Source organism: Xenopus laevis, chromosome 3L (assembly GCF_017654675.1).
Source record: "Xenopus laevis strain J_2021 chromosome 3L, Xenopus_laevis_v10.1, whole genome shotgun sequence".
Lineage (NCBI taxonomy): Eukaryota > Metazoa > Chordata > Amphibia > Anura > Pipidae > Xenopus > Xenopus laevis.
Genome location: NC_054375.1, coordinates 105,698,415 through 105,828,148, shown reverse-complemented (window position 1 = coordinate 105,828,148; position 129,734 = coordinate 105,698,415). Strand labels below are relative to the sequence as shown.

At 37.5% G+C, this 129,734-nt stretch overlaps 1 protein-coding gene across 4 annotated transcripts; it reads right to left on the bottom strand.

Annotated features, from left to right (window-relative positions):
- Positions 1 to 47,924: 47,924 nt before the first annotated feature.
- nedd4.L (NEDD4 E3 ubiquitin protein ligase L homeolog) lies at positions 47,925 to 118,527 on the bottom strand. 4 transcript variants are annotated; one of them, XM_018253050.2, is made up of 29 exons: positions 118,192 to 118,527; positions 111,957 to 112,030; positions 111,288 to 111,366; positions 109,081 to 109,119; positions 106,694 to 106,747; positions 76,745 to 76,795; positions 74,782 to 74,843; positions 70,474 to 70,573; positions 69,381 to 69,547; positions 66,906 to 67,029; positions 66,665 to 66,829; positions 65,586 to 65,651; positions 63,658 to 63,780; positions 62,551 to 62,742; positions 62,046 to 62,123; positions 61,647 to 61,701; positions 61,512 to 61,570; positions 61,119 to 61,184; positions 59,974 to 60,203; positions 58,320 to 58,441; positions 57,202 to 57,272; positions 56,084 to 56,179; positions 55,907 to 55,980; positions 55,030 to 55,090; positions 54,098 to 54,157; positions 52,887 to 52,994; positions 50,327 to 50,423; positions 49,112 to 49,184; positions 47,925 to 48,161 (listed from the first exon to the last, which is right to left on the bottom strand). In XM_018253050.2, the coding sequence occupies exons 1-29, from the start codon at positions 118,234 to 118,236 to the stop codon at positions 48,059 to 48,061; spliced, it is 2,694 nt and encodes an 897-aa protein (XP_018108539.1). In that variant the 5' UTR covers positions 118,237 to 118,527; the 3' UTR covers positions 47,925 to 48,058. The 4 variants fall into 4 exon arrangements, with proteins under 4 accessions (XP_018108539.1, XP_041442704.1, XP_041442705.1 ...); XM_041586770.1 differs by lacking the exons at positions 106,694 to 106,747; positions 109,081 to 109,119; positions 111,288 to 111,366; positions 111,957 to 112,030; positions 118,192 to 118,527 and adding an exon at positions 97,329 to 100,577; XM_041586771.1 differs by lacking the exons at positions 106,694 to 106,747; positions 109,081 to 109,119; positions 111,288 to 111,366; positions 111,957 to 112,030; positions 118,192 to 118,527 and adding an exon at positions 97,329 to 100,577 and having other exon boundaries at positions 62,572 to 62,742.
- Between the last annotated feature and the right edge of the window lie 11,207 nt (positions 118,528 to 129,734).

Sequence of the window (129,734 nt, the reverse complement as noted above, 5' to 3'; positions counted from 1 at the left end):
GTTCGGGAATTAGTATTGTGGATGTCTTTCTTTTCTTTTTTTCTACTCCTCTCTCACTGCCATTTCTTGTTTTCTATCTCCCTATGCTTCTTTTCTCTCATGTTATTCTAAATGTTATTCTTCCCTTTTTGTTAATGAAATATTCCTATCTGTGGAGCTGTCTTCTCCACACTTCTTTTTCTGCCATATATTTCTACTCACCCCTTTATCAGTGGTCATAAGCAGAAATGAGTGCCGCTGGCCCTCTTAGCAAAACATACATTCTTGCGTAAAGTAGGGATGCAGCGAATCAAGGATTCATTTCGGTTTTCCAGCAGGATTCGGCTGAATCCTTGTGCCTGGCCGGAAGAGGATCGCTCTGTGGTGCTCGCCGGTATAACCCCGGGCCGGTGCTCCTATCAGAAGAAAACTGCAAGTAAATACAATCACTTGGGGGTTCCTAACATTTGGCACCCCCAAACGACTTTCCTTCTGCTTTAAAATCATGTGACTTTTCAACACACAAACAGGAAGTAAAAAATTTTTAACTGCATAACGCGTGCATGGTTTTCTTCCGGCATTCCATACCCTCGTTTGCATATACAAATTACGGTTTACTATTCAAATTAATCGTTTGTCAAGGATTTGGGATTCATCTGAATCCGAAAATAGTGGATTCGGTGCATCCCTAGTTTAAAGGAAAACTATACCTCTGTATTGGTCTCTATGAAAAGATATTGCATAAAACAGGTAGGGTTCCACCTTTTCAGATAATTTCTACCAGCTGGTGGTGGGGCAGGAACAAAAGGGGCGGGCCGTGACATAAAAGGGGCAGGATGTGATGTAAAAAGGTGGGGGCCATGTCGTGAGATTGCCAGTAAATTTGTAATACCAGCCTTGGCAGGTGTTTTACTGGCTAGGCTGGTAAAATACCAGCCGGGTGGCAACCCTAAAAACAACTCATATGTAAGACTTTATGCTTCAAGTAAATAAACTATAATAATATACATTTTTAGTAGCATATGCCATTTTAAAAAAAATAAGGGCAAACCACTGGGATCCTATGATTCACGGATGCTTAAAGGGGTTGTTCACCTTCAATGTACAAATCTTATGAAACCACTAACAATGCTCTCAATGTGTTAGAAAAAATATTTTCCATAACAAAAAGTTAAAATGCCATTGTAAAAGTTAATTTTTATACCTATTAACTCAGTTCTTCTCCTGTCTCTCTGACCAGTTTTCTGAAGTGATAGGAGTGGCCTATTTTGAACCTGACACACCAAGAACTTCCTATATGATGACATCATCATGCCCAGGCTTTGCCCTTACTTGTTTCCTATTGGATGTTGATACTGCCCTCCTCCTAGCAGGGTCGGACTGGGGGGCCCGGGCAGGTGCGATTCTGGCTATAATGCCGCCTGAGGCGGCCTTCTTTCGCCGCCCCCACCCCTCCCCACGGCACTAACCTTTATAGCGCCGGAGAGGGCAGGGGCGGTCCGCGACGCTTAGTGCAGAGAGCGCAATAGCGCTCTCTGCACTAGAAGAGCCGAATTTCCGGTTTGAAAACCGGAAATTCGGCTCTTAGTTACCAGGAGCGGCATTTTTGCCGCCCCTGGCAACCAGGGGGGCGCTGCCGCCTGAGGCGAGTGTCTCAACTCGCCTCATTGGTGGAGCGCCCCTGGGCCCGGAGCCCACCGGGACTTGCTGTCCCAGACCCCCTGGCCCCCAAACGCAATGGCGCACAAATGCGCAAGAAGCCGCACATGTGCACAAGAAGCCGCACAGTGTGTATGCGCACACAGAGCTGCACGGCACACATGCACACACATAGCCGCACAGCGATGTGCCGCAAATGGGGGGTTTTTTTAGGACCCAAAGAAATCAGGAGAGGGGGACTGGCCCGGCATGATACCGGGAAAATACCCGGTGGGCCCCGGCCCTCGCCGGGCCAGTCCGACCCTGCCTCCTAATAAATCATTGGTTGCTTGTGAACTGTAACCAGTCACCTAATTTTAATGGCCATTGGTTGATTACTCAATTGTAATGGCAGAGGTTAACAGACGCAGCATATAAAAAACCTGCCTTGCAATAAAACAATCACACAGCCATGCAGACAAATACTGCAGAAAAGGAAAGAGCAACCTTGTTTTCCCAATTCTTGCACTCTCTTTCTGCCTAGCCTATAACTAAATGGAGTGCCAAAGGGCTGCAACCTTTTCTGGGAATAAATACCGGCTTTTCTACATTTTTATCTTTTACAAAATTGCAACAAAACCAGCACTGACTTGCTTAGAAACTTATGTAATTTACACATCTAGCTGTGACAGTAGGGTTGCCACCTCACCCTTTAAAACCAAACACATATGTAATCCACAAGCTGCATGGCTAATTAGCAATTCATTTAGATGCATGCTGCAGACTGAAATGATTTATGTGTAGCTATGTATCATGCATCTAAATTGCTAATTAGCCATGCAGCTTGTGGATTCCATATGTGTTTGGTTTTAAAGGGGTGAGGTGGCAGTCCTAAGTGACAGGCAGAGCAGTGTGATAAGGGCGGGTTTTTTGAACATTTTGTGCTCTCTCCCGGGGGGGCTGTAATTTACCTAGGAAAACGATACCTTTTTTTCAGGAGAACCTGTTTAAGTATTCCACTTCTGGAACAAGATTTAGAGCTCTAAATACCAAAAAAAATTATATAGGATTTTATACCAGAAAAATATTTTACTTTATGCACAAAAATTCAACTGATAGTCCCGGAAGTCACGTCAACTGCTGAATAATGATTTTACATTACATTGACCCCCCCAATAATATATTTCTGTATAGTATCCATTATAATCCAATAATTCTAATTTTTAAATATCATTTCCTTTTCTTTCTCTGTAATAATAAAACAGTAGCTTGTACTTGATCCAAACAAAGATATAATTAATCCTTATTGGAAGCAAAACTATCCTATTGGGTTTATTCAATGTTTACATGATTTTCTAGTAGACTTAAGGTATGAAGATCCAAATTATGGAAAGATCCATTATCCGTAAAACCCCAGGTCCCGAGCACCTCGATCCCCCCATCTGCACAGTTGAAGTCTCTGACGCACACAGCCCACACTCCCCCACCCTCTCACAAACTTGTAATAGTTTCTCTTCAGTACCTGAATGCTGCTCAAATTCCCCAGCACAGGAAGCAGTGGCAGATTGACAGCAGACACAGCCAATAGTAGTTAAGTTAGCTGCTAGTACAATGTGTGATGTCATATAAGGAAGAGGAAGTGAACACTGTAGTGTTTTTGGGGGTCAGAGACCCCCTCCCAGCACAGGGTCCGTTTAGGGTTGCCACCTTTTCTGGAAAAAAATACCGGCCTTCCTATATTCTTGTTGTTTTTTCCTATTACTAACATTGGCATAAAGCTTCATTTTTACCGGCCAGGCCGGTAAAATACTATCCAGGTGGCAACCCAAGGTCCGTGTGGAATTTAAGGATTAGTAGAATTAGTTCAGCACAGCACCACGTAGCTAAAAAAAAAAAAAAAAAAAAAAAAAAAAAAAAAAAAAAAAAAAAAAAAAAAAAAAAAAAAAAAAAAAAAAAAAAAAAAAAAAAAAAAAAAAAAAAAAAAAAAAAAAAAAAAAAAAAAAAAAAAAAAAAAAAAAAAAAAAAAAAAAAAAAAAAAAAAAAAAAAAAAAAAAAAAAAAAAAAAAAAAAAAAAAAAAAAAAAAAAAAAAAAAAAAAAAAAAAAAAAAAAAAAAAAAAAAAAAAAAAAAAAAAAAAAAAAAAAAAAAAAAAAAAAAAAAAAAAAAAAAAAAAAAAAAAAAAAAAAAAAAAAAAAAAAAAAAAAAAAAAAAAAAAAAAAAAAAAAAAAAAAAAAAAAAAAAAAAAAAAAAAAAAAAAAAAAAAAAAAAAAAAAAAAAAAAAAAAAAAAAAAAAAAAAAAAAAAAAAAAAAAAAAAAAAAAAAAAAAAAAAAAAAAAAAAAAAAAAAAAAAAAAAAAAAAAAAAAAAAAAAAAAAAAAAAAAAAAAAAAAAAAAAAAAAAAAAAAAAAAAAAAAAAAAAAAAAAAAAAAAAAAAAAAAAAAAAAAAAAAAAAAAAAAAAAAAAAAAAAAAAAAAAAAAAAAAAAAAAAAAAAAAAAAAAAAAAAAAAAAAAAAAAAAAAAAAAAAAAAAAAAAAAAAAAAAAAAAAAAAAAAAAAAAAAAAAAAAAAAAAAAAAAAAAAAAAAAAAAAAAAAAAAAAAAAAAAAAAAAAAAAAAAAAAAAAAAAAAAAAAAAAAAAAAAAAAAAAAAAAAAAAAAAAAAAAAAAAAAAAAAAAAAAAAAAAAAAAAAAAAAAAAAAAAAAAAAAAAAAAAAAAAAAAAAAAAAAAAAAAAAAAAAAAAAAAAAAAAAAAAAAAAAAAAAAAAAAAAAAAAAAAAAAAAAAAAAAAAAAAAAAAAAAAAAAAAAAAAAAAAAAAAAAAAAAAAAAAAAAAAAAAAAAAAAAAAAAAAAAAAAAAAAAAAAAAAAAAAAAAAAAAAAAAAAAAAAAAAAAAAAAAAAAAAAAAAAAAAAAAAAAAAAAAAAAAAAAAAAAAAAAAAAAAAAAAAAAAAAAAAAAAAAAAAAAAAAAAAAAAAAAAAAAAAAAAAAAAAAAAAAAAAAAAAAAAAAAAAAAAAAAAAAAAAAAAAAAAAAAAAAAAAAAAAAAAAAAAAAAAAAAAAAAAAAAAAAAAAAAAAAAAAAAAAAAAAAAAAAAAAAAAAAAAAAAAAAAAAAAAAAAAAAAAAAAAAAAAAAAAAAAAAAAAAAAAAAAAAAAAAAAAAAAAAAAAAAAAAAAAAAAAAAAAAAAAAAAAAAAAAAAAAAAAAAAAAAAAAAAAAAAAAAAAAAAAAAAAAAAAAAAAAAAAAAAAAAAAAAAAAAAAAAAAAAAAAAAAAAAAAAAAAAAAAAAAAAAAAAAAAAAAAAAAAAAAAAAAAAAAAAAAAAAAAAAAAAAAAAAAAAAAAAAAAAAAAAAAAAAAAAAAAAAAAAAAAAAAAAAAAAAAAAAAAAAAAAAAAAAAAAAAAAAAAAAAAAAAAAAAAAAAAAAAAAAAAAAAAAAAAAAAAAAAAAAAAAAAAAAAAAAAAAAAAAAAAAAAAAAAAAAAAAAAAAAAAAAAAAAAAAAAAAAAAAAAAAAAAAAAAAAAAAAAAAAAAAAAAAAAAAAAAAAAAAAAAAAAAAAAAAAAAAAAAAAAAAAAAAAAAAAAAAAAAAAAAAAAAAAAAAAAAAAAAAAAAAAAAAAAAAAAAAAAAAAAAAAAAAAAAAAAAAAAAAAAAAAAAAAAAAAAAAAAAAAAAAAAAAAAAAAAAAAAAAAAAAAAAAAAAAAAAAAAAAAAAAAAAAAAAAAAAAAAAAAAAAAAAAAAAAAAAAAAAAAAAAAAAAAAAAAAAAAAAAAAAAAAAAAAAAAAAAAAAAAAAAAAAAAAAAAAAAAAAAAAAAAAAAAAAAAAAAAAAAAAAAAAAAAAAAAAAAAAAAAAAAAAAAAAAAAAAAAAAAAAAAAAAAAAAAAAAAAAAAAAAAAAAAAAAAAAAAAAAAAAAAAAAAAAAAAAAAAAAAAAAAAAAAAAAAAAAAAAAAAAAAAAAAAAAAAAAAAAAAAAAAAAAAAAAAAAAAAAAAAAAAAAAAAAAAAAAAAAAAAAAAAAAAAAAAAAAAAAAAAAAAAAAAAAAAAAAAAAAAAAAAAAAAAAAAAAAAAAAAAAAAAAAAAAAAAAAAAAAAAAAAAAAAAAAAAAAAAAAAAAAAAAAAAAAAAAAAAAAAAAAAAAAAAAAAAAAAAAAAAAAAAAAAAAAAAAAAAAAAAAAAAAAAAAAAAAAAAAAAAAAAAAAAAAAAAAAAAAAAAAAAAAAAAAAAAAAAAAAAAAAAAAAAAAAAAAAAAAAAAAAAAAAAAAAAAAAAAAAAAAAAAAAAAAAAAAAAAAAAAAAAAAAAAAAAAAAAAAAAAAAAAAAAAAAAAAAAAAAAAAAAAAAAAAAAAAAAAAAAAAAAAAAAAAAAAAAAAAAAAAAAAAAAAAAAAAAAAAAAAAAAAAAAAAAAAAAAATGCCTTTATTCAAATTCTCATGGCAGACCTGTTCAGCAATGTTTCAGGCCTATACAGTATATGGCCTTTTATCAGCTTTTTAAAAGGCCATATATAGGCCTGAAATGTTGCTGAACAGAATTTGAATAAAGGCATTTTTTATCTATGTGGTGCTGTGCTGAACTAATTCTACTAATCTGAGTGGAGGATGGACCACTGATGGTACGTGCACCTTTTTGCTTATGAAGCTGCAGCATTTAAGCTGACTCGAAATTTTTGTAAGGAACTTAAGGATTAGTACATGGAAACTTCTGCGAAGTGCAATAGAGTAGATAGGAGTTCCTCAAAAAACACTGGTGTCTTTTCCTTTTTTCAGGGTGATAGACTGCAAAAGACCGTAAATCTTTTTTGGGGTAACCGGCTTCCCCCCTACATTTCCTAACATAGGGCACCTAAACTATACACTGGGATCATGTGTAGGGCATTATAATAACTCTATTTCATTTTATTAAGGTTTCCCAGGCTTGTGTAGTGTAATGTATTTGCTGCTACTTATACGTCCATTCAACTTTAACTTCACGCCATATGCAAATTATGCATCGCTAGTGTAACTTCGCTTTGCTTGACTAACGCTAGCACAACTTTACTACCTTATTTCTCCCTGGACGTAACTTTGGATTTTAGTGAATTTGCACTGCCCTGGCGAATCTACACCTGGCGAAGTGCTGCGAAGTGAGCGAAGCCGTCGCTGGCACAACTTCGGAGCTAAGTAATTTTGCCCCATAGGTGGGACCACAAAACAACAATATCAAATGAGGGAAAATTTGACATCAAGGGATGTAAAATGGGGGTTCTACTGTATTTATGTGCCAGATTTAATACAATGGGTTCTACAAACATCTAAGGAATAAGAAAGGTCAGAATCTCAACTCACAATCTTGGAAAATGGCACCACAATTTAAAAAAGGTTAGAACTTTCTCTGTAAGTAGTACAACTAGCTAAAAAAATAGGAGGAATAATGTTCCTTTAAATGGGTGGTTCACCTTTACGTTAACTTTTAGCATGTTATAGCATACTTATAGCAACTTTTCATTTGGCCTTAATTTATTTTTATTTTTTTTTATAGTTTTTGAATTCTTCTCATTCCAGTGACCCCATCTAAGAAACAAATACTCTGAAAGGCTACACATTTATTTTTATTGCTACTTTCCTTTACTCCTCTTTCTATTTAGGGCCTCTCCTATTCATATTTCATGGTTGCCAGTGTAATTTGGACCCTAGCAACCAGATTGCTGAAATTACAAACTGGAGAGCTGCTGAATAATAAGATAAATAACTCAAAAACCACAAATAAAAAATAAAAACCTATTGCAATTTGTCTTAGAATATCACTCTCATACTAAAAGTTAATTAAAGGTGAACAACCCCTTTAACATACTTTACAGCCTGGAACTAAGTAGGCATTCTAAACTCAGTTAAAAGGTTTGTATATTTACCAATTTTTTTTTTTACAAAATGAACTGAGCATTAAATAAAATGAGGCATAAACAGAGCAAATATTTAAAGCACCTAATAGCTTCTACTCACACAAAGTTATGCATTTAATTGCACAAATAAATGAGCACCAGTGGTAGATTATGCATTGCCCAGTTACAATGTTCCATTACATTGCTGGCAAACTACAAAGCATGAAATGCAAATACTAACTAAGGCTGAAAAAAAAAAAGTCCACCAATTGACTCCAAATAGGTTCTAGGAGGTCCCCCGTAGGCTATAACAGCAATTAGGCAGGTAATATAGATGGCGAATGGTCGAGGTCGAATTTTAAAGAGACAGTACATGATAAGTTTCGATATTCTAATTTTTGAATTTTTTTTAAATTCAAATCGAATTTGGACTATTCCCTAGCCGAAGTATACAAAAAATAGCTTGAAATTCAAATTTTTTTCATTTGAAAATTCACCTCGACCTGTGATAAATCTGCCCCTAAGGGTAAGGTCACACTGGGAGATTCGGGGAGATTTAGACGCCCAATGACTAATCGCCTATTCTTTGGGGCAACTAATCTCCCCCAAACTGCTTCCTCCTGTGGGGCATGGCACTTGGGCGCTTTATTTTCTGGAGTCACCTGAAGTGGCCTCACGAGTGCTACTGTGCTTTAAAAAAGCACACAAAACAAACAGTTCTTGTGAGTTTATGTTTGAATGATTAGTAAACCTTAATATTTTGTTACATGTGATCTGCATAGAATGAGTATTGTTGGTTAAACACTACAACTAGATTATAGCAATATGTAAGTCTAAGTTTGCCTGAACAGTGGACATATAGGATGGGAAAGTTGCCCTACAGTGTGACCTGTAGTATGCCAGCTCTTCTGCCACCGATCTAATTCGTTTTCACATGGATGAAAATTAATTCTTCACAAACCTTTAAATCAAATAACTACTATATCAACCAGTGCTGATAATGTACAAGTGTACTTTGATTGACATAAAAATAATTATTCTTTATTATCACCAATTAATTATTAAATACCAACTTTCTATCATTCTATGCTAATGTCTGAAGGTCTTTTTCTCTAGTTTAAAAATATCTTCTCATGTCACTTTCTGCAGGAGGAACATTTTATCAGCTTTATTTGTATTGCATGTAAATGTTGATCATACACTTCACAATCATTTTTTCTATACTATCATACTGACATCAGGGCCGTTTTAATGTACCACTGGGCTAGAGCAGTGTTGGTGGGCATCCAAAATACCTAGATGAAATTTCTGATAGTGGACTAAGTGGGCAAGAATTATGGAAATAAATCCCATTATTAAAAATAATAATATCTGTGTTTTGCAGTAGCTGTCTGGTAATGAACTCTAGTAACAAATAGTAACCAGAATTAAGATACAGAGACGCAAACAGATATATGTCATTAGCATAGTTATTGGCCCATCCTTCGACTTTACAGTGACAACAAATGGGTGTGACACCACCACAACAGTGCGAACAGGATGGTGATTTTCTAGTGAACTGATAATTATAATTCAATTCTATTTCTGATAGATAATTAGACACACATAAATCAATAGTTATCTTGTTTTTTTTACTGCAGTGTCTGCACTTGACTCATCTGCCATTTTTGTACCTATTTTGAACCCACTTTGCCAAAGTCTGCAAGGCCTTTTAGGGCAGGGGCACACGGGCAGATTTGGGGAGATTTAATCTCTGTAACGCTGCATCGCTAGCATAGCAACGCCGTTCGGCGAGCTTGTGCTGGAAGTTAGCTGGACCGTATGACACTGAGGCCAATCAACATCCTATTGGAGACCGGCCGTCTTGTGTCGCACATCGTCCATATTACAGGTGTATATAAGGCTAGCAGGCTGATGAGACTTAGACCCAAACCGATATTTGTCCCACCTACTCTCATAACCCACATATCAGGACCAGATGCACATGTAGTCTGTGTGCCCAGGCAGGTGCCCTGGAAAGACAGTTTCGCTATATGTGATATATGGTGGACAGAGGGTACCAATGTACCTTGTGGTGCAGAGTGAGTCATGGATCCAGGCATATTAAAAACAAGGTGACAGCGTAACTCATGCCACAGAGTGTGGCCAGTGAAGCCAATACGCTGAAATATGGCAGACTGCATACAAATACAAATACAGAACAACAGTGGACAATGTTAAGTTATTCAAAAAAATGGCAGGTTCATAGCTCAAAGTCTTTTGTGGAAATTACCACGTATCAAGTCATTACAAAAAACATCCAAATGGTAAAGTTTCGTTAAGTCCTCTGGGGCCACGGTGTCAAGTTTGTGGATCCATCTGGATTCCCTTCTTAGTAGGGCTTGATCTCTAATGCCCCCTCTTTCTAGTGGTGGCCGATGGTCAATCGCCATGCATCTAAAAGTGGGGAGTGTATGTCCTTTCATCAAAAAATGCTTGGCTACCGGTTGTAGGGCATTACCCTGTTTTAACGCTTTGCTGATTGTTGAACGGTGGTTAGCAATCCTTTATTTTAAAGTGGTACAGGTCTTCCCCACATAATACATCCCACAGGGGCAGGTAATGATGTAAACAATGTACGTGGAGCTGCAGCTCAATCTGTGTGTGATTTTAAATCTCTTGCCCGTGTGTGGGTGGGGGAAGTCAGGTCCGGTTAGTAGGCACCTGCAGGTGACACAATCTGGGCATTTGTAGCATCCCTTTTTCTGCTGTTTCGATAGCCAGTTAGTCTCAGGGTTAGGGGTACTCTTGAAGTCAGTTCTAACGAGTAGGTCTCTGAGATTTTTGCCCCTTTTGAATCCCATCATAGGTTTCTTTGTGGAGTGTAGGCTCAGTGACTCATCCATACTCAGCATGTTTCTCTATGCTAGCTGTCAACTGACTAGATACTGTGGAGAAGGTGGTTGTGAAAATTAGCTGACTTTCTTGCAGACTTTTATCCCGTGATGGGGAGAGAAGAGAAGCTTGTGTATGTTTCAAAGCCCTGTCAAGTTGTGTAACTAACAATTCTTGCCAGTAACCCCTTTCGAGAAATCTAGCAAACATTTCACGAAGTTGTATTTCTGCGGTATCTCTTGCCGTGTTATTACGTATAACCCTCAAAAATTGGGAGTAAGGTATACCGCGAATTGTTGCAGGTGGATGATGGCTGACTACTTGCAAAATGGAGTTCCGATCAGTAGGTTTTCTGTACAGTCTAGTGCCCAGCACTGTGTCCTCCAGAAAAATGTTTAAATCAAGGAAATCAATATCTGTCCTACTGTGATTTAAGGTAAGTTTGTTTGGACTGTCAAGATCATTGAGATGTTGAAAAAATGTGCTTCCTCCGTATCGGTCCATATGAGGAAGAGATCGTCTATATACCGGAAATAAGTAAGTATTGAGTGCCCCACAAGTGGCAGTATGTTCATGGATTCGTATTCAAGCATATAAATGTTGGCATATGATGGTGCCAGGGCACTACCCATGGCGGTGCCCGAGATTTGCAGGTAGAACTGTTTCTCAAATCTAAAAAAATTCTTAGTCAATGTCAGTTCCAAAAGATGTGAAAGGAATTCAACCGGTACCCCCCTGGTAGGTAGGTGCTGTGGACAGGGCTTTCTTGCAAGCTTGGATCCCCTGGGCATGTGGGATCACAGTATATAGACTCGTAACATCCATAGTTACCAAGATACTGTTGGTTGGAATGGTGGGTAATTCCTTAAGTCGTCTAATAACATGACTGGAGTCTTGTGTGTAAGAGGGCATAGCCTGTACAAGAGGTTGCAAAAAATGGTCTATGTAGGTCGAGATAGGCTGGTATAGGGACCCTACCGCTGAGATGATAGGTCTCCCTGGTGGGGCTGATAATGATTTATGGATCTTGGGTAACGTACAGTATATATGATAGGTGTCCTGGGGAAGTCAGTGACTAGGAACCTGTATGTGTTCTGGTCCACCCATCCAGTATACATGGCCATCAAAAGGAGATTATCCAATTCCTGTTTGAACCTAGTGGTGGGGTCCCCGGGGAGCAGTCTGTATGTCGTCTGGTCTGATTGTTTTTCCCTGATGAAAGTTCCATGAGGAACTGAAACGTTGGAATAATAAACCTGCTTGCTTTGACTAATCTTGTCTGGCTATAAAATTCCTTGGAGTGCTGCCATTATCTGCTGTCTTTTTTATATATATATATATATATATATATATATATATATATATATATATATATATATATATATATATATATATATATATATATATATATATATATATATATATAGTCTTTTGAAGGATCAGCACACACTGTTCTGTAGTGAAGTAATAGTGTTTATTTTCAAACAAAACACATTTTTATCCGACGTTTCGGTCCCACCTGGGGACCTTTTTCAAGGATCCTTGTGTGCTGATCCTTCGAAAGACTATATACGATTTATTGATCGTGCACCACTGGCAACATCTGTCTGAGTGCTGGTACTGTGGGACTGCATATATATATATATATATATATATATATATATATATATATATATATATATATATATATATATATATATATATATAACATAGTGTGTTTAAAATAATCTATACACTAAAATAACTCTATAAAAGTGCAGGTTGGTTTGTTAGTTTAAAAGGCTATGAGTTCAGTTACAAGCTGAGAAATATATCACTGGCTTCTAAAAAGCATTCGTGCAGTGCCTTAGCAGAAAACACAGAAATTTCCATGCTTTGATAGGTTCCATCAGGTACTGACCCTTACCTGTTGTGTCCAGGTGTAAGCATACATGTGCTTGGTTTTATGCAAATAGTTAAAGAAAATGAAGTCAAAGGAATGCTTGATTATAAATAATTATAATAAATATGATAGCATATATTTTTCTTTTTATTCCAGCACAGTTGCAGCAGACATCTACATATAAATTAGTCTCCAAACAGGCACAGTAATGAAAGGACTATCTATAGTTATGCCATTTCTTCTCAGTGCGGAACAATGGAATTCTCTCTTCCCTCTGCTATGAGCATTAAGCAAAGCTGGCTCCTCTGCTATCAGCATTTGTGTCAGTAAGTGGTACAGTGCAACCCTAGAGACAGATCTAAATTAGATGCATCTTGTCCTTTCCAGCTGCAATGAAAGAAGTCCTAATAGGACAACAGGTTTAAATACTGCCTCATTACCCAGTTTTGATAGGTTATACCTTGTTGTACCAATTAAATAACAGAACTATTGCCAAATAAATCTATAATGCCTGTAAGGCCACGGTATTCTGCACAGTGGTAATAACATTACATTCCCATATTTTTTCCGGTATATGATCAATTACACACATATATAAAGTCAAGTGCATGCACTCTGTAGTGAGCTAGTCCCAAGGCTCATATTGATCAGTGTTTGTAATGAATTCTACAGTGAATATAGGTTATTTACCCAATGCATGCAAGATAGAAATCCTTTGCATAGATCAGGTTTATCCTTTTGTAAAGTGCATTAGTATTTCTTTTGTTACATATTCATGCTATTTCTATATTTTTCTTTATTTTCTGGTTAAAACTATAAGGCTGTGATACAATATTCAATTGAATATTTTACAAGGAAATGAGAGCGCCCTTTCATATGTTTACTAATAGATATATATGGTTATTCTGCACAAAAATCATAATATATTCCATATTTGAGCTTCTATACTCCACAGTGTCACTACAGGGGTTGTATGAAATGCCAAATAATTCAATTTTTCCCATCATATTGTAGACAATTCACCATTATACATATATGGGATATGGGTTATAAATAATTAGGGGATTAAAAATCTCCAAAAGATCTGAGTCATGGAGGTTGCTGTAACTACAGTATGGGGGTGGGCGGATTCCCCCAACAGCAGAGGAACATGGTGGAACAGGGGCCCAGTAAGGACATCTTGGGGAGACGAATAGAGTTTGTGCACTTTTGATTATGACTCATCAAGAAGTCCCCCACCTTTGTGGAGGTTAGGAGCAACCAATTAAGTATATATCATTTGCACTCAAACTAGTAAATACTACCCTCCTGCTTGCTAAAATATGGGGAAGTAGTGGGAGAAGGGGGTTGAATAGAGGATGCTGCGGGGAAAGCAGTGAAAGCAACAGAGCAGTTATAGTGACTATCTGTATATACCCTAGATAACTTGCTTTCTCATCCCTAAATAATCACACTGCTTGACTGCTTCTGCATGACTCTACTTCTGTACCATCTGTTACATGCCCTCTGTTTATTTTATATACAGTGTCTATTGTCGTGGAAAAAGATACAAATATTAGACTTGAAAAAAAATATATATCAGACTAAGGGGGTATGACTGTGCCAGAGACCCGGAGTTATACCATACACTATACTGCCTCATCATTATAATCATTTATTTATATAGCATCAACGAGTTATGCAGCACTTTACATTCATTTAAAACAAACAGGAGTCTTAAAATAAATAATAAACAAGGGTTGAAAATTTTTAAAAAATGGGGGACATCTTATGGAACAGTTGAAATAAAAGGATGTTGACATGTATTGGTGATTCATGGTAAGCTGACTTCTGATTGATCAAGATGCATTGAATATGCTTCTCTAAACAAGCAGGTCTTTCCCAAGATGTAATAAAATATCATCCATAAAATCTAAAGAAGTAATGCTGCCTGTGGCCAGATTAGCATGGAAACTGATAGCAGGTTTTGTGAAGCAGTGACCTTTGAACAAAACTTCATTCAGATTCGAGAGTATCATTTTGCTTTGCTAGAAATCCAATGCACAACTTTTGCTTTAGAACTGATTGTCTGATCTGATTGAACTGATTGTCTTTGTAATTCCCCTTTAATTAATCGTGTAACTAAAAGTTCTCCAAAATGTTAGGAAGGTAACCTGTTTGCAGATATATATTGAATTAAACACCAGCTTTTCTACTTTTAATAAAAATGAAAGAATTTATGCTAAAAGCAATATCTTTTGGCCATAACATTTTGGACAGTGTATATTGCCCCATTTGCAAAGTAATTCTGTTGTATATACATCTAAATATTTATAGAGACAGATTTATATATCTATAAATTGTTATTAATATTCCTATGAATTGGTCTAATTGCATGATGATGATAAATGACACACGGTATGCATTATATATTTATGGGAAATAGTATCCAGTACCAGGATGAGCTTCACTTCACAGCTGTAACCTGACTATAGTGTAAAGGTTAGTACTATTTCCCTAGCAATCTATGAAAAATAAATAGGATCTCAGGCAATAATGGAAATCCAGCTGATCCTGCTGGTGCAATAACGGGAAAGGGTATTATCACCTAAATACTGTATACCCCTGCATAGTCTACAACTGAAATGTGTGCCGACCCTTATGGTGCAATTGATGATCAGACATTTGTTACTTGAAAATGCAGCAGTAGGTACCTGCCCCATAATTACACCATTAAGATCAGTGCAATTATCATTAGGGATGTAGCGAACGTCGGAAAAAAAGTTCGCGAACATATTCGCGAACTTGCGCAAAAATGCGAGCGGTTCGCGAACGGTTCGCGAACCCCATAGACTTCAATGGGAAGGCGAACTTTAACATCTAAAAAAAAAATTTCTGGCCAGAAAAATGATTTTAAAGTTGTTTAAAGGGTGCAACGACCTGGACAGTGGCATGCCAGAGGGGGATCAAGGGCAAAAATGTATCTGAAAAATCTGCCTGTGTGTGCTTGGAAGAGATAGTGTAGGGGGAGAGCTGTTAGTGATTTCAGGGACAGATGATAGTAAGTTTGGCTGGCTAGTAATCTGCTTGATACTGCTCTGTATTGGAGGGACAGAAGTCTGCAGGGATTTGAGGGACATTTTAGCTTAGGTAGCTTTGCTGGCTAGTAATCTACTGTTCTCTTTAAACAACTGCCATACGTTGACCTTGTAGGCATTGTTTGCCCAGTTTTTTTGGACGCAGCCACTGAAGCACAGTTGCCAGAAAAAATATGCCATATAAATGCTGAAAATAGTAATTTTTCGCCATACGTTGACCTTGTAGACATTGTTTGCCCAGTTTTTTTGGTTGCAGCCACTGAAGCACAGTTGCCAGAAAAAATATGCCATATAAATGCTGAAAATATAAATTTTTTGCCATACGTTGACCTTGTAGGCATTGTTTGCCCAGTTTTTTTGGTCGCAGCCACTGAAGCACAGTTGCCAGAAAAAATATGCCATATAAATGCTGAAAATAGTCATTTTTTGCCATATACGTTGAGTCAACGTATGGCAAAAAATGACTATTTTCAGCATTTATATGGCATATTTTTTCTGGCCTCTGTGCTTCAGTGGCTGCGGCCAAAAAAACTGGGCAAACAATGCCTACAAGGTCAACGTATACACTACTACAGCGGTGGATACGGATTACGTAAAATATATTATGGCTGCTTGAAAAAAGTCACTCCGGTGTTTTTTCTGGAGACGGTAATATTATGGATATTTAGACAGAATGTGAACAAGGTCACACAGCTAGATGGCAGTTGGTTGAATAACACACTGGGCAAAAATGTCTACAGGGCAAATAATGCCTAAAAGGTCAACTTATACACTACTACAGCGGTAGTAAAATAAAAAAAAGTAAAATAAAAAAAAAATGAATATTAAAAAAAAAAATTAAAGTTGGTGCTGCTGAACTACTAGGAGCAGCAGATTAGCACACCAGTCCCACTCCCCAAGACTGCTAGACTAATAGCACTGGGCTCTTATAGTAGTAGTAGTAGTAGTAGTAAAACAACAAAAAAATAAATAAAAGCAGTCCTTACAAGGACTACTGTTATTGCAGCAGTCAGCAGATGAGATCAGAAGCAGGACAGCTGCCCACTGCAGCTACATACAGAGCACTGCAGTAGAAGGTAGATTACTAGCCAGCAAAGCTACCTAAGCTTAAATGTCCCTCAAACCCCTGCAGACTTCTGTCCCTCCAATAACAGAGCAGTATCAAAACGATTACTAGCCAGCAAACTTTCAACTGTCCCTGAAATCACTAACAGGCAGCAGCTCTCTCCCTACACTATCTCTTCAGCACACACAGGCAGAGTGAAAAAACGCTGCAGGGCTTCGGTTTTTATAGGGAAGGGGAGTGGTCCAGGGGAGAGCTTCCTGATTGGCTGCCATGTACCTGCTGGTCTGGGGTGAGAGGGCAAAAAAAAGCGCCAACAATGGCGAACCCAAAATGGCGAACGTCGCGCGACGTTAGCGAACTTCCGGCGAGCGCGAACACCCGATGTTCACGCGAACAAGTTCACCGGCGAACAGTTCGCGACATCTCTAATTATCATTACTGTCCATGTAAGGGTATCTTCCAGCATTGTGCCTGCACACAAGCTAGAAATCATACAAAGCACACTGTGGGGGTTATTAACTAAACCTCAAATGTCGGGCTTTTTGTGGCTGAAATGTTCATGGAAAAAACCCTAAAGTTTTTCCAGATTTATTATACCCCCATGCCGTAAAAGAACAGAATCCAAAAATCCACAATCTCGGGCCTGTTGAGGTCCTGCATGAGTCAATGGGAGAGGCACCAATCTCAATTTGAAGGTATCTGGTTTGTGCTGGGTTTAGCCTGAAAATCCGAAAAAATTCAGGGTATTTTGGGCAGGGTATTTTTGCTAAATGTTATCGTTTTTTTCCCCATCTAATAAATTCAAGTTTTTTAATTAATAGAAAAGGTCAAATCAGGCATGGGAGTTTGGTCATGGGTTTTTTTAACAAAATAATGAAATAAATTCGGAATTTAGTAAATAACACTCTGTGGGGCACATTTACTTAGGGTCGAAAATCGAGGGTTAATTAACCCTCGATATTCGACTGTCGAAGTTAAATCCTTCGACTTCGAATATCGAAGTCGAAGGATTTACCGCAATTCGTTCGATCAAACGGTCGAAGGAAAAATCGTTCGATCGAACGATTAGTGTTCACTTGTTGAATCGAACGATTCTAAGGATTTTAATCCATCGATCGAACAATATTTTCCTTCGACCAAAAATTTGTTAGAAAGCCTATGGGGACATTGAGGTTCGGTAGGTTTTACTTGGCGAAGTAGGGGGTCGAAGTTTTTTTAAAGAGACAGTACTTTGACTATTAAATGGTCGAATAGTCAAACGATTTTTAGTTCGAATCGTTCAATACAAAGTCGTAGTTGAAGTAGCCAATTCGATGGTCGAAGTAGCCAAAAAAAATCATTTGAAATTCAAAGTTTTTTTTATTCTATTCCTTCACTCGAGCTAACAGCCAGTAGGTGAGCATGTTTTAGTAAAATACACATGATAATTAGAGCCGTGGCCACAAAGTGGGAGATTTTTTTGCTGGGCTGCACAAAGCAGATCTTTTTAGCCCTGTTTCTAATTTTTATCTTGGGAGGTATAGTTACCATGGGGGGGAATGTATTAAAAGTCACAAAGAGAAAAACAATTTGCACCAATTAGAATAAAAATCCACATCTTGCAATGTAATATTGTTCCTGAAACTGTTATTGCATTGCAAATTGTAATTGCGCATTGTGAATTGTAATTGCGCACTCTTAAGAAGTGCTTGAAGGTGTCCTAATCTTTTGGAGCAAACATAATGACTTTTTCAGTAAGAAGTTTTATTACATTCACTGTGCATTGGCGCAAACTATAAAATTCGCAAACGGTCTTCCACTGTCAGAAGTGGTCGCTAAACAGTTTCCAGGTTCGCAAAAGCTATATTAAATTCACAAAGCAAAATTTGTTCGTGCAAAGGCATAACTTTTCGCATTGCAAATAGTTTTTCCTTTACTGACTTTTATTACATTGCCAGGTAGATGTTCTGAAAGTCACAAGGAGCGATTTGCAAGTATTCTTGTTCTTGTGAACACTGCCTACAACCAAATAGAGAGAGCAGTCATTAGGGTAATTCACAGACATTGTCAAAGAAATGGCAAAATATCAGTTTTTCATTCACTTAGACTTCAAGGCTAGGCTAATGCCCGCCAGGCTGATTTTTGGCCTGTCACTGCATTGGCCCAGGGGCAGGCACACAGAAGTATAGTTGCACAACAGCTGACATTCCAATATTTTCTTGTCCTTTATGATGAGCCTGTTTACTAGAAGTTATTCTATCCCGAATATCCAGTGTAGAAATGCTGATATTACAGCAGGTCAGTCATGGGACATTAACACTAGGCTAGGAAATACACGTGGCCCAAATGGCTAAAAAAAACCTGATGGTTGTTTTTGTAACATGAATGATAATGACACTTTCCACATTTTCTCTTTTCTTTGCAAACGTTGGAATGAGGCCAGCCCCCAGCTGTACCTTGTTTCACTCCATTTGTAGCAGAAGAACATGGATAACAGGATGTTCATTGTGAGATTTGTAGCCTGGAGAGTGCAGAAGGCAAACACTCTGTGCCCGTGGTGATGGGAAAGTCTTCCTTCCATTTAATCAGACACTGACACCCTGGGATATATATACAAGCATGGTTTCTGTTGCTGGAGAAAGTAAGAAAGACAAGAGCAATATGAAGGGAATACATTACTGCTTACCCAATTCCCAACAAATATATCATTGTCCTTTCATTTATTACCTGCAGCTGGCCCATGTTTAAGCTGTCCTCACAAACATATTGTAGCACTGCTTCTCTGAGGCCACTTCACATATTCTTTGTCTTGCCTCAAAATCCTCTCACCATTGGCCGATTGTGAAGGTGCCAAAATGATAGATTACACTAAAGTGCCACAACTGGTAATAGGCAACAATACAAGGTCCATTGTGTCCACAAACTGTTAGGTGAATTCTTATGGTTTGTAAGGATTAAAACATAACCCTGCAGGACTCACGGACAGGGGCCAGTTTGGGGGATTGGAAGGAAATCAGCTGAGAGAAATTGTTTAGTGTGCTGTAAAACAGATTAGCATATAAAACATATGCTGCATATATAATTATAGAGGCAGGGTGGCTGTATAGCGTGGAGAATTTCTGCTCTGCATGTGCTTGTCTGTAGCGGAGATAATGCCAAGTGAAGCCCACAGATTTAATAACTGGAAAAAGTGCGGCTGTGTCTCACTTGTGCTCTTGCTGAGCTTCATTGCAGGGTTTGCAGAGGCAAATAAGTCATCCTTTCTTCTATACTAGGGGCAGTGGAAAGATAATGAATAGTTCTCAGACCTTTTACAAGTAGATCTCCTGAGGTGTTCCACAACAGGAATCAATTTTAAACACCTGTTAATCCTTGGCAGAACTACGAGCCATCATGGAGAGTTAAATCGACACTATTGTATGTACTGAATATAAACTGTATTTTTTCCTTAAAACAAGATGGGCTGGCACAAGCAGTAGCGTAGTTGTCCGTAAACACAACAGGTAAGCCTTATGCCACTCATTTTTATTATTATTATTTTTAAAGTAAATAATTAATAATAAAAGACAGTTCACATATACTTACATACAAGCATTTCCCCAGAATAGATGCGGGGGCCCTGCTCACAGGAGCGAGAGGAAGCGAGACATACAACGAGAGTAACCAATGTGGTCACAGAGTTCCTGTAGAGTTCCTGTTGGTTAGGATAGTGAAAAATGGAAAACCAGTAGTTAGTGAGTGTGTGAGCATGAGTAAAGGGGTTAGGAAGGTGGTCAACTTTATATGGGCTTAGGTTATAGGTGGTTTTTAAATGCCCAATTGAAAGGCTGGAAGCTCTGACAATGTCTAATGGGATAGAGGAGAGAGTTCCAGATGATGGGTGCAGCATGTGAAGTCCTGGATGTGGGAGTGAGAGATAATAATGTGTAAGGAGGAGAGAAAGAGGTGTGCAGACCAAAGGTTATGGGGTGTGTGGGGGTATAGTCAGCATAGTTGTCTATCTCTTGTGTGAGGAAGGGTCGCATGTAAGGATGTTTCTAAGATCAACCTGTCATGGTTTGGTAATTATTTGAATTAAGGGAAGGAAAGGGAAAAGTTTTTTTCAAGAAGCAAAATGTAGGCCTCAGTTCCCGGCACCCAAATGCTCCTTCTCTCCGGTAGGAACTCCAGGCTCCAGTATCCATGATCATTTAGTTCTATAGGGCTCTAAAGTTTCTGATGGTAATCCTGTCAGAATGTGAATTACTTGCGTGTGCAACCAGATCCCCTGTGTCAGCCCGGGTGCAGGTGCATGGAGCGGATTTTGGCTCCAAAAGGTGCAGCCCGGGTGCAGATACAGGAAAAGACTGATGTCAGTACATGGGATGATTCAAAGCCTGTATTTATTTGCAGGCCAACTACCAGCCATGTTTGGCATTAGCCTTAAAGCTTCATTGGAAACCATATTTGTTCATTAAATAGACCTATATTTTATTCAATGCTTTTGACTGCCAAAACAAACAAGTGATAGCATCTACCTCTCCAGTGTGTTGCAGCATTGTGAATTCAGAGCCATTAGCTCCCCAGGGAAAATGCCGTTTGTAAGATTTGATTTTCAGTATTGTTTATTTATAAAACTCCAACAGTTTTGGCAGCAATGTATAAAATATTTGGGGGAGTGATAATCTAAGATCTGTGTTCGTGAGAGAATTCTCACAGTTATCATTCAAGGCCAGGGTAAGCTTGCTATACATGGTACCCACGCTATTGCCCCTACCAACTTTAAATAGAGGGCAGCGCTATCCTGCTTTGGCATTCTTCTCCCTCCTCTGGCTTCCATTCAACTCAGTCACTTTCCCACAATGAATTTCAGCTTGGCCCTGCTTGAGGTGTTGTCATACTCATGGAAAGTGAAATCTCAGCCACCTGCTATCTTCTAATCCTGCATAAACGTTCCCTATGCAGTGCAAACACTGAGCACAGTGGCTGTCTCCCTGACTGCCATATCTGCAATGAAATATGTGGGAAGAAGAGCAATGTCCTTGAATGGGTGAAGGATCAAACACCTGCTCAGCAACAGCCACAGCTGAGCACATAGAAGCTACTTAAATTCAATCAAACATAATTGTATTAGAAGAATAAAAATTAATACACGCAATGTCCCATTATACTGGAGAATCGTGTACCGTGGGAAAAGGCAAAACTTTCATAATCCAGAAATAATGCAATAAACAGAGGCCAGGATTTAAGTGCATTTTAGTGCTCTCTATGTGACATGAATCATGCACTAAGGGATAGAAAGAAAAAAAAGCATTTCTTCCATGTCACTGCCTTCTTGTAATATGTGGCATAGAAGAATTTAGTAAGCTAACATGTAGCACAAACACACCCTGGGCTCATTTACAGAGGTGATATTGCAGATATGTGGGTACAGCAACCACATGTCTGCAATATCAGGTCAGACCTAACTTTATGCATAAGGGTATCATAGTGCTGAAACAAGAAAGGACCTTCCCTAAACTGATAGGTATTACTATTGCCAGGGCCGGATTTACATAGCGGGCGCCCCTAGGCCCACTGCCGTTCGTCACCCCTCTCCCCTTCCCTTTTTCATCATCAAGACCAGAGCAATGGGGATTGGCGCACGGGAAATTAAAACAAATATTGTATTTCCCATGCATCCCCAGTGTTTTTGAACCAATGTGGGTGTGGCTGGGCAGCATGCCGCCCCTTAAAATCCTGCCACCCTAGGCCTGGGCCTTGGTGGCCTTTCCACAAATCCAGGCATTTTTATTGCCTGTTATTTAGGTAGTGTCTACTTAACATAGATTATACTGTACATCTAGGGTTGCCACCTTTTCCAGAAAAAAATACCGGCCTTCCTATATATTTATCTTTTTCCCCCTATTAATAACATTGGGATCTACCATCGTTTTTACCAACCAGGCCGGTAAAATACCTGCCAGCTGGCAACCCTATGTACATCATGTACATGAGTCCCTACCCCGGTAAAGGACCCTTTCACATTCACACATACACTAGGGTCAATTTCATAAGGAGCTAATTAACCTGCCCGGGCCCGGATCTGTGGTGAGGCCACGAAGGCAGCAAGATCTTAGGGGCCCTCTTCATTCTGTCTTCATGCGGCAGTTGGGTGTCAGATATTCATTGACAGTTAGATCCAATATATCTTATAAGGGGGGGGCTTCCTTTCTTAGCAGATGTTTTAGCGCTCACTCAAATAACTGGGGTTCCAGTACAAACAAAATAACTGCCTTTTGCACAAATTCTGCATGTAGAGAGACAGGATTTCTGGTGATTTTAAAAGATTTTAAAAGAATAAGTTCTAATACATCTTCTAGGCAAAATGAGTCCCCCTATAAGATTTATTGGATCTAACTGTCAATGAACATCTGACACCCAACTCCTGCATGAAGAGAGAATGAAGAGAAACAGATGGGATAGTGAAGGTAAACTTGATTATTTCAGAAGCAGTACAGAATTTTTGATTGACTGTATTTAGAAAACTTATTTTTTTCAGTATGCTGAAGCTTATATTAAATTTTCATTTTCGCAATAGTTCCCCTTTAAGTCGTATGTTATAGAATGGCTAAATCTAAGCAACATTTCAACTGGCCTTCGTTTGGCCTTAGTTTTTGAATTATCTGCCTTCTTCTTTTTCTGACTCCTTCCAGCTTTCAAAAGAAGGTCACTGACCCCATCTTAAAATCAAATACTCTGTAAGGCGACACATTTATTGTTATTGCTACTTGTTATTATTCTTCTTTCCATTCATGCCTCTCTTATTCATATTCCAGTCTCTTCATTCAAATCAGCACATGGTTGCTAGGGTAATTTGGACCCTTGCAACTAGACTGCTGAAATTGCAAACTGGAGAGCTGCTGAATAAAAAGCTAAATAACTCACAAACCACAAATAATAAAAAATGAAAACCAACTGCAAATTGTCTCAGAATATCACTCTCTACATTATACTAAAAGTTAATTTAACAGAATAAAGCAACCCCACTCTTACCCCACTCTACAATTAGTGCTCTAGCACTTGGGCCCAGGGCATTAACAAATGAGGCCCAACATCTTTCAGTCAAAACTAAAAAATTCTCCTATTTTCTGGTTACTTTTGAAACGAGGTAATTGAGATGAATAGTGTGAATGAGTGGAAAAGAAACAAGCCTCTTCTTCAACAGTAGTCTGGGGGAGTTCTGCTTCTGCTTTCCCCAGTGGCTAACTGACTAATAAGAATTTCTTTAACAAGAAAGAGTCTTGCATGAATAAAAGCTGAAATCACTGATTTCAAGCAAACCCAGGAGATTTCCTGTACATAGCGTTTGCTAGCCCCCCTCTTTTAATTGTGTTTTGTAACATTGCATTCTATTGTGTTAGCACATTATTTGGGTGCAATGATATCAGTGCTGAACCAACAGTTCATTAATTTATTCATATTGATATAGACCTGGAATGTTTATGCACTTCAGCAGCCCTATCCATCATCACCATGTCAGCATGATTGTAATTAAATAATTAAGAGCCTTTGTTATCAGAGTGACTGACGGATGCTTCAACTAAGGGCTGCTGATACACGCACTTCTCATGTTAATAGCCCATACACCTATACGTGGTACGGCCATGGGCATAGCATGTTACACTGACGCATGTTATAAATCAAGCATGTTAAACTGTGAAGTGCAATTCCCAATGGGCTCAGCAAGTCAATTTCAGGATGCAGGGAGTTGTAGTTCATGGCAAATTGTTGGGCAATTAATTTCTTGAGATGGAATGTTTATCAGTAAAACCTATAAAGGGTCTTTGCATAGGTTGGATCACCACTAAAAATAATGTAAATACTGAAGAAAAACAAAAATTATTGTTTTACCATCAACATGGATTTAAGCACCTCAGTTCGGATTTTATAATAAAACTATAAAAAAAATTATAAAAAATTTGCCTCAGAAATTCAGTTCTGTTAGTTTTTGAACTATATGGAGACAAATAATCTGTGTGAGTGTGAGTATCTGTCCAATACAGAGAAAACTAGCTAGATTTAGCACCTTTTAAAGAGGCAGTTCACCTTTAAGATCACTTTAAGTATGTTATAGAATGTCCTATTCCTTGCAATTGGTTTTCATTTTTTTATAGTTTTTTAAGTCTTTTGCATTCCTCTTCAACCTCTTTCCAGCTTTCAAATGGGGGTCACTGAACCTGGCAGGCAACAAACTATTGCTAAATTGTCATTGTTACTTTATATTACTTATCTTCCTATTCCTTCTCCCTCCTATACAACTTCCAGTCTCTTATTCAAAATAATGCATGGTTACATCATCATCATTTATTTATATAGCGCTGTCAAGATACGCAGTGCTTTACATCACTACTTCTTCTTCTATGTCACTTCTGCTAAGAGTGACGTCACAATGGCCAGGCTTCACTGCTGGATTTATTCAGGTCTGGAGTCAACTAGGGAGGTTTTTATCTTCTTTAAAAACAATATGATTATATAGGCACCTGAGGGTCGGCCCATCAAAGCTGCCTCCTTTAGGCCCTCACGAGCCTTTATATAAATACGGCCTTGCCTGTAACAGGAAACTACATAGCTCTGAGGCAAACAATATTTTGAATGCATCATATGAGAATGAGTAAATGCTTAGAGATAGAGATTAACTGATGTATTAGCATGCCAAATGCAAATAGATTGACAGCCTTCAGTGGTTCACTTTATCTTCCCTGGTCAGCTGCTGGAAGGGTCATTTTGTGACTGTAAGACTGTATCCAGTGGCTTTAACTAGATATTAATGGGCCCCACGGCAAATTATTTTTCAGGCCCCCAAAATGTTTAGAGGTTGACTTGTTTTACCAATATTTATTGAAATTGTATATGACTTAGGGGCTCATGGGGCCCCTATACCACCTGGCCCCCCTGTAGCCGGGCCTGCTTCTTCTCTTTAGCTACGTCCCTGACTGTATCCCCATGTAATAGAATTATAGGCTGGTATTGAGACAGTATCCTGCTTTATCTACTCCCTCCCCTGGCATAAGTTAATTTTAAGTCAACAAGTCAAAATGAAACAACGATCCCCTCTAAATATTTCCCCTCTACACACAATTCATTTGCCCATTATGGCATCTCTTATGGACCGTACCACAAATATCAGTGGGAGGAGGCACCCGGTAACTGTTCTTTTCAGAATGAGCACAGGGCAAATATGTTGTCAAGGAGACCTAGATATATAAGAAGGCTATTATGATTAAAAAGACACATTCTTATTCAAGGCCAGATAAACTAGTGAATGAGTCATCAGTACAAAGTTAGCTTTTAACCCCTTGATTTTCAAGAAACATTAAACGCAATGCTCTGCAAACTAAGCAAATGGAACAAGGAGGTGTATTCGCATAGAGCCATAGTCATCCCCTGTTGCTGACGATTGCTGTGCATATATTAATAAATATATATAGTGGTGTCAGTAAGATGCTAGAAGACATAAAAGTGAATTTTTGAGTTACCAGCAAAGCACTGAATGCTTTAAATAGTCTCATTATTCCTTGACATCCAACACTCTAAGGCAAGGTTCAGTATAAAGATGCAGTGTGCTTGTACATCAACCCCATTAAGGACTACAGAGTGCACAGCCCTCATAGAAAGAAAAGTTGTATTCTTTCATCTATTTTCTGAAGCCAAACATTTATTGGAGCACACTGCAAATGTCAGCTTGCCTGGGGTAAAATGGCTCATAGAAAGGTTGTCCCAATATGTATCAGCTTCTTAAAGGAGATGCAAATCCCCAAATATTTAGTCTAATGAAAAAAAATGTTATTCCAAGCAATTTTCCAATACACGTTCATGAAACATTTCCAGTGGTTTAAACATCTTCTCAACATGGAATTGCAATAAAAAGCGTCATTTGCCAGTCCCTTTCTGCACTTCTGGTTCTGACTTTGAAACATTGTTACAGAAGACACTTCTCCTCCAGAAAAGACTCAATTTGCCACAATGAATTGTATGCTTGTTTACACAGATCTGTTAATTAGATGGCTTCTGCAACAGTGTTTCAATAAACAGGAACAGCAGTGCAGGGAATAGCAAAGGGGCAGATCAATACTGCTTTTTATAGCCAGTACATTTACAAATACCTTTAAAATCCACTGAAAGTTATGTAATGAATATATATAGGAAATTTGCTTAAAGGAAAACTATACCCCTCAAACAATGTAGGTTTCTATAAAGATATAGTGCTTAACAGCTCATATTAAAACCCTGCTTCATGTAAATAAACCATTTTCATAATAATATACATTTTTAGTAGTATTTGCCATTGGGTAATTATAAATAGAATATTGACATTTTAAAAAATAAGGACAGCCCCCTGGGATCGTAAGATTCACTGTGCACACATACAGACCACATGTTAGGTCACATGAGCCAATTAACAGACAGAGTTGTGTCTTTTGCTTCCACACTTCTTCCTGTTACAGTTAGAGTTGTAGTATTTCTGGTCAGGTGATCTCTGAGGCAGCACACAGACCATCATGAAATGGTGTTCATGGCAAGGGCAATATTTACTTAAATATATATTCCAGTTTGGCAAGATTCTTTAATATGCCACTTAATTCGATATAAACAATCTGTTGCTCAAGTATTCATTTTGGGGGTATAGTTTTCTATATTCTTTGATTAGGCAAAATTTTAATTTGGCATTATAACCCATATGAGTTTCTTGCTCATTGATTTATTTCTAAATTCTTTCCTAATTTTCCATTTTTGTCAAGGAAAAATAAAGTAGCAGCAGGGAGTTATGGCTCCAAAATATCTGGGTAGGTGGGGCAGCAGGTTAGATATATTATAGGGTCACTATATCTCAATGTATCAAGGAGACTAGTTTTATGGTATCTGTCTGTACAGGCTATTAGAAATGGGATTGTTCCTGTATTACTTCAATGATATTAACTTATACATACTGGGCTTCTAGCCTGTGTTATTAAATGGATTCTTGTAAGGGCAATACAAGAGGACTATGGGATGTGATAAGATAAGCTGGAGAGAATGGCAGCTGTTAACTCTGGTGCCCTAGGCTCCCAACATATAAGTTGTAGTTATGTAATAGGAGCTACTGACATATTTATACAACACAACTCTTGCTTCTCCATTTATCAATTTTTTTTTTTAGAAAATGCCTTATTTAACAGCAAAAAAATAAAAGCTATGCGGAGTAATAACATTAGAAACAAAATAGACACTTTCCTCAAGATAAGAGTAGCCTTGCCAGCATTCTAAAGAGAATGGCATGTGGGTCTCCAGGAGACAGGAATATTACTGAAGGAAGGGAGTAGCGGTTTAAGCAGGGGTGATCTCTTGTTATGTATTCTAAAGTGGATATGGCCCTCATGGCTTTTTATGCTTCCAGATAACATAAATCATTTTTGCATTGGAATGTTGAAGGAGTTACAGGACAGCACAGAAACTCCTAAGTTATTTCAGTTGTTTAATCCTTCATTCATTTTTATTTTGAAATCATCTACAGTATTTACATTTTAAAAATAGTATATATACTTGAGATTACTATTCTTCCCTGGCTAGGCCACCAGACTTTTTGGGACTCTCAGTCATTACTGGAATAAATACCCCAAAAGCTGTCAAATATATCTAATCTAAATAGGTTCACAAATATGTTTGACATATATTTGTATATTTGTTCTGCTAAACTCATAGCTAATATATTATGACCGGGTGTGAACAATTTCTGAGCATCCCCTGCCAAAAATACTTCTGCTTGATTACCGGCAGGTCAAACTTCAGAGTGGGTGAATAACAGGGCCGCCATTAGAAATTATGGGGGCCCCACCCCAGCCCCCAAGTCCCACCCCAGATCCTGCCCCACAGTTAAAAGACCACACAGATATCAGCACTAAAAATGGTAACCCCCCCACACACACACACACACAAGTTATAAAAAGCCATTGATGGTCAGGGCCCCCTTATGAGTAAAAAAAACTGTGGAACCAGCCCCCCCCATAAATTTTTTTTTTTTTTAAATGGTGGTCAGGGCCCCTACAAGTTAAAAAAAAATTATTTCTGACCAGGGCCTCCCTATAAGTAAAAAAAACATTGATGCCAGGGGCCCCCCATAAAGGTTTTTTAAAAATCATTGGTGGTCAGGACCCCCCATAAGTAAAAACAAATTTTGACGCCAGGGCCCCCCATACAAGTTAAAAAGAAACATTCCGCTCCTTTCACGGCTTCTGGACTTCAAGTTTGGTTACTTATGCGACTTCGGGTCTTTTCGCAGCTTCAGTACTTCAACTTCAGCTCTTCAGGACGTGGCACTTTGGGACTATGGCAGATGAGGCAAAACTTCGGTGCAGTCAAGGGGAGTTTTCAAGAACTCCTAAGTATATGGTTTCTTTTTTGAAACTTTACAAGTACATTAGAGGACACTATAGACAAATAGCAGGGGACCTTTTTACCCATAAAGTGGATCACCGTACCAGAGGCCACCCCTTTAGACTAGAAGAAAAGAACTTTCATTTGAAGCAACGTAGGGGGTTCTTCACAGTCAGGACAGTGAGGTTGTGGAATGCACTGCCGGGTGATGTTGTGATGGCTGATTCAGTTAATGCCTTTAAGAATGGCTTGGATGATTTTTTGGACAGACATAATATTAAAGGCTATTGTGATACTAAATTCTATAGTTAGTATAGATATGGGTATATGTGTGTGTATGGATATTGGGTTTTCATTTGGAGGGGTTCAACTTGATGAACTGTCTTTTTTCAACCCAATTTAACTATGTAACTGTGAAAGGGCCGCAGCAACATACAATGTATAAAAGTTCAATATATAAAAGTACACACAGGGAGGACAAGTTGGACAATAAATACACAAAGAGAGTACACAGAGCTCATATCAGGACACAAAGCTTAAAGGGGTAGTTTACCTTTTAGCTAACTTTTAGTATGTTATAGAATTGCCAGTTCTAAGCAACTTTTCAATTGGTATTCGTTAGAATTTTTTTTTTTATAGTTTTTGAATTATTTGCCTTCTTCTTCTTCTGACTCTTTCCAGCTTTCAAATGATGGTCATCGACCCCATCTAAAAATCAAATGCCCTGTAAGGCTGCAAATGTATTGTTATTGCTACTTTTTATTACTCATCTTTATATTCAGGCCTCTCCTACTCACATTCCAGTCTCTTATTCAAATCAATGCATGGTTGCTAGGGTAATTTGGAACCTTGCAACAGATTGCCCAAATTGCAAACTGGAGAGGAGCTGAATAAAAAGGTAAATAACTAAAACCACAAATAATAAAATATGAAAACCAATTGCAAATTGTCTCAGAATGCCACTCTCTATATCATACTAAAAGTTAACTCAGAGGTGAACAACCACTTTAAGTGCTATGTAATAAGAGATACAGTAGGAAGGAGGTCCTTGCCCCATAGAGTTTACAGTCTAAGTGGGTGGGTGGGTGGCTAACAAATAAGCACAAATTGGAGAGGAAAAGTGCACAAACATGGATTAGTGCGTTGGCTGTTGTTTGTGAAATAAGGGGCGTATTCTTGCGAAGGAAGAAATGGCAGGTTTGGCAGTATTATTAATATTATTAGAGAAGGCGTGCAGAATTAACGGGGTTAATGGTCATATCATCAATAGTAATGATTGTGGTGTGCAAAAAAAATTGTTCTCCTAGATGAGGGGACAGTGCCTGAAATGGGAACCTGAAATAACACAAGATAAGCCAGAGCCATTGCATGTGGGTGCCCCCCCCCCCGGGTGCAGTGTCGGACTGGCCCACAGGGAACAAAGAGACTAAATAGATGGAATAATAGATTATATCATGTAAAGAAAAGAGTCTAGGAGAATAGAGGTTGCATGAGGACAGGAATTATAATAGTACTAAGAGTGGGCCCCTGGTGCCCCAGTCCGACACTGGGTTTCTGTATCCAAAGAAACGTTGGAACTGGGCCCTACTGTGTGTAAACGAATAAAGAACACCCAAACAAGCAAACAAATCGTTTTCTTTTTAGATATTTATATATTAGTTATTATTTTATCTATCTATCTATCTATCTATCGATCTATCGAGTCACTATTACAAGAACACTTTTCAAGCAAATGACCTATTAGAGCAACAAGAGATAGTAAATCATATACAAAATTGATCTGCTGGAGGATACACAACTCATATTAAAAGCTCCACATTGTTCCAGAAGTTTCCAGGAAACAAGGGACACATGTCTAAGCTTTAAGTTTCTTAATCCCCTTCTCAGTTTGAGTGATACTAAAGCAACAACAGATGTATAAAACCAAAGAAACAGAATGTTTCCCATGAGGCAGGAGAATGGTATGGCTCACTGTTATTGAGTAAGTAACATTTCATAATTCCCAGTGAAAACGTGCTACTCATTTTAAGTGAGCATAAGGCTAAAGTAAAACAAGAATGTTAATAGTAGCTTTGTTAATAGAATTCTTTGGTGTGTGTCTTTCAGTATAGGGCAGGCTGGACTGGATAATGGATCCTTTCACTCAGCGGCCTATAGAAAGGATCGCATTGCTTTGCACAAAAACCAAGATGGCTTGGCCAAGAGTCATAGTTATCATAGGTAACAGTTGTTCTCTAGTCAGATCTATGCTATGTTGTACAAGAAACCCTGAGGGTAAGGTCACACTGAGTGTTTTGGGGAGATTGCATAACGAGGAAACTTTGGGCGATTTCGGAAAACAAATCGTCGCATGTGATTAACGCTCAGTTTGACCTTAAGTGCCATATCTCCTGATCCACTACACTACAACATTGCTTACACACTGGCTTCAAGAGACTGTAACATGTGTTTAATAAATAACACCAATAGATTTATGAATAAATGTTTGCAGATCTTGAAAATGTGAGTAAATGGCAACCGCAGTGATTAGTAACTGGACCCAAACTTCCTTTTTCCATAAGTCTTTTCTTATGTGTAATAGAACTACTGTATAACACAGAGGAGAAATGCTTTGTTTGTAGCTTGCATATAGCTTTCTTCAGCATCACATTATTGTTTGACTTATAGAGTACAGGACCTTTGCTAGATGAATTAGACCTTCTCTATTTTCGGATGTCAAGGACTCCAAGGACCTGGATCTGTGGAAAGGCTACAAAATCCCAAGCTAGAAATCCAGTATTTAACAGGGGCTAACAATTGCATACTGTGGTCTATGATTGGCTTCCTCTGTAGTTATGTCCTGAATAAGAGATTATGATGCAAAACTCTACCTCTAGTTGCTCAGTCCCAAACACTAATGGAAAGAGTATGATCAAGTTCACGCAAATAAAGAAGACCAGTCTATGTGATGATCAAGGCTTACAAGGAAAAAGAGGTAGAAAAGAATAGAAAAACAGATCAAAAGGGTTAAGGAAATAAAAGATCATGAAGAGAAAGAGGTAGGTAGAAAGGGTAAATATAAGGTAAATATAAGGGGTGGTAAAAACCACAATAAAGCAAATCTGAAAGGACAGAGAAGAAATGTGAAATTTGTTAACTAAGTGGGGCCTCTGTTGTTAGATATCCTGTGAGGGACAAGGCCCCAGTCCAACAATGATTAAATCTATATATTATAGAAACCTATAGACTTACAGTATAGGTCTCGGCAGCACTGTACAAATGTAGTAATACAAAATATTCCCCAACAGTAACAATTATAGTTATTTAATGGAGAAGTAACACCAAAAATGTAAAGTAATGAAAATATCATGCAGTGTTGCCCTGCACTGGTACAACTGCTGAGTTTGCTTCAGAAACACTACTATAGTTTATATAAACAAGCTGCTGTGTAGCAATGGTGTTAATTGAAAAAGTCTATATGGCACAGGTTAAATAGTGGATAACAGATAACACCATTATGTTCTACAAAGCTTATCTGCTGTGTGACCTGAGCCTTTTTCTCCTTTGAATGGCGGGCCTCCTTTACTACACAGCAGCTTATTTATATAAACAATAGTAGTTTTTCTGAAGCAAACACAGTAGTTGTACAAGTGCAGGGCAACAGTGCATTATATTTGTATTACTTTAAAACACTTATTTTTTTGATGTTACTGTTCCTTTAATACTGTCGCCTGAATGTAGTCTTGCTTTCCAAGAGGTCGATCATTTAATCTAGACTCGTGTTTCAATTATTTGACAGGGAACATGGAAAAATTAAAGTTGTGATCTCCAAATCTATTGTCTCATAAAGGCAAAGGCATTCTCCAAACAGTGGGGTATTGATCTAGGCCAGCTATGTATACATTCCCACTACTATTAAATCATAAATCCTGAGCATGAGGTTCAAAGGGAGGGAAGATCCTATTTCATTTGTTGTCTTTGCATCAGCCTCCCTGGGCATTGTGCTTAAAGCATGTCAGGAAGATTTAAATGTAACAGTAAGGCAGTCTGCATTAAGAAAGCAAAACATGTGGTAAAATCATTTTCGAATCCTTAGGGATTTGTCAGTGAATTTTAGATGTGACCTGGGTAATGGACCCCCGTTACACCCAATAAGCATAATGTTGCTTTATAGATACTAAAATAAAGCTGACTGTGATGTTTGTATATAAAAACATGATTATTAGCATTGTTATTATTTTTTATTGAGTTTATTTAATATGTAAAGAATTTTTAAGTGGACTTAAGGTATAAATATCCAAATTACAGAAAGATCCCTTATCCGGAAAACCCCAGATCCTGAGCATTCTGGATAACAGGTCCCATCTGGCAAAGCTCTGTGCCATTAATGGTGTTGTCAGACTGGGATTCTGTATTGGACTCCCTGAACGTCTATATTATAGAGCAATCTCCCACATTATAGAAAGCAAAGGTATTCAAAGGGAAAGCTCAGAAAGACTGAATTAGAACCATCCAAATAGGGATAATCAGATATAACCCATTCAAATATAAATCTGTCATAGTAGATTTTAATATTTTCTGTTATGCACTTTATGGTGTTTAAGAAAGCAGTCCAGGCTGGATCAGAACTCATTTATAACCTCCACTACACACTGGAGATGTTATAGATACTTCCTTTAGAATATAAATGAAAACTGCTAGGTTGCAGGAAGAGCTTCCTCCTTTTTGATCCTAGATTTAGTACACATTAAAGGGGAACTATCGCGAAAATGAAAATTTAATATAAGCTTCGTCATACTGAAACAAGAAATTTTTTAAACACAATCAATAAAAAAAATCTGCATCGTTTCTGAAATAATCAAGTTTATGTTCGCTATTCCTCTCTCGGCATCTGTTTCTCTTCAGTCTGTCTTCATGCAGGAGTTGGGTATTAGATGAATGATCTAATATATCTTGTAGGGGTGTTTCCATTCCTAGCACATGTATTAGAGCTCACTCAAATAACTGATTCTAGTACAAACAAAATGTAACAAAACAACTGCCTTTTGCACAAATCCTGCATGTAGAGAGACATGATGTCTTGCAATTTTAATAGTGAGCTCAGATACATCTTCTAGGCAAAAGGAGTCCCCCTATTAGATATATTGGATCATTCATCTGACACCCAACTCCTGAATGAAGACAGAATGACGAGAAAGAGATGCTGAGAGAGGAATAGTGAAGATAAACTTGATTATTTCAGAAACGGTACAGAATAAATTGATTATATTTAGAAAGTTTTTTCAGTATGCTGGAGCTTATATTAAATTTTCATTTCTGCAATAGTTCCCCTTTAATGAAGGATCCAACACCAACCAAGTCATTTATATAATTATTTTTTCCTTTTGGGAATAGAAGCTTTCATTATATGACATATTGGCAGATTGCCTTGATCACATATGTTGATTTGCACCCTACACCAGAAATTCCTTACAGCAACCTGATGTCACAAAGTCACATGGCTACTAAACACAGGAAGTTGTCCTAAGAGATAAGATAGGGATCTATCAGAGATATCATGTGTTGTCACGAGACATGTCATGGATGTTACAGATCCATTTGAGTATAGAGTAAAACCAAAAAAACTATGAGCTATGTCACACATGGAGATCTGTTAAGATAAATCTGCTCTACCACAGATGACTAATCTCCTGCAAATACTTTTCCACCTCTAATAATTTAAATCACTGTTGGGAGACCATGTGTGGCCCTTCGTTTTTTCCAAGTTAGCCCAATGTTTCCTTTGCGAAAACACATTTACCCAGTGTTCCTAACTCCACGCACCTCAGTGTATTTATCTTTCTCTCCCATGTTTTTGGTTATTTGCAGTGCCGTAATGGGGTGTCTGTCCCACCCTAGGGCTGCGACCTCAAGGGCCCTCCCACCGCATCCCTCCCCACATGCTGTGTTCTCCAACACCATGTGCCTCCTTTCTCCTGCTGTGATTGGGGGAGAGGGGGCAGGGGAGCTCCCTGGTTTGCCAGGGGCCCATTAGGTTTTCCCCCCGTTGTACAACCATTCCAGTTTGATCCAGGTTATTTGACTGGCAAACATTTAAAATATGATTATGTTAACCCTTTACTGTTCACAGTTCCAGGTATGCATACATTAGGTCCCCTCTGTTGGGCTGCAGCTGTTCCTTATCTATACTATGTGCATCATATAAAGACTGGCCAAATAACAGTTTCATCTGATTGCAGAGACTGGACAAAGTGTACATGGCAAAAATGTGTCATATACCTGTATGATTTAAAGCTCCTTCACTTGCTCCATCTCTGTCATTTACCTGACTTGAAGTTTACTTTATTGGGATTAATCCCTTTCACCTCACATCATGTCATAGACCAACCTCCTACTTTTCAACTACATATCAGACACCAATCTGTATACTTGTGAGCCTCTGTCAGAAACAGACTTTTGCATGTACAAATCTGCTCTACTTTCCTATAATACCCGCCTCTGTCTAGCTAAACAAACTTGCTATACTGAACTCATTAATTCACTCTGTAAAAAACCCACACAAATTTTCTTTACCTTTAAATCGCTGCTCTTCCCTTCCATCCCCCTCCATGTCCATCAGTCACTGCCCAAGATATAGCAGAGTACTTCAATTGCAAAACTGACACTATCAGAAATAACACTTCACAACAAAATCCTCCCAGCCATTCATCTTCTTCCCTTCACACTCCCCATTCTTTCCTGTGCTCCTTCTCCCCAGTGAAGAAGAGGAAGTATCAAAACTATTGGTTTCTTCACACATTACTACCTGCCTGCTTGATCCTATTCCTTTTAATCTTCTCTGCAATCCCAACTCCTGTCTCATCAAAGCATTAACTCATCTATTTAATTTTTCCCTCTCAATTAAAACATACACGTCACCCCATGTCTGAAAAACCCTCTCTTGATCCCTCCAATCTAACTTCATCCCATCTCTCTGCTTCCCTTAATTTATAAACTACTTGAGAGATTGGTATACAACTAACTGATGTTATTCCTCACTTACCATAACCTACTGGACCTCATACAATCTGGCTTTAGGCCAAGACATTCCACACAAACTGCTCAACCCCATCTAACTAATGACCTGTTATCAGCTAAAGCCAACACACACTTCTCACTATGGGGAACCAAATCTGGTTATGGTGAGAAGGGCTGAAAGGAGCCAAAACGCCCTTAGCTAGCAATTATATGCAAAGTGATGCCTTCTGGAATCAGAAGGTATTTACTTGTCTCATGCCATACACACAGCACTGCCTAGATACTAAAAATTTGAGTTTTGATTCTTCTATAAGGCATCATGGGCAGAGACATTAAAATCGCTCCTTTGTGTCCCTTTGGCCAACTATGCATCCAGAACCATTGGTTTCTAGCACAAAAACAGCCGAATGTTTCAGCCCTTCTCACCATAACCAGATTTGGATCCCCATTTTGCTACTCTCCAAGTCCTACCTCTCAGAAGCCATGTTCCAATATCTTGCACTGATGAGATCTAACAAGACTGAAACAGGCTGTCTGCAAGTTTGGATATATGGCTCTAAACCAATAAAAATCATAGTTGGCCAAAAGGACACAAAGGAGTGATTTGCATGTCTCCGCTCATGATGCCTTATGGGAGAATCAAAACTCTCATTTTTGGTATCTAGGCAGTGCTGTGTGTATGGCATGAGATAAATAAATACTTTCTGATTCCAGAAGGCATCGCTTTGCACACTTCTCACTACCGCTCTCGGTCCATATCCATAGGACCCACGGCTTCTGTTTATACCCAAGCACAGGACTCACCTATTCATAAGAAGACTTGCGCACACTTGTCCCCTTGATTACCGGACTCCAGGACATACAGAGTTACATATCGTATGTGTAAAGGCTGACGAGCCAATTCACACGAACAATTTTTGTTATGATTTGATATCCCGGAGCCCCACAAAATTTGGACAATTAGAGGGTAGGGATCCCTACTCCCCATGCAGCGCTGCTATCTTAGTATGTTTTAAATGTTTTTAAATGCTTTTGGCGTGGTGGTTAATAAATATTGCCTTTTATCTTAAATATCTTTTTCATATGGTTATATATCTTATCCCATGTTATGGGAGCCTAATATTGGAGGAGAAGTCCCCTTTCTTGGTTCATTAGTATATAGCAATTGTTTTGTGGACACCTCCAATCAGGCTAATTATACACATTGATTCACTGAGATTTCCACCTGTTTCTAGCATGGATGTTATTTGTTAAATATGGGACTAGTATTCCCTCAAAACAAGTGGTTCTCAGTGAACAGATTAGAATTGTCATTCTTTAATAACAATTATTCTTGTTAGCGTTTGCTTTAAATAATTTTTTTCATTTTTTTCATTTTTTTCATTTTTTTCTTTTTTTCTTTTTTCTTCTTTTTCTTCTTTCTTTTTCCTTTTTTCTGTCTTTTTTCATTATGGAATTTTTTGCAGATGACAACAAATGGGCTTCTTTGGCTAAAACAGTTTTTTCAGGATCTTTAACACAGGGGGGCAAGGCTTCCCTTACTCTTTCTCACCTAATGGTGAAAAGTAAAAACTTACTACGGAGAAGGTTAAATGTATTTTGGAATGTAATATGTTTGGAGGAATATCTGACACGGGGAATTATCCCGAGGGGTTTACGAGTCCAAATTTTTCCTTCTTTCGAGGATACACCACAAATATTTAAAACAAAATGGGAAGAAGTCTTAAGTGAATGTTCCTGCAAACAGTCAAAATGCAAAATGTCCCTTCTCAAACAGTACAATATTGAGGAATTAGAGTCAATAAAAATACAACAAAAACAACTCTGGGATCAAATAAAAGAATATGAATTGAGTGAGGATTTCAAAAAAATGGATAGTGATCTGAAAGATTTTATGGACAAACTAAATGTGGAAGTGATGCATTTAAAAAAACGCAAATTTGATAGGGACACCCTTGATTACGAAAATAAACATGTTTATTTATGGAACAGTAAAAAGACACGTAATTTTAACACCTACAACAAAAATGAGGGCACGAGAGGCCCCCAGGGGGCACAATTTAGACAGCACCCATATGGGAAATCGGACCGCGACACCCACTCTGAGAGTGATTTGAGCGGTTCCGACACATCTTCCAATACACGAAAACACTTTGACCGGAAAAAACGAAAGTTTAACACGGTTTTTCACAAGGAACACGTCACTTCACAGGCCGTACAGGAGAGGAGTGTTAGAGCTCCCTTCCTGCCCAACTTTTCTCTAGATACACCTTCAGTTCAAAGCACGGGTTTTTTACAGTCACTGAACCTGTGAAGATCACAGGGAGTACTATTTCACCTTCATCACATAATGATTTACAGATAATTAATCTTTCTAGTTTAACTCTCACCCCCACGCTCACCTTTTTCGCAAGGAGACAGCCAGCAACAGCTTGTTACACGCAGATTCGATGCACCCATCGAAGTGCATTGAAGGTATTCCGAAGGGCCAATATCTCAGATTGCGGAGAATTTGCTCCACGGAGGAAGATTTTAAAAAGGAAGCCTACCAATTATATCTAAGATTTAAAGCACGGGGCTATAAAACACGCTGTCTACGTAGAGCCTACCACAATGCACTGTCCTTCAATAGAGAAGAGCTATTATATAAGTCTCAACAGGCGGGGACTCATAAACCAGGACTAAAGGGGACAGATGAGACTAGACTTATTTTGACTTTTAGTTCGGAGGATCATAAAATTCGGTCTTTAATCCAAAAACATTGGAATACTCTATCAAATGACCCCACTGTGGGTAGGTTAATTCCCACCTGTCCTCTATTCGGTTATAGGAGAAACAATAGCATGGGGGACCTTCTGACCCACAGTCATTTTCAAAAACGTACAAAGGCAGGGTGTTGTAAATTAGTGGGAACCTATAATTGTGGGGCATGTGAACAGTGCCAATATGTAAAGGTGTCCAAGGAATTTGGAACTGCGAAGGCCCAATATGATATGCGACATTATATCTGTTGCACTACGAGCTATGTGATTTACATGTTTACATGTCATTGTGGCAGTAAATATGTAGGTAAAACAACGAGACCCCTCAAACGACGCATATATGAACATATGCACGACATTAATAATTGTAATCTGCTATCATCCATTGCAAAACACATTTATTGCAGGCATAATGGACAATATAGAGGATCCTATTTCCAGGGTATCGACCGTCTTCACGGTGATATCCGGGGTGGTGATCTGGATAGTAAATTACTCCAAATGGAGACAGGTTGGATATTTAGACTTAATACTTTTAGATCTGAATTTGGACTTAATGGCCAGCTTAATTTTCAAGCCTTTATTAATAAATGAAAAATTTGGAAACAAATAAGGATAGATTCATAAGCAAAAAGTAATATGAGCCTTTACATTATCCAGGTTATCATTTCCTAATATGAACCTTTAATATGAAGTTTCCCTATTAATGCAATCTCCAAGGGAATTACCTTGTATATCTTTCTAGTTTTCTTTCGTTTTATTCTTTGCTCTTGTTCATTTTTTCTAATTTTGCTTTTTTTCGATTTTGCTTTATTCATTTTTTCTTTATGTATGTATATGCAATTTTTTCTTTGGGTAATTTCTCATTCATATGTATAGTACCATGAATATAAAATAGCAATATTTTCAAGTATTGACAAACAATATTTGTATCTCAGAAAGTTTTTGATTCTAACCACCACGCCGATGTTGGGTGTATACTTACAATAGAAGTCTATTTGAGTCACATTGTATAATTCCTTTTCCAATAAATTGCAATGTATATTTCCTTATCCTTTTCCTTATCGTACAAGAGTTTCTCAATGGATACAAGGATTGGTTACAATATATGGATATATGGAAAAGCAACATTTTAGTTGATATCATTGTATCTAATCGAACATGAAAATATCGCTATTGTGAAAGTTAAACTTTTGGATCATGTGACCAATAGAATAAAACGACGCTACATCCGGTTCTTCGACCTCTTGACAAAGCCACGGTCGGTGGCGAAACAGCTGTCGAGGCTCAGCGTCTGCATGGAGTGATGTGGGATTCCGCTATGTGGGGACCTGTGGTGCGCTAGAAGGAATTAGTTTGGAAAACACAGTACGATCCGTGTAGAGAGTGTGACAATACCCGGTGTACGGACAACAGAACACTGCTTATGGTCTGTATAAACACTTATTTGGGTTTGAATGACAATCGGGACTTTAAGACCGCTGCCTGGCATTTATTGGTGACTACCGCAAGTTTGCTACTGCCTAAGCGGCTGCAAATTAGCCGTTTCTGTCATTCAAAATTGGGCGCTTCACTGCGGTTAATTGGGTCCATATCAGAGTCCCGACCCTTTACACACTGGGTTCCGCTCTCGGTCCATATCCATAGGACCCACGGCTTCTGTTTATACCCAAGCACAGGACTCACCTATTCATAAGAAGACTTGCGCACACTTGTCCCCTTGATTACCGGACTCCAGGACATACAGAGTTACATATCGTATGTGTAAAGGCTGACGAGCCAATTCACACGAACAATTTTTGTTATGATTTGATATCCCGGAGCCCCACAAAATTTGGACAATTAGAGGGTAGGGATCCCTACTCCCCATGCAGCGCTGCTATCTTAGTATGTTTTAAATGTTTTTAAATGCTTTTGGCGTGGTGGTTAATAAATATTGCCTTTTATCTTAAATATCTTTTTCATATGGTTATATATCTTATCCCATGTTATGGGAGCCTAATATTGGAGGAGAAGTCCCCTTTCTTGGTTCATTAGTACACTTCTCACTACTAATACTCCTCTCTTAGCTGCTTTTTTTTTTTTAACGGACATGTTTTAATGGTTTTCATTACAAAAAAACATGAGCAGTCCGCTTGTTGTGGTACACTGCAAAAGCAAAAACAATCATCAGTATTAACATAAAAGTATAAGGGAAAGGATATTAACATATACCAAAATAGCAATGTGGCAGCAGGGGATCCACCTACTGCATGTTAAGTAACAGTTGGCATGCATAAATTGTACAGGTTATTATCTATGTAGTGAGGATGTAGCATCAATCAAGAGTGGAAGGCCATATAGAGCTGACTATCATTTTCATGGGCTAGCCAAGAAAGCCAAATTTTGTCATAAGCTGCCATGTCAATCTTCAGCTCTTTGACACCCTGCAGTTGATCACCCTCTTCTCCTCCAGACCCTCCTTTCTCTTGGTCTTTATGATATTGTCTTTCCTGTTTTCCCTGCACCTCTCAAATCGCTCTTTCAGTATCTCTTTCAGCAGAATATCATTTTCTCCCTTACTTTTCTTTGTTGGGTTCCTGAAGGCTCTATCTTAGGCCCCTTTATTATTTTCTATGTATACTTCTTCACTTGGTAAATAATCCAATTCATATGGTTTCCAATACCCCTCTATGCTGATGATACTCTTTCTAAATATGTGATAATAATGAGTGTGTCAAGCAGAAAGTAGCTTGTTGCAGCTATGTAGCATAAAGTTGCCATGTAAACTGTACGTTAAATGCACTGTTCCGAGCTGCCCTGAAATCTCTAAAGGAGAATTTATTCTAACAATATTTGTTTCTCAAGGTAATTAAGAAGCCCTGCTGTAGAGCCCGAAAAACCAGAAGTGCTATTTGTATCAGTCACTGCTGCATTGGGAGGTACATTACACTCAGCTGATAACAGGGTGTAACAGATAACAGTTGTTGCGACTGTGTTCTTACACAAATAGACAAAACTTGTTGCACAAATTGAGTGTTCATTAAAAGGCACCTGTGCTAAAAGCCACTCCCTGTGTCCATCCCACTCCCTCTTCTGAATCATGCACGAGTGCACCCATTGAGAGTCCTGCAGGCGGGTTACCCACAAAAAATGTGGGTACCTTGTGGGTTAGGGGTATGATTTTTGGGTGCGAGTATAGATGCAGGTCTCTGGGTTGTCGATATCTATCTTATCTATGTTTTCTTATCTCACATTATATATTTCAATCTTTTAATTCTTTTTTTCTGCCCACTTTATGTCACTTCCAGTTTGTAGCAACAGCATATCCTGTTTAACGGTAGTCAGCGGTTTGTGGATTGGGTTGTAGATAAGGCAGTTGCAGGTTGGGTCAGGTAGCTGGTCCTAGTGTATAGAAATTTGGTTGTGGTTCCGAGTTCAAGCTGGTGGTAATTCCAGGGCTCCCTCTGTGGGCTGTTTCTATAAGTGAAACAGAACTGCACCCAGATGAATCACACACAAACACTAAATGTAGAGTGTCTGAAATTACACAATCCCCACTTTGTCCTTAAATGAGCACCCACAATTGCTTTGTTTTGACAGATTAAACACAATTGCAGCAAAGATAATGCTACACTCACATGTAGTGACACTGGAATTGTAGGGACAATCCTGCATTTTGCATAACAAACATGGCAATTTGTGTACAAACTTGTTCTTTGCACACTGAGCCCTGTTATCATGTCAGGCTTCCCAAGTCCACTTTCATGTTGAAACTTTCCTCCTGCTCATGCCATGGAGTAAATTGCCCAACGTGTGGATTTAATGCTGCAGGATATAGTTACTAACACAAAGATTGTTCCTTGGAACTGGAATGGACAGTGTCAGCCCAGATGCTGTGAAGTGTGGCCTTTCAATCCACTTTGTGAGGCACAAAACAGGCTAGTGCTGTTGGTTTGTTATTGTGCAGTTTGCCTGAAAGCTGTAGCCAACATGTGTTATATGTTAGTCGCTGGAGGAATTAGGCAGATAACAAAGGGGAAATTCCAACCTCACGCTGTATCATAAATCACATAGAAAGGAAAGACCCCAAGGAATGGGCTAGCAGAACTGAATGTGTATGAAGGCTATTCTGCCATTTGGAAGATTATGGATTCCTTCAGTTAATCCAGTGTCTATTCCTTAAGAGCTCCAACCTGGATTAACTCCATCTTCAAAGCAGTGTCTGTCCAAGCAACATGTCAACCTATAAATCAATTCAAGTGAATATATACCCTCTTCCTAAACAGTGCTTTTCACCATTTTAGTGTTCCTTTCCTATACTAAAACATGTTACACACTGTCACACTGAGAGCTGCCATATGATATTGTTATCTGGGTCAGAATTAGACAAACCACTCAGTCCATCTTTAGAAACGTTAGTTGCATTGCTAAAAAGTTTCAGAGCTGCTCTGTAATAGCATTTATTTCATGTAAGTGTAAGTAGAATGTGTATCAGAGCTTACATTACAGGAGTCTGCCTTCAAATGATTTTTTTTTTACATTTATTGGGCATTATTATTAACAATATTTTGCTTTCCTTAAAGGGGTGGTTCTGCTTTAAGTTAACTTTTAGTTAGCGACAAATTGATTCTTCTTCCCGAACTGCCTTCTCGCCGGCTAGAATGTAAATAGTGGGGTTAGGTGGCACTCGGAACACATCGAAACACTTCGGGTGACTTCGCAAAGCCAAAGCGATCCGAGTGCCATCCAGCCAGTGATTTACATTCTAGCTGGCGGGAAGGCAGTTCGGAGAGATTAGTCGCCCGAAGAAGAAGTGATTTGTCGCTGGGCGACTAATCTCCCTAAATAGCAGCTGCAGCTGTTAGAATTGATACAATAATTAATACTCCACACATGCTGCTGAGAAATGTTTCAACTTAATGTATCAACTAATGGAGCAAATTGTCACAGTTCAGAATCTGCACCTGAATTACTGAGCTGCCAGGCTCAAACATCAGAGACAGGAATATTCAACTTTAAACTCCAATTTTGGAAAAATGGTGAAAAATGGAAAGCAATTGTCTATTTCTGTTGAACAATCTGAAAACAACCAAACAAAGTATTCGGAAGGTGAACAATCCCTTTAAGAATATACAACATATCACTGGTTTGATGTCTTTGAACATTAACTGCTTTACATGACTTATTCCTTAACTTTTTGCCCCAAAAACCTTAGAATGCAATGTTGTAACACGTAAGATGGCAAAATGCTGTAGCCCAATGGTAGCTTTTATTTAAGCAGCTGAGGGCTCTGAAAATAAAGCTTTTCTACATGTTTCTATTTTTTTCTTTTGCAGATGAATAAATAAAATTATATATAAAAAAAATATTGAAATAAATAATAAACAGTAACAAATAACTTTCTCTCCTTTTTTAGATAGGGATGTGGCATACAGTGCTGATCAGTGATTCTCTAGGCTGAAGTTTAAGCTTGCCATTCATAGCAATGGGAACGAGTGAGCCACGTTACCATCCATTCAAAACGCGGGCTCCAGTGCAACAGCAAATGGTATATCTGGAGAAAAATTCATTCTTTGTAAAAGTACTAAACAGAGGAAATGTGAACCCTCAAAATAAATGAATGTGAAATTGCTCTGAGCGGTCGGTCTTCTAGGCACTTTTGCAATTTTTTTAGTTTGAAACAGCGCCATCTACTGTTCATTTTGGCTAACTGGCGACCGCTGAAAATGAATAGAATAAGAAAAGGAACATCTTGCAGTGCTGCCCTGCTGAGAAACCAAATTTAGTAAGCATAGCATAGTCATCTCACTGTTCTCTGGTCGGTTCTAAACAGAGCGCCTGGTGAATACTTATATGAATAGTGTTGTAGACTTACATAGTTACATCGGGTTGAAAAAAGACAAAGTCCATCAAATTCAACCCCTCCAAATGAAAACCCAGCATCCATACATAAAAAGGTAAAAGAATATCCTCTATTCATACAGCAGTGCCTGACAGTGTTCAGCATCCTCTGCCATTATTACATCACAAACTAGAGCCAATGAACCTGCCTGTAGGTTTCGGAGAACGTATGGAAACCGGAGTATCTGGAGCAAGCCATTGCAGGCATGTGGAGAACATACAAGCTGATTGTGCCCCAGTCACAATCCCAGCACTGAAGGCCACAATGTTAACCACTGTGCCATGCCTATTAGTCAGATAATATTCCCAACAGTAACACAATAAATGCATAGCTATGTCTGTCTACACATGGCTACAGCATGTCCTGATGAATTGGCAACTTGTATAACTCATGCTATTAAATATTACATTTTCTTTAATACATTTAGCAAATTGTGCAGGATTTAATGTTTTAATGCCAAACAATGCACTGAAAATGATTCATTTACGTAACAGCAGCTCATGTCCAAAAGGTGGGGCTTTTCCCATCAAGTATCCAGATGGTTATTAGCACTAGGTTTGCCACCTGGCCAGTATTTCACTTGCCAAGCTGGTAAAATAGCAGCCAGGGCTAGGGCCGTTATTACAAATTTACCGTTAATGTACGCCAATGTACGAACCAATTCCTTGCAGACAGCCCCTAGCCAGACCAGTAAACTTTGTCTAAAAAGGTGGCACCCCTAGTTAGTAGTGCTGGTGAGTTGTGCTGATTATTGACGCCTATAGAAGATGAGTGTGTGCTACTGCTCAGAGCAATCAAACACATTTTCAACATTTTACAATCAGAAAAGTCACATAACAGGCTTTGGAATAATTCTTTATTGCTTACTGTTAGTTGCTGTCTGTGCACATTTTAGACTAAAAAGTATGAAACAATAATTTGACATTTGAATCTATACATATGCAAGTTTACCATCATGGATTTATACAAAATATTTTGCTGTGTAGTTAAACAATTTCATTCTCTATAAATTATCCGTTATTTACAAGTAATACTTTTAGGAATAAAGACCAAGCCTATTGGAAAAATATGAATACTGGGTTACATAAAATCCCATTAAGACTTCATAGGCATATAGAACTGAAGTAAGGTGCTTTAGATCAGCAATACCAGTCAACTCAGCCGAGCTCGTGGTACTGCCGAAAAAAACTCTTGAAAAAAGAAAATAGGTTTGTAGGTCACAGTGTGTTGGTGAATCAACCAGATACATTAGCTCCATACTAATAACGCCGATACCAGTATATTTAGTTGAACACCGAAACGAGGGTCCAATAAATGTCACTGCTGCTTCAAAGTTTCAGTTGCATATTTCACTTTACTGCATAGCTATATATAAAAAATAATCAACGTTGTACTTGCCTATCTTCTCAGCTGTGAAGGCGGAAGGCCTTTAAAATAGCAACTAGCAGGCGCCTAAACATTAAAGACAAGTAAAGGACTGCAAATCCAAGAAAAAAAAAATGACAAGGAATATGAATTGGAAAAAAAAGTCGTTTACCAATAAAATAACTGTAAATATATGTTTTCACTTAGGAAAATAATTTATAGGTAGAAAAAGACAATGAGCCATGTTAGGTGAACACAAAGACTACAAGTATTTTCACATTAACTTACATTAATTTTGGTAGTGCTGAATTATAGCGACTCATTTGGTAGCTAGGCTAAAAATAAAAGGTATAATTTTATATATATATATATATATATATATATATATATATATATATATATATATAAACAATCGACTAGAATGCCTGTAAACGTATACAACTCTGTAAACATATCTGTACTGTGCAACTACGCAATCGTTGATGTGCACTCTACAGAAATGCAAGTGCTCCAGGTGACGAGAGAATTTTCACCACCAAATTGAAAAACACCACTGATTTATTAAGGGTGGAATTGAATTATTTGAATTCAAGTTTTCAATTTTTTTTTATAGTCAAAACGGTCAAATTCAAATTGTGAATAATCCAAACTCGATTCGAATTCTAATTACAATCTCGAGATGTATCACAACTTGGCCCTTGTATTTAAATACGATTTGAGTTTTCAGGTCGGTAATATTCGTTCAAGTTTTAGATATTCAATTGTTTTTATTAAATAACCCCCCACTCGAATTTTGAGTATATTAGAATATATTATTAAAGAGTTAAAAATAATTCACATGAATTCGAAATACGACCTTTGATAAATGTGCCTCTAAATGTTCTTTTCATCATCATAATCATTCAAAAAGAATAAAACTTAAAAAAAAAACAACCCTTAAATGAATCATAAAGCAGTGCATCTGAAAACAAAACTATTCAGATGTCAATTCATATAAAAATCTCTTCCGTCTTTACAAGTGCAAACTGGAAAGAATACATATTAGGAATAGTGACTGTTCTATAATTGAGTAGTATAATAGTGTGATACTAAAGCTAACTAGAACTATATTTTGGTAATATAAAGTGTCTAGAGATAAAGAACATTAAGTAGCTTGAAGCAGCAGTGAGAGAATCGGTTACGTTTTCAGGCTTTTAGTCACTTGATCCTCCCTACAACAATACCCGACCAGCAGACGAGGGAAAAGAATTCTGCTTATTTCATTGTGTCTTCTCAAATAAAGGGGCATAGATCACATGATCAATGCATGTTTCACAGCCTTTAAGTTCAGTAGTTTTGTAAGTTTGCAAGTAGAGGTAAATAAAAAAAACCTTAAGTAATGCTCATTGCAGACAAACCTCGATGCTTGTAAAGGACACAAACTTACTGGTGCATATATATATATATATATATATATATCTATATATATATATATATATATATATATCTATATATATATATATATATATATATATATATGGACACATACAGAGAGCAGGATTTAACAGTGCATTCAGTCTATTTGCCACTGTAGTAAATGGTGTCTGCCTGCTACGTGTTGCACTGTGGGAGATACAGGACACCATTAAAGCCTGCTCCTCATATTAAATATATAGATAAGGACACTGATTTGCTTTTGTTTTGTTATTTTGCATTGATTATATATATATATATATAAAAAACAAACAAGGGAAAGTTGTGCTCACCACTAATTTTTAAAACCATTAAGTGGGGGTGCAATGAGGCTGTGGCCACAAAATACATATAGTCAAATACAAGATTCCTCTGCACTCAACCCATTATCAATATATTTAAGACAGAGACATTTTGTGCATACTGCTACTGAAAAATGCCTTACCCTTTAAACAAAACAGGGATTGTTTGTCCATATATTGCAATATATTTAAGCTGGCCAACTACGTCAAAGTCATCCCATATCTGGCCAGTCCTACGCTCAATTTTCATCTGATTCATTAAGAATTCTATTGCTTCATTATACATTTTACAAAAGGGACTAGGTTTTACCTGCAACTTACTAGCTGCTTTCAAAGTAAAACTCCCAAACTTGGCTGCCCTTTTATTAGACACCAGTGGGATCACCTGACTATAGCTGGGAAGGGTGGGAGCTACAACATGGAGCTGGTCACTGCTCCTGTATAAATATATATATATATATATATATATATATATATATATGTAATTCAGAATGTTCAAATGTAATAATACTAGAGAGGATCCCTGGGATATACTTTTTGCTTTCATCTGTAAACATAACACTTTGTCTTCAAATTTGCAGTAACCCCCATTAATCGACCCCGTCAAAACCTTGGGCATTTTCAATTGCAATATGAAGCTTATCCCACAGGTCCTCAAATGATTCATAAGGTGGCAAGTCCAAGCGATTAAAGCTGAAAAGCAATGATAAAAACACCATTAGAGTCAAATAACTGGCAAGCAAACATGGTGAAGAAGAAGCCATAGAGTCAAATAATTGGCAAGCAACTATGGTCAAGAAGACGCAATAGAGTTAGATAATTGGCAAGCAACTATGGTGAAGAAGAAGCCATAGAGTCAAATAACTGGCAAGCAAACATGGTGAAGAAGAAGCCATAGAGTTAAATAATTGGCAAGCAAACATGGCTAGCAAGAGCAAGTAATTTAATCTTAACGGGACACACTCTGGCATTAGAGATCACACTTTGTTGAGCAAACTAGGTACCTCGGAAATAGAAGTGAGAAATGAAATCTGTCATGAAGTGCTGAGGGCCACACACAGTGGTCACAGAATGCTTAGGACCGCAATATGTCATGAGAATGAAAACGCCGGTGCACCTAGTGCTTCTTTACCACTATGTACAATGTAAAAAGGGGTGTATTTTTTGTCATAAGTGTGGTATTTGAGTGACATGGCTGCAAATTGTGGTCATAATTGTGGTATCCATTTTGGGAAGGTGGTCCATAATGTCCCTCTTTCCATTTTTCAAATGTTGGGAGAATCCTTTCAATGGAATACTCATTGAAGACCAAGGATTCAGACAGGTGGTATTGCTCAGTCCTGCTGCTGAACACAGCTCAGCACTATTACTCACCAGATCAGAATTGCATTGCAATGCTCAAAGCACTCCAACACATTCTGAAGTACTGACACATTGACACAGGTATCGGGTTATTAAATGTGCTCATTCCTAATTCTGTCAGTAAAGTTTTGTTCTTTAAGCTGGAAATGTTAAAAATGTTAAAAAGTTACTTCAATAAAAGAATCTTTGAGAATGATGTCAATCTATTTCTGACTTAAGTTCAGGAACGAATTGCATCTTCTTTTACACATCTATTTGTTGAATTCACAGAAGCAACTCACCATGTGTGCGCTCTAGGGAGTTTTTCTGGAGTGCCCCATTTTTCAACTGTAAACAACTGTGGTCCATTGGAGCCTAGAAACAGAGAGGTGAAATTTATTGATTCACAATCTATTTAAGTTGTTCATGACAGAAGCATGAAGAGCACTTAGTAACCAAGGTCATTTTTTACTCTGCAAGCATGACTATGTGGTGTGGATGCAACACGTCACGCATTTATTAATACAATAGAACCCTAATCTTATGTACCTGAAATTTACATTTTCCGGGAATTGTTTTGACGCCATCCCTTGGGATATGTAAAATGTAACTTTTAGTATAATGCAACAATTTGCAATTGGTATACTTTACTATTTGTGTGTGTGTTTACTTTTTTTCTGCAACACTGTGTTCTGGCATTTCAGTTTCTAATTGGATCTATAACATTTTGCCACAGTCCACAGTGGTAGAAACTGAACTTGTAGCTTGTGTTGGCAAAAATATATTGGCGAGTAGCCACTGGAATTAAAAATGTAATAATAAGTCGATGGAAGCAGGGCCACTCCCAGGGAGAGACTGAACGTTCCTGCTGTCTGTTACAGGTAGCTTATGAGTTTTTAAAAGACAGGAGGAAAACTTTCATGACACCAATCATGCATGATAGGAGTATAAAACAATCAAAGCTTTATTGTAAGTCTGAAGGGGTGTAAGCACTTATTTAATATGAAACCAAAATAATTGTCTTGCTTTATATAGTGAATAAAGTACCCCCTCTTGTAAAATATAAGGATATTATAAGTTACCAAGGAGTTTCATGACCATATAAAAACACAAGGCCGAAAGCAGAGTGTTTTTATACAGGTCATGGAACTCCGAGATAACTTCTAATATCCTCATATTTTACAACTGGGGTACTTTATTTATTATAATACACAAATTTCAGTGAGTCATGTGACAGAAATGACATCAGAACTCACCGTTTATAACTGATGACATCAGGATATAATTGACAAGATATTCATGGCTTTTGTGTATTATATATAGAGATTATATTGCCCTGTTTAAATCAGTTTCATTCAACTGATTCTTATGATCAAAACAGCTACGGGATTTATTCATGATTAATGAGCAATTGGATGTAATAAAATGCAGGTATCAGACTCATTATCAGAGTACAGAGTTATTCCATTCTAAATGCAACTGCCTTCATAGCAGAAATTGTGTTGAGAAACACATACCATACAGCTCAGCAAATCCATTCATGGGCACACGAGAGGTGCCTGTGACAAACTGAAGTAATCGAATCCGCTTTTCTGCATCCATCATCAGTACAGCCTATATGGTGGGCCGAAAAAGCATATTTTATAATGTGTATTTGAAAATAAGGATGCACATACATATATATAGATAACTAACCTTAATAAATAAACGTATAAATATATCACACAGTAGGCTCTCGCTGCAGGACAGAAACAATAAGCTTTTAACAGAAAAAGGATTTCTTACTGCTGCGTGCAAAATTCCACTGGAAAATGATATTTAGCTATTATAGAATTATTGGCTTGATGCCTTCTGAAAAGTACTGCAGATCCAAATCAGGCCTGCTATGTCTTTGAAGTTTGTTGATATTGCGGAGAAGCAGCCAGATTCCCTTAACTTAAGCTGAGAAGCTTCTTTTGCGCAACTATGCCTGACAAGGAGTAGAGCACAATGTATATTTTTATAGTCTACATTTCCTTTTCACTTTGGAAAGTCTTCACCTTCCAGAGGCACTAAGGGAATTAACTCTGCAGTTTGTGATTGGATAAATGCATAATTCATGTAAGCTTAAGTGGTTTTTGTTTTGTGCCACCAACCCCCAAAAACCCCACAAAAGTAAAAAATAATAAGAAAGATAAGAAAGAAATGCTGGGGGGGGGAGGCCAACCTTCATTTTAAGACAAGTGCTTATTTGTTCTGTTTTCAATGCTTTGAGCTACTCATTCACTCTACAAATTCATATTTGAAGGACCACTAAAACCAAAATATTAGAGGGTTTTATATTTGAATACAACACACTTTTAGCCTCACTAGTAAAATCTGTGTATCTAGCTCAGTACAATTCAGTGGGTTCCCCACTAGTAGTGGTTCTATGACACACATATTTACATTGCAAATAAACAATAGGCTGTATAGAACTTTAGTTTTACACAGGAAAACAAACAGGGGTTAAATGAAAGGCCTTACCTGGCTTGGGCATCCTGAAATGCCTACAGAACTATAGCATTAACCTTTCTCATAAATAAGGACATTTGTTTTCCAAGAACTATTTTTTTGTAAGTGCTGGATGAACAGATAAATATTTGCACTTTATGCCATTACGGGTTCTTTGAGCTAAGCAGGAATCTTCTCTGAAAGAATTAGGTCAGAAGAGGCCAGATTTTACTGGTTTTCTTTGGCATCCAGTTTCATAAAAACTGCCACCTCAAGTGCATTGTCCGTATCACTGAACTTAAACTTAAAGGGATACTGTCTTGGGAAAACATGTTTTTTTAAAAAAAAAAGCATCAGTTAATAGTGCCGCTACAGCAGTATTCTGCACTGAAATCCATGTTTCAAAAGGGTAAACAGACTTTATTATATTCAGTTTTGAAATCTGTCATGGGGCTAGACATATCGTCAGTTTCCCAGCTGCCCCCAGTCATGTGACTTGTGCTCTGATAAACTTCAGTCACTCTTTACTGCTGTACTGCAAGTTGTAGTGATATCACCCCTCCCTTCCCCCCCCCCAGCAGCCTAACAACATAACAATGGGAAGGTAACCAGATAGCATCTCCCTAACACAAGATAACAGCTCTCTGGTAGATCTAAGAACAACATTCAATAGTAAAAGCCAAGTCCCACTGAGACTGATTCAGTTACATTAAGTAGGAGAAATAACAGCCTGCCAGAAAGTAGTTCCATCCTAAAGTGCTGGCACAAGTCACATGACTGAGGCAGCTGGGAAACTGACAATATGTCTAGCCTAATGTCAGATTTCAAAACTGAATATAAAAAAATCTGTTTGCTCTTTTGAGAAATGGATTTCAGTGCAGAAGTTTGCTGGAGCAGCATTATTAACTCATGACAGTATTCCTTTAAGTTTAAAAATCATAAATGTACCGTAATATAAAAAGTTTTCAGACTTTTTCAGTTCAAGGCCCCTATTGAGGTAAGAATTCTGTTTGTGCCCCCCATAGACATGGGGGCACATTTTCTTAGCTCGAGTGAAGGAATAGAATAAAAAATACTTTGAATTTCGAAGTATTTTTTTGGCTACTTCGACCATCGACTACGACTTTGAATCGAATGATTTGAACTAAAAATCGTTCGACTATTCGACCATTCGATAGTCGAAGTACTGTCTCTTTAAAAAAAAACCTCCGACCACCCTCATAGGCTTTCCTAGCTTTTTTTTGATCGAAGTAAAATCGGTCGATTCGAAGGATTTAATCGTTCGATTGAACGATTTTTCCTTCCATCGTACCAACAAAGGAAATTCGGTAAATCCTTTTACTTCGATATTCGAAGTATTTTACTTCGACGGTCGAATATCGAGGGTTAATTAACCCTCGATATTCGACCCTAAGTAAATGTGCCCCCTCGTGTATATATGAGGATATTAATTAGGCTTTATTTCAAGAATATCTATGAATGCGAATAGGTTTTTTACACCAAACATCACCATAAGTGACATATAACAGGACTTCAGTTGAGCAAAAAGGCATTCTAAAAGTATTAGAGAAAATAACATTCATGGATTACAAAAACTACCAGTACCTTCCAAAACCACTGTATAACTTGGTGTCCTTGGGAGTATCCATTCTTGTACTTTGAATGTTCTCGCCAATTATTTACATCAACATCACCTAATCCACACATTAGCAGCTGCAAATACAGACAAAGAATAAATAAACCCTTCCATGTTAAAGATGAAAGTATATATACTTTTTTTGTTATATTATATTTTAAAGCACACATTTTAAAGGAGATATATTACTTAAGAACAAGTAAACCAGAAATGCTCCACCTTGTGTTTAGGGCTTATATACAAATTTAGGGGCACCACAGCCTGTTAGCAGTGATGCCTTGGCTGTTGTCAGTTACTTCCGGTTAGGCACCGACTGAAAAATATATATACAGTACATACAATATAAAATATCAGCTATGTGGCACTTCAGAAACCAGTGTGTTCTGCATCAGAATTTAATGATGGGCCCTGTAACATCACCTTCTATAACAGACAAACATTCCCTTTGCACTTGATGATTTGTGGCCACCCCATAGCTTAGATTTTCAATAGTAGCTCAGGGCACAGTGAGCATGTTCGTTATAACAGACACTCAAACTATGGCCTGTCAAGATTCAAGATGATCAGCAGCAGTGGATCATTCCAGTGGACCATTCCACTTTTAGGGCTGCTGGATGACTTGGTTAGTACAGCAAGTTTATTGTATAAAGTACAGCATTTCTAAACAATCATTTTTTGGCTTTGATCATCCTTTAAAAAAAATATCCTGTGTGCAGGAAGATTCAATATTCATATGTCAATATGATAAAACAAAAGAGCATTGCTTTACTGGAGCTATAGGGTAACCATATCAAAAGGAAAAGTTTCCTGACAGTTTAGGAAAATGTTAATGAATGTGATGAAAATTGAAACTACTGGGAACCGATTATTATCCCCTGTTCGAATTGTATAAATCTGCCTTAATTTTGATCTTGAGTGATTTGAAATAAAAATATAAAAAATATATAAACAACTTTTAGTCAGTTTAATACTTATTATTCGTGAAATGAGAGAGTTGGTCAAGTGATGCTGTTGAAAGGCACTGTATGTGTTGGCAAGAGTGGTAATTTCCCTGAAATTTTTATGATGCCTGTAACTTCTAGTTATACCTAAGTAAATAGGATTCTAAATATATTATGTTAGCTTGAATAGACACAATACAATATATTTCTAATAAAATCTCATAGAACTGGCAACATACCTCAAGCTCATTTTCATCAAATATTTTTATCAGGTCTTGTGGGATCAGTTCAAAGAAACCCTTAAAGGAGAACATAAATTTACACATATTACTTATATGTCTGCCCTAAGTTACTGTTCCCTTTGCTGCACCGTAATGCTGTCATTATACTGAAATTATAACACAATAAACATGCATTTAAGATTGGGACTCCTAGGCAGTTTAGATAAAATGGCACTTGCACTTTCAGGGTTTTAGCACACGGGCAGATTCAGGGAGATTTAGTCACCTGGCGACTAATCACCTATTCTGTGGGGCGACAATCTCCCCGAACTGCCTTCCCCCTGCTATAATGAGAAAACGCCAGCTCCAATGCACTCACGGCGCTTCGATTACCAAAGTCGCCCGAAGTTTCCTTGTCAGGCAACTTCAGCGACTTCGGAAATCGAAGCACCACCAGTGAAATGGCGCTGGCGTTTTCTCATTATAGCAGGTTGAAGTCAGAGGGAAGGCAGTTCAGGGAGATTTCCGCCCAGTAGAAGAGGCGATTAGTCGCCAGGCCACTAAATCTCCCCGAATCTGCCCGTGTGCTAGTTCCCTCAACTGTGTCACACTTCTTATACATGAGAACCCTTTTTAGTCTCACTTAAAGTGCCACAGTGATAGCTCTGATACACTAGGTTGTTTTGTTTTCCAGCTTACTGAAACATCATGGCTTCCCCATATGCAGAGTGGGCCACACAGTGCTACAGAAAATATTCCTATTTGTTACAATTTTTATATGAGTATATAAAAGTATTGGTATTCTGCAGGCAATTAATGTATTAACGAATATGTTCTAACACATCTGTTTCAATACATTATGTACAATAAGTGACTAGGTGAAGGTAAACCCATCACACCTATTAAAGTATAAAGAGCATGGCTCATAAAACATAATTTGACCACTTTACCTCTTTGAATGCAGCCATCTGTTTTTGAACTCTGTCCATAAACCTCCACTGAATAACAAGACTGCAAAAAAGAACACTTAATTTAAGTGAAAAATCATATCAGGTCATCTGAAAAAACTTTAGTTGGCCATTGCTTTTAAAGGAGAATTGCCACTGATCAACATGCCAATCTGACAGTGAATGTCTAATAATGCTTAATAATAAATACAGTTTCAACAAATAAGTTGAATATATAGTAACATATATGGGCTGCACATCTCAATGTGAGGACCTGGGCTAAAAAGTAAATGTCAATAGTGGTGGCACTCACAGGATTCACACAATTAATCCTTATTTATAGATCAATAAATGTAAATTTTTTTCAACATACTTGATTTAATTGTGTGAATCCTGTGAGTGCCATCCCATCACTATTGACATTTACATATATATATATATATATATATATATATATATATATATATATATATATATATATATATATATATATAAAACTCAACGGGAATACTTGAGAAAGAGCACAGTTGGTGTTCGAAACGTCTGATTTTTTGCAATAAATCTTGATTTTTTCACAAGTATTCCCGTTGAGTGCGGTACTATGTCACTTTATTTATCAGCACCCGGGCAAGCTAAACAAGTTTCTGCCGGTATACTGTTCACCTGCTTGTTGACAATGCTGAATCTGCCTCGCTGGCAGGTAAAGTGTTAAAGACAAAGAAAACTTGAGTGGAAAATATTACATAGTTATTTAAGGAATTCTTCAAAGGCCACAAAACAAAAATTAGAACACGTTTGAAGTGCTGCTCATATTAAAGCTAATAGAGAAATGACATGAACTCTTTCCTTATAGACAGTGTACTATGCAATGCACACTTACTGTATGTATTCTTTTTTGTTCTTGTTCGTGACTAAGATTTGTGAACCACCAGCCTTCAACTCATGTTGATGTGTCTATCAAAAAGTTACAAATTTTTCATCAATAATCTATACAAGCCTACTACATTATAACATGTTTATAGCTCATTGCAAAAGTGATATAACATTTCCCCCCTACCTGTCCAAAAAGTTCTTCATCAACAGTGAAGCACAGATCTAAATCTGTAGGGTCATTTTCTAGTATCCACTGGAGAGAATTGTAATATTCACTATCCTGATAAATATATAATAAAAGTACAGTTTAGACAAAAGCCAAGAGTTACGACAGATGCAAATGCAACATACAATAAGTGTGTGGAAATCATAGCATATCCTGTATGCCAGTAGTGGTCCCTTGGTTATAAAATTTCATATATATAAGTTGTGCAATAATCCTGGATTCATCCCTAATTTTGATGCATAATGGAAGGGTCCCCAATCTTTTTTACCCGTGAGCCACATTCAAAAATAAAGAGTCAGGGAGCAACACAAGCATGCGAAAAGTTATTGGGTGCCAAATAAGGGTTTTGATTGGCTATTTGGTAGCCTCCTATGTGGACTGGCAGTCTGCAGGAGGCTCTGTTTGGCAGCGCATCTGGTTTTTATGCAACCAAACTTGCCTCCAAGCCTGGAATTCAAAAATAAGCACCTCCTTTGAGGACACTGAGAGCAACATCCAAGGGGTTGGAGAGCAACATGTTGCTCGCGAGCTATTGGTTGGGGATCACGGCATCATAGCAACACATTATCGTTCCTGAATGCAGAAGGAGTTTTATGTCTTTCAGGACTGTCTCATTGTTATATCAAAGTCTAACTTTTGATGTTGACTGAATTTTCTTTTTGCAAAGTCGTTTCTCAACTTGAAATACTGACTTGTATGTCCTTCTTTCTACTTTCATATACCATTTTCCACAAATTCTTTCATATTTATGTGCACCCAAAGCACAGATTTTATTTCTACCAACCATATTTTGTTGATTTAAAAGTGCGATATCCCAAGAAATAAGGATCATGTAGAAAATGAACTGTGATATTTCTTTTTACTAACACCATACATATTATGCATAAATAATGAACAACTTCAGTAACAATATTCCATTATTTGCAAACCCAGAAAAAACAACACCTTTTTAATACGCAAAATGGTCTCCTTTTCATTTATTCCACTCTCAATAACCTTTGTGAAACACTAGAAAGATGATACTAGAAAGATACATCAATACAATTAACAAACACTGTATGACAATTAAAACTTACCACAGACTCCATGTCATAAATTGATATTGGTTTTTGGAGCATCATTTTGTAAAACGGACGAATAAAAAATGCTGTAAAAGAAAAAACAGATATAAATTAGTAGATATTTACCATTTTGGTAGTCATTTCTGTTTGGACATTTACAACTTCAACACGCTGCATACAGTTTAATTCCAACTTTAATAACAGACTATTCGATTTTGCATTAAAGGGATACTATTATCAGTTTTTATATAAAGATATTTAAAAAGCACTGTAATGTCAGACTGGATGACTTTCCAGAAGCACAAGAGCAAATGACAGCCACAGCAATTGCTTGTCAGTCACTCTGAAGAAATCTTCTACAGAAGATTACAAGGATCGAGGCAGAACAAAAACAGAAGCTAACCAACAACAGGGCATTTTTAGAATGTCAATCTGTCCTCTAGAACATGTAAATTTGTTAAACCATACCCATCTTCTCCTAGGTGGAGTGATCCAGTGCTGGGTGACAAGTTTGGGAGCCAAAGACAAAAGTATGAGTTATATTTTTTGGATTGTATTTGCATACCCGGAGTGCAGGGTACTAGTTCACACATACATCACTCTTAGGCCTTAGAGAACAAGGGTTGCATCAGAAGAACTGCACATGGTGCTCTGCATAGGGCAAATGGTATAGCGAAGCTCCATAGCATTTGTATGTAACAGGATTAATAAAATGTGGTTTCTCGTACATTGTCTTGGTTTTATGTACGATTTAAACTATTTTAGAAATCATACTAAAGCAATGAAGCCTTCATTTTGGCTACAAAAATAGCTACAAACTTGTGGTTACTCCACCATAAAATGTAGAGCAAGTGGTACAGGGAACAGAATAAAATCTTTGAAAAAGTAAATACACAAGAGCCTTAAATTTTATTATGTGTTCTAGATATTTATTTTCTCTTTCTATAGTCATATTGCTATTCATAAGCTTTGGCAGTCACTAACATATGGTAGTTAAACAGATTCATATACACACCATTTAAGAGGCTAACGCCATCCTTTTACATTTGCTTTCTTTAACAGTCATAAATAAAGCCCCTGTGCAACCTGCCATTCGTGGGAATTTTTTAAAAATTACACAAAATAAAACTAACCATCAAGAAGCTTTCCATGGTATACTGCCATTCCAGCCACACGGCCTATAAACTTGAAGTATGAAAGGTGATCTTCATTGCATAGACCAGAATTTGGATTAATTTGTAAAGTATAGTTATCCCTGTTAAAAATTAAACAAGTTAAGAATTCAACTTACATGGCTAAACAATAAAAATCTATTAAAAAAAAATTAATTGAATTATCAACATAATTTAATAGAAAATGACATTCATTTAAAAAACTAATAATTGTCTTCTAATCGCATGATCCTAAGGGTCTTCCAGCTAAATGATACAATATACATTTCCAGATATTTCGTGCACTTCACAATGGTGCGTCAGTGGTTAAGTATGAAGGTGACTCTTCTAAAGTTGGCTTTAACTATTTTTCTAGTAGGAAGAACACTGCCAGAAACTTTCACTCTTCTTATGTAGAGTAAAAAAAAATAAACACTTTAAAAGGCATGTATGGATCCCTGTCTGAGTTTTTATTTCAGTACATGGAAACTTCTCTTGAGACTTTAAGTTGATTAAATGACTACAAAATGCTGTTTCTTTCAGTACATTGAAACAAATCAAACTTTCAGCAAAGTTAAAGGGAAAATGCTAGCCAAGTCAGAATTTCATAACAATGGATATTTCCAACTTTCCAAGTAATCTTTATAAAATAAGCAGTAAGATACTTTTGTATAGTTGTTTGTGATCTCAAAGTAATAACTGGTATAAAGTCAGTTAACAGGTAGCAGTATTTTCTGCCTTTTTTTCTTGACTTTTCATACATATACACACATATAAGATTAAGAGTAATTTCTCTGTCACTATAATATACAAGTTTTAATTCTCCTCCCAAGCACATTTCTTGTTCTCACCTTTTACGGAAGTACTGATATATAAATATATGAATAATGATATATGAATAAATGGAGCCTTTTTATCCTGTGTGAAATTTGCATATTCTTGTCTTAGGGTCGATTATCGAGGGATAATTAACCCTCGATATTCGACTGTCGAAGTTAAATCCCTCGACTTCGAATATCAAAGTCGAAAGGATTTACCGCAATTCGTTTGATCGAACGATCGAAGGATTTTAAACCATCGAAAAATTTGTTAAAATTTTGTTAGGAATTCTATGGGGACCTTCCCCATAGGCTAACATTGCACCTCGGTAGGTTTTACTTGGCGAAGTAGGGGGTCGAAGTTTTTTTTAAAGAGACAGTACTTCGACTATCGAATGGTCGAACGATTTTTTAGTTTGAATCCTTCGATTCGAAGTTGTAGTCGAAGGTCGAAGTAGCCCAAAAAACATTCAAAATTCGAAGTTTTTTTTATTCTATGCCTTCCCTCGACCTAAATAAATGTGCCCCTGTGTATGTTCTAGTTTGTTGGCATTTTGTGTCTGTTTCCAGGAAAATGGTGGGACAACAGGTAATATAGCCACAGAATGTTTGTTTAATAAAAACAATGGTTGCAGGAAAGATCATAATTGTAAAGTGTACGGCCACCTTTCCGATAAAACAAAATCTGAATTGGAATGTATTATAATTAAGTACTTATATAAAGCTAAACACAGTAACAGTTAAGTGCTTTTTCTCATTGTATAGTCTTGCTCCTTATAAATGACATCATATGTAAAACCATCGCTGAACATACTTACGTGGCAGAATATTCAAAAAGACCATAATAAGGATTAAACATTTCTTTGGAGATCAGGAAGAACCATTCTCTGGCCACTCCTCCATAGTCCAAGCCTTTCTCATTATCAAATTCAATCCAAAGACGTGCTTTGAGAAACTCTGGCCTTTTTACAGCTACAATCCTTCTATAGGAATCTTCAAGAATGGATGTACGACGTAACTTCATTTCAAACCTATTTGGAATATCAAGCTGGTGGGCAAATGTAAAAAATAATTAATATTTTATTCCTGAAAAACCAAACCCAGAAATACTAGGTTGGGAGGATATAAACCTGCACGAAACACTAACGTATATTTTAGGAGTAGTTTTGTGTACAATTTTTTGAGTTGCAATAGGATCTAATAAATCATATCATATGCCAACAGCAGTTGGAAAATGTCCAGATATTCAAAAGTATCATTGCCAACCGACATTGATCAAAATGTTTTATTGATTATTGGTTGCTCAATTTGTAACAATAATGACATTGATGCACAAATGAATATGTAAAACTGTGATGAGGCTTTAATAAAAACTATTTAAAAAAAAAAAAATCATTGCCTATCCTTTGTTGAGCTTAGTGAATATACGTCAATGATACGTCAGAATATCAGTATTTAAACTTCTTAATGTAATTAAGGTAGTGCACAATAAATGAATGTGTGTGTGTGTGTATATATATATATATACACAAAAAGTTACTGGAATTCTGTATTTAAAACCTTTTTAACTCAATTCATGTATTGGCAAAATAACTTGATGTGTGGGACACCCATTTAACAACTAGAGGCCCGCCTCCTAAATGGCATCAGACTGCTCACCATGACCAGATTTATTGGTTCAGTGTTACCTTGTCAATCCATTTATATTACCATATTTGAAATGGGCTGAAAAATCATGAATTGAGCCTAACCCTAACTCTTGTGTAGCAAGGTTTAGACAACATTACCAATAAATGTATAATCAGTAGACTAGATATAAATACATTACTTGCACTGTCGAGATATATTTGGTGATAGTTATGGGCTTGGTACTTGAACTCTCTGCCTGGCTGCAATTCACAAGTGCTGCAACCAGTCCCACTTCAATGTCTCTCTATACAGTGCCAAAACAGGGAGAAATTACCTGCTTCTTTAATTTCTTCCGGAAGTACTCATACTTTCTTTTATAATCCCTGGAGTAAGGCACAGCCTTGATGAAAGGAAGGACATTGATAGAAAATAATTAAACAGAAGTTCAAACAAAAACATAATAATTGTTGTGTGCTATCTAAGATATAAATCTGCATTTGGGGCAATGCGAGCACACATTACAGTGAAATAAAGGAAGAAACATTCATGAAAAAGCAATCCTATTTGATGGAAAATCAAATAAGAAAGGATGTCTTTAACCAAATATTAACTTTTCTCCACAGTCAGAATACCTAACCACTCTAGCCCAAGTATTAGAGCTAATCACACTATAAAATAAAAGTGAAATTCTTGTATGGAGTCGTTTAGTAATGAATATGAAACTTACCGGTCCAGTTATTGCAACAGTTTGTAACCGTGGATCCTCCCATTGTGTTTGCTTTGTATCTAAAACAAATTATATTTTGTTTTAAAGGCAATTTACAGTAACATTTTGACAAGATCAGATCAGAAATCATCTTACTGTGATTAATGTAAAATACTCTTCCATCAGTATGAGTTCTTTCTTCCCAACCAGGCTGTAAGAAATCAAAAAATGCTATGCTTATTTTACATTCTATTCTGTACTTTTGCCAGAGATGCCTGGAAAGAATGCGGCGGAATCTTCCTTAAAAAAAACAGGGAATCAACATGGCCATATATTTCTGCAGCTTAGGTCCAAATGTGACCTTATGTAACACAGTTTACTGTAGCGACAAGCATGATAAATTGAAAAGATCTGACTAAATTGGTGGGTCCACAGATAAGTCTTTGGGACATGTGGGCTGACACCTTTAAAAGGCAAAAAGCAGCTTCACATACAGCTTATCACCGTAACACCTTTACATTCTACAGTAGCATATCATAGATTGAAAATACTTACAAGCAATGGTCCCAGATCTGATAGATCTATGGGTGGCTTTGGCCTTAGCTGTACTGGAATCTTAAATCTTGGGTCTTCCTTTTTTTTTTAAAAAAAAAAAATAATAAACACAAGTTAAGTAACAATACTATTTCAGTTTTACAATTGAATTGTACTAAACTTCAGTTCCAAATGATGTAAAATAATGACTAGTGCTGGCAAATCTCTACTATCATTCATTAGATGTTTGTTACTGGCAGAATAAAAAATATTCCTTAGTAGCTGGATTTTCTTGAACATTATATGCACCAATCTCACCTGAACTAGAATTTACATTTGTGCGGGGTGTTTTTTATTGATAACATGAGGAACAGTACATGTATACGCCCTATTGTGCTATACATACACCATATTCAATATGATATTTTAACAACTAGGAAATACTGGGGTGGAATAATTTGTTATCATTTTCTCAAAACAAAATTACAATAAAAAAGTGTATACATATATATATATGCAAAAATACCCATGTGGTTGTTTTGGTTACATGGTTGATATAGAATGGCCTTCCACTTGGTGCATGGCGCACTTCCCATCCCTTGGGGAAAAATCCTTGCTCCGTTTCTGATAACTGTGCAGATTCACTAGTTGACCTTTGTGGTTGACAAATGACAGGGACATTCTGGACAGATGAAGCCTGGGAAGTTTCCATGGGTCCCTTTTAAAAAAGCCAACAACAAGGCTTATTGTACACTTGGCGATTTTCCTCCAGCAGAACAATGCCTGAACACAGTTCTTTCATCTGTCATTGGCTATAATGGAAATATGCCTAACAGCACAGGTACAGGTGGGTTTTGGCTCAAGTTTATCTGATCACTAGTGTTTTTAATACATTTCATTCTCAAATCTGTCTAATGAAAATACTATGTGATTGATGTAAATTATGACTGAGTTTCCCTACCTTCTGTAAAAGTAATTTTAGTTCTTCTCTATCTCCTCCAAAGCCATCATGTGAATTGTTGTCAAGTTTGGTATTAAAAGAACCACAATGATTAGGGTAATATGGGCTAAAAGAAGTCAAAGAAATCTGATTTCAAGTGTAAAGCCTTAAAACATCAAAATAAAAAATGATAGACGTTAACACTTTTGGGCTCCTTATACATTGATGGTTCCTCCGCTTGGCTGTTCTTTAAGTTCTACCCTCTCAAAAGACATGATGCAATATATTGCACTGAAGAGATCTAAAGAGATTGATATTGTCTGCAAGTTTGGCTACTGTATATGGCTCTAAATTATAAGGCTGTACTTGGGCTATTAAACCAGCAGTTCTGATAGATGTATAGGATATTAATGAGTCATTTGCAAGTCTTATATTGTTTAGAAGATTGTACCTTGGAGAGAAAAACTATAAATGAGGATGCGGCTGCTATAATATAAGCTCTGAAAAATTACTAAAAGCAAGACAAGGGCATTATAGTAACTATCATCTAACTCATACTCTAAAAATCTCTTGGGGCACTTTTCACTGTACAAAATCATAATAATGACGCTCCAAATACTGCAAAAATGCAGTGCCTGTTTTGCTATCAAGATTAAGGTAACTGTAAAACTTCCAATGGATTGAGAATGATACCTGTACTATAGGCTTTTCCCAAGTAGTAGTTCTGCTATTGTGATCAATGTAATATGATCTTCCTTTATCGTCTTGTTTTTCTTCCCAGCCAGGCGGTAATCCTGAAGATGTAGGTAGTAGTAACTGGAAAAAAAAGAGAAAAAGAAATTTTAAACTGAAACTTCTGTTCTCTAATATTCTTGAAAAGTGAGCAGAATAAATGTTACAAAACCGGACTGTTCCCTCTATCAACAGAAAAATGAAAGTCTAAATCATTTATACATGGTAGGCATATACAATACAAAATATAATGTATGCTGCTTTTAAAAAGAAAGCACAAGTTCAGCACAAGTTCAATGAAGAGGGTTTGTACTGAATATACATTTTGCCTATTATTTTAATCAGGAAATAGCTACGATTTATATTACATGCTCTAAACAGGCCAAAATTTAAAAATGAAATGGTCATTCTACTTCCTGGTCCCAATAAGCAAAGTTAAACAAATCAGCGGTCCACTGAGAAACCTCTGTATAAACAAACCCCACCCTTCCCACCGCTACAGCCTGAAATATTTTTAAATAAAGAACGGTTCATCGTACAGAGAGCTTCTCTATGCACTGATGGCTTGCTTGACAGGCAAAATCAATCTTCAGCTCAAGCCCTATTTATTGAACCTTTAATACCATTAGCATCAAGTTTAATTTTACCTGCCATACTGACAATGCAGGTTAAGGCTAAAAGAAAACTAAGATGAGTGGTACCTGTAACACATTGTCACCATATTCATTCTAAGTAAATTTTGCTGAAAAATACAGCAACAGAACATCTATGTGCTAAATGTTTCATCTGTTGGAAACAATAAACAAAAGTTGTTAAAATTATTTTAGATTGGATGGACAGACAAAAAAAATCTTGTAATCATTGAAGGAATAACATCACCAAAAGTAGTTTTACATTAAAATATTGTGACTGAAAAACAATGAAAAAAAAGCTATGTTTCTATTTCTAGGTTTCCATTATGACTTTCGTCCAGTCAGGTTACACTAGCTCAGTCTCAACCAAGCCAAAATACAAGATACATTTCTGATCTGACATAACCTTCAAATGCATTAAGTAGATTTTATAAGAAATTAAAAACAGCCATCATAGCTCCCAGCCTTGACTATTATAGAAATTCTAAACTCTATTGGGAGATCTCAAATATGCAGTGCAGAAAATGTTTCCCCAGTGCTTAACTGAACAATATAACGTGCCCTTGTATTATGAGGAGGTTTCAGGCAGCGCTGCTATATAGCTACTGTAAGGCTGCTAAAGTTAAAAAATCACAAGGTAGATCATTTCACATTGCACTCCCCTATAATTTTATAAAATACCTCTACCAATTATTTTTTAAGAAACTGTCATCAATAGAGCAGCAACACATTTAGGTGCAGATTTATCAAAGGTCGAGGTGAAGTTTTGAATTGAAAAACGTTGAATTTCGAGCTATTTTTTGTGTCCTTCGACTAGGGAATAGTCCAACTTCGATTCGAATTTGAAAAAACTTTGAAATTCGAAGGTCGAAGTACTGTTTGAAGTACTTTTTGAAGCTGCCGAAGTGCTGTTTTAGCCTATGGGGGACCTCCTAGAAACTGTATGGAGTGTGGGAGATCGAAGTTCGAAGTTAAAAAAACCTTTGAATCAAAGTACGATTGTAGTACGATTATATGATTAGAAGTACGATCATACGATTCTACCTCCATTCGATTGGTCTTCTTGAATTCGAAGTTCGAAGTTTTTTTTAACTTCGACCTTCGATAGATATGCCCCTAAATTAATCCAAACTCACTAATCTGATTTAATTTCTTCCAGTAAGTATTTTATAACGTAATGCATTATGGGAGTGAAAGAATATAATTCTTGATCAGTCTTATATAGTATCATGCATAATGAAACAAATATAACCTTACAACTGGTAACGTAGGAAGTTCTTCTGAAGTATATGACTGCAAGCTCTCTCTTCTGTTGGAATGGACCTTTATAAAATATATGTATAATTTTATTAGCAAATAAAATATAGATCACCCTTTCATAATTTTATTTAATAGTGTAAAGTTGCATGTTATACAGAATCTTCTGATTCAATGCAGGGTAGAAACATGGCCAAAAATAGTATATCCATAATAGAAATATATGAATTCACATAGGCACTATATGGAGGCTGAGGGTTATGTTTCACATATTCCATTATTCCGTGTGGTGTAGATATGTTATGGATTAAAAAGTGTTCTAACTCCCACAAGCAGCTGTTAAAGGGGATCTAAACCCAAACCATGAATTGCTTTTTTCCTATTTTAACACTGCAAATATTATGCTTTTAGCTCAATTGAGGGTTACTGGAAATAGATAGTTATGGTTGCTAACCTTTGAAGAGAAATTAAGCTGAAAACAGTCTGAAGTTGAAAAACCTCCCTTGTTCCTTGAGAATTGAACCTGGCAATCGGACAAAAATGCAGAACCATTTCCATGTGATTACCCAATCCAACTTCAAGCTGGCCATAGACGCAAAGATCCGATCATACGATCAAACTTTCCCATTTTACCGACCTGCCACTAACCATTCCGATCAAATAAAGTACAAAAGAACAGATCAGCCGATGTTCTGCCCCTGACAGCAATCGTACGAAAGTTATGTCTGACCAAAGCTAGTGACAGTCTCCCTCTGCAAATCGTACGATCGGCAATACACGCAGAGATATTACCCGCAGCCGACAGAAATCTTTTAACCTGTCCAATCGTCCAAACGACCGATCTCAGCCGTACGAAAAATGACTGGACTCTCTGCACACTGTCCGAAAATTGTACGAATCCTCGATTCATATGATCAGATCTTTGCGTCTATGACCAGCTTTAGACTGTGAAAGGAGGATTTCAAGGCTTTTCCATACAATGGTCATTTTCCTGTGTTTTTCATCTACAGGGCAAGCGAGTGAAATTGCTGTATATCGTAGAGAAGTGATTTTAATTAGTATTTTCATTAGTGTCTTACATTGGAAGAGCTTTGTCTGCTGTTTGGCATATTCCCAGAAATGTTAAGCCTTATACTAAGCTCTTCTGTGATTTGTGCCTGGGCATCACTGCTTGGTGCAGATTGTTGCTGGGCATTCTGGATGCTATATACTGTTGTTTCATCTTCTGTTATAATTTCCCAGCTCTAAAAGAAATACGTATTGTACATTAATTTACAGACAAAGAAGAATGTAACAATGCATGTATGTAATTTGCTTTACCTCTGGAGACTCTCTGCTTTCTGAGGCTTCTGTTTCTTCAGAGATTTGCCTCCTTGTTGTGAATGCATGATGATGCTGTTCTTCCAACTGAACATTCCTGCTCTCATTAGCTGCAGTATCATCTCTGCAAAAATATTCATAATGTACTATTCAAACATTAAAGTTGTAATGAATTGTGTAGCAATCTTAACCGCAAACCAAAACATTATTGCCCTCAAATTTGTAAACATGACGTTAATTTGCTAATTTGCTAATGTATGGATTTCAAACGTGAAGTTCATTTCTAAATTATGGTATGATATAGATTGGCCTATTCTATGCAACTTTAGAAACGCTTCAATATTTATTTTGTATAGTTTTGAATTATCAGCCTGCCTATTCTGCCTCTTTCTAGCTTGCAGCTAAAAATGCAGTGTGGTTGTCATATGGTTATTGTCCCTAGCACCAGAAACTGAAAACGCAATTCCACTATCTGCCTGTTCAGCTATCGATCTGTGATGTGGTCCCTTCTGGTCCCTGTAGAAGCACAAAAAAAAGTAAACGTGGGGCTGAGGGGGTGGCATCTGGAAGGTTGCCTCCTGCACTGGCAGCAAAATCACCCTGAAGGGATCAGTTTTATTATCATTTTACGGACGTTAATTCTTTTTAGATCCTCTACTACACAACTTCCATTTTGACTTCCAAACCTTGTCTGGCTGTCAGAATAACTAAAGCTGGCTGAGACTCCCAAAGAACAAATCTTTTAACTTGAGGTTGAGGTAGTCAATATCATTTGGTCGTCAGGTCAACGGTTGGATATTTGGCAATATGCAGGCCATTGTATCAAGGACCACATCAACATGCAGATGCCATCCTCAACCTGATGATCAAACCTGGTGATTTTTGCCCAGATATCAATAGTTCAGGCTTGTCAGCTAAAAACATGGGCCAATAGGAACAAGCTCAAATTAAATCCTAAACATACATCCCAAGGAAACTTCCACATTGTATTTATATTCATACATAAATACTGAGCAGTCTCTGTTTCAATAAATACAATCATCAAAATAAAATCTTTGTATTCATCCCTAAATTAATATATAGATGTGATTTATGTACATGATCACCTGGGGGCAGGTAATGTAACAAAAGTAGCAACGTTTGCACCATGATTGGTCAGCGCTGTTTCATGTAGGATCATTGGCATTTTTGGAATCATATATCCATGAGTAATCATGTATCGATGAGTATATTTATGGAGATGCACTTCAAATATTTCTACTAACTGTATTAAATTATGTTTTTACTACTCATGGATACACAATTCCAAAAATGACGCTTGATACAACCAATTATGGTGCAAACTCTGCTAATTTGTTAAATTAACCGCCCCACTTATTTTTTTATACATCATGTACATAAAACACACATCTATATTAATTTAGGCATAAATACAAAGATTTTATTTTAAGGATTTTGATTTGTGTGAAACAGAGACTGCTCAGTATTTATGTATAAATATAACTACATTGTGGAAGTTTCCTTGGGATGTATGGATAGGATTTAATTTGAGATATTTTTGCATAATTAACCCTCTTCTTGACTGCTGCACATGTGTAATGCTAAAATCCCAAATACATCTCTTCAAAAAGTACTATTCAGACTATAAATGCGCACAGGGTAAGAATTTATCTGGGAAAGTGCTAGATAGGAGGCATTATTACAAAGTAAAAACAGCAAAGGGAATTTATGAAGTCACAAAGTTGGGCTGTGTCAGATGGTGACATTTATTTCAGAATTGTGTAGTCCACAAAGGGCCTTATGCCTTTGTGGTGACATACCACATTTAGGTGATGATTTAGCAAAAATTGTAAATGTGCACAACTGTGAATTACAAAATGCAATATCATTTTGCGTGCATTATTAAAAAACAGTTCCAATACGCTATACTTTGTTGCACAGCCCACCTCTCTATCTATTTTGTTTTCTACACCCTGCTAAAGGTCCAGGGTGCAAGCTTGGCCTTCCCTAAGAGCAAGGACAAACCATTCCCCTAATTTCTGATTTGGATAATAAAGTTATACAGAACTGCGTTGAACTAATATAAGATATTTATGCTAGGGATGAGCTGCTATCTCAGAGGCCTTATATACAGAATAAATAACTGCACTATCCTAGACCGAAGTGATGACATATTGCTACTGAAGTGCTTCGTGATTAAGGGTAAGGACACATAGGCAGATTCGGAACTTCGGAAAATGAAGTGCAGCGAGTCCCATCCCGCTGGCGATTTTTCATTCTAGCTGGCGGGAAGGCAGTTTAAGGAGATTGTCGCCCCGAAGATGAGATTTGTCGCCGGGGCAACTAATCTCCCCGAATCTGCCCATGTGTCCTTACCCTAAACAAATGAAACAACTGCAGCAAGTACATAAAAATGTCAATGTGGTGTTGACTTCACCCAATTAAACTGAAATTATTTTCATTTAAACCACATACTGAATAGTAGGTCTTTGCCACTGTGTTCTTCTGTACTGATGACTGACATAATAAGTTCTTCCAAGGATATCCTGTCTCTCTTCCCATCCTGGAGGTAGTGGGGAAAGTTCTTGTTGCAGTTGAGGTTGGCAAGATGTATCTGGTTGGTCCAGTATAACCCAGCCAGGCTAGAAAGACAAGAAACAAAGATTTAGTAATTATATGCTTTTAGTTACACTTGATTTGTAAGACAATTACAATTATAAAGAACAATTAGCCTGCAATTAAACAGATAAATTTGCAGTCTCACCGCTAAAAGGAAAATAAACCCCCTTTTTGACAAAAGCTCATTCAGTTGGGCTTATGTAGAAAAGGCGAATAAACATTTAAAGTTCTAAAAATATTTTTTTCTTACACAGACATCCCTGATTACACAGCCTGAAAGAAAACCATGATGTTCTGACTAACCATTCCTAACCCCCTTCAGCTTACAGTGTAATGCAGCCCCTCCCTTAAGTTTTCCATTATGAAGCAATAAATTCTGGGACCTGTAATTCCCTTTGCTTTCCTTAGTGGTTCTCTATAATATATATATATATATATATATATATATATATATATATATATATATATATATATATATATATATATATATATATATATATATATATATATATATATATATATATGAGAGGGACAACCCATCACTTCAAAATGAAATAATGAAATAATGTGACAGTGTGGTTGTAGTACACTGTGAGCCAAAAGGGGGTGGGGAATGGTTTGTATCACGGTTACTGTTTAATCTGAAGAATCAGGTATTTCTGTGCAACAAAATGCATTTATATTTATTTCTGGAAGTTCAGATAATATTTATGTACCTTTTCCACATAACCCCAACTGGCTCCTGTCAAGAAGAGGTATACTTTCCCTTTAAGACAGCCTTAATAATGCTCTAGACAACTGAAAAAAATATATATTAGCCTTTAAATGTTTAAACAATAAGATAATCTGATATAGGAGTTATGTGCAGCAGCAGTGAAGCTAAAAACATTGTAATATAAGTAATAAATGCATTTATTTGATAACTACAGAAACAGTGTACATAATTTACCTCCATCTCCTCAGCCTGCTCGGTGTCATCTTCTGATCCATTGTTTTTGGGTAAATATGTCATTTTTAACCTTAGGTTTCCTTTGACTCGTGATTTGTGGCTGCAAAACATAAAACGTTATTGTGTATTTATCATGAAAATTGTATTTAGAATATAGCAGTTTCTTTTTATAAGTGGTGAATCAACCTAAAAGCATGACAAATACACATTTAATTAACATAACATTTTCATTTTTTAATTGACAGTCAGATCCAATATATCTCATGGGGGTGGGGGCTTCCTTTCCTAGCAGATGTATTAAGAGTTAACTCAAATAACGGATTGCTGAAAGATGCATTGGTTTTAACGGTTATTAAAAATCAGTCTCCTGAATGAAGAGAGAATGAAGAGAGTTACTTGAATATTGAGAGAGAAGAGTTACTTGAATATTTCAGAAACGGTTCAGAATTTTTAATTCATTATATTTAGAAAACGTCTTATTTCTATATGATAAGCTTATATTAAATTTTAGCTTTAGTACCCCTTTAATTATTTTTTTTGTTAAATCAGAGAAACAACACATATATATTCCTAAATAACAAAAATTCACTATGATTTCTATGCCTGGAATGAGGTAAGATGCATGTTAAGGATTTGGTACAGCCTTATTATATATATATATATATATATATATATATATATATATATATATATATATATATATATATATATATATATATATATATATATATATATATATATATATATATATATATATATATATATATATATATATATATATATATATATATATATATATATATATATATATTATTTTAATGGGAATAACTGCAAATATTGAAATCCCTACTATGATGCATTGGGCAATCAGAAGTCGCCTGCAACTAATCGCACCATGTGTCATTGCCCTTAGGACAGAGTTGACATGTCGTCTTTAAGTAAAAGTGCAAAGTTCTACAACAGGCTGGAGAATAGCCTGATATTTATTAGGCACTCTGAAAATATGAATTTATAGTCAAGACAAATGATTTCTAACTACCACATAAACCTATTAAATAGCCATATAAAAATACCTATGCGTAGAGACCAGGAACAAAATTTATAAAAAAAAAAAACCTAACATATGTTCCTGAATCCAACAATGTGGTTTAGAAGTATGTAAAGACATTCCAAAAGCTTCCAGAAATGAAAGCAACATTATTTTAAAAAATGACTTGAAACACAACGTTCTATGTTTAGAATCCAATACCTTAGGCCTGTAAAACTTAAGTAAACAGTCCATGAACTAAAAGGCTTTCATAAAATGTAGGTTGCAGTTAAAAGTGGCAGACTGTAAGAAAAACATATTAAAATTATGTTTCTGATAATCTTTAAACAATAGTATAATGTTTATAAAAATGAATATCAATAAAAATGTCATGTAAAATTAGTTTTGAAAAAACACATATTACTGGGGTTGGCTGGCACCTATAAATAAAAGTAAAGTTGGGAACAGAATGTTAAATTCATTTGTAGCGGATTTGAAAGTTCAGAAGGTGGCACATTATTTTACATTGTTCCTTTATCCTCAGCAACTGCTTTACCTAGTCTGAATGCCTGCAAAGTATTGCTCTCCTACAATGATTAAGTTTACAGTGAAATTACCTACAGTAAGATTAGATACATAATATAGGAAAAGGTGCGTGAGCAGGAAAGCAACAACAACGCTAAGTGAACTCATCTACAGTAGAAACACCATTTTAGGTTTCTTATGGGACCAGGAAAAACAGTGTAAAATCCAGGGAAATGTGTTTAAACAAAGATGGCATGTATTTCTGCCTCTATAGAGCAAGTATACATGTAAAGTTTACCAAAATGAAGTCACCATGCGGTCTCGTCACAAAAAAAACCCTAGTCCAAGCGTTACCAAAAATTGGAAAACTCAAAGCGGGTGAAGGAGATCCACGGTTAATAAATGCAGTAACAAGGTGGTAGTCAAATTTAAAAAGTATTTATGACATGTGAAGCCTAATGCGTTTTACTTTACATTGATTGTGTTAATGTTAAGGGTTAAGCACTGCCACTTAATGTTACACAACCTAAAGCAATAAGTGATTTGTGCATGACTGTAGGAGGTGCAGACTAATTAGGATTGATTATTTACGGGCAGGACCATGCTAAAATATGCATCTTGCTAGTAGTTTAAACCTCTTAATTTCACTAATAATAATATTAACATAGGACAAACAGACATTATTGGGAACTTTGGAACAGAATTTTGGTGTCAAATCCAGGAAAACATGATATAGAAATCAAGAAAAAAGCACTCATTGAAATGCATTATGTGTTATTGGGACCACAACAAAAATATGAAAAATGAGGGAAAACCTAAAATCAGGGAGTAAAATTGAGGTTTCACTGTATTTTTATCACCAGCACGTTTATGACCAAGCCATCTCACCTGCAAAATATAAACTTGCAGCCTAACCATTTTTTATGATAAGTTTGCTAGCTTCCATGGGTGTCTGCAAGAGGGGGTCAAGAGGGGGCCAGTTGCCCCACCCTGACTTATGCAGCGAGTTCCAAGACATTGTTTTTAAATTTAATTTCCAACAACACAAAACTTTTTTGTTTTTTTTTAACGTCCCACCGAAGGCAAGCCTTAATTAGGTTATCTTCTGCATTGTCATAAATAAGTTCATCTTCAGTGGGATGCTAACTTATGTGATATTAGCTTACTTGCTCCCCTCCTGGAAAATTTTCTCCGTACGCCCATGCTAGCAACCAATTATAATATAATTCCTGGCATCTCTCTGCCACCCTGCCCACCTCAAGTTACACTTTGCCATGTGCTTATGGTATGATTGAGAAAAGATCATATGTCTGCTCTCTACATTATATAAAGGGTCAGATAATCAGAATTCTCAGTGCAGGACAACTGCCACATCACTGTATTCCTACGTACGTGATAAGCCCTCGCCCAAACATCAGCTCATGCTCTGGCCTGTAAAACCAAATAGATGTAAACATCTCAGCAATTGCCTCTGATGCTGAAAATGTACTTGCAGTTCAGTGGTCAAGGGTCAGCTGAGGCAAGCTTTAATAAGGAAAACAGACTGCTATGCAAAATGACAATCACACAGACCACAAAGGCAAGCCAAGCTACAGCCTATTTACCCAATTCCGGTGCCTCTTCATGACCAACTCACTACTTACCAAATACTTAAGCTAAACAGATTCCTTCAGCAATATGACTACAGTGGACCCTATGAATCTGAACTCAGAAAATGCAACGATTACCCTTACATTTCCTACCTGGTCCACAGAACATTAAGGGGAACATTTACTAAGGGTCGAAGTGAATTCTCAAATTTAAAAACTTTGAATTTCAAACAAAATTTTTGGGTACTTCGACCATCAAATAGGCCTAAATTTGACTTCGATTCGAAGTAAAAAAAAGTTTGACTTCGAAAATCAAAGTACTGTCTCTTTAAAAAAGTTCGACTTCGACACTTCGCCACCTTAAACCTGCCGAATTGCTATGTTAGCCTATGGGGACCTCCTAGAACCTATAGCCAACATTTGGCTAAGTTTTTAGAAGTCGAAGTAAAATCGTTCGATCGATCGATTTTACTTCGACCGAATATGGCCAGATTCGATTAAAAAAACCTTCGACTTCGAATATCGAATATAAGGCCATTCGATGGTCGAATTTCGACGTTTTTTACACTTCGAAATTCGATCCTTGATAAATCTGCCCCTAAAAGTGAAATAATTTGCTTTTGAGAATAAATGTCTGTTTCTAATATTCTAATAATGATAATAACAATACTCAGTATGTGCTTAACCAGCCAATACATATTTCAGTTTGAAAAGTACCATTTGAAGTTGATTTTGCTAAGAAATACAATTTACATTTACTACAAGAAGAACAATTTTATGATATGTGAATGATCAAATATCACATTTCAACTTAGTAACATAAGGCTATGGGCACACAGCCTGAAGGTTCCGCCTGTTATCAGCCTGTATATTTTTGAGAGCTGAGAGAAGCAGATCTGCTTAGTGCCCTTGCTCCATTGATTTGAATCTGATCAAGCCTGTGTGTGCTCACACACAGCGGAGCTTAAGTCTCCAGACTGACCTCAGTTTCAGCTCTGTTGTGTTTGAGTGTACTCAGGCTGATCAGATTCAAATCAGTGGAGCAGGGGCACTGAGCAGATCTGCTTCTCTCGGTCTGCAAAAATAAACAAGCTGATAACAGCATTCAGGATGTGTGCCCATATCCTCAGTATTGAAACAATGCATAACTGAGAAAAAAACATTTACCTTCTCGGATGAAGAATGAAGTCCTTGAATGTATATGGTCGCTCCAATCTTGGGTGTTCAGTCTGGATTAAAATAGTAAGGTTGAATAAAACCAAGGGGTCTAAAACTGTTTTTCTTAATCATAGAAGTCAAAGGCCTGATTAACAATATCAAGCTAAAATATAGTCCCCAAGGATAAGTGCCTCATGCCCAAAAGGTAGATCGGGATTTACCAGTAGACCTTTAGCTGATGATCAGTAGATCTCAAGGCACTGTCAACAAACAGCGTGACTTAATTGCCCTCCTGTTAAATTATTTTCATTAAGATATTTATTACAGTTTATTTATTAAAGTTACATAATAAATAGTTTTTACTTAACCTAGCAATATACATTTGCTCATAAATCAATACAATATTTAAGAAATGTTTTCTCTGGAACAGATCATTTTTATGGATGTAGATCATACAGTAATGCAATGACATCCCTAAAAGTAGACCCTTCATTAATAAAGTATGGACACTACTGACTTAGACACATTGAATAACTTGCATTAAACTGCACTTCAACGCTTCACTCTCTGCAGTACAAATTATCAGCTCCTTAAAGGGATTCTGTCATGATTTTTATTTAGCATCTAAAATAGAGACACATTTTGTTTGCATGACTTTCTCCTATCAGACATTGTAAGCATTGCAGTACAATTACAAAATAATTTAAAAAGTTAAAAACTTCAGAAATACAAAAAATCATGAACCATTATTTATCGGTTATTAAGAAATATAAGATAAACAATAATCAAATTATGAAGTTAGATAACATTCATTGAAAAAAATGCTCACATTAGTAAAGGTACACTGCTGAAGGTAAATGCATTTCCAGATCTTCAGTTTCATGAATTTTGGTGTAATCTTTGCATGGCATCATCCACAATCCCTGGGATTTATCAAATAAAACTTGCTTTCTCTTTAAAAATTGCCATACTCATGAACAAATTGGGCAGTTCATGTGTGTTATTATCAGTAATTACAGATTAGAATGGTCCGTGCTTTCTTCTTGCATTCCAGAAATGACTATGAAATTGCCACATCCTCTACATACACTTCATGAGAACATTAAAGGGGACCTGTCACCCAGACAGCTGTCTAACAAAAGCTCATATCAAATTAAACATGAAACATTTAAAATTAAAAACTATCGTTACCTGTTCTAAAAGTTAGGGATGCACCGAATCCAGGATTCAGCCAGGATTCTGCCTTTTTCAGCAGGATTCAGATTTGGCAGAATCCTTCTGCCTGGCCGAACCGAATCCTAATTTGCATATGCAAATTAGGGGCGCGAAATCATAACTTTTTGTCACAAAACAAGGAAGTAAAAAATGTTTTCCCCACCCCTATTTTACATATGCAAATTAGGAGTCAGATTCGGGTTCGGTATTCGGCCGAATCTTTCAAGAAGGATTCGGGGGTTCGGCCGAATCCAAAATAGTGGATTCGGTGCATCCCTACTAAAAGTATTTTAATAAATTAACTGTTAATCATTAGTGATGGGCAAATCTTTCCCGTTTTGCTTCGCCGAAAAATTCAACGAAAAATTGGAAAGTTCACAAAAAATCGTGAAATTCTACCGGTTTCACGGAAAAAAGAGCAATTCGAACGTTTTCACAAAAAATCTAGCAATTCGAACGTTTTCACTAAAAAATATAGCAATTCGAACGTTTTCCCGGGAAAATCATGATAATCAGAAATTCACCGCGGATGCGTGCCAGGCAAATTTTTTCGCCAATCACTATTAATCATATGTTGCCTTTCCTGTCTCTATGCTTCTGGTAGTTTGTGTAATAAATATTTTCGGATCATGCCAACAGCCACGCTATTGCCTAATTTGGTCTCTTGGGTTGTTTTTGTTCTGAAAACATCATTTTAAGATTAAAAAACACATTCAAATTAACGTGCCAAACCACAGTTAAGAGAGTGAGAACATACCGGTAACTGATGAAGAGGAACATCCACCTGCCCAAGAAAATCATCTCTGGTCTGAAAGGGAAAACATATTAAGTGTTAGACTATGGGGAAAACTTTTATAAAATCAAACATTTGCTGTTACTGGAACCTCTTATGCATTATGACCTCCTGAACTCTAGAGGCATTAAAATGTTTTTTTTTTATACTGAAATGTATTGATTTTAAAACCAGTAAACACTACAGAATTGTATTTCTTTAATATTAATCAGTTCGATTTCTTGTCATGCTATGAAGTGCTCTAGATTGAGAAATTGCATTAACTGAAATCAAGCAAAAATAACCCATAACTACCATGGCAAACTCCCAATTGCCATGGGCGTCCACAGAAAATTCTCCGGGGGGGGGGTGTCATCAATCAAAAACAACCTGTTTTTCTAGACTTAGCCTGTATCCAGTAACTAGGTGCCACGTTTGTAGGAAATAAATGTGTTGCCAAACCCAATGAAGTCACTCACAACTTACACAATTGTATAACTAAGGGGGCTGTTTAACCACAGATGTACCACTCTAATTACTACGGAAAATAGACAATACGCATATTAACCTGAGATATGCCAGTATTATTACTATATGAAATGGATAATTATTATATTAGCCACAGACTTGCCGGTATAATCATTGCAGAAATGGCCAATAAGCATTCCTTAACCCCAAACAAACCAGTAAGGTCACTGAAAAATATCAGTAAGATGAATACAGAAATGCATAGTTTGGAACCATTATCTTGCCTACACTTGCACAGGCTGAATACCAGCACAAAAGTTCTTTTAAGATCTAACCCTGTAATTGGCTACTAATGAGCTATCATTTAATGACCAGCAAGAAACAATTAGTGTGCTTATCTGAATGGTCTAAAGTTGGCCATAGATGCGCAGATATAATTGTACGAATTTTGGACAGTGTGTGGACTCAAAATGATGACCCTACAATTTTTGTACAATGGTGATTGGTCCTTTAGGTAATCAGATAGGTTAGAAAATATCTGTCAGATAATGATAAAATATTTGCATGTATTGCCTATCTGGCGATATACATGGGTGACTACCACTACAATTCCCAGGACATAACTTTCGTTTGATTGCTGCCAATTAATGGCCAGAACATCAGCAGAGTACATATATTATGTAAATAAGAGGAAAAAAAAAAAAAAAGCTATCTCAACATGAAAGCCAAATACAACATAAACAAGTGCAAAGTGCATGGCGCAAAGAGCAAAAACCCACAATACACTATTTACCCCACAATTTTAAAATAATTATGGGTTCTCACTTAGTGAAGTTTTCAGCATGATTTAGCAATGTGAAAGCTAATTTGTCTGTTGCAAAAAAATAAAGCCTTTCCCCTGCTTGATAAAGCAATAAACATATGCCATACTGTTGCCTTAATCTGATCTCATTTTCCTCTTATGACACAAGCATACTCGGTGTGTTTGAGCAGCTGTTGAGACGCTAAGCTTAGGGGTTGTTGGAAATCATCAAGCAGAAAATAAAGTTTGTCTGTTATATAAGCTGATGCTACAGGGCTGATTATTAAATTCTGATTTTAATTATGCTGGTTTCTTAGCTGCCATGTTCCAATGATCTGAATTATTTATTAACCAGCCTTATTTTTTGACATTTATATTATATTTTATATATATATATATATATATATATATATATATATATATATACATACACACACATTTATATATATATACACACATTTATATATATATATATATATATATATATATATATATATATATATATATATATATATATATATACACATACACACACACACATATATATAATACACAAAAGTCATGAATATCTTCTAAAGTATCTCCTTAAACGGTGAATACTGATGTCATCAGTCATAAACGGTAAGAAGTAATGTCATATGTCATATGACTCACTAAATCTTGTGTTTTATAATAAATAAAGTACCCCCTGTTGCAAAATATGAGGATATTAAAAGTTATATATATTTTCAGAATATTGTGAGTCACTCCCTAAGTTCAGTAACTGCAGTGAATCAGTATAAAAGAAGATGGTGAGCTACTGGGGCAACTTTACTGCTGCTTTAAGGTTGTGGTTGCCTTGGGCTGGTATGGATGCCTATTCTATAGTTAAGCTTTAGCTTTCCATTAAGAGTAAGACTGGGAGATTTGTCATCTGAGGTTAAATCTGTGCTACAACAGGCGACATATATCTCAAAAATGCTTTACCTCTGCCAATAATGTAAATAATGTAAATAAGCGGTGGGAAAACTTTGGATTTCCAAAGTTGCCCATTGTTGCCATGCAGGGAAACTTTGTAAAACAATTTACCTTATTGTCAGTGGGAAAGCATTTTTGAGAGATCGGATGCCCGAGGTCGCGTATTTTTACCACAGCAACAAATCTTAGTTGTACTCAAATTGCCTTTTATGTTTGGCACTTGTTTTATGGAGGAAAAGTTTTGGTTAATCCGGTTAGTTTACCAGAAATAAAGACTTTTTCCCAATGGTTTTCTATATTCTATGTGTGACTATTTTTGTGATATTGAAGTCTAAAGTTTAATTTTTTACCTTCTAAAGCAGCACTGGGAGGGGATGGGGGGTCACCAACTCTGTAAACTGTCCTTAATTGATACATTTAGTTGACACATTTCTTATCTTTGTCCCTGCTGAGTTTCATTACAGGCAGCGGTTAGACTTGATACAATAGTTGCTAATACTCCACACATGCCGCTGATAAATGTATCAACTAAATGTTACAAATGTGTAAGGATCTGGCCACACAAGCAGATTCGGGGAGATTCCTCGCCCCAGCAACAAATCTCTTCTTCTTCGGGTGAAAATCTCCCCGAATTGCCTTCCCCCCTGCCTCCGCTGGCTAAAATGAAAATCGCCTGGTTTCCTCGTGAGGCAACTTCGGAAAACGAAGCGCCGCATGTTCCTTCGGGGAGGGCAGTTTGGGGAGATTGTCGCCCAGAAGAAAAGGAGATTTGTTGCTGGGGCGACTAATCTCCCCGAATCTGCTTGTGTGAGCTGACCATAACAGTTTAGAGCTTGAATGTGCTTACTGAGCTGCCAGATTGAAAAAATATTTTGGGGAACAATCTGAAAACAACTGAAAAAAGTGTTTGGAAGGTGAACAACCCCTTTTAGAGAATATCTGCTTAAGCCAAACTTTATCCAGAGACACCTTTTCTGTTCAAATAGATATTGTTTACTTACACATCTCTGAATGATGCTAGTTTCATTTGAAGTTTTGGAAAGAAAAACACTTCACGCCTGTACCTGTTAACTGAAGCCTTAAACAAAGTACCATTCTATGAGTTTCTTTGCTAAGCCATTCTATGCAAAGGCATGCTTTCACCCTTGTGCTTATACACAGTGCACCTGAAACTAGAGAGCATTATAAATGTGGAAATTTGCCATACAAACGACACAGGAGTGATCAGATTGTGTCTTTTTGTGTCTTTCAGCTGGTTGACAGTCTCACAGGGAAAATTAATTTAATATGCAAGGTATATATATATATATATATATATATATATATATATATATATATATATATATATATATAAAGTTTACCAGCTCAACAGCCTAATAAATAATAAATACAAATAATCTGGGTGGGGATGAAAAAATAAATAAAGGCATGGACTGCTGCTGCGGCTTATAATAACAATACTCACTCAATAGACCTTTTTAGCTACTTTACCGACCAGATGAAAAGCTGCATTCTAGACGTAGGTAGAATAAATGGCTTCTCAGAAGTTAGTAAAGGAGTGATTATTTTAATCAGCGTGGAATGTTTCTTCTCTGCTTACTCTAAAAATAAATCTGGCTCTCACAATTCTACCCAACACATGACTTTCAAACAAAACAAAAAAAACCTGCCATACTAGATTTGCACAAACTACATAAATGAACAGCATGTTAATTCTTAAAAGAATAATAATATTAAGCAATTTTGCTAAGTAGATCTGACATATTTGGTACAAACAAAAATCCTATATGATTGTGATACGGGTTGTTACTTTTTCTACAAAAAAATACTAGTCTTGCTATATTTTTATCTTGTTTCCCCTATTACTAACTTTCGCATCAAACGTTATTTTTTCAGGTCATGCCAGTAAAATACCAGTCAGATGGCAACCCTAGTTGACACGGGAGATAGCTATAAGCAGTTAGCAGAAAAACACAGCAGTGAAAAAAATAAAAATACACAGAAAATGTGATGTCAGCACTTTGCTCCTTCTAAATTTCCTTTAACAGCTGGTCAAGGCATGTACTAATATGCCCTCTCACACTATTCCAAGGCATGGCAACATGCAGACACTGTAGCGACCTGGTCACTCCTCCAATGATAAATCACCCTATAAAATGCCAATGAAACCGTTACAGGTAAAGTCCTTCTGTAAAATATATTATATCAATGAAAACATTTAACTGGCTTGTCTTACGTGATCGTATTTGTAATCAATGACAGACTGATTTATGGTGGTTTACAAGAAATGTACAAAGTAGGGCTCATTCGCTAACATTAGAGTTTACTACATTAGAAAATGAAAGCAAAGATCTGATTGGTTGCTATGGAAAACTGCACTGATACAATTTAGCACCTATATTAATAAATCAGCCACAGAGGGCACAATTTACAATTGACGTTTATAACATTATATCATTTGGTGAATGCTTTAGAGAAATAATCAGAGATGAGCGAATCTGTCCAGTTTCGCTTTGGCAAAAAATTTGTGAAACCGCAAAAAAATAGCGAAATGTATTTAAGTCAATGGGCGTTTTTACGCGCACAAAAGATTTTCTTGCTCCAAATGCAATGGGCGGATTTTTCTTATGGCGACTTTTTTTGTCCTAATGCATTAAAGTCAACAGGTGTTTTTTATTATGGCGGACTTTTGTCATAATGCATTAAAACTATTGGACATTATTTATTTTTTTTAAAGGTTTTTTTTTTTGTCCAAACGCATTAAAGTCAATGGGCTTTTTTTCTTAAGGGTGTTTTTTGTCTGCAAATTTTTCCGCTGCAAATTTTTGCCACAGTTTTGACGCAAATCCATGGCTGGCAAATAAATTGCCTCATCATTAGAAACAATCTAAACAGGACAAGAAGTAAATAAAATGTCACATGAATTAGCTTAGTGAATCTCACACACTTTGCATTTAATGTAAACCTTTTTCTCACTTGTGTTGCCTGACCGGCTGCATTTATTATGCAACAGAGAATTGCAGTTGCTGAGTCAAGCTGCAGTTTATAAAGCAAGGGCCTAGACTGACAAGAGATGCTCCCTATTAACTCATGCCATCAATGTGAGACCCACACTATAACCATAACACTCCCTTTCAATGATTGAACATTTTTGTGAAAATTCTAGTCCAGCAGCCTGCTAGAAAATGAATTATTCATAAACTCCCCTTATCATGCAGATATGAAAAGTACAGGTATAGGATGCGTTATTCTGAAACCCATTAACCAGGAAGTTCCGAATTACAGGAAGACCATCTCCTAAATTAAGCAAATACTTTTAATTTTCAGACTTTAATGGGTGGTTCACCTTTAAGTTAACTTTTAGTATGATATTATGGCCATAGTATCATGGTCATTACTAAGCAACTTTTCAATTGGTCTTCACGGTTTATTTTTTATAGCTTTGGTATTATTTGCCTTCTTCTAACTCATTTCAGCTTTTAAATGGGGGTCACTGACCCTATCTAAAAACAGATGCTCTGTAAGGATACACATTTGTTATTATTAGTACTTTTTTGACTCCTCTTTCTATTCAGACACTGTACTATGCATATTCTAATGTTGTATTCAAAACAATGCATGGTTGCTAGGGTAATTTGGACCCTAGCAACCAGATTGCTGAAACTGCAAGCTGGAGAGATACTGAATAAAAATCTAAATAGCTAAAAAAAAAAACAAAAAAAAACCCCCACAAATGATAAAGAAATGAAAACCAATTGCAAATTGCCACAGAATATCACTCTCTACATCATAAAAAAAGGGGTTTGAAGGCTGAGAATGGAAAGCAGTTTGCACAGTGCCAAAATACTGAGGATTGCACCAATTTTACTAAATTTGGCAATATAAGTTATAAGTTTGAACACAGTTATGTGGTTTTTATGTGTTATTACAGTTTTGTTAATGAAGGTGAATTGCCCTTTAAGATGCAAATCATTTTCCCCCAAGAGACCTGCTCATCTTATATTGGTATAAAAGTATCTGAGCATCTATTCTGGGCTCTCTGTCAAAAGCCAATTAAGTTAGAAACTTTGTATCTTTTTCTGGATGCTCAGTGCAGGAGATCAAAGAAAGTCGGGACATTTCAGTAACAAACCTAGGACTGCGGGTTGAGCTGTCAAAAACGGGACTTTCCCGCTCAAAACGGCAATTGCTTGGAAACAGATCCACACATACCCAATTGAATGCAGTCGAGAAATATGCCCCTTTTATTATGCCACCAGTAATTCGCTCAAAACGGGACAGTTGGGAGGTATGGTGTATGGAATTTGGGCACCTGTAATTGTCAGATCTCTGCTACTCATAACTCTAACAAGAGCTAAAAATGGCAATATAAACATTTCCTGGTCACCCTGAACCCTAAAGTAAGCATGGGAGCAGATAACAGGGGCTGAGGAACAGTCAATACTCTGGAGTCTTGTTACTCTTTCAAGCGCCATCATTCATTTTACAGTCAGACTCAAATGAAAGGTTCTGGGATTTTATGGGTGCTCAACTACTAGGTAGTACTCAGAAACAGTGAAGTCCATGATGAATGTTTTTGCATGAATACCTCCCAGCCTAGGGTAAGTCTCTCTATACCAAACTTCAAAAGAAGTAGTCAGCAGAATATAAGATGTGCACACTTCATGTTAGATATATTACAAAAGCAAAAAAAAAAAAAGTTGAGCTATGTCTCTGTCACGATCGCCGCCCGGAGCAGGTCCAGGAGCTCCGGGCGGCGCGTCCTTCCCTGCCGGCGTCGCTCCCAAAATGGCGGCGCCCATGGCCGCCACGTGGCTAGCGGCGCCGGCGCGATGACGTCAGCGCGTCGACGTCGGCGCAAGGACGCCGATGACGTCAGAATGGCGCCAAATTCAAATATAAAAGCCTTACCAAGACGCCAGAATGGCGCCCAAGTATAGGATTCATTCCTGTGAAGTTTCCTGTCTGCTTTGCTGAAAACTTATCTTGTTCCTGTTTGTTGCTGACCTCTTGCCTGGACTTTTGGACTTTGCTGATATTCTGCCTGCCTTTGAACCCTTGCCTGGACTTTGGTTATTCTCCTGATTTACCCCTTGTTGGACACCGCGACCTTGACATTATACTTGGGCCATGGATCCCACTGAGGAAGCTCAGCCAGATTTCGGCAGGGCCTTTCGAGGTCTGCATACCCGCATGGAGGCGTACGAAGCTCGGCAAAATTACGTTGGACGCACGCTGGAGGCGATCTTGGAAAAGCTATCCATACTTATGCCGACTACTCAAACGCCGACAACGCCCACGCTAGCTGCTGCCGATATGGCTACACAATCCTCCACTTCTGGTCCGCGAATTCCTGCACCGCCTCTCTACAGTGGCGACCCCCAAGCCTCTCGTGGTTTTGTGAACCAGTGCCAGATTCGGTTCGCCCTGCAACCGGCGGAATTTAACTCTGAACGAGCAAAGGTTGGTTTCGTCATCACTCGTCTGGCGGGGAAAGCGCTCGAATGGACATCTCCGCACTGGGAGAAGGAGTCTCCCTTAATTGACGATTCCAAAGCCTTCCTTCATGAATTCCGGATGGTGTTCGATGCTCCCGGTCGGGTGGCGACCGCTGCTTCTCGTCTGTTCCAGATCTGCCAAGGAAATCACAGTGTCGCGGAATATGCCATTGAATTCCGTACCCTCGCTGCAGAGACTTGCTGGAACAATGATGCCTATCATGCTGCCTTCTACAATGGTCTCTCTATCCGCCTCAAGGATGACCTGGTCTCCCGTGAATTACCCACGCAGGTTGAAGACCTCATTGCTTTGTCTGTCAAGGTGGACACTCGTCAGAGAGAACATCAAGCTGATAGGGACAGAGTCAAGAAATTTCAACCCATGTTGGCTCCTCGCTTTCAAAGACCTCTATTACCTCCTACCTCCCAGCAGCCTTCTGTTATTCCTCCGGAGGAACCTATGCAAGTCGGAAGAGCTCGTCTCTCTGAACAGGAGAAACTCCGGAGACGTACGGCTGGACTTTGTCTCTACTGTGGGGGTCAATCTCAATCCCCTCTTCAAGGTAACCTTGCAAAGACTCATGTAGGGGGTGTTACTCCCAAGTCACAAGAGAACTCTCATAGGTTTCTTCTGCCTTTACAGATCCGTCTGTCCTCTAAGACCATTGTTGGCTCTGCTTTTATTGACTCTGGAGCTGCCGGCAATTTCATGGACGCTCTCTTTGCCAAGCATATGAATGTTCCCCTGTTTCCATTGACTCCTCCACTTCGTGTAACCGCCATTGATGATCGACCCCTTGAATCCGAGTTTATCTCTATGACGACTGGGGAATTGCCTGTACAGGTTGGGACTTTACACAAAGAATAGTTATCGTTCCTGATTATTTCCTGTCCTTCTGTTCCAGTCGTCTTGGGGCTTCCTTGGTTACGCCTGCACAACCCTATTATTGATTGGTCCTCGGGGCAGGTTTCCCGTTGGAGTCCTTACTGTCAACAGCACTGCCTTCCTGCTGAACCCATCCAGAGGGTGAATATTTCTTTGTCAGATTTGAAGACGCTTCCCTCCTTCTACAAGGAGTTCACTGATGTCTTCTGTAAAAAGTCTGCAGAATTTCTCCCTCCTCATCGTCTCTACGATTGTCCAGTTGATCTCCTGCCTGGAACCATGCCTCCTAGAGGTCGCACTTATCCTCTCTCCCCAGCAGAGACCTCTGCCATGAAAGAATATATTCAAGAAAATCTACAGCGGGGGTTTATTTGCCCTTCCACTTCTCCTGCAGGGGCTGGATTCTTCTTCGTGGAGAAGAAGGATGGAGGCCTAAGTCCTTGTATTGACTACCGGGTCTAAACAAAATCACCGTCAAGAACCGGTATCCCTTGCCTCTGATCGCAGAACTTTTCGACCAACTGAAGGGGGCTAAAATCTTCTCTAAGTTGGATCTCCGTGGGGCGTACAACCTTATCCGCATCCGGGAAGGTGACGAATGGAAGACAGCATTCAACACTCGTGATGGGCACTATGAGTACCTCGTAATGCCCTTTGGTCTCTGCAATGCCCCCGCTGTCTTTCAGGAATTCGTGAACGACATTTTCCGGGATCTCTTGGGAAAGTTTGTGGTCGTATACCTTGACGACATCCTGATTTTCTCCAAGGACCTTGCAAGCCATCGCTCCCAGGTGAAGGAAGTACTCTCTCGTTTGAGGAAGAACTCTCTCTTTGCCAAGCTGGAGAAATGTGTCTTTGAAGTGTCCAAGATTCCTTTTCTGGGCTATATCATCTCCCCAGAGGGTTTCGAGATGGATCCTGTTAAAGTGTCCGCAATCCAGGAGTGGCCCCTTCCGCTGAGCACCAAGGCGATCCAGAGATTCATTGGTTTTGCCAATTACTACTGGCAATTCATTAAGGGATTCTCTTCTTGTATAGCTCCTATCCTGGCTCTCATCCGAAAAGGGGGTAAACCCAGCTCTTGGCCCCCATCTTCTATTGAAGCCTTTCAATCCCTGAAGGATGCCTTCACTTCGCTTCGGTTCTCCGCCATCCTGATCCGGGGTTACCTTTCTTCATTGAGGTGGATGCTTCTGAAGTTGGAGTTGGAGCTATCTTGTCCCAAAGACATCCCTCTGATGGAAAGCTGCACCCATGTGCATATTTCCCTAAGAAGTTCTCGCCTGCTGAACATAACTATGATGTAGGAAATCGAGAACTTCTGGCTGTCAAGCTTGCCTTAGAAGAGTGGTGTCACCTCCTTGAAGGTTCTTTGATTCCAGTCACGATTTACACCGATCATAAGAATCTCGAATTCATTCAGTCTCTCAAGAGGCTGAATCCCAGACAGGCAAGGTGGTCTCTCTTCTTTTCTCGATTCAACTTTATCTTGACTTATCGCCCTGACTCCAAGAATCGGAAGGCCGATGCTCTGTCGCAAAGTTTCTCTCCGGTGGATCATTCTCCTGAAAGACAAGAGCCAATTATTCCTCCTGTCAAGATCGTCGCTTCATTGTACCCTCAGTTTGCTGATCAAATCCTGGCTGGTCAATCTTCTGCCCCTCCTGATACCCCCATCGGAATGGCTTTTGTACCTCCTGAGCTTCGTCTGCCTATCCTGCAACAGACTCATAGTTCCAAACAAGCGGGACATCCTGGTCCTGTTAAAACTCTTGAAATTTTACGGCGTCTAGTCTGGTGGCCGACAATCCGTAAAGATGTCAAAGACTTTGTTTCTGCCTGTACTGTTTGTGCCACTTCCAAGTCCAGCCTATCGCCCCAGTGGGTTACTACAGCCGTTGCCTGTCCCCTCTCGTCCTTGGACGCATTTGGCAATGGACTTCATTGTTGAACTTCCTCCCTCCAGTGGGAACACCGTGATTTGGGTTGTCATTGACCGCTTCAGCAAGATGGCCCACTTCATCCCTCTACGGAAGCATCCATCTGCAGTGGAGTTGTCACAGTTGTTCATCCAGTTCATTTTCCGCCTGCATGGCTTCCCGGTCGAGATTGTTTCTGACAGAGGGTCCCAATTCACGGCAAAGTTCTGGCGTTCCCTGTGCAAAGATCTGGGTATTAATCTTCAGTTCTCCTCAGCTTATCATCCCCAGACAAATGGAGCGGCTGAGCGAGTGAACCAAGCCTTGGAACAGTTCTTGAGGAACCACGTTTCCCTTTGTCAAGATGATTGGTCTGATCTCCTCCCGTGGGCGGAATTTGCTCATAACAATGCCTGCCACACTTCCACTGGAAGGTCCCCATTTATGTCGGTGTATGGTCAACATCCTCAAGCCTTCCCACAAGACTTTGTGTTGTCTGATGTTCCGGCCGCTGATGACCATGCAGCCCACATGTCTGCTATTTGGGCTGCAACCAAGTCAAACCTGGAGAAGAGCGCTCTGGTTCATAAGACGTTTGCAGATCGTAGATGTAGACCCTCTCCTCCCTACAAGGTCGGTGATAAAGTCTGGTTGTCTTCCAGGAACATTCGGTTGAAGGTACCATCTCCTAAGTTGGGTCCGAGGTTCGTAGGTCCATTCTCCATCTCGGAGGTGATCAATCCTGGGGCTGTCAGACTTCAGCTTCCCCCTGAGATGCGAATTCCCAACGTGTTTCATGTCTCCTTAGTGAAACCCGCTACCTCCAACCGCTTTTCCGTTGTCCAGCCTCCCCCTCCTACTATCTCTGTGGATGGTCAACAAGAATATGAGGTGGAGAAGATCCTTGACTCCAGAATCTCCAGGGGCTCTCTTCAGTACCTCATCAAGTGGAAAGGCTTTGGCCCTGAAGAATGCTCCTGGGAAGGACGCTCTGATGCCCATGCTCCTCGTCTGGTGAGGGAGTTCCACTCCAAATTTCCCCAGAAGCCAAGTCCTGGTGGTCCGGAGGCCCCCCGTGAGGGGGGGGGTACTGTCACGATCGCCGCCCGGAGCAGGTCCAGGAGCTCCGGGCGGCGCGTCCTTCCCTGCCGGCGTCGCTCCCAAAATGGCGGCGCCCATGGCCGCCACGTGGGTAGCGGCGCTGGCGCGATAACGTCAGCGCGTCGGCGCAAGGACGCCGATGACGTCAGAATGGCGCCAAATTCAAATATAAAAGCCTTACCAAGACGCCAGAATGGCGCCCAAGTATAGGATTCATTCCTGTGAAGTTTCCTGGGTTTCCTGTCTGCTTTGCTGAAAACTTATCTTGTTCCTGTTTGTTGCTGACCTCTTGCCTGGACTTTTGGACTTTGCTGATATCCTGCCTGCCTTTGAACCTTTGCCTGGACTTTGGTTATTCTCCTGATTTACCCCTTGTTGGACACCGCGACCTTGACTCCCTTGTGGGCTTCCTCCTTGATCCTGACAACCTCCCTGGTGGGAGCATCCCGGCTCCCTGACAGTCTCCAGCCACAATGCTTCAGCAGTCTTAACTACAAACTACACAATTGTCAGATGACAACAATTTTGGCAATAAAGACTTTTTAAGAAGATAAAATCGGATGGCGTTGTCAATCTTTGTACTAAACGTCACAAACATTTTCATGACTCTACTTACCATTTGTTATAATATCTAAGCATACCAATTTCCTCATTCCTTTTTCAGAGTAAAAATGGTAATGTTATTGCATTATAACGATGTCAGAAGCAATATGTTGTTGCTTGTTTCCGAATTCAATTCCAGATTTCCCCATAGACTTCTATTCATTTTTCATTAGATAAACCATATTTTTTTTTCCTGGAACTAAATCTGGCCCAGGTATTCAATCTCCTAAATCAGGGGTTGATGGCAACATGCCCCAGTGTATTGAATAATCACTTCCAAACTCACCCCACTTTTAAGCTGTTACATTTCTATGGCTGCAGTGTACCATTCCATTAACAATCATAACTCTCAAATCCAAAAAAGTAGTTTTAAACTTTGGAATGTGTGTACAGTATGTTATCTTACTTCAGTTAAATGACTGATAAATTAAAAAAGTAAATTCTTGAACCCTTCCTTAAACATTAAGGGGGTTATTTCTGGCTGATTTTTACACAAAAAAAATGAGTTTTGATTGTATTTCTCAGTCAAAACTCAAATCTCAGGTTAAAATTTGAATCTTCAGGCAAATTTTTTTTGAGATTTATTATACCCGAAGTTAGAAATAGCTTGAGTCCAAAAATACTCCAACTAAAACCTTTTGAGGTCATGTAAAAGTCAATGACAGAGGTCCCTTGAACCATTTGAAGATGTTTGTAGCTTTCAGGATTTTTTGTGGGTTTTGCTGGAAAACTGGATTAATTAATAAGCCCGAATTCATTGATTCGAGTTTTTCCATAAATCAGAAAACATTCGAGTTGTGAGTTTATTCAAGGTATAAAAAAACAAACAAGGGAAAGTTGTGCTCACCACTAATTAGGCGGGGATGCAATGAGGTTGTGACCACAAAATACATATAGACAAATACAAGAGGTCCTCTGCACTCAACCCATTATCAATATATTTAAAACTGAGACATTTTGTGCATACAGCTACAAAAAAATTCCTTACCCTTTAAACAAAACAGCGATTGTTTATCCATATATTGCAATATATTTAAGATGGCCAACTACGTCAAAGTCATCCCATATCTGGCCAGTCCTACACTCAAATTGCATCTGATTAAAAAAAAACTCAAATCTCTTAAACTGGACCTTTGATAAATAATCAAATAAAGGTATACTGTATCTCACCCTTTTCGATTGTAGGTGGATTTTCCTGCAGGGGTATCCTGTGTCCACACCCCAAAATGCCACATTCAAGTATAATTGTAAGAAGCAGGACAAATCCCAAGCAGTAGCTGTGACTGCAAAGTGCTTTTATTGGGGAAACCGTGTCACAATTTTCCCCAATAAAAGCACTTTGCAGTCACAGCTACTGCTTGGGATTTGTCCTGCTTCTTACAATCATACTTTGATAAATAATCCCCTTTAGAGTAAATTATGCACATACAAGAGGACCACAAATTAGTGATGTGCGGGCCAGCCAAAAGCCCAGGGGATCCATGGTTTGTGTGGTTTAGACCAGCAAATAAACAACCTTTGGATGTCATGGTGGGTGGGGGGCAGAGTTTGGCCCATGCCTGCCTGCAACATCATTATGCCCAACTTTTGCCTCCAGCTGTCTGTATTATGTACTTGGTCCTGCTTTGCCTGCCCACTTAGGTGACGTCAGGGATGGGCAGTTGGGCAAGGGTATATAATTATATATGGCTTGTCAGGTCAGGTTGGGTGTGGGCGAACTTTTTGTTGACCCAGATATCCTCCTTTTCCTCTTCAATACAAGCACATAAACATGTGAAAGCAATACTAAAAAGGAATAAGCATTAAACATTTTTTAAAAAAACATTTCATATTGGAACGTCAACTTCCCTATTGGTAAGCAGGGTGTAAGAGACAACAGTGGATGGGAACTACTCTAGAAATAGATGGATTCTCTAGTAATCAGCCTTTGCCCCATAATGTAAACATTTTTTTTAAAGCTTTACTTACGATGTTTTTGAAAAATTATGTAACATCAATTTAAGATGTTTTTTTGGCACACATAGCAACAATTTTCTTAACAGTTTCTCTTTAAGAACCAGCAAAAACAAACCTGCAACAATCTGACAGTTAAGCAATATCTTTATTATACGAGAAAGGTGTCAGCACAACATGTCTCAGCGTTTTTGCCATCTGTGTGAGGAGGAGTAGCTCCTTCAGAGAGAAGGGCATGTTCTATGCTGTATCAGATTATATCCAGCACATAATCTTACAAACTTTTCCCTGCCAATGTTTTTGCAGTAGGCCATTTGCCATTCTCTGGCTCTGTGACATAAAGGGATAATATAATCCAAAGAAAAGTGCTCAGTATAAAACAATGGTAATGCCAAGCACAGTTACCAAATTAAAAATTACATTAATTTAGAATTTCCAGGTATGTAACTGCCTCTAATACCTTCCTGTAGAAATTACAGTACTTCTAGGCCAGGATGTGTTAGGCCACATCCCAGGGGCAATTAAATCAACTTTTTACTTTATACTGTGTTGATTCTAATGGTGCACAAAGGAAATGAAATGAATATATTTTAATGTACTCTGTTGCTTGCTGTCGGCATTTATTTTTTATTCACAAGTGAAGCTTCCGTCAGTGATTTCCACCTAATTAAAACACCAGCAATTGCTTTAGACAAATAAAAAATAGCTGCAAGCAGAGGAGGTTGCTTTGAAGGCTGATTAACCTTTGAGAATATAAGAATTTTCATTATTATCTTATCCATCAAATGAAAATTTCCTTCTGTCACTGTCCTCAAGAAGTCTTATTCCATTTCTCTTCTAGCTTGTCATTCAAACCAAAACAGAGAGAGTCAATGCATCTAATAGCTAGAAAGTAGTTTATGTGCTGAAGAGAATATGAGTGAAAGGACCTGACTAGGCTGCACAGATCCTTGACTCTAACCTCAAATAAACTTATATAGGATAAATATCAGTGCCTAACCTCAGTAATGCTCAATATTCCTTTTGATTACAATGCAAAGCTGGAGTCAATACACGCTGTTGTGTCTTGTTCTTCCTCTATTCCACTCAGTGAATGGTTGCCTAATATTCATATTCACCTAAAGATTTAAAACAAAAGAACCAAACCTCCACCCAATCACTAAACCATTTTGGCTGATGTGTATTTCTGGTGCCTGTTGTTGGCTGGATTTTACCTCTGGCTCTTAAACTTTTTGGCTACCTTACCTTTTCACTAAGCAAAGAAAACAGTCTGCTGGCTGTTTTTTTTTTCACTAGAGTGGCCCCACCTGTTTCTTTGTTTGTTTATCACCGTCACATAGTATATGGTGCAGCTCATTGCCTTATGATGTCATCCACTAATTGACCCTTCCAGGCAGTTTTTGGAGTTTTGGAGTTTTGGAGTTTTTGTGCCCTAGGCAAATTGAACACAGGGGATCATTAATTTCCCCCCCCCCCATCCTTTTTAACTTTACATATACCTCTTTTTCTTTCCTTATCTTTTCCTTATCAGCATCTCTACATCCTATCCAATCTTATGTCGGTGAAATCATACCCTCTATGCCGAAAAGTCATAAAAGTTCTAAACTGGATTTTTTTTTTTATATTTTAAAGCGGGATTGCCTTTAAAAGTCCTAACTATTAAAGATTTTTGTGTTAACATTTTTTTCCAACCATTTGAGAGGCATGCAACATTTGTTTTATAGTGGGCTCATGTCTAGGGCAATAGAGGATCTCTTTTGTCTTTATTTTGCTTCCTTTGGCATTTGTAATAGTAAGTGGCCACTTCAAGCATTTGCACCAACATCTCTGATAAACACATCTATATGACCTATATGTACCTGCCCTATTCAAATTGACCTAAGTGTAAGAGTACGAAGGAAGTTTCGGTAAATGAACGCGAACGAAAGTTCACTATGAAATGCTCACGCTGACGAATTGACACTAGCGAAACTTCACCAGTGTTCGGCTGCTTAGACGCAACTTCGCATTTTAGTGAATTAGCATAGTGGTAACAAATTTGCATCTGATGAAGTGGCGATAGTGTGGCGGATCGTTTGCTTACGAACATTCACCCTTTAGTGAGACTACAGTTTCAAACATCTTTCATCATAATCGAGAGATGTTGAGAGATGTAGCTCCACAACATTTCAAACCTTTCCTTTCTCTCCATGACTGATTTTACTATTTCCTCCTCTCGCCATGTGTCATTTTTCTTCACTCTATTCTCATTTGCTTTCCCCTTTCTGTTTCACGTTTTTGGAACCGCACTGTAAGACCTGGTAGCATCCCAGCACCTTCTGAATCAAAATAAGTGGTTACAGTCAGAAAGTATGATAAGCATGGCTTTTTTGAGTGTTTCCTAGCTTAGGCACCCTCACCTGACATGTCTTTGAAACACTAAGACATGTGGGTAAGCTTAAGTAAAATAAACCAAGAAATGTGCATGCTACTTCCCTAACCTATTTGCAAAAAATAATAAATCTGTTAGTTGCAGGTTCCAAGTTCCAAGTCAAGAACAGGCACCAAAAATACAGAACAGGCTGCCTATTACAAAGTCATCCTGGCAAGAAGTAGAGCTTGATTTCCACATCACGCACCCAAGTAAACAAAGGTTCTACAGAATTCTATCCTGTAGTCCTGTGTTTCTGACTGGTGAGCTCCCCTTACCCACTTGAATCTATAGAACAGGGTTCCTATTCCAAATCCTGCATTCTAAGCTTGTTTCAAGAAATGTGCGGAAATGCTCTGTGCTGGCATCAGTATGCGTCAAATGATTGTCAAGGCAAGCAAATTAATATGAGTTCAACATAAATCAAATAACTTGTAATTGTGAAAAATGCTACATATATATACACACACACACACACACGATGCACTGAGAAGGAGCGCCAGAATAGATTATCTCCCCCTCCCTGCAGTGACTCTGCAGATTCCAAAGGCGGAGAGGGGGTATAAAATAGAAACCACGCACCATGTGCACTGTTAAATAAAAACACAAAAAAACTACAGCTTTTCTTAAATCATAAGGAAAGCACTATACATTTAACATGTTAATATTGCTCCACTGCGCTTCATGAAAAGCAAGCTGGGAACATGAATACAGCATATATTTGCTAACACATCTGTTGCAAAAGGTAAACAGGAAAAATATGTTTAACGAAAATGTTTACTACAGTGGGTGGTTCTGCATTTGCAAGATGTTACCATCTGAAATATATGCACACTGGCTGACTAATACTTTGTGCACAACAGCAACAAAGTAAAGCAATACTACAATTTGTTAAGGGGAAACTTTACAGAAATTCATTCTTTATGTACACACCAATAAACAGTAAGACAGACCCATAAAAGAGAAAAATGCTCAGACTCAAAAACAATCTGAACTTACTACGAAGTCAATAACAGGTTCAGGTCTTTGAAAATGAGGCGAGTAATGCAGTATATAGTTGCCCTGATGGAAAAACGATTAAATACATAGGACGTCAGTTAGTTCTGACAGAAAGCATGCTCTATAGGTTAACAGACAGCAACTTAGAATAAAATTCACCTGTCTCAGTCTGAAGTGAGCAAATTGCATATAAATAAGCGTCAATTAGGGATTAACCTACATTAAACAAATATACTTGAATGGAATTTTATTACAAGTTGAACTGTAATTTTTTTTCACATTTTATGAAACTAATCAGCATAAACAAAAAAAGTTACAGTCTAATTATTTTCCGACTTTACTAGTACTTACCCGACAAAAAAAAAATTCTGTCCTACTGCGCACATGTATGTCCAAAGTGAGTTTATCTCTGGATAATTTATTTACATTTTCAGTATTTGCCAATGGTGAAAAATGTTCTACTTCCTTTTCATATAGACAGGTTTTGGTGCATTATTATTATTTTTCTTTAAAATTAATGAAACATTATTAATGATTTTAACATTTGTAAATTAAATTACAACTAAATGCAATAATTTTTTATCCCTTCCTTTTCTTAGTATCTGTTTCCTGAAACAATGTAACAGTAATCATTTCCCTTGCAGGTCTGTCAAAGGGGTTGTTCACCTTTCAATTAACTTTTAATATGATGCAGAGAGTGATGTTCTGGGTCAATTTGCAATTGGTTTTCATATTTTTTTTTTTATTTGTGGTTTTTTATTTGTGCTTTTTATTCAGTTTGATATTCAATCTAGTTGCTATGGTCCAATTTACCCCAGCAACCATACACTGATTTAATTAAGAGAATGGAATATGAGAGAATCTTTATAGAAAAATGAGTAAAACAATAGGAATAATAAGTTTGTAGCCTTACAGGGCATTTGTTATTTAGATGGGGTCAACGACCCCCTTTGAAAGAGTCAGAAGAAGAAAGCAAATAATTTAAGAACTAAAAAAAAATTAAGACTAACTGAAAAGTTGCTTAGAATTGGCAATTCTATTGCATAATAAAATGTAACTTAAAGGTGAACCACCCCTTTAATTAGCTGGCTTCTGCTACATAGTTTCATGAGTCAAAAGCAGGATTTTTATGTGACGCTTATGGGACGGATTTGGAATTTGCTTCCTATCAGTCACAACAGCATTAGTTGTTCCAATTCTTCCCATATTGGTTCAGTTGGGTAGAGGTCAAGGCTCTGTGCATCTCAGCACACCACTAAATCAACTTGTTGCCCTACAAATGCTTTGATAATAATCATTGCAATGATAATAATAAATGTGGTGAAGGGGTGGCCCTTGTTCTTTGCAGAGTGATCCACCAGTTCAGAGTTCAATTTCAGCTGGGGCACTATCTACAAGGAGTCTGTATCTTTTCCCTGTGTTAGTTCCCTGTGGGTTATTTATCAAAGGTCGAATTTTAGAGATCTGTGAGCTTTTTTAGACCTCAAATGAACTCGATTGAACTCACAACTCGAATAGTTTCAAATTTAATAAAAAAAACTTGAATGTAAAAAACACAATTCAGTGAATTTGAGTGGAGGAACTTGAAAACTCGAATCACTTGAATAGATCGAGTTTTTGAGTGAAACCCACAGAAAAAAAATCAAACATTATGAAGGCTATTAACATCTTCAATGGTACAACGGACCTCTGCCATTGACTCCTACATTACCGCGACAGGTTTTGGCTGGTTTATTTCCAGATTCAATCTATCTCCAGGTTCGTGGTATATTAAATCTTGAAAAATTCGATTTTGACCAAAAAATACCCTCGGAAACTTGAATTTTTGTGTTAAAAACAACTCGAACTTTGATTTGATAAAACAATATTTCATAGAATCCCTTTACATGCAGGCAATAGTTACATGAGACAAAGTTGCAACGTTAAATATTGAAATATTTCACAATGAGATCGCTTGGGGAAGATTTTAGAAAGCAGCCCTTAACAAGCTGTTGATTATCAAGGAAAGAAACTTGATCCTAAGCAAGTACGTACAAAACCTTCAGTGCCTACAGACCCTGAGCAAAGCTCTGATTTAATTTCATGACTGCTGTGTACAGATAGCTGGCATTACTTAAAGCTACTCTAATATCAACTTGTTAAATTTGAACCCACACTCAGCATATCAGTATACACACCCAGACTAACTGGAGTCAAGAGAAATATTTTGGGAGCTGTTTATTTTTAACTGGTGTACAATGCTGCACTATAGCTGGGCTGAATGCATTCACAATTTAGAACTAGCACAGAACTGCACAGTTAGAAAAGTAAACTTACAAAAAAGGTCATTCAAATTCAAATGCCATTGGTCTAAAAAAGGCTTGTGTTATACATTATGGGACAGATTTATTAAGGGTCAAATTGAAAATTCGATTTTTAACATTTTTTTATGGTCAAAACTGTCAAATTCTACTAGGGAATTATCCAAACTCAAGTCAAGATTTTTTAAAAATTCTAATTAGATTTTCGAGATTTGCTGAATTACTGTATAAATCCAATTTGATTCGAGTTTTCGGGTCGGTAAAATTAGTCCGAGTTTTATATATTCAGTTTTATTATTAAATAAACCCCCAGTCAAATTTCAAATATATTCAAATTTAAGGGAGTTTAAAACAACTCACATGAATTCAAAATTCGACCCTTGATAAATGTACCTCTATATGTAACTGCTGAGCATTTACAGTGAAACAGTTTAGAAGTTTAGTTGAGTGGAACTGGATCTTTAAAAGAAAAAAGCATCCTGAACTTGTTTCCTTCCCCCAAAAATTACATTTAGCTTCCAAAAAGTCCTTTCTGGAGCAGGGGATGAAATAAAACAATAAAAATGTGTGCTATATAATTTTTTTTTTAAAAAAAGGATAACAAGTAAAAAAGTAACAGCAAAAACATTAATTTTTATAAGGCAGACTAATTTAATTTGCTAAAGAAACTTACCTTGAGTAATTTCACAGAAGGCTTACCAGGCAGTTCTATTGTGGGGCTTCTTAAGTATTGTTTTTTATAGCTACTAATCCTGCTTTCATATCCAGGTGCAAATTGTATATGCAAATAAGAGGACCCTGATTTAGGATATTTACATTTAAGGCTGGATGCAGAGGACCGTTTTTGTGGAGGCCCTTCAGACACACTTCTTTGAAAAACATGACTTAATTGGCATTTGTGAATATTTTTGTATCCCTGCTCTGAGCTTCTCCCCATCTGGCATTCCACAGTTTTATTGGAGGGAGAATATGCGGATGTGCTGCGCAACAGTCGACAATGCTGTGCATCTGAGTTCAGCTGAGGTTTATCCTCGTGCAGTTTGCTGTGTTCAGCAACAGAATTGTAAATATTTGGCACTGGAATCTGTCGAGAATCACTGGAATCAGATACAGAAGAAGGTCCATCTTTTCTAACTTTCTCTAGACTCTGTGAAACCAGTCCATCATCTCTGTCATTCAAGTAAAGTGGCTTAATATCTCTAACCTCACCAACATTGCAGGTATTTTTGGAAAGCCGAACCCCATTGACTGCTGTTGAAAGGGACCCCTTGGAAGCTGCTTGCTCCTCTTTTTGTGTAAAATCATTAGAAGAAAGCATAAGCTGATAAGAGGTTTGATAGGAGCTCCTGCTTGTTGGAGGGACTAGACTAGTTGGAGATGTTGGTGGAGTGTCAGAAGGACTTCTGGGGAAAATAACTAATGAAGAGCAGCGTCTTAATGGAATTTTTGTTTTCTTCCTTGCAGGAAGTTTTACCTTCTCTTTTTCTGTGTGATCCAGGTGGTCAAAATGGAAGTTGCACTTGTTTATAGGCAAAGGCTCTTCCAATTTACTTCTGAAAAACTCACTAGTTTCTTCTGGGTTCATGAATAAGACATTATCATTGGGTAATGCATTTAAGTAAGTGCTGTCACTTAAAGAATAAGTACAGCTACTACAGTCACTTAATATACTGTTAGCACATGAGCCAGCATCACTTGCAGTACTTGCACAGGAACCATAGTCACTGCTGTTGCTACTATAAGATCCGTTGTCACTTGCAGAAATGCTAAATAAACTGCCAGCTGAGGTACCAGTACTGATGCAGTTGTCATTAACAGCTGGTTGACCATTATAATTCCTGCTCATAGTAAAACTAGAATTAATTCCATCCTTGTAAGCACCGACTACGCAAATATCTTCCATAGCAGGCGCAGTGTTGCCAGATTGATGACATCTGCTATTCCTGCTTGGCTGCAAAGAAATCTGCACTGACGAACTTTTTTTGCATGCTGGAGAAACAGAATGACCTTGATGTAGAGGAATAATTTCTGAAGAAGAAGACTTCTGTATGGTTTGCCTCGGAGACAGCCTCATTTGGATCACACTGGGTGCAGTAGTTGGAGAGAGTCCTTTAAAGCACATATGAATATTACTATCCAAGCCATGTCCAGAGCTTTCTGATAAGGGGTCAGTGTTGCTTCTCCGAGTTGCAAAGTGAAGTCTTAACCGTCGAGCCATTTGTTGTTTCTGAACATATTATGGGTTTTAATACAGAGTGCTGTCTTTCTCCAAATGTAAACCAAAAGCAGCAGTAGAGCATTTAAAATAGATGGTAGAAAACACGCTGAATGTGTCCCAGTCAACAAGAGGCAGTGTAAGCAAGAGGGTACAGCAAAGCACGTCATAAAACAAACATTTTCCTGGGATCCTAGCTCTGCACCGTCTTGGATAGCTTCTATTTCAACTGCATTCACTTTCCAAGCAGTTGATTTCCAGCGACCTTTAAGCTCAGCTTTACTGCAGCATACTGGTTGAAACACTGCCAAGCGTGTTTCAGTTCTACTTTCCCATATTTGCATGAATGAGTCCTGCCCAAGATCAACAGACCTCTTGCATTACAAACCTAACATCTTTTTCTTGCTGTACCTGATCAGGCTTAACACTTTCCCTATTTGAATCGGTATGTCTAAGTGTTCCTAAGCAATTCACAGCCTCTAATATTTTTACCCATAGATATAAAGTTACAGGAAGTTTCAAGGAATGACGGTCCACATAATCAAATATCAGCATTGGGATTTCATTTCTAAAGCCCGTCCACACATGTAAACTGCTATATCATCTGCAGGAAATGAGTGCTTATTATATTTTTCATTTATTAAAGAAAATACTTTTATTATTATGGTGGCATTTTCAGCTTCAATTTGTCTTCAAATTAATATATTCACTTAAAGCTGGGAATTGCTTTTTTTTTTTTTTTTTTTTAATTTTTAGAACACAACAAATAAATGGACTGTGCCTAAACTAATAAACGTATATGTACAGTAGCTAGTTTAATTTAAACAGCATAACAATTTAGAACACAAGTGTGTCCGTGTATCTGAAAACATTAATTATAAGTGACAACAGGAAATGGTACATGCCATTTAAATAATCGTACATAATGCAAAATACTTTAAAAAATGTCAATGCGGTGAGTATTAAAAACAAATATGTTTAAATATCAGAATGTGGGTTTTAGAAGCAAACGGTCACTCACAACTATCTTGTGGCGGCACCTAGTGGTTGAACTAAAACTATCTTTGTTGGAGAATGTTGGATAAAAAATAATAGTAAATGTCTGGATAGGAATTCCTTAAATCGAAATAAGGCCTAGTTAATTAAAACAACGTCATTGGATAAATACTTTTTGTAGAAAAAGGCCATTTTAAACACATAAAATCTGGTTTTATCTCAGTCTTTGAAAGAGGAAATGAATGTAGTAGAGAATAAATTTGCCTGGTGGAATGATTCCAGATCTTGCTGTAGTTTCCACAAGGTACCCTACAGACCCATAGGGTTTGGCTTGAAGTACATCTGGAGCATGCCAGAACACCTGTGAAAGATGCCTGTGAAAACAACCCCATAGAACCCCATAGACTGGAGTTTGAAAGCTCACAATGTAATTATATATAATCTATGTGTTAGTGATGTGTGGGTCAGGAAAAACTCATCCCACAACTGACCCCAACCCGCACAACCTCAAGCTGCACCTGACCCTAACCCACAAAATGTTGCCATTGAAGGACCTGCACCCAACCTGTAGCTGCATCTTCCCGCTCTGTACGCTACTTCTGTGCATGCATCTACTGCTCTCACATAGAAAGGGGGCAAATTTACTGAAGGGCGAAGTGACTAACGCTGGTGAAAATTCGCCAGCGTTACGTCATTTCAGAACTTCGCGATTTACTAACGGTCGCTGCAAATTCACTAAGATGCAGATATTACTGAACGTTACCTCTTGCGCCAGACTTGCCTTCGCCACCTTAGACCAGGCGAAGTTCAATAGAGTAGATAGGAGTTCCTCAAAAAAAAAGTTGAAAACGCTAGCGTCTTTTCTTTTTTCAGGGTGATAGGCTGCAAAAGATCGTACATTTTTTTTGGGGTTATCCGGCTTCCCCCCTACATTTCCTAACATATGGCACATAAACTATACACTGGGCTCATGTGTAGGGCTGTTTTCTTTTATTAATGTTTCCTGGGCTAGTGTAGTGTAATGTATTTGCCGCAACATATACATCCATTGAACTTTAACTTCCCGCTGTATGCAAATGAGGCAACACTAGCGCAACTTCACTTTGCTTGCCTCAGTAACGCTAGCGCAACTTCGCCAGCGTTTGGCATCCTGGACGCAACTTCGGATTTTAGTGAATTTGCGTTTCACGGCGAATCTACGCCTTTGAATTTGCGTTGTCCTGGCGAATCTACGCCTGGCGAAGTGTTGCGATGGGAGTGAAGCCCTCGCTGGCGAATTTTCGAAGATTAGTAAATTTGCCCCATGGTTGGGCCTTGGTAAAGTATATGTTTCCTCTTGTCTTTTTTTTTATAGCTATGCTGTGATTTTTTTATGTGGCGATACACAGCATAGGACAAAGGGATTACCTGCAGATGTGTGAATGGGAAAGAAATTATTTCTTTCTATAGAAAATCAGATAATACAGGGATAAATATGTAATATTTGCAGCTAAACACTGCTTGGTATTCCTAATTTCTTCATTATCATAGGCAGAGTGCCACAGTGCTGAGTCCATTACAGCTGCTATTTCTGCTTTTTTTTTCCCTTTGAGCACCGATATACATATTGATGTCACAGCACGTAAACCACTGGGTCTGGGGTTAGTACGTCTGCCAGGAAACACTGCAGGGCATCATATTTAACAAAGGCATATTTCTAAAGCAATGTTTGATGTTGTAAAGGGATAGTAATCTTTAACCTCATCATTCCACTAATGTGATCATAAGATTTTAATTCAAACAAACCAATGTTTATGCCAGATTTCTAAGGAAATATATACATCTGTTTTCCCTTTATTTTTTAAATATTCATAGATATATACAAAACATGCAGACATACATACACACAACTATATGTTGCCCTGTATATTTTGTTTCTCTTTCAGTTGTTTTTTTAATGAGGTACTCCACCAAAGAAAAGTTATTTTCTTTTTTCAAGAATAATAGTGAATTTAATTTTTAGCAATTAGTGGGACTGTTAAGTAGCTGCAATACATGAAAAATCCTTTTAAAAAAAAAGTTCATGGAAAATGTCTTGTTTCCAAAGTTTAAGGGCCCAATGATCTTGCTGTGGCGCCCCATAACTAGTCAGTAATAGTTCATATAAATAGCGTAACTGATATGCTAAGTTAGTTAATTTTGGGGCAATGGAATTTATTTAGTTTTTTCATTCATTGGGGGTCTGTGGAGTTTGACCTAAGTTAAACCCTACGCATCTACCTGCCCCTGTCACACTGCTTTGCCCTGTTATTGGTTGATACATGAGTTACCTAAGTAACCCATCAGTCTATGGGACACAAAGATCTTACTGTGGGGCCCAATAACTAGTTATTCTACTGCTGAAAAGTTAATATAGGATACATTCATATAATTCAGTAAGTAATTAAAGGAATTCTGTCACAGGAATGCATCCGTTAATAGTGCTACTCCAGCAGAATCCTGCACTGAAATATGTTTTTCAAAAGAGCAGACAGATTGTTTTATAATTAATTTTGAAATCTGACATTAGGCTAGACATGCTTTTAGTTTGCCAGCTTCCTGACACCTGCATTGCTAAAAATGCTCCCTGCTAGTGGTAGATATGAAATTGGTGGTCAGTGGAGTTTGCCCCTGCTGCACCTGTTAAAATGGACCTGTCACTCAGACACAAAAATCTGTATAATAAAAATCCTTTTCAAATTGAACATGAAATCCAATTTTTATTTTTTATAAAAGCATTCATAGCTGTTGTAAGCTCATTGAAAAATCTCAGCTGTCAATCAAATGTGGTCTGCCACTCCTCTTGGGTAGGGCAAACAATTACTTTCACTTTCCATTCAGCACTTCCTAGATGTCACTGCTCTCCACACATTCCCCTGTTCTCTTCACAGTTTAATTGTGTAACCAGGGCATGGGGATGGACACTTAGGGCCCCCCATTCTTGTGCACAAACAAGATTTTGAGATGATGCAAGGCTTGCCTTCATAACAGTGTCCACAAAATGGCTCCTGTCTGCTTGCAATAATTATGAATTCCCAGACTGAAGGAAACAAGATTCAAATAATTTATATAGTGTAATAAAAGTTCATTTTGTTTGACTAATGTAATAAAATAGTATTTTGAATATTTTTTTTGGGTGACTGGCCCCCTTTAAGCTTCTTTGCATTGCCATTGCTTGACAAGTAACTTACGCAAGCTTCTATGTAAGTTACATTACTTGTGTCAGTACCTTTTGATCGATTAACATGATCGTTATATTGTTGCATTGTTTTGTGATGTAGGAGATATTTTCACCAGTTATACAAGAACAAATTAAAAACAAAATAAAGAAAAATGTAACAGTAAAAATTTTTAATACCAAAATATGTCTCTAGATAAGAAACCCTCCCCAGAATTTGTATGCCTTGTTTAATTGCTCAAATATAAAATAATTTGAAAAAAATGGGTGCGCTCTTCTTGATAATTTTAGACAACTCTTGTAACTTTGATGTTGATAATAAGGGACATATTTGTTGAATTTTCGAATTACCTTTAAAAGTTACCTTATTTATCAAAAAATCTGAATATAAAAAACAAATAAAATCACTGAAAAAAACTTTGTGAATTTAAAAGCTCCAAAAAAACTCTAATTAAATAAATAGTTTTACTTTGCCTAGGACATCACCCTTTGACTTCTACATCAGTATGCAAGCTTTTAAATCCCAAAGTTTTACATTCATGGTTTTCTAGCTTAATAAATACTTGACTTAAAGCTATAGCTCAGCCCCTAAGTATATAGTTACATAATTTTGCACCTGGGTCATTCCACAGAATGTGCATTAAGGGCAGAGACACACAGTCAGATTAGGCGACTAATCTCCCCAAATCTGACCGTCTGTCTCTGCCCTTAGTCAGCACCCGGACATTTGGGGCAGCGATCTGGCCATAGATGTAAAGATGTTTAAAAGATCTGATCGTCATCGTGAGACCACGATTATCTCGAAACGATTGTATGAATTGTCCATCAACTAAAAAGACCAATTTGCCAGGAAAACAAAGCGTAGCTGCCTGCTTTTCCCTGCAGACATAGATAGATTGCACTGGGACCGATAAAGATTTTTTAACCTGGCCGATCAATTTTCTGACAGATGTCGGCCGAAAAATCGTAAAATGTACGATGGTTCGAATCACACTAACCGCACAATAATTTTGAAGGATTGGTCGGACTTCGCTAAAATCGGTCGTTCGGCAAGAGAAATCTTTGAGACCATTAGCCTATGTTTTCTTTTTGAAATTGATATTCACCTGTGAGATAAGACGAGGTGTCCTGCTAGCATATGTCTGGGCTTGTAAAAGGCAAACACACCCTTAGAAAATGAGAGTAATTTTCTCCGACAGTTCTTGCTTTTGTTAGTGGAGTAGGTATAGTAGAAAAGTATGGGGGAGGAACTGTTGTTATTGAATGATATTTGTATAGATTTATTTTCAGTGTTTATCCAGTCTCTCAAGTGTCTAACTTAAATTGTAAAAAGTTTTACTGTTTGATATTAGGGAAATGTCATCCAACTTGTAGTTCCAAGTCGAATTTTTTTTTTTTTTAAATTCCATATAAATTCTCTAAAGACAGTGGGGGTCATTTATCAGCACTCGGCAAATTTGCCCATGGGCAGTAACCCATGGCAACCAATCAAATTGCTGCATTCATTGTTCTACTTGCAGCTGGCTTTAAAAAGCTTATCACTGATTGGTTGCTTTAGGTAACCACCCATGGGCAAATTTGCCCAGTGTTGATAAATGAGACCCAGTGTTTTTTCTCTGAACGTGTTTCTCAGTATAGGTGATGTCTATCAATACTGGTGCATTTTGTAGTTTAAATAGCAGCTTGGGAAAGGCAACAACGTTCAGTAGGTTCGCTCTACCCATAAAAGACAGGCTGTAAGATTGCCATTTTTTGGTGTCATTGTGTAGTTTCTATGCATTTTGTGATATTGTGGTAGGATATTTTGTTATTTGTATGTCTAGGCGACCTAGTTAAAGTTATATTTTGCACTCCATTTTGGTGTGCCCTCTGGGCCAAACTGCATAGTAATTCATTTTTATATATTCATACAATAACCTGAAATGTGTCCATATTGTTCTATTAAAGTAAATATGTGAGGTAAAGGTTTGCTAAAACGCAGGAGTTATCAACAAACGCTGTCGAGTTTTGTTATGTGGGACCCTGCCTGAATTACCTGAAATTCTGTCATATTTTTTGTAGGAACCTTAGGAGCATATTAAGGGTAACTTTCACTTTAACCCCTGATGAATATGACCTTAAATATCCCAGGAAATTGAATAGAGAAATATATGATTCTGGCAGACTGTTTGCAAGCTCTGGTTTTACTCCCCCATAGGATAAAAAAAATAAAGCCACTGATTGATTGCATGCCCTTTATACAGGATGCTTAATTTTACATTGAATGAAAACGGTAATTAACTAAAACACAGGGGGGCTCATTTATAAACACTAGGCAAATGTGCACTTGGGCAATAACCCATAGCAATCAATCAGTGACTTTATTTTTTTAGAGGCAGCTGCAGGTTAAACAATGAAAGCAAACATTTGACTTATTGCCGTTGGTAACTGCACTGGTGCAGATTTGCCCATTGTTTATAAACTGGGGCATCTTAGTTATGCCGAGGTGCCCTTATACAATCCAGGGTGTAATAGGTATACTCATAAAATGTCTAGCAGCAGGTCAGGGTCTGCCCTTCTGGGTGGGTACACAGGAAAGTTATTGGAAACCTATTAGGTCATGTGCTGTGTTTCAGGTTGGGTTCAGGGATCTTGAGGGGGCAAAGTCAATCCTGAGTGCCCAGACATTATCAAATTTTTGAGGGCAGCCTCTCCTTATGTACGTGAGCTAATACAGTGCAAGTTTTATTTATCATGCCTTCCCATTCTCTTATTGTTGGCCCCCTATTTGATTTCCAGTTTAATGCGATCGTTAATCAAGATTCCAATGTAGCATTCTGGTCCACTTATGTCACAGTTACCATCCGAGAACAGCATTGTCAGCAACAGTTAATCAAAGTGATGGAGTTCTTACCCACTTCCCACCAACAGGTGGCACCTCTGGAAAGCTGCTACAAGCCCACTCCAGATTACATAACTCGGGGACTACTGATTAGGTTGGGTGACTTACTACTGATGATTAAAAAAAAAGTCACCTAGCTGTTCCTGGACTTCAAACATCATCACTAATATTCCTATAGTAATTCAAAATATCAAATGCAATAACACTATGACATTCAGGGGGTTATTTATCAAAGGTCGAATGTTAGAGTTTTTATACCTTGAATGAACTTGCAACTTGAATGGTATGTTACCTAAGAAAAAACTTGAATGTGAAAAACGCGATTCTGCGAGTTCGAGTCCTGAAGAATTCAAATTAATTGAGTTTTCAGCAAAAAAAACCCTCAAATTGCTCGAATCATTTGAGTTTTTTTTGCAAAACCCTCAGAAAAAGCTCAGCATCAAGCAGGCTGTTAACATTTTCAAATGATTCAAAAGACTTCTGCCATTGACTCCTACATGACCTTGACAGGTTTTAGGTGGTGTATTTTCGGATTCAAGCTATTTCCTGGGTCGGGGCATAATAAATTTCAAAAATTCTAGGTTTTTTTTTTTAGGTTTTTTTAACCTTAAAATGTGAGTTATGCCCAAAAAATACAACTCAAAAACTAAATTTTTTCGTGGAAAACACAACTTGAACCCTAATAAATCAGCCCTTCAATGTAAACCTCTACAGATGCCAATCAAGCTATCAGTGGTTACACTCACTTACCAGACGATTTTCATCAAATACTTCAAAGAGAAGTCTGTGCTTTTGCGGATATACCTATTGGGAAAAGTAGAGAAAAAAACATGACATAAAGGAAGCAAAATGACCTTAGTATGAACATCCAGTACATACATAATATAAAAGTGACCAAACACGCATTGTGACTAATTGATTAAAAAGACCATGTCACACTTTTCCATGCAGTCAGAAGTGTCAAAGTATTTTTTTTTACTACACATACAAATAAATATATATATATATATATATATATATATATATATATATATATAGAGGTTATCCCCCAGGGCTCCTCAAAAAACAACGTGAGGGAATCGAAGCCTCACATGCAAGTCTCCAATGTGAGAACAAGGGGGAACTCAAGCGTATCCCCTTTGTTTCGAAATTTAATACAGTGAGCCAAGAGGTAGCTAAAATCATACGAAAACATTGGGGCATATTGAGAGATGGGGTCCCTGAGGTAGAATTTTTCCAAAACATGCCACTTATGTCATATAAAAGGAACAATACCATAGGATCTACATTAGTAAAATCAGACTTGGGAGGATGTTCAAGGGAAGAACGGGTTTTGCGCCCTAGAAATATGGGCACCTTCCCTTGCCTGTCGTGTAACTGTTGCTCGAATGTTCTTAAAGGTGATGTGGTACATCATCCCCGAAAAGGCACCCCGATAAAGATCCATGGTTTTTATACATGTAATACCACATTTGCAATTTATGCAATCAAGTGCCCATGTGGTCGACTTTATGTAGGGCAGACAACTCGTGCCATAAAAGACAGAATACGGGAACACAAATCGGCAGTGAAACTAAAAAAACTAGATCAAGCGGTTTCTAGTCATTTCGCTGAGAAGGGTCATGGGGTCCAGCAATTAAAATTTCAGATAATTGACAATATTCCAAAACTTTGGCGCGGCGGTGACCGCGTTAAAATGTTGCTAAAAAAGGAAGCACAATGGATACGTCGTCTGGAAACACTGGAACCCCATGGCCTTAATCGCGAATATGACTTACATCCCATATACCGATAGTATTTTAATGATTGTTTTTAATATTAGTATTAAATCATTTTGTCCACAAACATTGGTCATTTTTATTGTCTTGCAGATACCATACTATGAGAATTAAATCCTTTACAGGAAGAATAGAATCTACAGGAAATAAGTGGATACTTTTCCATATGCTATAATGTATCTGACAATGTTGCCTTTATGTCTCTCTTTTTTTGTATCAATCAATTTTGGTTGTTGGCCCCTAGAGGGCGATCTAATATGTGAGTATAAAACTGTGCAATCAGCAGTAATTTGTTAACTTGACAAAGGGCCACATAGGCCTGAAACGTTGTTTATTCGAGATCCAAGCCAGAGAATGCAATAAAGGCTTTTTAAGAAAAAATACGCTTTGGATGGTGCTGTGATTCTATTTTCATGCAGTCAGAAGTGTCAAAGTATTTTTTTTTACTACACATACAAATAAATATATATATATATATATATATATATATATATATATATATATATATATATATATATATATATATATATATATATATATATATATATACATAGATAGATACACACACACATGCACATACATACACACACACCAAGGACCAGCACACCAATTTCCATTTGTGTCAAGTGATGACTAAATAGAAATTCAAGTATTTAAAGGAAATTTCAACCTGAAAAATTATGTTTTGCCTAATAAAAGAAAACATAATTCCAAGCAACTTTGCAATATACTGTACATTCATTATACATGTTCTATGGTTTTTAAGTTATTTGTATATTATTGCTATTGAAAGCAGTGATTATCTGTCCCTTTATGTTCATTGCCCTGATGGCTCAGACAGCTTATTAACAGACCTACCTGTCTTTGCTGGGGAACCAAGACTTTTGCAACATTGTTACGAGTTGAGCAAAAGCTGCTTTCAATAGCAACTGTTTTTACAAATAACTGTAAAAGCACTAAACATTTTTAATAAATGTATATTGGAAAGTTGCTTCGAATTGTGTTTTCTTTTATTGGGCAATTTTTTTTATATATATATATTTTCTGTGAAAAGATACCGCACTCACAGGACTGTCATGAAAAAACACCACAAGGGCTGTGGTTTATTTTTCATGACAGTCCTGTGAGTGTGGTCTCTTTTCACACAGTATATGCAAGTTTTTACCCAGGCATTTAATAGCTTTTTTTGTGAAGTGCACCAGCTTGGACTTTGTTTTATATGCGAGTTCAACCCATATGTCTATACTTTGGAAATACTATAATTGCATTGCATTTCAACATCCTAAAAACATCCTAACATCCTAAGTAACAACCACAGGGCAAGGATGGCTTGTTACACAGCCTTCAGTAAATACTTACTCTGAATAGTATTTCCTCATTCCATTTAGGATTCAGAGTCTGGAAAATGAGAAAGAAACAGTGGTATGAGGATAAACAGAAACCAGTAGTATCACTATTCTATTCTAACCCTAATCAAAGTGAAGGCCAAATATAAGTTGCTGTTGTTTTTAGTCTATGCATGAAAAAACCTTAGGCTAATTCCAGATAAGGGCTGATCATGGCCTGTGAAAAAATGCAGGTCAAGAATCAGCTCCTATACTCCCAAGATCTCAAGATAAAATAATGTACAGTCATATGAAAAAGTTGGGAACCCCTCTTAATTCTTTGGAGTTTTGTTTATCATTGCCTGAGCTTTCAAATTAGCAACTTCCTTTTAATATATAACATGCCTTATGGAAAGTAGTATTTAAGCAGTGACATAAAGTTTATTGGATTAACAGAAAATGTGCAATATGCATCATAACAAAATTAGACAGGTACATAAATTTGGGCACCACAGCAGAGATATTACATCAATACTTAGTTGAGCCTTGCAAATACAACAGCCTCTAGACGCCTCCTATAGCCTTTGATGAGTGCCTTTATTTAGGATGGCGGTATTTTGACCATTTGTCCATACAAAATCTCTCCAGTTCAGTTAAATTTGATGGCTGCAGAGCATGAACAGCCTGCTTCAAATCATCCCATAGATTTTCCACGATATTCAAGTCGATGGACTATGATGGCCATTCCAGAATATTGTACTTCTCCCTCTGCACAAATGCCTTTGTAGATTTCGAAGTGTGTTTAGGGTCATTGTCTTTTTGGAATATCTGACCCCTGTGTAACTTTAACTTTGTGACTGATGCTTGAACATATCCTGAAGAATTTGTTGATATTGGGTTGAATTCATTTGACCCTCGACTTTAACAAGGGCCCCAGTCCCTGAACTAGCCACACAGCCCCACAGCATGATGGAACCTCCACCAAATTTGACAGTAGGTAGCAGGTGTTTTTCTTGGAATGCAGTGTTCTTCTTCCAACATGCAAATCACTTTTTGTTATGACCAAATAACTAAATTGTCTCATCAGTCCAAAGCACTTTATTCCAAAATGACTGTGGCTTGCCTAAATGAGCTTTTGCATACAACAAGCAACTCTGTTTGTGGCGTGAGTACAGAAAGGGCTTCATTCTCATCAACCTTCCATACAGATGTTCTTTGTGCAAATTGCACTGAATTGTAGAATGATGTACAGATACACCATCTGCAGCAAGATGTTCTTGCAGGTTTTTGGGGGTGATCTTTGGGTTGTCTGTAACCATTCTCACAATCCTCCGCATATGCCGCTCCTGTATTTTTCTTGGCCTGCCAGACCTGGGTTTTACAACAACTGTGCCTGTGGCCTTCCATTTCCTGATTACATTCCTTACAGTTGAAACTGGCCGTTTAAACCTCGGAGATAGCTTTTTGTAGCCTTCCCTTAAACCATGATACTGAACAATTTTTGTTTTCAGATCTTTTGAGAGTTGCTTTGAGGATCCCATGCTGTCACTCTACAGAGGAGAATCAAACAGAAGCACAACTTGCAATTGGCCACCTAAAATACCTTTTCTCATGATTGGACACACCTGCCTATGAAGTTCAAAGCTTAACAAACTAATCCAACCAATTGGTGTTGCCGGTAATCAGTATTGAGCAGTTACATGCATTAAGAAAATTACACGGGTACCCACATTTTTGCACAGCCAGTTTTTCACATTTGATTTCATTTCATACAACTAAATACCGATTCACTAAAAATCTTTATTCAGAAAATACCCCATGTCCCTGGGAAATGAAAGATATACCACTGTTATCATTTTTGTTGAAAGTGGAGTAAATTATTATGCAGGCTGAGAGGGGTTCCCAAACTTTTTCATATGACTGTATTGTATCTCTAAACACAAAGATCAGAATTATGCAGCATATGGCATTTTCTGTTACTGCTTTAATGGATGTGAAAGATGGACATTGAAAAAACACAACATGATGGATAAGCACTCTTCTTATAGTCCCCTGTAGTCAAAAGCATATGTATTTTTTTTTAAAATATTAGTAAAAAGTATTTCTAATTAAAAGAAAATGTATTAGTACCTTTTTACCACTTGTATCAGTTATAGTATGTATCTGTATACATCCATATATTGTTCAATGCTGCTGAATATTCTGGTGCTCTATAAATACATAATAATATAGTGCTTTTACCTTTCTAACAGTTTTTGTTTGAACACTTGATAGGATCCCATCTGCTGGGTCATACACAGTCAGTTTCACATAAGGATCACTGGAAAAAAAGAGCTCAACATTATAATTCAAAGTTACATTTTATTACCCTTGTCTGTGTTAATACAGAATTATATTCATTTATAAAGGACTGTAGCTGGCTTCTTATCACAGCTGCCAAAATTCCCAAAGTTCAAGCCCGGACTGGTAATCTGTGAGTTTTGGCAAATGCCAGAGGGGCTGCTGTAAGATGCGATAGTCACTATTTATTGGGTCTGTGGGGGCTATTTGGGCTTTTGTGTACATGAAATGTAAGGGCCTTGTTTGACTCACAGTCTGGACCTACTAAAGTGATTTCAAAAATGCAGGGTCCAAATAAACAGAGAAGAAAATCGATTAGGAAATTTCAATCATTCTGATCAAAATCTACCCAGAGTTGCACAAGTTTTACACACAGAGCTACTAGTAGCAGCTACTTGTCATGGCTACAAAATAGAAAATAGTGATAATCGGCTTTGCTAAGACACTACATGTGAGCAGAGGCAATCCTCAGTATTGGCTATATCCTGCTGCTAAAACACACATAGTTCACAGAAGCTTTGCTTACAGAAATAAAAAAAAATATATGATGTTTTCATTTTCTTCTCTTACCTTGCCCCTAAAATATCTTTCTTTGCTAGTCCAATGCCAGCTATAACTTTCACACGTAAAATGCGTACACCTTCCTGTTAATATTGAAAAGAAATAATTTAAAGCAAAATGCAAATAAATCCTTTAATAGAATTACAGTTTTATTGAAAAGTTGAAACGGAAAAAAGCAAAGGTAGCAAGACAGGCTCTTCCTAGCAACATTCAAAAGTAGAGAATCAGATGGCACACACTCAGGCAGTCGTGCTAAATAATCAAAGTTTATTGAGATCTACACACAACATTTCGGAGGTACAACCTCCTTTCTCAAGTGCTCTCAAGTGTACCTCTGAAACGTTGTGTGTAGATTTCAATAAACTTTGATTATTTAGCACGACTGCCCGAGTGTGTGCCATCTGATTCTCTACTTTTAAATGTATAAAGGAAACCAAGGTTTGCAGCAAGGTTCCCAGATTGAGCACCACCAGTAAATACACACGGATTTTGCAACATTATATCCAATATCTTCCTAGCAACAGCAGTTAAGCATAAAAAGCACTTTCCCATTTTATGTCCAAGGGATTTGTTTACCTTGTTGCAATTCATTGCACGGTGATGATATATATCGCCACATCATTAACAGAGTTATTTCTGGTGAACTATCTGAAACCAACTGAATTGAAAAAAGGTTTGAAGGTGAACAATCCCTTTGAATTTACATGTGTTGTATAATTGCATTGTTTGAATATACAATGCTGTGTATTCCAGTAGTGATATTTAAATAAAAAATATAAAATATACATACATAAATAAAATGTTATAAGTAAACACCTCCCAGTGCCCACATCCTAAACAGCATTGATTACACTGCTTCTAATATTCATGTTACAACTCCATATCACACATTGCGCAAGTTCTTCACTACTGTCTATGCTATATAAGAAATACCCACACCTCAGTTAAATTGTATAGCACAGCCCATCTATTTACTTGTTTTACATTTATATCTCGGTATTAAATATTGCCGGTATTAACACACACACCTGCTTACATATTAGATTTAACAGAGGCCCCTGTAATTCTTGTGCACAGTACCACCCTCCAGTGCCTGCAGAGAACTGCAAAATCACCAAATCCAAACACTGTATTATACCCTCCCAATACAGGCACAGTTCAAATATCCCAATTATCAGTGACCACTGCATGAGTATCTCTAGGTTTCAAATCCTTATGCTTCACAGCATCCAACGGCAATATTAAACACACATTGTAGGATGGCTTTGTTTAAATATAGAACTATTATGTAAACAACCCACATTGGGTGTAACTGACAATAAGTGACTCATGGTATTTTGCTTGTGTGTAAATATCGAGTAAGCACACATTGCAGTCAGTGCTATAAATAAATATACACATTTTCAGAAAGTATGTCCACACCTGGTGGTTTACATAGTAAACTCATAATATACACCACACTCATGTTACACAGAGGATCCTACAATTCCCATGGTACACATCTCCAATGCCCCTGCTGAATCGTTCACAGAGCTTACTGCCTGACCTACACTGCATAAGTCCCTCAAATGATTTCTTAATTTGAATTAATACTTCTACAAAAATACATAAATAGACATTGGGCCCCATTTACCACCAGTACCAAAAGTGCAAAACTTTGCACAATTAATTTATTTATTTACACAATGCAGTCATTTTCCACAGACACAACTTCACCAAGTTGTCCCATAATATTGTGTCTACCCCAGGAACAAGCTATAGGATCAAATATTGCACCCTTGGTAAATGTCATGCAAGTAGCATCAAGGCTATTATTGGTGTTACAAGTGTGGGGAGTGTGGGGAGTGTGGGGAGTGTGCACCTCCACTTTCACACAGTAATTATTAAAGGAATACGGTCGGGAGTAGTATAGGCTAAGTCACTCCATTATAGAGTATTCAAGAATGAAAGGTGCAGAAGAGGTGATTGTAAAAAATTATTCTATATTGAGCATGGCATGTTTCCACAAACTGAGTACGGTCCTTAAAGGGATACTGTCATGGGAAAAAAAATGTATATTTCAAAACACATCAGTTAATAGTGCTGCTCCAGCAGAATTCTGCACTGAAATCCATTTCTCAAAAGAGCAAACAGATTTTTTTATATTCAATTTTGACCGATTCATTTTGAAAAAAAATTTTTTTTCCCATGACAGTATCCCTTTAAGAAGTGTGACCCTGAATGATAAATACCATTGCTTCATTCTGACATGATTCAGTGAGAAATCTTGACTGGCTAATAATTGGTTTGGTTTTTGTATTTATTTATTTTTTGCATTTCCAGCAAAAAGGGAACCCTATACTTTACACTTGGTCAGTTACAGGTGTACTGGGTTCCATTGCACCTTAGAGCACTGCCCACTGTGCCTCAGTTGCAGGAAATAGTCACAATGAAAGTAGGCCGACCAAAAAAATGGATAGGCACACAACAATACACATAAGTATTGTTTTCAGTAAAGCTTTATCCTGTATCCTGTATCCTGCTTTGGATAGTATTTACAAAATGGGCATTTCTAATTTTACAGCAAAATAAAAAATTGCTGAGTTTGATTCCATTAGGATTAGGCAGTGAATGCTGTATAATGTCTGTAAAGCACTAAGCAAATGTGTTGCTGCTACATACACAGATAGATAGTTTGCCTTTATTTATGCTTTTGTGGGCATCACCGCATCATTTCAGGCCATGCAGCCTTTTATCAAGCTTGATAAAAGGCTGCATGGCCTGAAACGTTGCGGTGATGCCCACAAAAGCATAATGCTGCAGCAGATTCTTGGCCAGTGTTCCACAATTGTCTGGCCCTAGCCTAAAGTTTCATTTTTACCTGTCTTTCTAAAAGCAAATCGGGGGGGGGGGGGGCACCAATGCTGTAAACTGTTCTAAGTTGATACATTTAGTTGATTAATTTCTTAGCTTTGTCCCCTGCTGAGTTTTCATTAAAGGCAGCTGTTATAATTGAAACAATAGTTGCTAATACTCCAGAGATGCTGCTGAGAAATGTATCAACTAAATGTTGCAAAATTGTAACAGTTCAGAATGCTCCAGGATCACTGAGCTGCCAGACTGAAACATTAAACTTCAAAACTTAAATTTGGAAAAATGGAAAGCAACTGAAAAATGTCTATAGTTTTGGTGAACAATCTGAAAACAACTGAATGGGGAAAAAAGAGTTTGAAGGTGAGAAACCCCTTTCATATTTATAAAGTTTTTTTTTTTTTATTTCCGTGAGATGAAAATTCTAATTTTTTCTATAGTTCCACTATAAAGGATTAGTTCAGCTTTAAAACTCTTTTATAAAGTTGCTTCAAATGGGCCATTCAATAACATACTTAAAGTTATACTGTCATGGGAAAACTTTTTTTTTTTTTCTTCATAATTCGTAAAGAGCTGCTCCAGCAGAAATTTGCACTGAAATCCGTTTCTCAAAACAGCAAAGATTTTTTTTATATTTAATTTTGAAATCTGACATGGGCTAGACATATTGTCAGTTTCCCAGCTGCCTCCAGTCATGTGACTTGTGCTCTGATAAACTTCAGTCACTCTTTACTGCAAGTTGGAGTGATATCACACCCTCCCCCCCCCCCAATGGCCTAACAACAATGGGAAGGTAACCAGATAGCAGCTCTCTAACACAAGATAACAGCTCCCTGGTAGATATAAGAACAGCACTCAAAAGTAAAATCCACATCCCACTGTGACTCCGTCAGTAACATTGAGTAGGAGAAACAACAGCCTGCCAGAAAGCAGTTCCATCCTAAAGTGCAGGCTCTTTCTGAAAGCACATGACCAGGCAAAATGACCTGAGATGGCTGCCTACACACCAATATACACTTGCTGATTCAGGAATTAAATTTTATATTGTAGAGTGAATTATTTGCAGTATAAACAGTGTAATTTAGAAATAAAAACATCATAAAATCATGACAGAATCCCTTTAAAGGTAAACCATCCCTTTAATAAAGTTTAGGGGGCATACTCAGTAGGTCTGAAGGTAAATGCATCAACTAATGTTTCAGATGTTTAATGTTTCAGATGCTAACAGTTAAGAGACTGCCCCTTTACAGCACTGCTGATCCTGGGAAATATGATAAGGTAGAAAATGAAAACCTTAATTTTATCATTCTTAACCTGTTTTTTGGCCTGCAGCAACCCTCGCCTTAATACTATACTAAAACAATTAAACATAATTACCATTCCTTCCCAGAACCTGTTGTCCTTGGAACGACTGTAAGTAATATGACATAAGTGACATCACTGAGCAAAAATTATAATTTCAGTGATGTCACTTATGTCACAGTCCTGTATAATTAATCACATATAACCTTGCGCCTTTAACTGGTCATGTTCATGTAATTCCATGCTGTCTTCACACAATTATATTTTACATGAACAGAACATTATACCCAACATATATTACCAGGGCCGTTCCTGCCATGAGGATAGGTGAGCACCTTGCCTCAGGCGGCAGTGAACGGCCAGTTACAAGGGGCGGCAAAAAGCCACCTCCTGTAACTGTAAGAGCCGAATTTCCGGTTTTTAAACCGGAAATTCGGCTCTGCTAGTGCAGAAAGCGCAGTACGCGTTTGTGTGCTATCGATGCAGCCCCTTTTGACCCGCTCCGACGCTAAACTTTTAAGCGCGGATCGGGAGAGGGGGGCGGCATCGGGGTTGCTGCCTCAGGCGGCAGCAGCCCACGGATCGCCTGTATATGTATATTACTCATGGTTCCTGAGTATTATACAGGCATCGGATATATTGGCTGGAAGCCTCACACTGTATTCTTGAATGAACACGTTTTTCATTCTGGCCTGATTCTTCTTCAGTAATTAGAGAATGCCTCGACACTGCTGCTGCCTAAGGGTCAGGGCACACAGGCAGATTCAGGGGGTTTGTCGCCCAGCAACAAATCTCCTCTTCTTCGGGGCGACTAATCTCCCCGAACTACCTCATCTGCCTTCCTGCCGGCTAAAATGTAAATCAACAGTGGGATGGCACACAGAGCGATTCATTTTCCGAAGTCGCCCGAAGTTTCCTCTTCTGCCTGTGTGCCATGACCCTTAGCATTGTGCTCAAAGTTAACTTAAAGGGGTGGTTCACCTTTAAGGTAACTTTTATAATGTTCTAGAACGGACAATTCTAAGCAACTTTTCACTTGCTTTTCATTAATTATTTTTTATAGTTTTATAGTTATTTGCCTTTTTCTTCTGACTCTTTGCAGCTTTCAAATTGGCGCCACTGACCCCTTCTAAATACAAATACTCTGTAAGGCTACAAATGTATTGTTACTTTTTATTACTGATCCTTCTATGCAGGCCTCTCCTATTCATATTCCAGCCTCTTATTCAAATAAATGCATGGTTGCTGGGGTAATTTGGACCCAAGTTACCAGATTGGTTAAGATGCAAATTGAAGAGCTGCTTGATAAAAAGCTAAAAAAAAAAAAACTTTCAAAAAAACACAAATAATAAAAAATTAAAACAAATTGTCTCAGAATATCCCTCTCTACATCATACTAAAAGTTCTCTCAAAGGTGAACAACCCCTTATCTGGAAAATCCCAAGTCCCTCCTGTATACAAATATTTCTCCGCAGTCTCTAATAACATAGTTCCAGAATGCTGCCTTGGTTCTATGGACTAATACATTTGCAGCATGGGGGTTCCCTTGTTTATTCAGCAACAACTTGTTGGTATAATGTTAGGGAGAGCGTGTTCATTTCCTGGTTCCTATTAGCCAACAGATGCCAGGATAGTGGCATTAACAATGCACAAGTACCACCCCTGCCCAGAGGCACAACCACTGGAACTGAGCTTCCCAGCATCTCCCAGAATGCAAAGCTGCCATACTTGTGCTAAGTGGCAGATGTACAGTAAGAAGCGAGGGAACAAATGGCCCCCAATCCCTGGCAATGGCAGCAATATTGCCGAGACCTCTAGGGTATCTGTAAAGTCAGAGGTATGTCTGCTATATAGTGTTTGTAAAGTGAACTACAACTCCCAAGGCAAGCATTAAACATCTCCACACTGTCCGTTTCCCCTCAGTTAGAGAATGTGTTATATGTACATGTTAGAGAATGAGAAGGTTTGGCAACTGTGTTATGATCTGAGAGAGACCCTCCCACGGATTATACACAAGCAACAGGATTATCTTCTCAGCCCGCCCCTAGCCCCATTAAACCCGCGGAGGAACCCCACAAAAGTGTCACAGTACCTCTTCTGCTTGGACACCAAGAACCTCCATGGATGACGCCATCATGTGACCTAAATCATCCGCGAAACTACAAGCGCGATCCTCTATCCCGCTCCAGTGAACTCCGGTCCCGACTAGGCTCAAACACAGTCACTCAGCGCGCTCCCGGGCCCCAACACGCCCGTACAGTGCGACGGGTGCGCGCAGCGCAGGGAGATACGTCACTCATTGATGGCAATGTGAAAGGGAGGGGTCACATGGTGTCGTTGTCTGAGTCGATTTCCCGTTACTTATGTTTCTCCAGAGTTCTTTTTTAAAGGGGAAGCGAAGACTCCCCTCCGCCCAGTGTAGCTATCGAATAGAACCTTTCAAAATAAGTTACTTTCAACTATACACCCAATTACATGTTATTGCACACGTGACGCCGTGTGTGCTAGTCTCCAATTGGCTCCTGAGGCACCACAGTAAAAGGGCCGACCACCTTTGCTGTTGGTGATAGGTAAAGGTTCAGGTAACCACTCAGCAGCCTGTGGTAACAAACATTTTTCCACAAGGGAAAGCATGGAAGATGCTAAATACTCTGTAGCAACCACTCACACTGAAAGACTGATGGTTGCCAGGTCTAATTTTCAATACTAGCCAAGTCGGCTACAAAACTAGCCAAGAGGAACTTCAAAAGTAGCCCAAAAATAGCACAATATGAGCACTGAAAAAAAGTCTAAAAATTTTTTCACTGTTTTGCAAATTTTTCAATGGAGCAAAATGGGACAGATTGTCCCGTCATCAGGTGTGTAACTACAAAGGGGGCCCCAGGAGGTATAGGGGCCCCATAAGACCCTAATCCATATACAATTTACATAAATATTGGTAAAACAGCTCAACCTCTAGACATTTTGATGGCCAGCAGATTTTTGCCCCAAAATTGTCTGAAATTGAGGAAAGTAACCGGAAAATGTGAGAATGCTTAAGAGAGACGAGAGACTGTGGTATAGGGCCTAAAATCTGGTAACTCCTGACTTTTACACAAGTCAGTCTCATTGCATGCTGGGTATTGTAGTCTTACATTAAGCTTGGCAAATTGTTAAACAAAAACTACATTACTCAACATGCATTGGGAAACACAGGCTTCGCACATTAGGACAAGAAAAAAACTTTGGCTGGTTTTCAAAGTACAAACCAGCCAAAGGCCCAAAAAGTAGCCCAAATCTGTACCTTGGCTAGTTTGTACTTTCAAAACCCACCTGGGCTTTTAATTAGTAGCCCAATTTGGTTGGAAACCGCCAACCTGGCAACTCTGGGTTGCTTATATTTATGAATTAAAATAGAAATGACTTACTGCTGAGCACGTGGGAGGTACTCTTTAGAGTAGGTGTCCTTAACTTAACTCCTATGATAAAAGTCTATAGCCAGTTAAATCTTACATGTAGGTGGTAGTAGTGTCAACCCCACTATGACGGTAAGACTCCGCCTACTCACCAGCAGTAAACATTTTAGTACACTAGGTGCCTATTTATAATACTGTGTAAAACATTGGAGAAAAACATCACTGTTGATGTTGCCCATAGCAACCAATCAGAAATTAGATTTCAATAGTCGCCTACCAGTTATAAAACAAAAGCAAAGATCTGATTGATTGCTGTTGGCATCATCATTGGTGATGTTTTTCTCCAGTGTTTTACACAGCATGATAAATAGGCCCCAAATTGTCAACATTTTTTTGCTTGAAATTTATTTCAACCAGCAGATTTTCAATAAAGAGGGAAAGCGCCACATATAATAATAACATTTTAATATAGCCCCTACATGAGGGAGATACAAGATTCAAAGTAATCTACGTTGTATAAGATATAAAACAATTCCTTCTATGTCCTGAATACATTTCATGTGAAGCTACTTCCTCATGAGGTCTATGTTATACCGTATAGTCCAGAAGCCAGGGGCGTAACTATAGATGAAACAAACCCTGTGACTGCAGGGGGGGGGGCAAGGCAGTGGTGTAACTAGATGTTACTGGGCCCCACCGCAAATTAATTTTAGGGCCCCCAAGATATCCAGAGGTTGTCCTGTTTTACCAATATATGTTGAAATTGTTCAACTTCAAACAACTAGATGTTTTCAGACAGATCACCAGAAACAACGTCCTTTTTCAATTACTTTTTATTTTCTGCTTCAACGTTTTTCTAATACACTATTGAAGTGTAAAGGGTAATTTTTCACCTTCTAAAGCAGCTCTGGGAGGGGTGGGTTTATCAACCCTTTAAACTGTTATAAATTAATACATTTAGTTGACACATTTGTTATCTTTGTCCCTGCTGAGCAGAATCCCTGAGTTTCATTACAGGCAGCTGTTAGATTTGATACAATAGTTGCTCATACTCCAGAGATGCTGCTGAGAAATGTATTATCTAAATGTTGTAAAATTGTAACAGTTTAAAGTCTGCACCTGAATTACTGAGCTGCTAGATCAGTGGTAGGGAACCCGCGGCTCCGGAGCCTCATGCGGCTCTTCATCCTGCTTGCTGTGGCTCAGTCTTGCGGCTTTGCCTGTCACGTCGTCTATACAACCCAAACCTGCTGGTGGCTTCTTGAGTGGGCAACCGCGGCAAGCTAGCGGTTAGCTAACCGCGGTCGCACACTCAGGAAGTATTGTAAAAAATAATAATATACCCCCACTTGTAAAATATGAGGATATTAGAAGTCACCTTGGACTTCCATGACTTGTATGAGGGCTATAACACAGGGGCATATTTTTGTTTGTCTGAGCACACATACACACATTAGCTGATTGATTTCATTATATTCTGCCAGCTGGTACTCACGTGCATTCAGAATGATGTTTTATTGCAGTCAAGTTACACTGCATTTCTTTGTGATTGATGCATATACCTAATACAATGGAATAGAGGAATGCGTCTTGAAATCACAATAAGAAAGCTCTTGCAAGCAGGGTCCTCTGACCTCAATTTACCCTATAACCCTGGTTTGTTAAAGGGATTGTTCACCTTTAAATTAACTTTTAGTATGATGTAGAGAGCGATATTCACAGAAAATTTGCAATTGTTTTTTTTTTTGGGTTTTCCAGTTATTTACCTTTTTTTTAAGCAGCTCTCAAGATAGCAGTTTCAGGAATCTGCATTTGTTTGTGATTAATGCCTAATACAATGGAATAGAGGGACATATATTGAAATCACAATAAGAAAGCTCTTGCATGCAGGGCACTCTGACCTCATTTTGCCCTATAACCCTTGTTTGTTAAAGGGGATGTTCACCTTTAAATTAACTTTATTATGATGTAGAGAGCTATATTCACAAAAAATTTGCAATTCGTTTTCATTTTTTATGGTTTTCGAGTTATTTCGATTTTTATTCAGCAGCTCTCAAGATTGCAGTTTCAGGAATCTGGTTGTCCAAATTGCCCAACAACCATGCATTGATTTGAATAAGAGAGTGGAATATGAGTATGAGAGGGCTTGATTAGAAAGATATGTAATGAAAAGTAGCAATAGGAATAAATTAGTAGCTTTACAGAGCATTTGTTTTTAGATGGGGTCAGTGACCCACATTTGAAAGCTAGAAAAAGTCAGAAGGCAAATAATTAAAAAAAATATTTAAAAAAATGAAGGCCAATTGAAGATTTGCTTAGAATTAGCTACATACTAAAAGCTAATATTTGTTTGTAAACTTTTTATTTTGAATCAGTTTTTTCTTTTTATGTATGAAAAAGTATGAATTACATACGTCTAACACAATCATAATGTAACTAATCAAAAGAGGAAATAATAAATACAGAAAAAACGAAAAGATTAATATGTTGTGTTCTTTGGGCCTTTACACATTAAACCTCCTTGCTCAATCCATTGCCCACTAGCAAAGGAGTTCAGGTACATTACCTAAAAAAAAGGAAAAGGTGAGGGGACTATGCCCATTGCAAGTTTGGTTTCAAGTACTGTTTCAAATTGGGGTTGGGAGACTTGTATAGCAACTCCACCAAATTGTGCTTGGAAGACATGTCTGAGCTGAAAATACCGGAATTAGGATAGATTGGGTTCTGCAGTTTCTTCTTAAAGAACTCGTATGAGCCAAGCCTATTGCCATCTAGCATATCTTGTAGGAGCCTAGCCTATCTGGGCCAATAAAGAAAGTCAGGAAAGTTATGGAAAAGGGGAAGGAGAGTTCACCCACAAGGGTACATTAGGTGTTAGAATTGGAGAATGTTGCATATAGAGCTTAAGTGCTAGGTTCCAAGCCTTCCTGGGGGTTGTCATAACATCTGGAAGTTTCCCATGATCTGAAATTGCTCTATATGGAAGGTGCCTTAGACCTTCCATTGACTACAGCCAGTGCCTGAGGTGTAGTATTCGAATCGTACGGGTCTGGGTTGAACCACCATTTGATGTAGTGCAGCTGTGCAGCCAAAAAATAGAGGTACAAGTCTGTTAACTATAGTCCCCCATCTTTAGTGGCAGAGGTTAATTTGTTCCAAGCCAGTCTGGGCTTTTTTCCCTCCTCATATAAACTGTATCCGAATCTGGTTAACAGTTTTATAAAAGCTTTTAGGGATCTGACGGGGTGAGTTGTGAAACGCATACAGGAATCGCGGTAGATATACCATCTTAAAAATGTTGATTTTCTCCCAAAATGATAGAGGGAATTTAGACCAGAGAGGGTAGTATTCAGAGAGGATAGGACTGGTTCAAGGTTGCATGGTATGAAGGTATTTAGGTCAGGGTGGATATTGACTCCAAGGTATTTGAATGCCTCTACTGTCATTATGGGGTTTTCCTGTGGTAAGGCAGGAAGGGGCTTCGGGTCTGTTTGTAGTAGGGTGGATTTGTCCCAGTTGACCTGGAGTCTTGAGAGCCTCCCAAAATGTGCTATAATGGTGGCTAATGTATCTAATGAGGGGCCTGTATCTGCTAAATACACTAGTAAATCATTTGCATAGAGGGAGACTCTCTCCTCCACTGGGCCCAAGTGCCAGCCCTCAAGTGTGGGGGCTTGTCTAATTAGGATTGCAAGAGGCTTGATGACCAGGGAGAACAACAGGGGTGAGAGGGGACATCCCTGTCTAGTGTCCCTCGCAAGAGGAAAGGGTTTGGATGTTATACCTTTGCCCTGACCCATGCTACGGGGGAGTACAGCATTCAAATCCAACTCACAAAATTGGGCCCAAAGCCAAATTTAGATAATACGGTCCATAGGTAATTCCGTTCAAAAAGCATCAGTATTGAGTAGAAATATCGGTCTATAAGAATTACAACCTTGTTGGGGTTTTAGTATCAGAACAATAATAGCCTCCAGAAAGGAGGGTGAGAGAGAGAGAGGCTTTGGTTCACCATTGTAAGGGTATGTAATAGGTGACATGTGTACATAACAGGACCAGTAGACAAACAATAAACATGGGTGTGCATTTTTCCAACTGCTCTAATATGCAAATGTACTGCCAGTTGTTTTTAGTTCATGATGTAGTTAGTCTTAAAGTGGGGTGGAGTGACCCTAATAAGAGATGATGGATCCTCCATGGGTCTGCATGGGCCCATAGTCTATATATAATGGCTCCCCTAGTGTTAAACCATATAGGAGACTACATCTCCTTGCCCAGTAAGTACTTTGGGGGTCCATGGGCCCATGAGTCTGTGGTGATTTGAGGGTGGTGCAGTGATAAATGGGATTGAGGTAGTCAGACAGACCATGGAGTTTGCCCTAGTAGTAGGTAGTAAAAGTTTAGTTATGAGGAGTCACCCTTGTCCCCACGGCAATACTATACCTTGTTAGGGACTGTTCGGAGGGGTTCTCCTCTCCCTTGGTGGGGTGTGCCTTACTCCTTTATGGGTTAACCAGTCTTCTGCCTCTACCAGTGTGGTAAAGAACACGGCCCAATCCCCATGATCCGTAATTTAGCAGGTTAGAGCATACTATTATTAGCATTCCGCCACTGCCTCTTTACTGCTAAGGTAGCTCTTTGTTTTTGAACCACTGGAGAGAAACCAGGGTATAGGGACACGGTAGCACCATTGTAAAGGATTGGCCCTTTGATTCTGGCTGTTTTGAGAGAGGCGTCCCTGTAGTGTAGTAGTCGTAGAAGGAAGGGCCGGCGCAGAGAACCTGGAGGGGGAGCTCTAGTGGGGACTCGGTGCGCTCGCTCCACCACAAAGAGAGAGTTGAAGGTGTCTGGGTCCAGAGTGTCTTTCAGCGATTTCTTGATGAAGCTTTTGGGTTGTTGCCCCTGTGCTCATTCTGGGAGGCCTACAATTCGAATATTGTTTCTGCGCAGTCTGTTCTCTAAGTCATCAGACTTTTCCAGGGCTTGTTTGAGTTGTAGCTTAATGCCACAGATGTCTTGTTGCACAGGGGGTATCAAGTCCTCCATATCTGGGATCCCGTTTTCCACTGCTGTTGTGCGCTCAACGCATGTTTTGAAGGTCCTACCGCAGTAGGTATAAGTCAACTTTAATTGCTATTGCTGTTGTGGTGGTGTGGCTTTCCATTATTGCCCCCAGGAGCTCTCCTAGGGTTGGTTCCATGATTTCCCTGGTGGGCTGCACAGGGGGTGGTGATGGTGAGTGACTGGATTCTTTCTCCTGGGGGGTTGGGATTGCGAGTGCTTCCCCATGTGGAATATTGGCAACCACTACAGTTCTGGATCGTCTATTAAAGCTTATGACTTAAAGAGTATCTGTATATTGACAGGAGAGTTGGTTGGTGCACACTGTATTCTTAGTGTGCATCCAGCTTGTGCGATGTATTAACACAGCCTTGTATACTAATTAACTGTATGCAGTTTCCAGCTTAGCAAGCTGTATTTCCCATGTGTGCTTAGGAGATACTGTTGGTGCTGCATTTGTAAGGATGGTGTAAGTAAGGTCTCTGCACAGGCTGCATGTAGTTCCCAGGTTTATAGCTTGCAGTGCACATGTAGGCCTGGGGATGTTACTGGTATTGTACCTTGGAGAGATGAAGGGAGTCCTGCTTAGCTTGAGTAGTCTTCAAGCATAGATTTACATTATCCCCAAGCTGGTAAGACAAATTTCTCAAGAGGGTACTGCTGCCACTGCTTACGGAGCCTCTATGGTGTTAGGCAGTCTACACTGTATTCTGCTGGCAGGAGTCCTTATATGAGGCTAAAGAGGGGGCATCCCTGGGCACCAAAGAACAGTCTTTCCAGTGTGTGGGCAATGCTTGGGGGCAGGTTTGGAGAGGCTCCAGTTCACCCGTGGGCTTTTCCAGGTAGCCATCTTACTCGAGGCCGAGGCTTCTGTCTACCAGCTAGTCCATGGTTGAATCTCTGTGACGGAAGCAGCAAGAGTCGTAATTTTGGTGATGCTGGGCTGCGGGTGAGTTCAGGGGTTGAATGAGGCTTGTGTGCCGGGGTGATGGCCTCAGATAGCAAAGCTGGTCCTGGGAGTGCCATGGAAGTGCTGCCTCCTAGCTGAGTGGTCAGTCACCCCCCCCCCCACACACTTTATTATTTAATTTTTTACACATACATTTTTACAAGTTAAAATTTTCTAGTAGATTAAGTAGTCAAGTATTTTCAGAAAATGAAAAATGAAATTTTGATGAATTATATATATAATAATATATATATATAAATATATAATTATAGTCAACAATATACCTTATATTCATGCATATACATACTTAAATTATTTTGGGGAGAGAGTTTTTGTAAAGCCTCTAGATGCCCACCTTCCCTTGTGCATTGAACATTCTTCCTCTTTACAGGGCATCAAGCCAGAGCACAGTTAAGAGCTCTGTAGGTAACACCTGTTTCAGAAAAGAAGGTTGTAACACAGTCTACTGCTACAGGCAGAACAAAGTATAGAAATGACTTTATTGTCCTAAAATAGGCCCAGGGTATACATGAAAGTGGTGTAAAAAGCACCAGCACTCAGTGCTGGGTTTATCTTTTCTTATTTTGCCAGAATCTTACTTGACATGAGCCAAAGTTTTAGACACAACGTCTTGTCAACACTATCACCAATACCTATAGCCTATGTGAAATAGCTATTTTAAGAATGTTATTTTAAGGCATATTCTCTGGTCAACTATTTCTTTAAAACAAAAACCTTTCGGCTCTTACACACACAGACTTTTTAACGTTAATGTGTGGTGGATTTTTCTATGTGTTCTATCACACAGAACGGCATGCATTGCCTGCAGAGAAAGTGTTAAAACAAACAAAATATTTATGACATTCCCTTCACATTCAGTATATGTGAAAAGTGTCCCATCATTTCTTCGGCAAGCGCAAGTATGAGGTTGTGTGTGTGTGTCCTTACTAGACAGGGAAAACAAGTTTCCCACACCCACAGCAACTTTTCAGTTACTTATTTAGCTTGTGTTTTGCTGTATGGAATAAAAAAAAGTTGTATTGACACGACACAAAACAGTGGATCCGCTCTTATGATCACTCCTCCGCAGCACCATTGACAGGCCTGTGTGGAGCTACACAGAGCAGATATTAGCATGGAAATGCATACATTTGCATCTTCAGAGTCAATGCGCTTTCCACTGCCTCTATAAAAAATGCCTGAGGAGGAAAGTGGACGATCCCCTAAGTGTACCTTGCACTAGTGGTTTCTAAGATCTTAGCAATAGTAGACAGCTGATACATGCATTTGACTCAACAGCTCACTCTGAAAGTAAGAGTTAAACTTAAAGCTGGCTATACACATGGAGAGTTCGCAAAAAGCAGATCTCTCACCCATATTCCTACCTTCAGGTGGACGATATCGGACTGATCTGATAGTGGGGCACGATTGGATCACAACGGGCAGTCAGATTGAGGACTGCATCAACGAACCTATGTTATTTATAACATCTGGCCCACTTTCAGCCAGATATCAATAGGGGAAGCCCGTTGGAGGGCCCCATACACAGGGCAATTAATCTGATGGCAGTTTATATTTGCTCGTGTATGCAGGCCTTAAAGGAAAACTATACCCCCAAAATGAACACTTAAGCAACAGATAGTTCATATATTAAGTGGCATATTAAAGAATCTTACCAAACTGGAATATATATTTAAGTAAATATTGCACTTTTACATCTCTTGCCTTGAGCCACCATTTCGTGCTGGTCTGTGGGCTGCCTCAGAGATCACCTGACCAGAAATACTTCTTCTCTAACTGTAACAGGAAGAAGTGTGGAAGCAAAAGACACAACTCTGTCTGTTAATTGGCTCATGTGACCTAACATGTATAGTTTGTTGGTTTGGTTGTGAGTACAGTGTATCCTATGATCCCAGGGGGCGGCCCTTATTTTTTAAATTGGCAATTTTCTATTTATGATTACCCAATGGCACATACTACTAGAAAAGTATATTATTATGAAAATGGTTTGTTTACATGAATCAGGGTTTTACATATGAGCTGTTTTATGCAATATCTTTTTATAGAGACCTACATTGTTTGGGGGGTATAGTTTTCCTTTAATGGGAAACATTTTTTTTTTCAAAATGAATCAGTTAATAGTGCTGCTCCAGCAGAATTCTGCACTGAAATCCATTTCTCAAAAGAGCAAACAGATTTTTTTATATTCAATTTTGAAATCTGACATGGGGCTAGACATATTGTCAATTTCCCAGTTGCCCCAAGTCATGTGACTTGTGGCCTGATAAACTTCAATCACTCTTTACTGCTGTACTGCAAGTTGGAGTGATATCACCCCCTCCCTTTTCCCCCCAGCAGCCAAACAAAAGAACAATGGGAAGGTAACCAGATAGCAGCTCCCTAAGACAAGATAACCGCTGCCTGGTAGATCTAAGAACAACACTCAATAGTAAAAACCCATGTCCCACTGGGACACATTCAGTTACATTGAGAAGGAAAAACAGCAGCCTGCCAGAAAGCATTTCTCTCCTGAAGTGCAGGCACAGGTCACATGACCAGGGGCAGCTGGGAAATTGACAAAATGTCTAGCCCCATGTCAGATTTCAAAATTGAATATAAAAAAAATCTTTTCTCTTTTGAGAAATGGATTTCAGTGCAGAATTCCACTGGAGCAGCACTATTAACTGATTCATTTTGAAAAAAATGTTTTTTTCCCATGACAGTATCCCTTTAAAGGAAAACTATACCCCCCAAACAATGTAGGTCTCTATTAAAAGATACTGAGTAAAACAGCTCATGTGTAAAACCCTGCTTCATGCAAATGAACCATTATCATAATAATATACTTTTTTAGTAGTATGTGCCATTGTGTAATCATAAATAGAAAATTGCCATTTTAAAAAATAAGGGCCGCACCCTGAGATCGTAAGATTCACTGTGCACACATACAAACCACATGTAAGGTCACATGAGCCAATTAACAGACAGAGTTGTGCCTTTTGCTTCCTCACTTCTTCCTGTTACAGTTAGTGTTGTATTTCTGGTCAGGTGATCTCTGAGGCAGCACAGATAGAGTCACGAAATGGTGGTTCAAGGCAAGAGATGTAAAAGGGTAATATTTATGTAAATATATATTCCAGTTTGGTAAGATTCTTTAATATGTCATTCAATTTGATATAAACTATCTGTTGCTTAAGTATTCATTTTGGGGGTATAGTTTTCCTTTAAGGTTAATTCACTATACAGGAAATTCATGGACAGAGTTGCTGGTACTCCAACCTTCAAAGAAAGCTGTAGAACTGAATGCTTAGTATTAGCAGCCTACAACTGTCTAAAACTGTGAATATATCCAAAACCACTAAATATTGAAATTGTATGTGAACTAAAAAAGTGCTCAGTGGAGGAAGTTTACATTATTTAAATACTTGTGTGTTTAGATGTCCTTAAATATTCGGAGGCAGCTGTTTTTTAAGGACTAGTAAAGTAGTACATATAGTCATCATAATTATGACTCGTGCACAGAAGCTTCTAGTTACTTAGCCAAATTATGTATAAGAGCATTCAAAGTTCAAAGCTTGTTCCAACGGAATAAAGGCTCCTACACTGGTAGTAAACCCTGCTGCACAGCACTACTCAGTCAAATTTACCCAGTTGTTGCTGGACTACAAATCCCAGAAAAATTTAACATTCTGTGAAGGCTGAGAGCATGCTGGGAGATGTAGTCCAGCAACATCAGTGCAGCAGACTTTTCCATAACTTCCCCCAAATCTCCACAGCCAGTGGCTGCATTATAATGCAAAACATCATCTAATGAGAACCCCAGTTAATCTGTATAAATCTGGGTCCCGGTTTGTTGTTGCTGTAATTAGGTTTGGAAGCTTTAGGGTAAGGACACACTGGACGATTTGTCGCCAACGTTTTAAAAAAGTAAATCGCGGCGACAAGACGATCGTCTTTTTTGAACAGACGATTCACAGCGACTATTGGCACAGAGCGATTTGTCTCTCATTACTCTGTGCGGTACGTGCTCCACCCAATCCGGAAACGGTTTGTGCTTCCCGCTGTAACCTGGCGTCTTTACGTTCTTGCGTCATTGCGTTCGCATTGTAATTTGAATACAATTGCTGCTACTTATCTGTATGTGTGTGCGTGTCTAGGAGATTTCAGTGCTTTTCTAAGTACATGCTATTTCTGATAAATCGCTCGGAAAAGGGTCTCAGTGCGTTTTGG

Coding starts and splice junctions, on each gene's coding strand:
- nedd4.L (XM_041586770.1), bottom strand. CDS start 98,873: ATGGCTCGACGGTTAAGACTTCACTTTGCAACTCGGAGAAGCAACACT. Junction 61,571..61,646: donor AGTATTTTACATTAATCACA/GTAAGATGATTT, acceptor AATTTGTTTTAG/ATACAAAGCAAACACAATGG. Junction 57,273..58,319: donor CCATGGAAAGCTTCTTGATG/GTTAGTTTTATT, acceptor TTTCTTTTACAG/CATTTTTTATTCGTCCGTTT.